This window comes from Hemicordylus capensis, chromosome 1, assembly GCF_027244095.1.
Source record: "Hemicordylus capensis ecotype Gifberg chromosome 1, rHemCap1.1.pri, whole genome shotgun sequence".
Classification (NCBI taxonomy): domain Eukaryota; kingdom Metazoa; phylum Chordata; class Lepidosauria; order Squamata; family Cordylidae; genus Hemicordylus; species Hemicordylus capensis.
In genome coordinates this window covers 343,406,263-343,550,441 of record NC_069657.1, presented here as the reverse complement: position 1 = coordinate 343,550,441, position 144,179 = coordinate 343,406,263, and positions in this window count along the sequence as shown.

Here is a 144,179-nt window from a genome sequence, read left to right as displayed (position 1 = left end):
AATGTACCACTGTTTTGAGGTCATTGATCTCAAGAAACAGGCGCAGCTGGCGTATCATCTGAAGCTGATAGAAAGCACCCCTGGCCACAGCCTCAACCTGAGAAACCAGGGAGAGGTGTGAATCCAGAAGTACTCCCAGACTGCGGACCAGTTCCTTTTGGGGAAGTGTGACCCCATCTAGAACAGGCAGATCAAAATTGTCTCTAGAGTTCTGACCCCGCACAATAACTATCTCTGTCTTATCTGGATTCAGCTTCAGTTTATTCTCCCTCATCCAGCCCATTACTGCGTCCAGGCAGGCATTTAGGGAGGATATGCCAACTCCTGAAGAAGTTGACATGGAGAAGTAGATCTGGGCATCATCACCATACTGGTAATACCCAGATCCAAATCCCCTGATGATCTCTCCCAGCGGTTTCATGTAGATGTTAAAAAGCATTGGAGAGAGTATGGAGCCTTGAGGAACACCATACTTAAGCTCGGATTTTGAAGAGCAATAATCTCCAATCGACACCATCTGGAATCTGTCCTATAGGTAGGAGCGGAACCACTGTAAAACAGTGCCTCCCACCCCCAACAACCTCAGACGTTCCAGAAAGATACTATGGTTGATAGTATTGAAAGCCGCCGAGAGATCCAAGAGGACCAACAGAGTCACACTTCCTCTGTCAATTGCCAATTGGAGATCATCTATCAGGCCGACCAATGCAGTCTCCACCCCATAGCCCACCCGAAAACCAGTTTGAAATGGGTCTAGATCATCAGTTTCCTCCAAGACCGCCTGGAGCTGAGAGGCCACCACCCTCTCAATTACCTTGCCCAGCCATGGGAGATTGGAAACTGGCCTATAATTGCTCAACTCTGAGGGATCTAATGCAGGCTTCTTTAGAAGAGGTCTAATAATTGCCTAATAATTGCCTCCTTAAGACAAGGAGGCATCCTGCCCTCCCTTAGGGAAGCATTTATTATCTCTACCAGGCCGCCTACAACAGCCTAGACAGAGCAAGCCATGTTGGACAAGGGTCAAGAGAACAAGTGGTAGACGTCACCGCTCCAAGCAGCTTGTCCACATCATCAGGAGTCACAAACTGAAATTGATCCAGTTGAACCATATAAGAGGAGTTGTCGGACACCTCCAGTTTATTTATTTATTTGTTTGTTTGTTTGTTTGTTTGATTTATATACCGCCCTTCCGATACTGTTCAGGGCAGTTCACAACATGATAAAAACAATTAAAAACAAATTATTAATTAAAATCAAACTATTAAAACACAACAAAACCAATAAAACAGCTAAAAGCCCTGAAAATCAGGGCAACAGTTTAAAACAATTAATCATTTAAAACTCTGGAAGGCCAGGCCAAATAAGTACGTTTTAAGTTCAGACATCATATTAATTGTGGAGTCTCCATCTAAGTCGGCCAGAATCTGAGAGATTTTGTCTGCGAAAAATCATTAAACACATCACAGCGGGTAACTGATGCTTCCAAATTCTGGTTCAAGGGAGAGGGGGCAGATACTAGTCCCCTCACAACCCTGAACAACTCCGCTGGATGTGAACTCACAGAGGCAATACAGGCAGAAAAGAACTGCTTCTTTGCCGCACGTATCGCCTGAGAAAAGATCTTTGAATGTGCTCCATGTTGTGATCTGTTGGATTCGAATCGAGTCTTTCTCCACTTGCGCTCCAGTCACCTACCTTGCCGCTTCAGCCCCTGTAGATCTTCCGTATACCAAGGGGCCAATTCTGAAGCGGGTTGGAGGGGATGCTTAGGAGCAATCGTGTCTACTGCCCTGGTGAGCAAGTTGTTCCGGTTCTCAACCAGGGCATCAACAGGATCACCAGCAGAGCCAGCATTGAATCCCTCCAAGGCTTCTTGGAATCCTACTGGATCCAGTAACCTCTTCGGGTGGACAATTCTAATAGGCCCCTCCCCCCTGCGAAGGTGGAAAGCGGTTGTAAGTCCAACCTTAACCAGATGGTGGTCTGTCCATGACAACGGGGAGATTGTAGGAGTCCCCACACATGGAACACCACCCTGATCAGAGTAAAAGACCAAATCAAGCGTGTGACCTGCAATATGCGTTGATCCAGAGACCGCTTGGGTCTCTGGCCCATAGTTGCCATGGCCACTATGAACTCCTGAGCTGCCCCGGACAAATTGGTCCCAAAATGAATATTGACGTCCCGCAGCACCAAAAGTCTGTGAGACTCCAACGCGAGTTCCGCAACCAAGTCTGTGAGCTCAGTAAGGGATTCTGTTGGGCAGCGGGGCGATCCGTACACCAACAGAAGTCCCAATCTATCCCTGGTCCCGGGATATCCAGGGTAAAAAAATCCGTTATCTGTGTTGGTTTTTTGGGACAACTTCAAGTCTGCAGTAAAACCTCCTCATAAACCCGCGGTAAAACCCGCAGTAAAACCTGCTCTGAGTAAAAGTCCCAGTAGATATTTCTTATTCACAATTCTTCTATCGATTGCAGAAAGAACACATAATAACCTTAAGTACATGAAATCAAGATTTTCCCCATATTACTACTTACCTTGCAACAGTGACACTATAGACAGGATGTCCTGTGTTTGGCATTTGATTTGTTTCATTTGTTTGTTAAATGGAATTAGTAAATTCTGATGTCTGGGAATTTTCTGTGGAGTTTGAAGACTGAGCTGATTAGAAATGGGTGTATTTACATCAATTTACAAATATTTGCCATATAGTCTCACCTTTTATTTTCTATGCACTTTGCTAGAATTGTTAAATTATCTGGGATAATTTTTTGTCTTACCGATTGTTCCTCTTTAATATAATAACCAAGGCAGGTGTCAAGTCAGGTGTTGGCATCACTGGGTAGTTGCCAAGGAGCAGCCTCTACTGATCCTTGATATCACCTCTGTACTCACAACCTCCATGTGGTGGTTGCAGGCTGCCACTTGGGGCCCACTCAGGTAAGAGGGGTCCCTAGAGTACTGAGGGCCCCTGCAACCTGGAGTCTGGTCCTGATGACACTACAAGTGTGATGGCCATAGTTTAGGGGATTTAAAGAAGAATTAGGCCATTTTAAGGAGAAGGATAGATAAGAATGTAAGAGCAGCTGGCTGGATCAGATCAAAAGTCCATCTAGTTCAGCATCTGACTTTTCGCAGTGTGGCCAGATTCTTCTGGGAAGTCAACAATAGCCCTCTTGTGCCTTTGCTCCCCAGCAAATGCTATTCAGTGGCATACTGCCTCTGAAACTGGAGGTTCCAATTGTTAACATGACTAGTCGACATTGAGAGACCTATTCCCAATGAATTTGTCTAACTCCTTTTTAAAGTCATCTAACCTATCTTTACATAGGAACATGGTAAGCTACCTTAAGTCATACTAACTCTATTGCCTGCTCTGACTAGGTCTATCTAATTCTATTTCCTGTTCGGACTAGGAGACAGCTCTCCAGCGTTTCAGAGAGGAGTCTTTCCCAGCCTTACCGGGAAATCCATACTCCCTAACTTTGCTTTAGGGCCAACATCATTGCATCTTGTGGAAATGAATTCCATAAATTAATTATGCAGAGTGTGTATGTGTGCATTCTGTCCTGAATCCACTGCAAATTAATTTCCCTGAATGTTAATATTATGAGACATTCCAGATCATTCATGAAGACATTAAGCAGCACCAGTTCCTAATCTTTGACAGAAAATAAATAAATAATTCTCTCAACCCCTTATCCATACCATATAACAGTATGTTTTCACTTTTATTTTTTCTCTCTGAACTAAAATTATCAGCCTCCTGATAATTTCTGTTGCCATTCCCCACACCTTTCCCAGCTCCACAATGTCTTTTTTGAGATGGTGTGACCAACAACTCTACACAGTATTGCAGATGTTGCACAGCATAGATATGTATAAGGGCAAATCAATTTTGACAGATTTCCTTTCAATCTCTTTCCCAATAATTCCTTCCCTAATAAACAAATTTGACTTTTTTGCAGCTGTCACATTGAGTTTTCATTGAGCTACCTATCACAAGATCTTGTAAGAATAATAATAATAATAATAATAATAATAATAATAATAATAGTATTTCTATACCGCCCAAAACTTGTATCTCTGGGCAGTTTACAATTAAAATCATTTAAAATATATAATCAATTAACAACTGAACTTGTTAAGTTCATTGCATTGAACCTCATATGCCCTTTTTTGCCCATTCATCCAGATTTGAAAGATAGTTTTGGAGTGCGTTGGAATCTGCTAGGGCTTTTACCACCTTGAATAATTTGATGTTATCCTTATCCCTAATTCCAGATCATTCATGAAGACATTAAGCAGCACCAGTTCCTAATGTTTGGCAGACCCCACTTCTTACTTAGACCTTCTTTCTGAGAGCCAGCGTGGTGTACTGGTTAGGACTAGGACTGGGGAGACCCGAGTTCTAATCCCCATTCACCCATGAGACTTTCTGGGTGACTCTGGGCCAGTCACTTCTCTCTCAGCCTAACCTACTTCACAGGGTTGTTGTGAGGAGAAACCTAAGTATGTAGTACACCGCTCTGGACTCCTTGGAGGAAGAGTAGGATATAAAATGTAAAATAATAATAATAATAATAATCCCCCAGTGAGGCACTACCTTGGCGTGGTTGTGGGGCTTGCATGCTCTGAGGAAGGTGAGAGCTATGCCAGAGGTCCAACCATACTGCACAGGTCTCACCAGAGGAGCCAGAGGAAGAGTGCCTCTCCTGTCAACATTATGGTGAGACGTAACTTTAATAAATCTACACTGGATTGGTTGTCGCCCGGGTCAACAAGGACCGCGCCGGGTGCTGGAGTCCCTGGACATCTGTTGGCAAGTGGGCTACAGGATTCAGGATCTTCAGTTGAGCAACCAGGGCTGGGGACTGCAAGGTTACTGGAAAAAACGTCGCTTAACCGAAAAAAATATATACGAAAAATGCCAACAAGGAAATAATGATCTGCTATTACAAGTCTAGTCCAACTAGAAGAGGTTATTTAAAAAGAATGTACCAAATTTGCAAAGAGAAGCATCCAGATACAGAAATAACAGAACAAAGCTAGCAGACCAGAGAAGATTCATAATAAGAAATAAAGTATTCACAGGAGTTGAGCTGGAAGAACTGCAAAGAGCAACACAGGCTCAAGATATGGAAGAAGAATTACCACCAACTGAAGAAGTTGCTCAGGCGCAGGTGAGGGGGGTGTTGGAAATAGAGGATGCCACTGATGCTGAACTGTTTCAAAATCAAAACCAGGCAACCTCCCTTTTGCCTTCATCTCAAAAACCTGAATGGTATTTAACAGAAAAGCAACAAGAACTAAAGCAAAAAGTAACTGAGCATATGAACCAAATAACCACCAAGGTTTGGATTCCAGCTCTAAAAACAGTTGCCAAAAAACAACTTGCTCAGGCATTAAAAGATGTCAATGCTGCACTTGCAGAAATAACAACCAATAATTTGCAAGAAACAAACCAACTAATGTACAGTGCAGCAACAATAACAACACAAGAGCTCGGATATAAGATCAGTGGACCTGTAAAAAAAGAACGTTGTACATCACCTAAATGGAAGATTAGATTAGAAAATAAAATCTCCAGGCTTAGATCAGATGCTAGTAAATTGAAAGATGTGAAAGACAAGAAGCTGAAGAATGAAAACACCAAACAGTATCTGATCCAAAAATACCACCTAGATTCAAGGAAAATTAGAGAAGTCCTGGAAATAATAAACAGCAAATAACAGCAAAGAAGATTAGCAGATACGAAGCCAGAATTACACAACACAGGCAGAATCTCCAATTACAGTCAAATCAGAGACGTTTCTACCAAAGCATAGAAGGAGAAACTGCACAAAACTTAGAAACACCAAATAAAGAAGAAACAGTGCAACTCTGGGGGAAATTATGGGACAATCCAATAGATTATAATAAAAAAGCAGGCTGGATGAAAGAGGTCAAAAAATGTAACCAACAAATGCAAGATCTAATTATAACACCAGAATTAATAAGTGAAAGAGCAAAGACAATTAAAAATTGGAGTGCTCCAGGCGGCGATGAACTGCATGGCTTTTGGCTTAAACACCTAACAAGCCTTCATAAACAACTATCAAAACAGTTCAATCACATTTTGCAAGGAGGTGATATTGAACAATGGCTAACAACTGGGAAAACTCATCTCATCATGAAAGACCCAGCAAAAGGTCCAGTTCCAAGTAATTATAGACCGATAACCTGCCTGCCATCCATGTTCAAATTATTAACTGGAATAATAGCAGATGAAGTGATGCAACACTTATTAACTAACAAACAGCTTCCAGTTGAACAGAAAGGAAATTGCCCGAACACCAGAGGCACAAAAGACCAGCTGCTGATTGACAAAATGATTTTAGAAAATTGCAAGAGAAGAAAAACCAATCTAAGTGTTGCATGGATTGACTACAAGAAAGCCTTCAATTCATTGCCTCACACATGGATACTAAACTGTTTAGAAACAACTGGTGTCAGCAAAAACATTCAGATATTTATTTAAAAAGCAATGAGCATGTGGAGTACACAGATAACAATCAATGGCGAGACACTTGGACAGGTTAGCATTAGAAGAGGCATATTCCAAGGGGACTCACTATCCCCTCTGTTGTTTGTAATCGCCATGACCCCACTTTCACAAATACTAAACAAATCAGGCCTTGGATACCAAACATCTAAAACATCAAGTAAAATCAACCATCTGCTGTACATGGACGATCTGAAGTTGTATGGAAAGTCCCAGTCGGAAATCGAATCACTGCTAAACACTGTCTGTATATTCAGTAGCGACATAGCAATGGAGTTTGGACTAGACAAGTGTGCTGCATTAATAATGAAGAGAGGAAAAATAACAAATACAGAAGGAATAGAACTGCCCAATGGAAGCAAGATCAAGAATCTTGAAGAGAAATAACATTACAAATACTTGGGCATTCTCCAGGCTGATAACATTGCACACACTGAAGTTAAAAGAAAAATTGGAAGTGAATACATCAGGAGCATTAGAAAAATCCTCAAGTCCAAACTCAATGGCGGGAACACCATACAAGCCTTAAACACCTGGGCTATACCTGTTATCAGATACACTGCAGGAATAATAGACTGGACCCAGGCAGAGCTAGAGACGCTAGATTGTAAGACCAGGAAAAGCATGACCATCAATCATGCTCGCAGTGATGTAGATAGGCTATACCTCCCTCGCAGCTCAGGTGGAAGAGGAATGCTGCAAGTCCATCAAACAGTAGAGGAGGAGAAAAGAGGCCTTGAAGAATATATCAAGGACAGTGAAGAAGATGCACTTAAAATGGTCAATAACGAGAAACCGTTCAACACCAATGAAACAAAGCAGGCCTACAAGAAAGAACATGTCAAGAATTGAGCAGAAAAATGGAAAAAGAAGCCACTGCATGGTCAATATTTGCACAATATAAGTGGGAAATCAGACATCACCAAGACCTGGCAATGGCTTAAGAATGGCAACTTGAAGAAAGAAACAGAGGGTTTAATACTGGCTGCACAAGAACAGGCACTAAGAACAAATTCAATAAGAGCAAAAGTCGAAAAGTCAACAACAAACAGCAAGTGCCGCCTTTGTAAAGAAGAAGATGAAACAGTGGACCACCTAATCAGCTGTTGTAAAAAGATCGCACAGACTGACTACAAACAAAGGCATGACAAAGTAGCAGGGATGATACACTGGAACATCTACAAAAAATACAAGCTACCTGTAGCCAAAAACTGGTGGGACCATAAAATTGAAAAAGTTGAAGAAAATGAAGATGTAAAAATATTATGGGACTTCCGACTACAAACTGACAAACATCTGCCACACAATACACCAGACATAACTGTAGTCGAGAAGAAAGAAAAACAAGTCAAAATAATCGACATAGCAATACCAGGGGATAGCAGAATAGAAGAAAAAGAAATAGAAAAAATCACCAAATACCAAGATCTACAAATTGAAAGTGAAAGGCTGTGGCAGAAAAAGACCAAAATAATCCCAGTGGTAATTGGCGCCCTGGGTGCAGTTCCAAAAGACCTTGAAGAGCACCTCAACACCATAGGGGCCACAGAAATCACCATCAGCCAATTACAAAAAGCAACTTTACTGGGAACAGCCTATATTCTGCGACGATATCTATAATAATAACAAGAATATTGTTAATAAAATTCAGCCACCCCAGGTCCTTGGGAAGGACTCGATGTCTGGATAAAACAAACCAGTCAATAACACCTGTCTGACTGTGTAAACAAGAAATAATAATAATAAAACTTTACTCCTGCCTCTGCTTCCTGTTTAACCAGTTATTAAACCACCAGAGGACACATCCCTGCATCCTGTGACTGCTGTGTTTCATCAGTGGCTATAATTCATAATATTCAGATGATACCTTCATGTTCAATGGCAGCATCCTTCTGAATACCACTTGTGGGAGGGGGGGAAACATGGGAGGCTGTTGCCTGCATGCCATGCTTGCAGGCTTCCCCAGAACTGTCTGGCTGGCCACAGTTGGATACAGAGTGCAGCATTAGACTGATTTTTGGTGTGATCTGTGCTTAGAACTCTTATGCAAATAATAAGAGGCAGTTAGAGAGTGACAGAGAAGTTTGAACTGAAGTTCAATTAGAGTGGGGATTTAGGTCTGGGAAGGAACAGACTCAACGAGGAGTTGTTCTGAGACTCAAAGGATAAGACAGTCTAAAATATAAAGGACTCACTTATCAGGACAGTCTCTAATAAAGCCTGGGTTGTGAAGTATAGTTCTGGGAAGGAACTGGGGTCAAAGGTGAAAAGCCTTATATATTGTTTGTAAAGTAACTAAGTGCTGTGAGAAGTTCAAATCAACTTTGTAACTAAGCAGGATTTCAGACCTACTAATCAGTAGTGAAACAAACCAACCTCAGATAACATCTTTAAATAAATATCCTTCTTGTTTTGTTTTAAAGTACATCTGACTGAATGATTTCTGTAACAAATCCTCCTCATGTCTGCAAAGCCATGTTATCAAGTTAAAAGAAACTATCAGAATTACAGAGGCTTCAATATATCATTTGGTGGCAGCGGAAATATAAGTACACTTATATAGGCCAGAGTAACATAAAAGGTGAAAAACAACTAAAAATAAACTTTAAAACACCCCAATCTAAAAATAAACTTAAAAACACATGCCACATAATCCAATAAGGCTCTTATGTTCTTGACATTCAATGACTATGCTGAATATATACGTACAGTAAAAGTCATCTTCAAAGCCTGGGAAGTACAAAATGTATCTAATGCTTGCATGATCATCCAACAATGCCACCTTACCTTTAAGCTGTATGTATTATTATTATTATCATCTTGTTTACACAGTCAGGCAGGGGTTATTGACTGGTTTGTTTTATCCAGACATCGAGTCCTTCCCAAGGACCTGGGGTGGCTGAATTTTATTGTCAATTGTTATAGATATCGTCGCAGAATATAGGCTGTTCCAAGTAAAGCTGCTTTTTGTAATTGGCTGATGGTGATTTCTGTGACCCCTATGGTGTTGAGGTGCTCTTCAAGGTCTTTTGGAACTGCACCCAGGGCGCCAATTACCACTGGGATTATTTTGGTCTTTTTCTGCCACAGCCTTTCCATTTCAATTTGTAGATCTTGGTATTTGGTGATTTTTTCTATTTCTTTTTCTTCTATTCTGCTATCCCCTGGTATTGCTATGTCGATTATTTTGACTTGTTTTTCTTTCTTCTCAACTACAGTTATATCTGGTGTATTGTGTGGCAGATGTTTGTCAGTTTGTAGTCGGAAGTCCCATAATATTTTTACATCTTCATTTTCTTCAACTTTTTCAATTTTATGGTCCCACCAGTTTTTGGCTACAGGTAGCTTGTATTTTTTTGCAGATGTTCCAGTGTATCATCCCTGCTACCTTGTCATGCCTTTGTTTGTAATCAGTCTGTGCGATCTTTTTACAACAGCTGATTAGGTGGTCCACTGTTTCATCTTCTTCTTTACAAAGGCGGCACTTGCTGTTTGTGGTGGATTTTTCGACTTTTGCTCTTATTGAATTTGTTCTTAGTGCCTGTTCTTGTGCAGCCAGTATTAAACCCTCTGTTTCTTTCTTCAAGTTGCCATTCTTAAGCCATTGCCAGGTCTTGGTGATGTCTGATTTTCCAGTTATATTGTGCAAATATTGACCTTGCAGGGGCTTATTTTTCCATTTTTCTGCTCGGTTCTTGATTGTTCTTTCTTGTAGGCCTGCTTTGTTTCATTGGTGTTGAATAGTTTCACGTTATTGACCATTTTAAGTGCATCTTCTTCACTGTCCTTGATATATTCTTTAAGGCCTCTTTTCTCCTCCTCTACTGTTTGATGGACTTGCAGCATTCCTCTTCCACCTATCATCATCATCATCATCATCATCATCATCATCATCATCATTTACATTTATATCCCGCTTTTCCTCCAAGGAGCTCAGAGCGGTGTACTACATACTTAAGTTTCTCTTTCACAACAACCCTGTGAAGTAGGTTAGGCTGAGAGAGAAGTGACTGGCCCAGAGTCACCCAGCTAGTATCATGGGTGAATGGGGATTTGAACTTGGGTCTCCCCGGTCCTAGTCCAGCACTCTAATCACTATACCATGCTGTCTAAAACTGCTGGGTATCATAGGGTCTTAATGGTAATTGGTGTTCCATATATATTTCATAGATTGATTAAGCTTTCTTTTTATAGAAAGGGTCAGTCTGATTAGGCCAACTACCCAGGAAGTTACTTGGAGTAACAGTATTTTTAGGTGCACCAATGAAGCAACGTGCGGATACACCCCAGGATCCTTGTAAAGCATCAGAGGATCTTAGGACATAGTTTTGATACTGCATGCATGGCCATGCTCAAGCCAGCAATTGGACCTTGCACAACATTTTAGGGGATCATTTATTCACGACGTTCTGCACAACCCTCTCAAGCTTTAGCTGATATGTAAATGATCTTTCAACTGAAGGAAAAACAGATTTTGATTTACATGGGACAAAACTGCCTAAGTGTAAAAATAAGGAAGCAATGAAATATACTGCCTACAGATGAGGAAATTGCTTCCATAGATTTCAGGCAAAGATTAAACAGGTTCTGTTGAGAATGGCTGAGGTGTATTATGTAGCCTGCTGTCTTTTGGAGCAGAGGATTGGGTTAAAAAATTTGTGGGGTCCCCTTAAGTCCTAGGATTCTATTAACTATTGAAGCCCTTTGATTGTTCAAACCAAAGATCCCATCTTGTTCAGCATTCTGTTTCCAAAAGTGGCAGCAAGATATATCTGAGAATGTCACAAGCAAGGCATGAAGGCATCAGGCCTTTCCTATGGTTGTATTCAGTATTTAGAGGTATATTCCCTCTCAACATGGATGTTTCATAAAGTTCCATGGCTAACAATCACTGACAAATCCACCCTCTACGAATCTGTGATATAGTCAAGTCTACATGAACTTCACATAATTGGATAGAACATGGCTAATTGTATTAGGGATGGACAAATTTATATTGCCTCCTTTCAAGTTGTCATGCTCTGCCTGTCCTGAGACCAGTGTTCCCTTTAACAGGGATTCCCAGATGTTGACTACAACTCCCATAATTCCCAGCCAAAGGCTACTGCAGCTAGGGATGCTGGGAGTTGTGGTGAATAACATCTGGGAATCCCTGTTAGAGGGAACAGTTTCTGAGACCCTGTGTGACCCTGCTCCATTCACTCATTCACCACTCACTCACTCATTCTTTCATTATATTTGTACACCGTTCCAAATTTCCGTCTCTGGGCAGTTTACAGCAATGTAAATTAAAACAGAAATTAAAACCCTACCATTTAAAACCACAAGTCTAGTTTAAAAACTTGGGTGAATAAATGTGTCTTTAGAAACTTTTAAAAAGTTGTCAGAGATGGGGAGGGTCTTATTTCAGCTGGGAGCGCATTCCAGAGTCTCGGGGCAGCAACAGAGAAGGCTTGTCCCTGCGTAGCCACCAGACGCGAGCTGGTGGCCTGGCAACAGCAGACTCCAGATGATCTTCAGATGACCTCAAAGGGCAATGGGGCTCATAGTGAAGAAGATGTTCTCTTAAATACCCCGGGCCTGAGCTGTTTAGGGCTTTTAGGTTATAACCAGCATTGCTAAGTTATAGGCCTCTGCAGCCTGGAACAGACCCCGCCCTATGAGATCTCTCAATAGCCCTTCCCTGCAGCAGGAAGTGTAAGAAACTTCCGGTTTGAGCCAGGTCTTCTCTCAGGATCAAAGTTCTTTTGGACTGGTATGTGCATCTTACTGCTTCTCCCACCTATTTGGTGGGACCCCTGACTGGTTTGTGACTCCTGCTTACCTGCTTGACCCTCTGATTCCCAACTGCTGATTTTGCCTCAGCTCTGGTTGGCTGTGACTCCTGGCTCCTGTTCTGATCCTATGGCTTTTGCCTGATACCTGGTTCGACCCCTGGTGTGATTCCTAACTCTTGGCTCCTGTCTACAGCTCTGGTTCCTGACTGACTACCTGGCTTGACTCTTGGCACAGGAGGAACCCTATGCCAGCTCCAGAATGTCTACTTGGCTGGACCTCTAGTATTTCTGGCTCCGCAGTCCTGGCTTTGGATGTCTGCTACCCACATCTCAACTTTCTGACACGCATACTGTAAAAGCATAGCTTCAAAAAATGAAGTAGTGAGATCTATAATAATTTAGCTTATTTCCTTCAAATAGGACATGCAGGCAAATATAACTTATTTAGGGCTGTAGCACATGTGACCTTTGTGAGAGGCAAGCAAGGCAGAGCTGGACAGCTCCAACCTGTTTGCTCTCAGCAGTTGGAAAAATGTTTTTTGTCTTAGGTCAGTGGACATGAGACACAAAGACTTAACATGAGACACAAGGGGTCAATGGTGGCTCTGCTATCAAATCAAATCAAATCAAATCAAATCGACCAGCATAAAGTAAAAGGGGTCATAGACCAGCATAAAGTATAAGGGGCGATTACATATTACATATTAAAAGTAAAAGTAGATATTAAAAGCCTCGGGATGAATAATACAAGACAAGCATATGATAAAAGACTATAAAAATCAGAAATAGAAGGAAAATTTAAAATAAAACTATGGCTATCTAAGACAAAAGCAAGACCGCAAACTAAATGACCCTTAATGGCCGAGATCTGAAGATTGCAGTTGACAATAGTTAATAATGGTAAAAAAATAGGTACAAATATTTATAAAAGACATCATAAAAGCATCATAAAGGCATGAAAGAAAGAAAAAATAAAAAGTGCATTAAAGAGTTATATGAAAGGCATGGAGGCATAAAAAGACATATAAAATCATACAAAGGCAACTATAGGCATAGTAAGGTTTTATCAATTTAAGGCAAAGTAATGGCACAGCGGGGAAATGACATGACTAGCAAGCCAGAGGCTGCTGGTTCGAATTCCCTCTGGTATGTTTCCCAGACTATGGGAAACACCTATATCGGGCAGCAGCGATATAGGAAGATGCTGAAAGGCATCATCTCATACTGCGCAGCAGGAGGCAATTGTAAACCCCTCCTTTATTCTGTCAAAGACAACCACAGGGCTCTGTGGTTGCCAGGAGTCGACACTGACTTGACGGCACACTTTACCTTTAAAAAGCCAAGAAGCTGTGGGATTGTAGAACTGTAGGAGCGCAGGGCTGCCATGAAGTGCTCTGAGGCAGCAGGCAAAGAGTGTGCTGGAGTTAGTCCATAAAATTGGGCACTGGGCACAAGCAAGAGGTCACAAGCCGTCGGATCTTAATCGTAGCCGCACAGAACCTGGCAACACTGTAAATGGTGGTGGGGTTGCTACCAGAGAGCAGTAGAGAGGTGCAAAATTGGTCAGGATGCTTATGAAATAGTGGTAGGGTGAAGGTGGAGCGAATATCGCCATAATATGAACACTGAAGGAGGATGTGCTCTGCTGTTTCTACTTGCCCAGAGTCACAAGGGCATTGACGTTCTGAGAGTGGGATCTTCCTATATCGTCCCTCAAGCATGGCTGAAGGAAAGAACATGGCAACGTGCCAGTGTGAAGGCCCTCCTGTGCTTTGGAACTTCCAGTTGTGTTAGGTAAGCCATAGGAGAGGCAGAATACCTGAGTCCTTCACTGATGAGCAAGTCCGGGGCTCTGCCTATATGAGCTTGGTGCTCTATGTCTGTAAGGCACTGTTTGATAAGAGCCTTGGCCAGATCATAGCCCATGTTAACTAAGAGGGGTGGAGATAGGCCCAGGGACAATATTTTAGACATAATTGACTGTTTCCAGCTGGATAGGCTCTGCTTTCAAAAGCTGTTGGGTTGGCATTCCTGTGTTGCACAAGAACTTCCCTTTGCTGAAGCAGCAGCAGAGATTAGTCCTGTGGCTTTAGGAAAGGTGACTGGGCCAGCAAAAGAGTGATCTGGCTCAAGACTGCAGGGAGGGGGGTTTAATCCTGCATTGTTTTCTTGCTGAAACTCACTCCTCCAAAGCAACACACTGTAGCAATAGCTACTGAATGTGGAAAAGCAAATGTTTCAGAAGAGATTTTCAGTAGGAAAATGGGATAGAAAGAAAGTGTTTTGCCCCACAGTATCTAGCCAGAGCCTGCAAACTTCACACAGCTGCTTTTTAATCAAAAAGTGTAACCTCTGGTCTACTTTCTGTTTTAAGCCCATCTCATAATGACAGATTCAATGTAATATGCAGTTTGGCCCCAGCACTGATCAGGTTCTTAGGGCTGTTTCATACAAATGGCATGTAAAAAGACTACGGATTTTTCTACACTTGGGTTATCAAACACTTGTCACTCATAAATGGTTTTAAATTAATTATGGATCAGGTTGTTAAGAGGAGGGACAGCCTGAGATATATGATTATTGATTGAAAAGTAAAACCTTTGGTGTGGCATTCAGCTTGGTGAATATTGAATCTTGATTTTTGGAATACTGTTTTGTACACATGTTTAGGCCATGAGTCTATGTTTCAAGTTCAAATATTAGCTCAGGCCCAGCTCCCATTTAAGATGGGGTGGGGATGCAGAATACAATGCAATGAGATATCTGTTTTTCAGTTATGAACTCCAGGTGGGACTCACCCACAGGGGTACAGGACAAGATGCAAAAGACACAGTGATGTGATGCTGCCCTTGAAAATTGAGACATCATAATGAAAGGTGGTGTGCACATTTAGGACACTATTCTATGTTTTAAGTTCCACCATTATACACCGACCCGCCATCCATTTTGAAGCATAAATCCTGCTCAGTCTACACTGTCACTTTCAAAGGAAGGAGGGAACATGTTTGTTTGTTTGTTTGTTTGTTTGTTTAATCTGGCTATCTTCTCAGCAGTAGGAATGGTGGTGGGTGTGAAGATCTACTTCCAGCTATTCCTGATTAAAGGAAAAAACTAACTTTTTGTAAACATAGATCTATAAAAATTACAGACAACATTTTTACCTGTTTTGCTCAGTTTCCTGGACAGTGTACTTTTTTAAAAAATGCATTCAGTTCCTCTTTCTCTCCCTCCCTCCCAGTGGGGAACTGAAGTATCTATAACTTATGATCAATTTTGAAAAATAAGGTAATATATTAAACCAAATAAGAATTCTCCTGGGAAAATTATTATATATTGGAACGTTGTTCACTCTGCTTAAATTGTATGTAACTAGTGAAGTGAGTGTAAACATGAAATAGAAAGTACATAAAAATAAATTTGTTTCTTATAAAACAACTTCACTTTGGTTAAATTCCCCTTTCTCCATTTGGATAGTTGGGCTCAGGCTTTTTCCTCAACTGCCAAAACTTTGACAGGAAAATAGGCGACTGAAAATAATGGACTGCATTTCCACTATATGGGAAAACCGTTTCTTTTCTACTCTCATATTAAACTCCAGACGGTTAACAAAGCAGGAGACATGTCTAGTGAAAAAAAAAAGCAGAAATAAGTCAAGTTAATTGAGGAGCTCCCACTGCCCCTCTTTGTCTTCTTCATGAAAGTAGTAATGCTTTTGAAACATTGGAGATGGTTTCGCTGTGAATTTGTGAGGTTAGGAATACAGCTGGGATGCTGAGTCTGTGGGTTGGATGGTATGAGCAGAATGTGTTTGATCAGTCTCTCCACTTGTATGAGGCAGAAATGACATGAAAGGAGGGAATATGGTGGAAATAGGCAAGAAGGATGAGCAGGTTCTGTGGGACAATTCTGAAAGATCTGGTGTTCAAAAGCCATTTTTTCATTCACATACTCTTTGCTTCAAGCATTTCAAATAAAAGGCTTCTGCTTTATTTTTTGGATTTGCATATGTGTGTGTGTGTTTTCTCTAATCTGGTGACCAACTCAAGCAATATTTCAATACATAGAACATTCATATTTTCTGCAACTTGTGCTGTAAAATCAGAAACACACATGCTTATAAGAACATGGTGGGCATTATTATCCAGAGGAGGACATCATAGCTCCCACTGCAACAACAGCAGTGACTTTAGTGGCTTTTTGATTAGTAATAATAATATCCCAATATGATAGTGAGAGTACAATTCTTACATTACAGGGACAGCATGAGTGCCGTGACTCCACCCAATGCCGGTGTGGGAAGTTTTCCCATCATCAGCTCTTCCATGTAACCTTCTTTGTTCTAATGTTACAAGAGGGTCTGTCCTAATATAGTGGCCTAATATAGTTCCCCTATGACTAGAGGAATAGGGAAGCACATACTAAAGAAAACAAATCGCTCTAAACTTCTCAGATCATTTCAAGGTATCCTGCTTTTAAAAAAGAGTCCAATTAAAAAGAAATGTGAAGAGTACCAGATAGTAAATCAATGTTAAAGAAGAATTAACACATATTTGATTAAAGAATATACTTTGTAAGTCAGCGAAATGAACAACTGCTGTGCATGTAGAGAAATGTCCTTTCCCTTGGGCAGCAGTCAGAAGAGTTTTCTTTTAACACTACAATAGGGGGCAAATTAAATAGCCACTCTGTTGAGGGATTTGCTGCACAAAAGCAGTGCAAGTGAAAGTAATAAACTCTCCTAATTGTCTGCCTTGGTTCCAAGCCAACCAGGGCTTCCCACAACTGTATTTGGACATAAAAGGAGCATGTATAGAGAAGTCTTTCTAGGGGCTGCACAATAGCCATGTTAAAGTCCAAGTCGAGCATTTGCATGCTAGAACAGCGGTGAGAGCTCCTTCCTCAGGTCTGCCTTCCTCTCAAATGCCACGTCGGGACATTTTGGGGCATTTGTGAGGCAGGAGGCCTGTGGGAGGAGCCCCCACCACCATCTCCACCCCACCCACCCCGCTGTAGTGTGAAAAGGCCACACCAATACACTCCAACATTGCTCGCCTTGCCCCTTGCCACAGCCCCCTCACCCCAGAGAAATCCCCAGCCTCACCTGAACCCAATTCCTCTGTTCCTGCTCCTCCTCCTCCTTGCAGGTCCGGAGCATCTCCCAATTGGAGCTCCAGTGCATCCCCTGCCTACAAGGGTGTATCTAGCATGGGGCAGGCAGGGCACGTGCCCCAGGCGCCACTTGAAGGGGGGCACCATTTTTTAAAATTAAAAGATTTTTTAAATGGCCGCTGAAAACAAAATGGCCACCGCACATGCTCAAGTGGCCTCTGTGAGGCCCTAGGAACATAGGAAACTGCCATATACTGAGTCAGACCATTGGTCTATCTAGCTCAGTATTGTTTTCACAGACTGGCAGCGGCTTCTCCAAGGTTGCAGGCAGGAATCTCTCTCAGCCCTATCTTGGAGAAGCCAGGGAGGGAACTTGAAACCTTCTGCTCTTCCCAGAGTGGCTTCATCCCCTGAGGGAATATCTTGCAGTGCTCACACATCAAGTCTCCCATTCATATGCAACCAGGGCAGACCCTGCTTAGCTATGGGGACAGGTCATGCTTGCTACCATAAGACCAGCTCTCCTCTCCTAGACCAGCTCTCCATGCCAGGCCTCGCAGAGGCCATTTGAACATGTGTGGTGACCATTTTGTTTTCAGCGGCCATTAAAAATAATTAAATGGCCACTGCACATGTTCAAATGGTCCCTGCAAGGCCCTAGAGGCCAGCAGCGGGAGGGGAAACCTTTATAGACCCCCTCCCATGCCCTTTAGGAAGCCCCCTGAAGGGGCTACAGGTAAAAAAAATTTTTTTTTAATGTAATATAATATAAGTCACTGTACTTATTTAGTTTGGCACTATGTACAGAGAATCAGGGCTTGTGAATACTGAACTGAAGCTTATGAGCTAGGATTATATTCATTTGCTCTTACTTTGCTTCTTGCGAAAAGTGAGTTAAATGTGATGTCTTAATAATATGGCTATTAATAGTGAGTTTGTCTCTGAATCAGTGTGAAATCCTTAGTATTAAGGCCCACTGGGAGTTTCTTGCTCTCTTTCTCTCATTTTAACTGTCTTTCTGACATACTAGAATATATTCCAAGCAGTGACACAGTTTACTCTGCAGATCCTTTAATTATTTTCGGAGTATCTGGGAAAAGTCAAATTCTCCATTTATTTTTAAAACTCATGTAATAGTGATGCTACAATGCATAGTAGAGAATTAGACAGGCACTTCTGTTTAGTTTTCCAAGTACACCTCACATAGTATTAGGGTATTTTATGAGCCCCACCATACTGAAATTTGTAGTTTTCCAGCATTTTTGGGTCTGGCTATGACCACTGCTAAATAGTTTTCGAAATCTTAAAAGATTAACGAGCTTGACTTGTATTTTTCAGCTGATATTATGGTAAAGTTATCTGAAAGATGGGTGTCAGATATTTGGACAGGGGGCGCAATTTCAGTGCTTGCCGTAGGTGCTATTTTCCCTAGATATTCCTCTGCCTGCCTGGAGCAGCCACAGTGGTGTTGCTGCTACTGCTGCTTCTGACTGGGCTCAAAACCTGAGTGACTCTGCACTCCAGGCACCTCCAGCGTGCCATGCATCGCCTTAGCGCTTTATATATAGATAGATAATCTAGTGCTCATAAGCCCAAGACCTCTGGGTACCTGATTCAGGGTGCTATGCCAACCTTACACTCTCCTCTCTTTCTTTTTCTTGTTTTATTTCCCTAAGTGGCAATGTTGATACAGTCTACTGATCTTTCCACAAGATACTGGAGACGCTCTGTAGAATGTCTTCAATACTCTACTGCCCTTTCCTCAGTACCTCTTCTACTTCTTCCCTGGTCTCATAACCAACCTAACATTGCATTAAGGAAGTGGTGGAGGAGGGTACACATATCCCATGCTAACACAGGCGGCAGCAGCAAAGAAAAGAGGAGAGAAGATGGAGAGAAGTGGCTTCTTGCCAAGTGGTGACTGTGTGCTGGCATCTCTAGGTAGAACTGGGAAAGGCCTCTTTCTGTCAGTGCACACAGTTTTGAGCTAGATGGGCCAATGTTTTGACTCAGTATAAGACAGCTACATAAGTTCAATATAAATCACCTCCTTAATTCTTACAACAAACCTGTATGGCACAACAGTATTATTTGATGGTAAAAAAAAACCCTGCCAGTTTAATACCAGAATTAAGGCTATCTCATTTTGGCTCAAGCCCCACAAAGCCAGAAAATTGGAGCCTAAAGGCTGATGTCTTAACAGACCTGCCACATGATCAGTAATGATGTTCTGCAATGTCATAAATTGTGCTCGCTTACAACTTGTTCTCCATGCACCCACACTTTTCCTTGGCCGTTGAGGCCCAAATCAAGATAGGGAGGGTGGAGTGTCTGGCACTAGGAGCATGCACAAACCCAAAATAGTGGTTTGGTTCAAATTCGGATTGAATTTGAACCAAACTGCATGTTGCTGAACTGGTTCAGTCAAAGCAACTGGCTGGTCTGGTCTCTTTGACCAAACTAGTTTGAGTGGCTGTACTTATGAATCCTCACTGGATTCCCCTTTACAAGTAAAGGAGTGGGGGAATCCTCTAAGGGGTGGCTGGGGGGGGGGTGCAGTGACAGAAGTAGTTTAAAGGTCTCACCTGCCCTGCATGGCTGCTTGTGCCAATGCTCCCCCCCCGGTGCAGCCCAAGTGCACACTATCGCTCTTTATCAAGCCCCTCCCCCACCATCTGCATGGTGGCAGATCAGTTCCGGACTCTGCACATCAAGGGAGGCCAGAACTGTGCCACCACCGCATGGGCAGCTTCTTAAAGAGGGATTGCTCACCCTTGGGCTGCACTGGGGACACTAGTGATGGTGCTAGCCACTGCACCAGGCAGGTGAGACTTTTAAACTACTTCTCTTGCCAGCCCACCAAAGCTGCTTGCTCAATGCCAAACCCATCCACCTGAACCGAGTTTCATTCGGTTCAGTCATGGACCAAACTGCTCTCTGTTCAGTTCGCTATTGAGCCACCAAACTGGCCCAGTTCGAGGTGATCTGGTTCAGCATCAAACGGTTCATGAACATCCTACCTGGCACCAGCAAAGTTGTCCCACATTGTCCTGGTCCTTTACTACCTTATGAAGCATCTTCATGTATTGCTAGAAGAATTCTCCTGTGGGTTGACCCATGCCTGTCTGTAGCTTACATTATTAGTTTGCAGGATGGGTTCAACAGCTGGGAGGGGCCCCTCTTTTGGTTCCTTATCCTTATGCTGGCTAAACACAAAGGGTGTTTTATGAGGCAACCCAGTAATGGCTAAATGAGAACACCTTCCAAAGTTTGTCCTAATTTCAGGATAAAGGTTTTTCTGGTGCCTCCCTATCACTGGCTTGCTTCTCATCTCTTAAGGTAAAGGTAAAGTGTGCCATCAAGTCGATTTCGACTCCTGGCACCCACAGAGCCCTGTGGTTTTCTTTTGGTAGAATACAGGAGGGGCTTACCATTGCCTCCTCCCACGCAGTATGAGATGATGCCTTTCAGCAACTTCCTATATTGCTGCTGCCTGTTACAGCACCAGCGGTCTCTAAAGACTCTAAAAACTGTCCATAGTCCCATAGACTATACAAGATGTTAGAATCACGTCTTCGGTAATCTATGGTCACTAATGATTCTGTTTTCTGTTTTAAGCACCAGAGGAGGAATGAGAAGAAGGATGCTGTACCAGCAAGTGAAAGAGGTCACACAGTCCCCCAGGCAGGGAGGTTTGCCCTGGTGCTCCAAGGGGCAGATCTCATTGCCAAGCCTTGAAGTTCCCATGTTTAATGATGTGAATGTTCAGGTTTTTTACTCTGGAACTGGGACTGCAATATAATTCCTGTAACAACACAGGAAAACCCATTATGGTGCAGATGCTTCATAAGGCAGTACAGGACAAGGACAATGTGAGGCATCTTTGCTGGTGCTAGGCACTCCATCTTCCCCATCTTGAGCTGGGCCTCAAAGACTGAGGAAAATTGTGGGTGCATGGAGGGCAAATTGTAAGTGAGCAGAATTTATGACATTGTACATCATTACTGATCACGTGGCATGTCTGTCAAGGCATCAGCCTTAGATTCCAATGTCCTGGCTTTGTGGAGCTTGAGCCAAAATGAGATAGCCTTAACTCTGGTCTTAAAGCAGCAGGGTTTCTTGACCATCAATTTTCTGTGATTTGTAAAAAGGAAATTCATCATTACAATGTTGGCAATCCAATCCCCTCCTCTTTGTAACATTTGAATTGCATTGGCAGTGCATTGCACTATATTTTGTTTATTTCCTACTTTCCAACCAACCAACCATATTTGTACACTGTCCCAAAATTACGTCTCTGGGCCATTCACAACAATATAAAACAAATTAGAAAAAGAATTAAGTCATTAAAACAGTTTAAACCTCAATTCTAGTTAAAGGCTTGGTTGAGTAAATGTTTCTTTAAAGGCTGTCAAATATGGGGAGGCTCTTATTTCAGCAGGAAGCCCCTTCCAAAGTCTTGGGGTGGCAACAGAGAAGGCCTGTCCCTGAGTGGCCACCAGACGAGCCAGTGGCAACTTCAGATGGAACCTCTCCAGATGATCTCAAAGGGTGATGGAGCTCATAGTGAATAAGATGTTCTCTTAAATACACCAGGCCTAAGCTGTTTAGGGCTTTATAGGTTGTAACCAGCACCTTGTATTTTTCTCGGAAACATACTGGTAGTCAGTGAAGTTCTTTTAATATAAGAGTAATATGGTCTCTACGAGATGACCTAGAGACCAACCTGGCTGCTGTGTTTTGCACCAATTGCAGTTTGTGGACTACATACAAAGGCAGCCCCACATAGAGAGGCTATTCTCACAGTCATGCAAAATCGGGCTAAGGGAGCCTAACCCGATTTTGCAGGCCCGTGAGAACCACTGGACTCGCAGCGGAGCCCGGTCTCACAAAAGCAGGTCACCTACTTAAGCAACCCTCCCCTAAGCCCAGGTTAGCGGAGTGAGTGCTCTGCTAACCTGGGCTTTCTGATCGTGAGTTGCCACGGCGTGGCTCTGAGCCATGGCAACTCACAAGTAGACCCCCGACTGGGAAGCTAAAAAAGCAGCCTCCTGGCTTGGGGGTCTCACCAGCATGCCCTGTGCGCTCGTGCAGGGCATGTGGGAGCTTCCGGGGGCCACGCGGCCCCCGATCCTCCCAGCCCCCGCCAGCTCCGTAACAGAGCCAGCAGTCATGTGGGCAGCCACTTCGGCCACCTGGAGCAGGCTGCCTGCTTGCAAACCCCATCCTGGCTCTTCTCAGCGATTGTGAGAAGAGCCTCCGAGTGGGGCTATTCCCACGATCAGGCAAATCAGGCTAGGGGAGCCTAGCCTGATTTTGCCTGACCGTGGGAGCCACTGTGCTCGCAGGCGAGCCCGGTGGCTCCCAGGCGGTTAACCCGCCTAAGTACCCCTCACCTAAAACTGGGTTTGTGGAACAACCGCTCTGCAAACCCATTTTTTTGGTCTTGAGTAGCCGTGGCACGGCTCCGTGCCATGGCTACTCATGAGGAGATTCCCGGAGGGGAGGCGAAAAGCCACCTCCTGGCTCTGGGGGTCTCGCCAGCATGCCCTGTGTGCTTGCGCAGGGCATGCTGGAGCTTCTGGGGGCTGATTGGCACCCACTCCCCCCAGCTCCCACTGGCTCTGTCACAGAGCCGGCAATCGTGTGGGCAGCCAATCCGGCCGCCCAGGGCTCCCACCCTGCTTGTGTGCGGGGAGAGCGGGCTTAGCCTGCTGGATGCTGAGGTAATTTTGAAGATTTCAGGGAGATACTCTCGACCTGGCAGTTTACTAATGACAAGGATTTGGGGAAAGGGGAGAAAAGGTAAGCCTTTCTGAAGAGAAATGTATTTGAGCAAATATATCCTCAATTTTCACACAGGCAGTTAATAGGCCTGTTTCATATATTTTCAAATTCATTCTATATATCTCCCCGACTGCCACTGCTTTCCTTCACAGTGCTCTAAATACCCACTTGGCTTTCCCTCCACCTGTCTATTCCATGTCCTCCACGTCCTAAGATTGCAGGTTCCTTAACTAACTGAATAGGCATTGAACTTACAATAGTATCCACTAACTGGCTTCCCTTACTGATGTCAGAGGACTGGCAAATGTGTTAGTATATTCTATCAGATTGTATTGGTATCAGATTGGTCATGCTCTGTATAACTTTGCCAGCACTTGCATAAACTTTAAGCTATTAAGGAAAAGGTTAATCTGCTGATCAAAACTTCATCAAACCACTAAAAGGCACTCTTCCTAGACAAGCCTGACAAAGTACATCAGTCATTTTCACTAGCATTTGAAAGAATTAGATGATACACCTGGATAAAGTTGGGACAAAAGGGGGTCGATTTTCAGCACTTTTAAATTTGCTCTAGCTGCAGCATTTTTTTTTCTAGATCTGCTTGAAATTAGGTACATTTTTAGACCTCATCAAATAGATCATGCATGCCAAGTTTCATGTCATTATTTTATCTATCTATCTATCTATCTATCTATCTATCAATCATATTTTTACACTGCCCAAAACCTACGTCTCTGGGCAGTTTACAACAAGATTAAAAAGTAAAACATTAATTAAAAACAAAAGCAAAACAAAACAAAAATTTAAAAGCAAGAAATGTAAAACACAATTTAAAATTTAAGACTTTTTAAAGGATGTCAGAGATGGGAGACTCTTATTGCACTAGGGGCTTATAGTGGCAGAAACCATTTTTTGCTGCTCACCTTAACTGAAAGGGCACTCCTGTGCCCCTTTAATTCTCTCCATATGTCATATGGAACAGGTGAGCTTTCCTACTCTGCTTTGTGGCCTGTTGTGTGGCTTCTCAACCCATTGCACTTTATATATGTTGACTGTACTGTTGAATGAAAAATCCATTCAAGCATGTAGAGACAAACTATCAGAGATAGAATACATACTGCACAAATAACCTTATACCAGATTTTGTTTCAATTTCATGTGATCTGTTTCCAAAGTTTAATTTCAAAGCTTATATCTCCACCCCGTAATATTTAGCACATTAATTGTTATCATTCAGCTGCTAGGAACCCCTTCAGATTATCAGGAATGGCATTTATTTCAGACATTTGTTGTTGTTGTTGTTGTCAGTTTTGGAAGATAGTACTTTTATGCTAGTTCTGAAATGGTTTCAACATGCTAAAAATGCAGTTTTACGTGATATGTTGTACATACTACATTGTACAATGGCAAACATCCGAACTGATCACTCAATAAGAACCTGGGATTTTGCTTGGCTTTTGGCTGTCAGAGGTATGTTTGTTTTAACTAGTTTTGTATAAAATAACAATATGGAGAGCTTTGTAAAATTAACCACAGGACCAGTATGGATTTCCTTTGGCTTTCTTAGGGAAGTCCCAACAGCCCTGTTCCTGCCAAGATGTAGCATTGTAACATATTGCAGAGTTAGATTACCTGCAGTGTGAAACCCACATTTTTTAAAGCCACTGGCAGACTCCTAAAATCTTGATGTGGACAAGTGTAATCAAGAATTAATGTAGCAATTTTGTATGCTGTATGTTGGGTGTAAGACCAAATGCCTACCAACCATCTTCGGATGTGACATTTCAATATACTGACATGGATGTAACCATGTTATGTATATAAAAGAGGTTAGTTGCTTTGGGGATTCTGGAGAAATGAAAAGATCTTGTAAACTTTATTTGCTTGAACAATAGTTTGGTTTTTGAGATGATGGCCACATTTGCACATAACGTGGGACCAGAATTGAAGGGGCCACAGGTTGCCACACCTGAATGTCCGCATGCATAACATGCTCACAGAACTCCATTTCTGTACAGAGAGCAACCTGAGGTTCCACTCTCCTAACTCCAGTTTGTACTTCTAGGTTGCAGTGAGTTTTGCCACCCAAACCCAAGGTTTAACGCAGCCTACACATTATATCTGAATTCGGAAGTGCAGGCTGCATTCCCTCAAACTGGAGTCAAGGGAGGAAGCTCCTCCCTCTTTCTGGCTGTCATTGGCTGTGTGGGCTGTTCTTCATGAAAGAAGGAAGCTCACACAGTCAGTTCCCCTCTCCTCTCTCCAGTCTCGCTGAATACAGGCTCCCAGCTATCTGTTATGTCCAAATTTGGACAGGAGAGCGGGGGTTGGGGATTGGGAAGCAGCACCACAGGTCCACTGGACTCATGGCTCCGTGTTATGTGTGAATGCAGCTGATAAGACATGTATCTATTTTTTGTTCTGTATGTTCTTGTTCACTATATTTGTATATGTATGTATGATAAATTTTATTTTGCATTTTATGCATTTTAATGGAATGTTTTCGGCTTTGTTTATTTACTCAGACCAATAAATAAAGAGACATGGGTTTGACCTAGATGTGTTCTTAGTGTTGTATGGAAGTGTAATAAATGAGATTTTCCTTTCCGTTGCACAGTATTTTGCCCATATATTATGATCAGTAGCCTAGAAATAGAGGTGTTCTGCTTGCATTTGCATCAGTGTTGTTTTAGTGATGTCCTGTCCACACAAACATATTGAAAATGTGGTTTGAGTGGACTTGAATAGTATTCCGCAGGGGATAAAATGGAAATATTATTGTTTCAAAAAGCAACCAGCTCACAGCTCAAGACAAGTTTCCTTGTGGTACTGCAAAGCTGCCCAAAGTTAGCTGAGTGGATGGCATCTGATGCCGTTGCACTGTTGAAGCTGCAGAGATCTATTCCTGATTAGGATACACATGGGAGCTCCAATGTGTTTGAACTGTTTAAAGGAAGGAGTTGTATAAGTGTAATAAGTAAATAAGAAGAGTCAGCTGAGCATGAATTGAAACTCACATGATTTCATCAGTGTTGCATGGAACCACTCATCTCACATTCTCACTATGCCAATTTGGCCAGGGCCTTGGAAAATAAGTTCTGAGGGATGGTGCTCATGGTTGTGACAATATTACATAGAATTCAATGGGTTTCAGAATTCTGTTACCGTCTGTCACTCATTATTTCTTCACACAATATCTCTTTTCCAGAATGTCTATGAATTATTTTATTTTGTATGGTGTACAGAAAAGTCCTTCTGGAGACTAGAATCTGTTTATTTGTGGAACAGATTCTATTTGTAGTTGATTTCTATCCAACAAACCTTGTCTATCACTTGGCAAGAAGGGAGAGCTGCCCAGAACTAGCCAATTCAAAACATCTGTCTAAAGCTATCAATCCACCACCAGCGATAGAATTTTGCAATCTCCCAAACGTTGCAGGTTACTAGAGCTGTTCTTAAACCACCCATTAATAATCCAGGATTACATCGCTGTGATTCCAAACACTGCATCACTGTACTTTCCTTAAAAAGATGGTCATCTTTGGGAATATTATGACTGGAAGAACTTAGTATATCCAATAAAAGATGCAGACCCTACAGCATAATTTATATCATTGAATGTAAATATCCTGGATGCCATATTCAATACATTGGCAAAATTACCACTGATCTACGTCCTGTACTCACTTTAGAAACCACAGATCTGCAATATTGGCAAAAAACATAGGACAACTAGTTGCTAAGCATTTTAATTCTGATAATCACAACCATTTTGGTTTTTCGATTATTGCTGTAGAAATATCATCTGATTTATTGTTTTCTTGAAACAAGAAAATTTCTGGTTACTTGTTCAGCATCACATGGTCTAAACCTGGAGGATAACACTTGACATGTCCTACCAACAACATACACAGGAAGTCCCCAACTTACGAACAGGTTGTGTCCCAAAAGTTTGTAAGTTGAGCATTTATAACTCGGAACACATATAGATCCCAAGAGTGATTACTTGTTTGTATGTGTGGGCTGGTGTGTGTAAGTTCGGGACTTCCTTAATGTTAATATGTTATGGAGCTTTGTTTGCAAGTACAGGTGTTTGTAAGTCAGGTGTATTTATCTATCTATCTATCTATTTATTTTTTTATTTTATTTCTATATTCGATTATTCAATTTTTATTTCAATTTTAACTTGGAGAGTATCTTTATATAACATTCTCCAACTGTCAGTTAAGCCCAGTACCTCACATTCTTATCAGAGCGTTCTTATCAGGAAGGCAGAAGTAGAAACATTTTGTTTTATAATCCATATTTCTGTTATGTTAATCTCTCTCTCTCTCTCTCTCTTTCTGATTAACTGTATATTTCTGGGATCCGGAAACTGCTTCTCTGAATACCTGTTTGATCCTTTAATTAACTTTCCACACATACACACTGAATATACCATCTGAAGGTAGTAACCTAGTAAAGTAAAGTGTGCTGTGGAGTCGGTGTTGACTCCTGGCGACCACAGAGCCCTATGGTTGTCTTTAGTAGAAAACAGGAGGGGTTTATCATTGCCATCTCCCACGCAAAATGAGATGATGCCTTTCAGCATCTTTCCTATATCGCTGCTGCATTATATAGGTGTTTCCCATAGTCTGGGAAACATACCAGCGGGGATTCAAACCGGCAACCTCTGGCTTGCTAATAAAGTCATTTCCCCGCTGCACCATTAAATATCTATAGTAACATAGTACACTTCAAATAAACTACTGACCTCAGCTCAGAGCCTCTCTCTTTCTCACGGCGTAAACGTGAGTAATTAAGTCACATGTCCCAATCCTAACCTTTATAATGGAGATAACTAGCTAATATTGTTGTGATGAGGAATGAGCTATTTATCACTTTCCACACTCAAAATAACTGTCTCTAATGCATGTTGCAACATATGTACACTACAGATGGTTTTAATGAAATATCCTGCAGTACAGAAATCAGAGTTTCTCATATGAAATGACAAACATGCTAATCATGAGAGGAATTATACCTCTTTATTGAGTCTGCCCACTAGGTGGCTGTCATTGGTGAATGGGAGGGTTTGCTGAGGCTTTGCCGTTTGTTTTGTGTTGCTCTTAAATGCTTGAGTAAATGCTCAAGTGCTGAAAAACTTTCATCTTCCTAATTTGGGGGAAGACAGCATTTATTCATACAGACCACTGGGCTGATGTACTGAAACTAAGAGCTATATCACAGCTGTCTTTTTGGCCCAAGCATGTACAGTATAGGTGGACAGAGGCATGATCCATTTTTTAAAACCAATTGGTAAACAACAATGTGCTTATTGCTATACCAATAATACAGGTGAAACTCGGAAAATTAGAATATCATGCAAAAGTCCATTAATTTCAGTAATGCAAATTAAAAGGTGAAACTGATATATGAGACAGACGCATTACATGCAAAGCGAGATAAGTCAAGCCTTAATTTGTTATAATTGTGATGATCATGGCAATTAGAATATTACATGGAACCAAGAAGACAAGGATTGTAGAATAGAACAATATCGGACCTCTGAAAAGTATAAGCATGCATATGTATTCAGTACTTGGTTTGGGCCCTTTTGCAGCAATTACTGCCTCAATGCGGCGTGGCATGGATGCTATCAGCCTGTGGCACTGATGAGGTGTTATGGAAGACCAGGATGCTTCATTAGCGGCAATGGAGCTCTCTATTCTACAATCCTTGTCTTCTTGGTTCCATGTAATATTCTAATTTTCTGGGATTGTGGATTTGGGGTTTTCATGAGCTGTACGCCATGATCATCACAATTATAACAAATTAAGGCTTGACTTATCTCGCTTTGCATGTAATGCATCTGTCTCATATATCAGTTTCACCTTTTAATTTGCATTACTTAAATTAATGGACTTTTGCACGATATTCTAATTTTCTGAGTTTCACCTGTATACCAATACTGGATATGTTGACATTGGCTGTACTGTGTGCCGAATATGCACACACCATATATATCGTATTAATTCTACAGCTGTAACTGTAGGAATAAACAGATATCAGTCTGTGGAAGGTCCCTTTTGTACACAATGTTAAATCAAAAGAAAACATGAATATACATGTTCAGACAATCACACTGCTCTTTTACACTTACATACAAACATGTGCAGTTACATTAGACTGAGTGAGATCATTGATCCAGGCAGTCAGTACTGCCTATACTGACTGACAGGGTTCACCAGGGGTTCAGACAGGTGTCTTTCCCTACCTGAGGATACCAGGGATTAAATCTGGACCCTTCTGCATGCAAAGGATGTATTGTGCCATTGAACTACAGCCCATCCACTAAAGGTACAGCCATCCTAACACTCTGGACAACACTTTGAACCACTGAAATTTGAATCCAGGACTTTTCACACCCTAAATGAGAATCATGTCCCTAGACTAAAAAGCCTATCTCTTCTTTTCAAATAAAACCAAATATCCCTCATATATCTAATTCCCCCTCAAAGGAAACAGCAGATAACCTTTAATTATTTCTTTTATTAAAATAATTGAGAAATGCTATATTTACGGGGAGGCAGAAAACACAGCTAAGCATGAAATAGTGTTTCCTTCTTACAGACCTTAAGTGCTATTAACTATAGGTTTCGGAAAAGTCTGGAAACTGTGAGTGTGTATATGTAGACTGATATCACAAAAACTAAAAATGCCAGGGAACTAATGTGTATGTCTTCATCTCTGCATCAGAATACAGCAGACTGTAGTTGTCCTATGAACATACAACTGGAGATCTCACAAAGATATAGGTTTTTGGTTGTCTCACAGTCTGAACTTGACAAGATTTCTCCTGCATGGAGAAATGTAGGAATATATGTGAAATATATTACATCCAATAGACTACAGAAATCATATATATTTGGCAGGAGAGTTTCACAGATAAGACACAGAATTGTGCTACTTTCTGCTCACTGATCTTTATAGCAAAATCACTTTGAAGTAATATTTTAAATGAAAAAAATAGCCTGGCATTGCTGTGACTCCCTACTGAGCACTCTTACCTATAGGTATTTATACAAAGAGAAAGCCACATTGTAAATAGTGATTGGGTTACATGTCTCTGCACATCCAAGAGTTGGTAATTTGGATTGTGGTGGACAAAATAGGCTAGGATGCATGGTCTACTAAACTAATTTCTATTGGAATAAGCGATTTGACTTACACAGAAATCATCATTAGGTTGAATAATCACAATAGTTGTGTAACTCGTTTTTTGGGTTTTTTGCCATGCTAGATGAATGCACCTTACTTTCTGCTTCTGACCTAAATTATCTTGGAGATGTTGGTCACTATTATTATTGCACTTTTGCAATAATAGTGACTATGGTCACTATTATTATAGCAAAGCTATTTTGCATCTGGCTTTTGTCTGTGTAGGTCCTGTCTCTGATCAAGAAGTTGAATGAAATACATTTATTTGCAGACATAGAGTAAGTTATTTAAATCTTACTCAGAGGCGTATCTAGGGAAAATAGAACCTAGGGCAAGCACTGAAATTGCGACTCCTGTCCAAACATCTGACACCCATCTTTCAGATAACTTTACCATAATATCAGCTGAAAAATACAAGTCTAGCTCATTAATCTTTTAAGATTTCAAAAACTATTTAGCAGTGAACGTAACCAGACCAAAACATGCTGGAAAATTACAAATTTCAGTATGCTGGGGCTCATGAAATATCTAAATACTATGTGGAGGTGTACTAAACAGAAGTGCCTGTCTAATTCTCTACTATGCATTGTAGCATCACTATTACATAAGTTTTAGAAATAAATGGAGAATTTGACTTTTCCCAGATACTCTGAAAATAATTAAAGGATCTGCAGAGCAAACTGTGTCACTGCTTGGAATATATTCTAGTATGTCAGAAAGACAGTTAAAATGAGAGAAAGAGAGCAAGAAACTCCCAGTGGGCCTTAATACTAAGGATTTCACACTGATTCAGAGACAAACTCACTATTAATAGCCATATTATTAAGACATCACATTTAACTCACTTTTCACAAGAAGCAAAGTAAGAGCAAATGAATACAATCCTAGCTCATAAGCTTCAGTTCAGTATTCACAAGCCCTGATTCTCTGTACATAGTGCCAAACTAAATATGTATACAGTGACTTATATTATATAATTTTTTTTTAAAAAATTTTTTAGCTGTAGCCCCTTCAGGGGGCTTCCTAAAGGCCATGTGTGAGGGGCCTGCAAAGGTTCCCCCTCCCCCCACTGGCCTCTCGGGCCTCGCAGGAACCATTTGAGCATGTGCGTTGGTCATTTTTTAAAATAATTTTTTTTAAAAAATGGCCGCTGAAAATAAAATGGCTGTTGCACATGCTCAATGGCCTCTGCAAGGTCTGGCATGGCCTAGAGCCTGACAGAGGCCATTTGAGCATGCGTGGTGGCCATTTTGTTTTTGGCGTCCATTAAAAAAATTTAATTTAAAAAAATGTCACTGCCCTTGAAGTGGTGCCCAGGGCACGTGCCCTGCCTGCCCCATCATAGAAAAGCCCCCGATTTTACTGCTCTGTGAGTTGCATTCCTTGTAGGAGTCCTTCTGGGAGCACAAGGTGTTCTCATATGTGTGCAACTGAAGGAGCTCCATGCACAGAGTGATAAAGGATCCAACCTCCAGAATTCTGTTTGTCTAAAGTCCAGATTAGCAACTAGTTTTATGGGAGAATCACTTTCAGGAAAAGAGGGAAAGTGGTTGACCAACCATTCCCCATTCCAATATGGACAGCTGGTAAGTACCACTGCCACAAGTACTGCTGCATTTCCTCCGGATGTCTCTTAACTCTAGGTGTGTGACTGGTGATGGAGTTGACTGGGGGTGAGATTTGGGGGTAAGATTTGGTCCAGCTGCTGTTCTTAAGGGAAGAATGTTCTCTCCTTCCTGCCACCGACTTCAAGTCCCTGACCCCTGATTCAGATTATGTATCAAATGTGACTCAAAAGGTGACATGTCCCTATGGGGCCCTGTGGATCGAGAAAGACGTTAAAAGAGCATCCACACCACATGTGAAAAAATATGATGAAGGCTGAATTGTTCAAAGCAGGCTGTAGGCAGCTCTCTTGAACATGCGTGACCAGTGTGTACTCAGCAGATGACCCTAGGTCACCATGGCCTTGTCAACATCAGAGGCAGAAAATGAGCAATACTATGGTGACATTGTTAAGAGCTGCTCAGTTATGGCTCTGAAGAACAATGACTTTTTCATGTGTTTTTGACAAAGTTAACATTTTTCATGAACAGTTTCTCCAGTGTTTCTAAGCAGAAGCCTAATTTCTTCACTGCAAAGTGGCAGGAAAAATCACTGCAGCAAAAAATAATAAATAATTTAAAAAATGCAGGTCAGATTTCCATATTGGGCAGTTACCCACAGTTTCTCAGTGAACCTTAGGCCACCTCTAACTTCTTAGGAACATAGGAAGCTGCCTCATGCCAAGTCAGACTCTTGTTCCATCTAGCTCAGTATTGTCTTCACAGACTGGCAGTGGCTTCTCCAAGGCTGCAGGTAGGAATCTCTCGCAGCCCTATCTTAGAGATGCCAGGGAAGGAACTTAGAACCCAGATGCTCTTCCCAGAGCAGCTCCACCCTACAGTGCTCACACTTCTAGTCTCCCTTTCATATGCAGCCATGGCAGACCCTGTTTCGCTAAGGGGACAAGTCATGCTTGCTACCACAAGACCAGTTCTTGTCCCTGTTAAAGAGTGGATATTCACTGGGAGAGCATTTCAGAGCCTGGGGGCAAACATGTTCTCTTTGCTGCACTCTGATTGCAAAACAATTGTAAGAATTTGTAAAAGTATGCCATTCATATATGTTTTCACAAATGTGTCTATGAAGCCTGCAATGACCAAAATATTAGGATATGGATGACTGGTCCCCATCCTGCACCATCTCAGCAGTACTGTGTGATACAATGTCATGGCACACATGATGGCACTCTCTTCTCCTACAACTGCTGTCTAGCTAATCAATGACTCTGCAGAGCTGCCACAATATCCTGGGTCAGTTGTGACAGTGGCACAAAACAATGGGTTGTGATGTCCTGCTACTGCAAAAATCCATTGTGCCTCATTCTAAGCATTTTACTACTAGCTTCCTGCAGCTCAGAATATCAGGCCTTAAGCAATCTTATGAATGGCCCTTTTGTATCTGCTCAGTAATGTTTGTACTAGTAAACCTCTAGCTGAAGAAGGCAATCTCCAAGCCCCAAGAGTTTACTTTAAAATATAGATTTCTGAGAGACTGGTTTGTTTGTTTGTTACATTTGGAATTGACAATACCACTAAAGTAAAATACTTCTCTTATGGACAGGAACTTAACCTTTTGTTTTTTTCCAAAATAATCTCCCCTTAAATACTGTAGATGAAATCCCGCAGACCATGATATGACCAAAAATATTTATATCTGAAGCAATACATTCTTGAGGCAAAGAGACGACACAGTCTGTTCTTAATGTTTGCTTTTCTCCTTTCTCTCTTCTACTGAATCCAAGACAGCCAAATAATTATTTCCCCGTGCCTCTTACTGAAGTGGAGCATTTTCAAAAGTCCAGCACCAGAGGGATGACTTAATGGGCGTAGTTTTCTTCAAGCTCTCCTCTCTCTGACTAGTATAACATGCTGGTTGCCTGTTGGCAGCCTCCAAGGAAAGGCCAAGCACTGTTGCAGCACAACTGACCTGCATTTTTAGGGAGCTTGCATGGGAATTCTACACAAGTCCCATTGAAATGAACAATGGTTACACAAACTCAGTGGTTGGTAGATAATGCACAGCTGGAATTCTAAATCTCTCCCCCACCCCTCACAGTTTCCTATCTACAATATTTCTATTCTAAATATGTCTGTCAGCAAAATAGATCAGTTATTGCTAGCTTTACCTGATGAAGCTTGTGCTCCGATTGTCATGAAGAGAGCTGGTCTTCTGGTAGCAAGCATGACTTGTCCCCTTTGCTAAGCAGGGTCCACCCTAGTTTCATATGAATGGGAGACTGGGAGTGTGAGCACTGTAGGATATTCCTCAGAGGATGGGGCCATTCTGGGAAGAGCATCAGAAGGTTCCAAGTCTCCTCCCTGGCATTTCCAAGATAAGGCTGTGAGAGATTCCTGCCTGCAACCTTGGAGAAGCCACTGCCAGTCTGTGTAGACAATACTGGGTTAGATGGGCCAATGGTCTGGCTCGGTATAAGGCAACTTCCTATGTTCCTATGAAAAAGATTTCCATGCAAGCAAAATCTATCTGTTTGTCTGTCTATTGCAGTTGATGTCCAAAAGGCAGATATTGTTGATAATTACGAGGAAATGTTGACAGTTTATGATGCAACTGTGAATGGAGGACTGCCAGTGGATGTTAACAGTGATCATTAGGTGACAGACCACTGAATGTGTACAATCTCCATACCATATACATCAGAGATCACCAACATTTCCCTGTGATTCTTAGCATTTTGGACATGTACTATAACAGATACATTTCCGTTTAGTAAAACATTTTTCTCATGTAGCTTGTACAGACCTGTTGGCTCTACAAGATGGTCCTTGTGGGGGACAGTCTCCTTTTGAAACCAGCTCTTGCAAGTTTTGAAAGGGGTACAGGGTGGCGGGGAGGACAGGAGGTTGTTGGCAGCCTTCTCTCCTCTCCTTGTGTTTCTTGAAATTTTGTGAGGAGTGTGAGGAGAGGTGCTCCTTTCAAAGGCTGCAGATTGATCCTGAAGAGCTGCTCTGATGGTGGTGGCAAGGGGCAACTTGCTGCCCTGCTGACACCCCAGTAATCTGCTGCTTGAAGCAACTGCCTCACCTTGCCTCATGAAAGGGCCATCCCTCTATATATCATGATTCCTAAGGGCACATATCATGGCTGAGGATTTAACTTGGGGTTTGCAGGTAAACTCAACTTGGTGAGGATGGTGATAGGAAAGTGGAGACGGGGTGACCGCTGTGACAGCTTTCTAATGTATTAGAGGCAGGGCTGTGGGGGTCAATGGAGCAAGGGGATATGATCATCCCTTGGCCAACAAGGACTGGGGGCCTCGCCAAGGCACCTCCTCACCCTCAGCCAGGACACCCCTTGCCCCCTCCTGCACCCAGCCAGTGAACGAAGCAGTCGCCAGCTGGGAGTGTGAGGCATGCCCCTATGCTCCCAAGCCAATGTTTCACTGAAATGCTGGCTGGCCTGGTGGTGGTGGTGGGGAGCCCAAACAGTCAGCGTTTCAATGAAATGCTGACTAGGGAGGATGGGATTGGGTCTGGAGGGACCCTCTCCTGGGCAGTAGCCACGCCGCCTAGCAGGAAAAGGATCTCCCAGTTAGTGATTCAACAAACCGCTGACTGAGGAAACTCTGCAGGGGCTGACGGGCCCCATCCCTGGTATTGGCCATGCCCCCTGCACCTGATGTCAGATGCAGGGTGGTGGTGGCTTGGAGCCACTAAAACACTTTGTGCACGTGATTAAGAATCCAAAGGGGCAGGGGAGTAGCTGGCAGGACTTCATACTCCGGCCTCAGGCAAGTTCCCTACGCCCCTGTTTAGAGGCAACAGACTGTGTTGTTTTCTTTAAAGAAGTGTTTGTTTCCCAAATGCTTTATAAAGCTCTTGTTTTATGTCACATCTGGTTTTCAGCAGGCATTCCCTGTAAGGTCATGCTTTGCTCATACAAAACTAACCACTCGTCAACAAATTAATATCATTCTAAACTGTTAGCAGTGAAAGTTAACAGGTCTGGAATAAATTCTCTTAGCATATGTCACAAAGATATGCTAAAAAACAGTTCTGTAATGATTCCTCTTGACTAAAGTATAGTTGTTGTTGTTTTCGGAATCTCAGCCAAACATTAAGTTTTTAGCCAACTAGTCTGTACTATTTTATTTTCCTTTTTCCTATATATTGTATAGTCTCATGTCTGCTAAGTATTACATCGTTGCCAACAGGAAGCGGAACCATTAATTATTTGTGCCACTGTTGTAGCTACACAAAAGCATCAGCCACTTGCCACCCAGGAAGATTGTCAAGGCTTACCCATGGGAGGGGCATGACATAGGAGAATGCCCCAGTAAGTAAGTAAGTACATCTCTCTCCTTCTGAGACCTAAGGGGCTTAGGGCTTACCCTTACCCTTCTTTACAATGTGTTTAACTCCAGTTGTGCAGCTGCTCTCTTTCTTCTTTAAAATGACACGTTTTAAGCCTTTATCCAATTTGAAATGAACCGAATTAGTGTAAGCTTCCCCACTCTACCATGCCAAAGTTAGTTTCGATGACAGACTATGATAGAAACAGCACATCCTTCTTCATGCCTACAGTTCTTGAGGCCTTTTCAGGATGGGATCATGGGTGAATAGGCAACTTCTCTTGCAACAAGCAATTGTTTCCCCTAGTTACTAATTGGAGGGGAATCTAGTAGGGCTGAGCTAAAATGTGGCTGCGGCGGGGGAGGATGTTCTGTTAATATTTGCATGCCTGTCAAAAACACCCCTCCGTTTTGGCAACGGAGGGGGCCGTGCATAAAGGGCTGAAAATGTTCCCAATGTGGCCTTTCTTTCACACCCCATTCAGAGTGAGGGTAATACTTCCTGCCCTCTCTCTGAATTGACTTTGTGATAACTTGTAGCAAATCCAATTTGGCTATATCAAGATGCCACAAAGTCAATCAAAGTCAAGGAACAACCTAAGACAAAGGATTATGCAACTGTACAACTTCATTGAGCAATTCCAGCATTTCCACAAGTATGCGCTTTTACAATTGCCATTAGGAAGATGCAGCAGTGCACTAAACACATATGGGAGGCTGCACAGTATGTCAGCCACTAAGCTCTTTTCAGGCATTTGAAATATGGTTAATGAACTATTAGTGAGACATCTTGGCAGCAGGTTCTGCCTCCAATTTATGCATGCTCACTTCTGCTAACTAGGCAAAGAGGCACCTTTTGAAGTGGTGGCAGCTCTCTTATATTTAGCAGGGGGAGAGCAACAAAGCCCATTCATCCCAGCCCAGTTTCCTTTCCAGCAACTGTTTGCATCTCCTTTGTGTTTCTTTGTAGATTGTGATTCTCTATGGGAGAGTTGCTTTCCCTTTATTTGCTATTTAAACCACATTGTGAACTTTTTTGTTGTTAAAAGGATATACTTAAATATCCTTAATAATCTATCTATCTATATTTATTTTAGGCATACCCGTGGCTAATCTCATGCCCCATTCCATGTGTGGCAGCTCTCGTGAGAGTTCGGATAGTGGTGGGGATGGGGGACAGTGGCCAGGCCGGCCGGTCGAATGGTGGGCGAGGAGGGAAAGTGGTGGCCAGGCCGGCCTACAGGCAGTGAGGGAAAGTGCCAGCCGGTGGGCAGTGATGGAAAGTGGAAAGCGCCGCTGAAGGGCGGTGAGAGAAAGTGGACTGGGAGGGGAAGAATGGAATGGGGCTGAAAGGAGGGGGGAGAACAGACTGGGGCTGAAGACGAAATGAAGATAGGGGAGAGACAGGGAGATCTAGGGTACAGATGCTCTGTGCTGGATCAGCTAGTCTATATAAATAATTTTCTAAGGTGTAACCGCCTTGGGGTTGTCTTTTAACGAAAGGCGGTATATAAATGCAACAATAAAAAAAATAAAAATACCTGTGGCTAATCCCGTGTGTGGCACGAGAAATAGCGAGAAATAGCGAGCAGAAGCACAATGGTGATTGGTCAGTGGGGATTCCATATGCAGATAGGGAGGAGGAGCCTGTGGCACTGTGGTAATTGGGCAGTGAGGATTCCATATGTATAGGGGGGAGGAGCCTGTGATGGTTAAGGTGAGTTGGAATGCAACTGTTACTGGTCGGAAGATGTTCTTGATTGTAGAGGAGAGGAATCTGAGCCATTTTGGAAGGGCGGTAGAGAAAGTGAATAAATAAATAATTAAATAAAATAAAAGGATAGTGGGCAGATAGATGAACAAGATTGGTTAACTCAGGAACGGGGAAAGAGAGAGAGAAAGAAAAGAAGGGGGGAGAAAGACAGGGGAAGAGCAAGTGGAGGAGAGAGAAAGAGAGAAAATGAAGGGAGGGGAAGAGAGAAAGAAGGAAGGCGGGGGATGGGCCTGAGCCTGTCTGCAGCCTAAGGGGAATGAGCGGCCATGGTGGTGGTAGCAGCAATGAATGGTTCGGTCAACCACTGCTGCTGCTGCTGCTCCTGTGGGGAGGAGCAGAGTGGGGCTTAGGTGAGAGTGCGGAGGTCTCTGGGGATAGGGGGCTGCAGCTTGGCTAATAGGTGCCACAACACTGCAGCTGTGACCAAGAGGGGTGAGGGGGGTGGAAGCAACAGGATGGAGGAGCAGGAGTGCGGCTCAGGTGAGAGTGGAGAGATCTCTGAGGTGAGGGGGCCTGTGGCAGGGGGTGAGGGGAGCAATCAAGTACTAGAGCGCAGATGCTCTGCGAGGGTTAAAGTTTATATTAATTAATTAGGATATCTGTTGAAGCAAGATCCCAGTGTAGGGGTCCTCTACAGATGTTCTACTGAACCAGGGGGATAGACAATTTGACAAGTTCGGGGGGGGGGGGACAGAAATGTCCCTGCCTGGGCCCCTAAGGGAGGGGGCACTGACTGAGTGACAGCTTGCTCTTTGCTCTCCTGCTTGTACCTCTCTGACAAAAAGGTGGAGCGGGCAGGGTCCCACCTTCACTTTTTGTCTCGCGGCCCACTTCAACCTTACCACATCTCTTCTCACAAATCCTGGACTGTAACTGTATCTTCTCAGAACTTCTTTGTCAGCCCATAAATGTTCTATTATTAAGAAATTGAACTTGTGAGATATTTATTTATTTATTTATTTATTTATTTATTTATTTATTTAAAATATTTATACCCTGCCCCTCCAGTACACTACTGCTCAGAGTGGCTCACAACAATAAAATAGATGCAATATACAATAAAAGTAATAAAATTAACCAAATTAAGTAAACAAGTTAAAATTCAGGTTAAAAGTGACAATCAGTATTAAGTTTCAAATTAAAAGTTTTTTTTAAAGCTAAAAATTGAGAATTATAAAAACTAAAAGCTAAAGATAACAGTATAAGATATTGAGGCTGTTCTCACAAGCAGCCAAGACCATGTTTAACCACGTTTGCTTGACTGTGTGCCAGTGCCAGATGCTTTTAGAAGCACTGATGGGCGCCCACCCATTCCTGGGGGGATCCCCACATGATGAGGATCCTGCCATTGCTGGGGGGATCCCCACACACGTGTGCAGTGCATGGTGGAATTTCCAATGCATCCTGGTCCCCACACCTCCTCCACATTACCAGAGCTGATCTGAGTGCCCAGCACAAACTGGACAATCATCTGCAGGGGAGGTAAGCTTTCCAAGGCCTCCTCCCCACCGCCCACTTAATTATGAGAAAGGCCCCATTATGTAACACTGATAGATTGTTGTTGTTGTTACTGCTGCTGTTGCTATTCTTGATCTCATCCTTTCAAAAGAATTCCCAACAACTGGGTATAATAAATAGAGATTACAGTAAATTTCTCGCTTTCAATATCTCCATTACACACTTCCATTGCAATTTTGTGGTTCTAAGCATAAGCTATGAATGGAAAGTGCCACTTAAAATCCCAGCTTTCACTTAAAATCCCAGCTTAAGTATGAACTACTGGCTGACCCTGGGCAAGCTGCGTGTGCTCCCCTGCCCAGCTATGATTTGAAAATTGTTTTATCTTTGTATTTCTGAATGTGGATGCTCTTCTCTTTGCAAGCCTCTGAATACTTATTAATAGTACTCAGTTTTTAAATTGCTCTTAAAATTACTAATGTAATTATTGAATTGTAATTACAATAATTTTTAATTGCTATTAAAAATGAATAACAATTATAATAATAACAGTAATGGGACAAAAACACTGGCCTACTTCATGATTATGGACACAATGTTTGTGAAACACTTAGAGCACTTAGGAAAAGTATTCCGCAGATGATAAGCATTATTGGGCAGCATCCAGACTAAGTCCCATTGAAATTGATGAGACTTAAGTTAGTCTTTAATTTGACTCATTAATTTTAGTGGTGCTTAGTCTGACAAATTGGTCTGAATGCTGGGCATTGTTCATAATTTTGCACAGAAAGCACTGAAGGGTGGGGTGACCATCCCTTTATCTTTCTGATTGTAAAAGTGATTTAAGAATTACTCATAGGCTGTCTTGAGTTGACAGCCTAAGAGCCAGTGTTCCATATGTCTGGAAAGTGGAAACAGCTGCCATTAAATGTAGATATAGGGTGGGGTCACACGTAATGTGGTACCCAAGTTGTGTGTGAACTCCTGCAGCCCATCCTACTGCATTTGTAGGTTAGGGAAAGCTGAGACTGGTCATGGCATCTGAACCCACCAATTTTGGCATATCCTAACCTATTTGCTTCAGGGAACCCAAGATCTCTAACTGAGATAATGAGCTAGGCAGGGTTGGTCTCTCTCAGCTCTGTCCTCCAGGTTTCCTGAGTGTGCAGCAGCCCCGCCTGGAGGGTTGGGGAGGGGGCGTTGCAGTTATCTATCGACAGACCCTCACCATTTCCAGGTGCCCGGTCAGGCAATCTCAGAATTCCAAGTGTTTGTCCTTGAGGGTGGGCCTCTGAGATAGGCTGGGGATTCTGCTAGTGTACTGGCCACTCCGCTGCAATTCAGTCTCCCTACCTGAGCTGGCGGGGGTGGTCTCGGAGGTGGCCTTGGGTTCCCCCAAGCTTATTGTTTTGGGGTATTTCAATGTCCATTTAATTGGAGGCCCCCCTAGTGGGTTCGGCTCAGGACTTCATGGTCTCCATGGCAACCATGGGCCTGTCTCAGCTGGTATCGGGCCCTACCCACGTGGCAGGACACATTCTAGATCTGGTTTTTGCTGACCGGGGAATAAATGATCTGGAGGTGGGGGAGTTTGAGATAACTCCCTTGTCATGGACAGATCATCATCTGGTGGGGTTTAGTTTGACTGCTCCATCTGCCCTCTGCAGGAGTGGTGGGCCGACTAGGATGGTCCACCCTCGGAGGCTTATGGATCCGCTTGGATTCCAGATGGCCCTCAGGGAGTTTCCCGTGTCCAGAGCTGGTGACCCTGGTTGATCTCTGGAATGGAGAGATGGCCCGGGCTGTTGACATGGTTGCTCCTAAACGCCCTCTGCGGCTTGGTGGAGTCCGTTCGCCTCCTTGGTTTTCCTCAGAGCTTAGGGCGATGAAACAACTTGGACGACGGCTAGAACGATGCTGGAGGAAGAGTCATGACAAATCCGATTGAACATGGGCTAGAACCCATTTTAGGGACTACTCTGTGGCGGTGGGGGCGGCGAAGAAATGTTTTTTCTCCGCCTCCATTGCATCTGCTCAGTGCAGACAAACAGAGCTGTTTCGTGTGGTAAAAACATTGCTCCACACATCCCCCCAAACAATGGGAGAGGAATCATCCATTGCTCATTGTGATCAGTTTGCTTGCCACTTTGCAGATAAAGTCGCTCGCATCCGTGCTGACCTGGACTCCAGAGTTTTGGCAGTTCCAGCAGATGTGCCTTTGGTACCATCTGGTCCAGTTGTGTTGGTTTCTTTTCAGTTGGTGCAGCCTGAGGATGTGGACAAGATCCTGTGCAGTGTGCGGGCAACATCATGTGCTCTTGACCCTTGCCCTTCATGGCTAAAAAAAGCTGCCAGGGAGGGTACAGGCAGATGGTTGGACGTGATCATTAATGCTTCATTAAGGGAGGGCAGGATGCCATCGTGCCTCAAGGAGGCGGTGGTAAGAACACTATTTTAAAAAGCTCTCCCTTGATCCCTCCAACTTGGAGAACTATAGACCAGTCTCTAACCTTCCCTTTTTGGGCAAGGTGATAGAGCGTGTGGTGGCGTCCCAGCTGCAGAGGGTCTTGGATGATACGGATTATCTGGACCCTTTTCAATCTGGCTTCCGCCTCAGATATGGGACTGAAACTGCCTTGGTCACTCTAATGGATGACCTTTGCCGGGAGCTAGACAGGGGGAGAACCCTGTTGATTCTGCTGGACCTCTCGGCAGCATTCGATACCATCGACCATGGTATCCTTTTGGACCGCCTCTTGAGTGTGGGAATTGGAGGTACTGTGTTGAAGTGGTTCCGTTCCTTTCTTGGGGGGAGGGTCCAGAAGGTGGTGCTGGGGGACTACTGCTCGGCCCCATGGCCATTGGCCTGTGGGGTCCCACAGGGTTTGATTCTGTCCCCCATGCTGTTTAACATTTACATGAAGCTGCTGGGAGAGGTCATCCGGAGACTTGGGCTGAGTTGTCAGCAGTATGCAGATGACACTCAGCTCTATCTCTCCTTGTCACTGGATCCTAGGTAGGCGGTGGATGTCCTGAATCAGGGATTGGAGGCCATGATGGGCTGGATGTGGGCTAATAAACTGAGATTGAATCCGGACAAGATGGAGGTGATGTTGGTCAGTAGGAGAGCCAATCGGGATGAGGAGATTTTACCAGTTCTGGATGGGGTTGCACTCCCCTTGAAGGAGCAAGTACGCAGCTTGGGGGTACTACTGGACCCAGCTCTGCTTTTGGAGGCTCAGGTGGAGGTGGTGGCCAGGGGTGCCTTTGCACGGTTTTGGCTAGTGCTCCAGCTGCGTCCCTTTCTCAAGAAGGCAGATCTGGCCACGGTTACCCACGCCTTAGTCACGTCACAGCTGGATTACTGCAATGCGCTCTATGTGGGGTTGCCTTTGAATAATATTCGGAAACTGCAGCTTGTACAAAATGCGGCAGCTAGGGTTCTATTTGGAGCTGCCCGGTGTGATCATATCACACCTATTTTGAAAGAGCTGCACTGGTTACCAGTGTGTTTCCAGGTCCAATTCAAGGTGCTGGTGTTGACCTTTAAAGCCCTTAACAGTTTGGGCCCGGGATATTTGAGGGACCGCCTGCTCCCAAAGGTTTCTGCCCACTTGACAAGATCATCTGAGGGCTCTGCTCCGGGTGCCGACAATGAGGGAGGCTAGGTTGTCATGGACAGGGCCTTCTCTGTTGCTGCCCCCAGCCTTTGGAATGCTCTCCCTGTGGCCATTCGCTTCTCAGAGTCCATTACTGTTTTTAGAAAGCTGGTTAAATCTTGGCTTTTTATCCAGGCCTTTACATGATCGTTTTATTGCTGCTTCTCTGTGTTTTTATCCATGTGTAGTTTTTGTATATTATATATTTTAATATTGGATTGTTTTTATATTTTTAGCTAAATATTTTTAATTCATTTATATTATGTGTTTTAACGTTTGTAAACCGCCTTGGGGTTGTTTTTAGCGAAAGGCGGTATAGAAATCTAACAATAAAATAAATAAGTAAGTAAGTAAGTAAGTAAATCTAGGGTTCCGTGAAACAAGCATGTTAGGATATGCTGAGATTAGTGGGTTCGCACGTCTCAACCAATCTCAGTTTTCCTAACCTACAAATGTGGTGAGCATATATGCGAGGATGGGAGGGGGAGCATGCATTCCAGGGGCTGCAAGCGTTTACGCGTACCTTGGGTGCAATGTTAAGTGTGAACCTGCCCATAGCATTTTTGCCTAGATGGCAGAGTGAAGGTAACCTGCCCTTACTCCTTTCTTGCATCAGTTATTGCTTGTGTTGTGTTATACTATATTAATTTGTGTTATACTATATTAATAATACTGAAAAGTAATTATCGATGTCAGAAATGGCTGCATGCCTCTATTCTTTGTCAGTGGAAAATTGCCATGCCTCTGACAGCAGATCTTACGCTTGGGAGCATAATTCCAGCCCCCATATAATCTAGGGTTTTCATATTTTGTTGTGGTGACAACCATAGAAATCTTCAAAGGCAAGACCCCTCTCTTAACTGGATTCCTCTAGGAGGGGGCAGCCTCACCATGTAATTAGGCTTAAGCAAGAGGAGAACTCTCCCTCACTCTTCCCCCCCACCCCTAACTTTTATATATATTTTTGCAGACCCTAGAAATGCCTCAAAGAGGCGCCGAGGCTTCCTAGCACAGCCCTTATTAGAAGGAAAATAGCAACAGCACAAAGCTTGTTTACTTATTTGTAGTATCTCAGCAATTCCAGTTTTATCATCTGTTTTTGTTTTTGTGATTTTACTATGAAGAACTGGGAATATGCTGTCACATGAGTAGTCAAATATATATCCTAACTATAGGGCAAAGGATCATTTTGCATGCTAAGACTTGATGTCAAGTTAGTGTTTTCCCTGGGTCCCTTTCTTGGTTTAGCTTTGAAGAAGGATCACACAGAAGAATTCTAAAAAGCTTGGTTTTAATCCTGCCACATTTTGAACAAAGCTGTAAATCATTCAGACTCAACCAAGCCTGGATGTTGACTTGATAATCCGGAGAGTCTGTGAGAGTCATCAAGCAGCCATGAAACAAGTATGTTCTCTGAAGTTTAGGCAGGAGGCCATGGAGAAGTTTTAGCAGCACAAGGGAGTTCCTGACAGCAAGAAACCACTGCTACCCCAACTGTCCCCCAACCTTCTTTTCAGTTCTGGATTGGCCAAGCCTAAACCCAGCTACTGTATCATTTTAGTTCCATTTCTGTGGTCTCTGCAACAGAATGCTTCCGAATATGACGTGCTACCAATGACCTTTAATCCCCTCTTCTTTTTCATACCTGCTTTGTGTGCTTCTCTCCTTGCAACCCCTTGGGTGCTCTGATCACCCACTGTTTGCTTATACTGTTGCCAAACTTGTAATTAGAGACTGCCATAGATCTACCCAGACATTGGGATACTCAGAGTGAGCATTGTGCTAGAACACAAATTTAAGCAGACCTGTGGGATTCATGCTTTGAGTAGAAACATTGCTCATGATTGCAGCCCCTGCTTCCTATTTCCTATTGCACTGGTCCATTCGCCCTGGTCCTTCCTATTTCATACTGCCATGGTCCATCGCCTTCCTTGGCAGACTTTGTCATGCCACATTCAAAGCAACTGTATTGGGTGATCTACTTAATAGGTGTGTGGGCTGAACCCCACTATCTGTAAAATGTACCCCCTGGATTTCTGTCAAAATCTGTCTTGAGACCCTGAGTCAAGCAACTCTGAAGGCATAGAGGAGCGTTTGCCAGGGTCAGAAGCCACTCCAGAGCCCTGTCCTCCAGAAATCCCAGAACAGGAAAATCCAGAAGATGAGGATATGGGATTCCCTGAGACCTTAGACTTTGGAGACCTTGAACCATTGGATCCCTCCACCCCAGCTCAGGAGGAGGCAGGTACCAATGGGCCTGCCTCCTTTCACCAACTTCATACTATCCCCCAAGGCTGAGACTCCAGCCTTCCTTAAGGGACAATCTTTGGAGCCCCCTGAACCCCTAAACGTGCCCCCTAGTCCCCCAGGCAAGGAGATGCTGGCATGCTAGGGAAGGAGTCCAGCACATGCGAAGGAGTGCACAATTAGCAGTTCATGTTCTGTCCTCCAGGGGATCTACTCAGGAGGAGGGGTAAGCAGGCCGAAAACCCCTCAAGAGCAAAGCAGGCCTGGATTAGGCTGGAAGTGTGTGCCCGATTAAGCAATATGAATTGCCAGGTCAGAGCTGCACATTGCTGGTTTAACAGCTCTCTTTGAGAAACTCTCCCAGCTGCTATCCTTGTTCCTGAAGCCTTGATGGCTATGTTCCTTGAACGACCACCTTGCTGTTAGGTAGGGATGTGCATAAAACCGGTTCTCCCGGTTCGGTTCGGATCCGAACCGGGTCCGAACCGGACCAGGGTGGTTCGGTTTTGGTTTTGCCGAACCACCACCCCCGGTTCGGTTCGGATCCGAACCGGTTCGGATCTGAACCGAACCGGTTCGGATCTCAAAAAATAGCTGGTTTGAAAGGGGACCTTGTGTTCTACCTGCCACCCAAATTTCAAGTCGATTGGACCTTCCTCTGATTTTTTACAATTTTTAAAAAAAATTTCAATTTTTGCCCATAACTCCCTATGTGGAGCACTTAGGGGCAAAAAGCTGGGGTGGGTGGTAGCCACCAATGGGTGTCCTCCACCCCAACAATCCCAAGGCAATTGGTTGCTCCTAGTATTATTGGTGAATTTTTGAAAAAAAAAATTCCCATTGACTAGAATGGGGGTTTGGGGCTGCCCCAGACCCGGCCCTGTGGGGCAGCATCACGACCAAAGTGGGTCCGGGGCCATGGCAAAAATGGCCTCAGTCCTTCCCAGCAATCCCCGGAGAGATAGGAGTGATGGTTTTTTTAATTAAGATTTTCTAAGGCATTAAATAATATCTAATTGGAAAGAATAGAATGTGTGTCACTGGGTGAAAGGTGATAAAAAGCCACATAGAGAGACAGTTATTCATTTAATGCCTTAGGAAATCCTAATAAAAAAACCATCACTCCTATCTCTCCGGGGATTGCCGGGAGGGACTGAGGCCATTTTTGCCATGGCCCCAGACCCACTTTGGGGGTGCTGCCACCCCACAGAGGCGGGTCTGGGGCTGCCCCCCCAAAAACCCCAATCTAGAAGTTTTTTCTGAGGTGTGAATTCTCATTCTATCATAGCAAATGAGATTTTTTTCAATTAAACAACTCTCATGACCCCACTTTCACTTTTTTACACTTTCCTTTACTATGAATAATATGAGGAAGTAATCAATTTAGCACACTTCACCTTATGAAGACAAACCTCATACAAATAAATTCACCATAATTCACCCCTCTGCCCAATCACTCTTAAATTGGGGATGGGTGGTAGCCTCCACCCATTAGGCACTATCTACCAGCCCACCCCACTCCTTTGGGGCAGATCCACTTTCTGCCCCCAATCTGCCCCAAAGACACCCAAACTTCAAAAATTCTCAAAAAATCAGCCCTCTGCCCAATCCCCCTGAAATGGGGGTGGTAGCCTCCACCCATGAGGCACTACCACCCCACCCCACTATTTTGGGGCAGATCCACTTTCTGCCCCCAAACTGCCCCAAAGTCACTAAAACTTCAAAAATTCTCAAAAAATCAGCCCTTTGTCCAAACCCCCTGAAATTGGGGTGGTAGCCTGCACCCATTAGGCACTACCACCCCACCCCACTCCTTTTGCCCAGATCCCATGCTATGCCCCCGAACTGCCCCAAAGTCACTAAAACTTTAAAAATTCACCAAAAATCAGGATTTTGCCCAATCCCCCTGAAATTGGGGTGATAGACTCTACCCATTGGGCACTACCACCCCACCCCAAAATTTTGCCCCTGGGCCCCTTTTTACCCCCAGAATCGATTCGGATTCGGATTAAATCCGAATCCGAACCGAATCAAGGGTGATTTGGGTGACCCAGATTCGGGCACAAAACAGAACAGGGGTGATTCGGTTCGGGTCCGAGCCGAATCACCTGAAATCCTGAATTGCACACCCCTACTCAATACCTCAGAAACAAGAGAACCCTGTACCCATGGGGGTGCCCCTACCAGAGATCTCTGTACCCCATGGGTTAGAAACCCATGGGGGTGGTTGGCACCCTATGTGCACTACACCACCACTTGCTCTGGGCCACCCCAGCACCCCCATGTGCACTTATAGGGCTGCTGAAAGCTCCATTATAACTTATTATGAGGAAAAACCTTAAAGATGCGTAAACTTCAAAAATCACTTAAAAATCACCTCTTTGCCCAATTCCTTTCAAATAATTCTGATAGATTCCTTGCCCACCCTAGGAACTACCACCCACCACACTGCACTCTACGACACCCCTTTCCCCCCGATGTGAAGCTATACATTTGCTGCAATCCTAATTATTCTCTATGAGGAATTCAAAAATACTTAACAATTCACCAATAATCAGAGGAGTGTCCAATTGCCTTGAGATTTTTTGGGTGGTAGGAACCCATGCCTGTCTACCACCCACCCTGCTTTTGTGCTCCTAAGTCCTCCACAACAGGGTATATGGACTGGTTCGGATCCCATTATACTCAATGAGAAAAATAATTAAAAATATTTCAAATATTCATAAAAAATCATAGGGGTGTATGATTGCTTCAGGGTTTGCATGGTTGTTGGCACCCATGAGTGCTCCACAATAAGAAATAATGGCCTGGTTCGGGTCCCATTATATCCTATGAGAAAAAAATAAATATATTTTTCAAAAATTCATAAAAAATCGTACGAGTGTCCGATTGCTTTGGGGTTTGGGTGACAGGTACCCCTGGGTGCCAGCTACCATCTGACCAATTTTCAGCTTTCCAAACCGGTCCGAACTGGTCCGAACCGGTTCGAAACGAACCACCCCCAGTTCGGTTCGGATTCGAACCGAACCGGGGGTGGTTCGGTTCGATCCGAACCTCCGAACCGGAACCGGTTCGGACCCGAACCGGTTCGGATCCGAACCAGTTCGCACATCCCTACTGTTAAGGGTGTGCAAACCAGCACAAACTGAACTGGGTTTGATTTGAACAAGCCTGGTTTGACCAGTTCACACAGATGTGGGGGGGAGCACCAGCGGAGCTGCCCCCTGGCCTGCCACCACATAATCTCCCGCCCACCTCCCGCCTGCCCTTTTTCAACCCCATAGGGTTCCCCTGATACTTGTAAAGGGGAATCCTTACTGGATTCCCCTCTGCAAGCAGTAGAACTGGGCTTAAGCTGTCTGACCCAATTTGATCCAGTTCTAGTTATGAACCAAACCTTGGGCGGTTCTAACAAACTGGTTTGTGGACTGGGCAGTTTGGTTCGAGTTCAATTCAAATTCGAATCGAATTGCCCTGAGCGGTTCCATGCACACCCCTACTTACTTCCATGCACACCCCTACTTACTTTCGGTGCTACCTGCTACTCAGTTCAGAGCCCTTCAGCCCAGCTGTGGCTAGCCTGCCAGCTGGTGTGCCTGTTCCTTGCAGTTTTCTGCTGTCAGAGCCCAACCACCCTTAGGTCAGTGCACCCTGACCTATATAACATTTTAGAAAATATGGTGGAAACTTGGGATTTGTTCTAGAAGTTGCTACTTTTCACGAAAGTATCAAGCACAAGGATACTTGGGTTTATTAAGTTTCCTTTCAGTGGCTGAAATCCAGACTAATGAAGCACCAGTGCTCTAGGAGAAGCACCAGTGAAGATTCAGTGCTTCAGTTCCAGACTAACACTGCACTGGTGTTTGTGTGGGCAGGGTTGAATTTCTATAATGCTTCCTTCCCCCCAAAGCACTCTATCCCACCTGAAAATATGTTCCTGAGGGCTGTGACCCCCTCAGGTACATATGTTTGGGTAGCTCAGAATGGTTCCAAGGGAAGAGAAATATGTCGGAACCCCCCCTCCCCCAATACTGCCATGAGCAGTAGAGCTGAATTAGTTGAACTCTTCAGACACATTGGTGCTTCTCCATAGTACCGGTGCTTTGTTAATCTGGAGGTCAGCCATTGGCTGCCTTTGCATATAATGCCAAACCGGAGACGAGCAAGCTAGAGGTTCTATTTAGTGGTTGCCCGAAAGCGTGAAACTGTGGTTTCATCACAAAAGTAACCTGAGGTTTTAGAGCTGAAACCATAATCTGAACCCTTGGTTTGTAGTGAGTTTTGCTGCTCCAAACTGAGGTTTGAAGATGGCATTGTGTTGTCTGAATTCTGCCACAACCCTAGCCTGTGCTCTGTGCTGTGGCTGCTGCCAGAACCATAGAGAGTGTGGCTCAGACCAGCCTAGAAACGCGCCAGCTCTATGCCTGCCTTTCACGTGCTTTTCACTGGCTGCCTCTCAGAGCACTTGCCCTGCCTCCCGCGATCTCTGCACTCCTCCAGCTGTTGCCTTGCCTTGCCGCATCCCAAGCTTCACAGCATGTGCAAAAAGCCCCTTTCCACTGTGTCCCATGTTCCCCACTTTGGCAAACTGCAGAAAAAGGGAATGGGATGACAATCCCATGGGAGAAGTCTCCACAAATCAAGTGATGAAGTAGTATCTTATTTATTTATTTATTTATTTATTTATTTATTTATTTATTAGATAGATAGATAGATAGATAGATAGATAGATAGATAGATAGATATGCTGCCCTTCCAAAAATGGCTCTGGGGGGTTTACATCAAAACAAAAACTATTATAATTAATTAACAATTAAAATAAAAACTAAATTAAACTATTAAAATCATTTAAATATTAAAATCATTAACATTAAAATAATTTAAAACCAACAATAAAATTTTTAAATCATAAATCTAATTAAAAGCATTTGCTTTTAACAAGCACATGCAGTCCTGGTGGCGCCATGAATCAGGCAACCCAGCTGTTTCCTAACAAAGATAAAACATGCCAGGGCAGTGATACCCGGGGTCAGGGTCTGAGTGGCTCTGCTCCATTCCAAGGGGAAGGTCCATTCCCTTCCCCTTGGGTGCAAGAACACACTCTATGACATTACTCATGGGAAGAACTGTGTTGGGGTATGTTGAGCTGGATCACTAATAATGTGTGTTGGCACCCCTTCTCCTAAGGACTGCTCTCTCACAAGAGTGGCAGGCCATAGAGACAAGCATGCAGGCTGGAGGTCTTTTGCAGCTCAGCCCCATTGCTAGATCCATGCAAGCCCTGGGGAAGGGTACCACACCAATGTTGGAAGTGAAGGACTATGCTCTGTCTCTTGTCTCAATGACATAGGACAGACTAGTGAGTCAGAGGGCTAGAGGGTCAAGACATAGGTCATCTCTTCTCTGCTACTCTGACACTGATATGTAGATTGTTAATCTCAGGGACTTCCTTCCTTCCTTCCTGCCACTTCCTCTTCCCTTCTCTTCCCTTCCTTCTACCTTGCAACATGCAAGCTCCTCTCCCCTGCACCATGTGTGCAGAGATGCAGAATCCATCTGCATCCAGCTAGCTAGCTAGATTAGAAATCTTATCTCTTCACTTTCCTATCTAGAATGGAGTTCTCTAATAAATACTACTTATATTGATGTGAAACTATGAACTGGCTCCAAGTTACTTTACTCTCAGCATACACGCATGCCTAACTAAATTCCGCTGTGTTGTGTCTCTGTGCACGCTGCTATAATGAAAAAGGGTTTCTCTTACCAGAGAGAATTCCCAACAAACAACACCTTTCCAGTAGCGATGACCGGCAGACAGCAGAAGCGCTTCCTTTGGCTATCTGGTCACCCCTTGGCACATAGGCATTATGATTCTTGCCCAGTATGGCCACCTGGCTTGCCAGCGATTCTTGAAAATAGGGGCTGCCCTCACCCGTGATTCTGTGAGGCGACCGATCTGCATACACCACAACTCTGGTTCCAGCCCAGGAATTGTGAATGTGCACTAGGAGCCATCCCCAATCTTGCAAGACTGAGCTCACAGGGAAATGGCCAGACTTATGGAGTGGCCTGGACCCTTTGGGAGTCTGTAGGGGTTGAGTGTAGAGGGGAAGTCGAGGAATATGATTTCTAACAGATATATTGGGGGCCCCACATCAGCAGGGCCCCCTGCAGCTGGATGGCCTAACTCATGAGGGTGCAGTCCTATGGAGACCCAAATCTCACAGAGCCTCTGATCCTCCCCAGTGGAGTGGTTCTCTCACAAGAGGGCTAATCCCTGGCCAGCAAGCTGACATGGGGGCTAGAGTGTGCTGGGGGTTCCTGGACTGCATTGACTGAGTCTGCCATCCTAGGAGCATCCTTTGTCACCATGATCCCTTCCCAGAGTAACAGGAAAATAGTGCCCCTCTCCGTCCCGCCTGTCACCAGTAATCGTGTTTGTGTGAGACTGTTTGGTTGCGGGGCTCTTGAGAGGGTGGCGACACAAGTGTTGTGAGGAGAAGGGCTTAAATGCCATTTAAAAGGGTTTAAATTCTTTTTCTTTCCAATGAGGGTGGAAAGAAAGAGCCAAAGGCAGGTGGTCATGCCAAAAAGGCATGATCACGCTGGGTGTGTCCCCTTGAAGATTGTGGCCAATGGCTGCTGCTCTGTTGATGTGCTGACACCTTGCCCGCAGTCTGGTGACACAAGTGCTATGGAGTTAGCTGGGAAACGGCCTTGGCGGACCAGGGAGAGGGAGAGGCTCCTCTGTTCTGAAACCGGAGGTTGCCTGGCGCAGGTTGGAAGATAGTCTGCAGGATGATCCCTGGGTTCAAAGATTAACCTCAAGTTCATCAACCCACGGTTTGGCATTATGTGTGAAGGCAGCCTCTGTCTTTTAAGAGTTAAAATAGGCAAAAGCCTCAAAGTGCACAGATAAAGCTACCCTGAAAGCACTTTCACATATGGATTGTATCACTTGAATACTCAGTGCTTAGACCCTCAGGTAGGCTGGTTTACAGTGCATAAACAGCAGATGAGGTGGTAAGCCTGTTCCTGGATTGTACCATCTTAGACAACAGGTGGGGAAATTGCATAGTTAACGTTTCCTTGGATAAGATTCCTCACACACAGAAAACTAAATGTCGAGGAGAGTGGTTCCAGCCAAGTCCTGCCCTTGACATGTTAGTTTTCTGTGTATAGTGATTTCCCCCCCATGCAGAAGTACTGAAATATCTGATTACCTACCTACTAGGACGACAACAACAAATATTTATATACCGCTCTTCAACCAAAGTTCACAAAGCGGTTTACAAAGAAAAATACATAAATAAAATGGCCCCCGCTGTCCCCAAAGGGCTCACAATCTAAAAAGAAACATAAGGCAGATACCAGCAACAGCCACTGGAAGGATGCTGTGCTGGGGCTGGATACGGCCAGCTGCTCTCCCCTTGGTAAATGTAAAAGAATCACCACTTTAAAAGGTGTCTTTTTGCTCAGTTAGCACGAGTTACCTGCATTTCATTGGCACAGTTTGTCACCCCATCTGTATATGTAGACCAAGACTGTGGTTGAAGTGACCTCACTGAAACTCTTTTAAAACTGTATGTCTATAATTGTCTGTCTCCATCCCGAGAAAATCAAGCTTTCTGACAACTACATAAAATGGCACTATTACTATAGCAGTGAGAGGACAGAATGTGCTATGGCACCTTGGAGACCAACTGGTTTATTGTGGCATGAGCTTTCGTAGACAACGGGTGGAGCACTTGACAGAGAATCCTGGACTGCAATCCCGTAAAGACAACCGCTGTCAATTGAACAGACTTCTTTTGGGGTGAATTAATATTTTCCAGGGCTTTAGAGCTCAACAGGAATGGTTGTAATTATGTCTTACTGTGTTTGCTAGTGAGGACATATGGAAAGATTAGCCCTAAGAATCTTACTCATGATCTTCCCTAGAGGATTACACCACAGTTCTTGCTGGTCTCCCCCCCATCTGCCCCGCCCCTTTCTTTCTTTTAAATACATCAAAGTTCAGTGTAAGAAAAAATTCTCCTGGAAATATGTGCACTAATAGCACTAAGCAGATTCCAGCAAATGTGCTTTGTTTAGAGTCAGGAAATGTGGAAGAGGCATTTTATTCATTAATTCTTCTATTTATTTTTAAAAGGCTGAGTTTTAAAAGGCAGCATCATGTGAAGGGATGCTTTAGGCCAAACATACCCCCCCCCCGCTCCGCTCTTGTCATATACTTCTGCTATTGCGGGCCACAGGCAGATGGTCAGTTTGGTACGAATAAAGCTGTTTGGGCGAGCGAGGGAGCGTGCATGCAGTCACAGGAGATGGACACAAATACAGCCTGGGAATTCAGGAAGGAGGCCTGTTCAACAAGCATGCTGAGTTACAAGTAAACGAAAACAAATGAGGCTTTCCATTGAAAGTCACCTATTCAGCCACTGTTAACTCAACCGGGCAATATGGGACACATTTTATCTATTTCAACTGATAAGCTTGTCTTTATGGAAGACCAAACCTCAAAAAGTAGCTTTTCACCAGGTGTGGACAATTCTGAAAAGAAAACAGCACACGTGACTTGTGGGCTAGTTCTGAGTGCCCTAGGCAAGGCGGGCTGTTTGAATTTCTCCCTTTAACAACTGTGTCAAGTCTATGCTGCCCTGTGTAGTAGGATTGCCACCTAGGGCTCCATTCATTACTGGATACTCGTTCTGATCCAGCTTCTACATGTGTAAACAGGTTTTCGTGGATGTATCACATGCTGGATCAGAAACCGTAGGAATAAATTGGATATACATCCTAATATCCATCAGAATGTGCATCCAAGTGTGGATGCTATTGATATATATTGTATTGTCCTTAGTGGGGCATTGCATAAAATTAACACCTACCCCCCTATCCCTAAGCTTGAGATCCTTTCTCCTTTCCAGCTTCCCCCTTTCTTCATTCCCAGCTTTGTGTTTTCCACACCTATGGGCTCATTGCTGCCTTTTCTTCATGGAGAGGGGATCCTGCTTCCAGTTATTAATATCCATTCATTTTTAAATTCAAAAGTGCCAAGTTAAACACATTTTCATATTATATTACATAAATTTTAATGCTGAATTTAAACAATATTTGTCTGACTATGCTGTTTTAAGTAAGTGGTTTCTGGCTATCATGTAAGTCATCACAAGAGATATCAAACTGCAATTTACTCTACTTCTGTTACAACAACATAAAGATGCTTTCATGAATTTGCCCAAGTATTACCCAGTAAGGAGAACACATGCTCTGTATAGCGATTGCGAACAGGCATTGGCATTGGCTCCCGCACTACATAGTGAGCTGCTGATCCAAGAGAGGGGTGAACTTGCTACTTCCGAGCCACTCTGCAGCTCCATCACCACACTTCCAATGCTACTCCCATTGGGAATGATGGGAGTAGCACCGTCAGTGCCAGTACTAGCTAGTACAAACAAGCTTGGGGGTGGTGGGAGAAAATAAGCTTCAGGTGCAGTACTGTTCCACCCCTCTCCTGTTCCACCCAGCTCTGGCTATCTCTCTCATCATCTCACCCCATCCCAAGCCCAGCAGGCTGGCAATTCGCCCAGTTCAGGAGTGAACTCCCCAACAGGATTGCACTCCCCGGTTGATGTGTTGGGGAGTTCAACCCCCAACCAGGCAAATTATTGAGAATATAAGAACAGCCCTGCTGGATCAGATACAAGGCTCATCTAGTCCAGCATCCTGTTTCACACAGTCTGCTGGGCTCGGGGCAGGGTGAAATGAGAGAGGGAGAGAGTTAGCCAAGGCAGGCGGAAGAGGAGCGTCATGCATTGCACCTGTGGCTTGTTTTTCAGTCATTTGTACTGCACTGGTAAGTGCTATGACATACTGCTTAGTAGCCACAGAGCAGCCCAGTTCTCAGATGTTGTGTGGGTAGACAACTGAGTGGCTCGGAAGCAATGAGTGTGCCCCTCTCTTGGATCAGTGGCTTGCTGTGCAGTGTGGACTGCTATATTCTGTACCATCTTGTAAAGCAGTGATTCGCAAACTTGGGTCCTCAGGTGTTATTGGACTTCAACTCCCATAATCCCCAACCAAAGGCCACTGAGGCTGGGGATTATGGGAGTTGAAGTCCAATAACACCTGAGGACCCAAGTTTGAGAATCCCTGTTGTAAAGGTTTATAGAGCCAGCTCCCTCCTTTTCAAAGAGTAGCTTCCTCCAGCTATCTTCACATACAGCTGTGACTGGCATAGGGATTGCGCTTTTTACCAAAGGAAAATCTGCATACAGCAGTTTCTGCAAGACAATTGTTCTATCAGTGCCAAGAGGTAACTTGTGCTGTGTGATCAAAGCTTCAGAGCCAGATGCTGAAGTGGAATTGTAAGCATTAAAATTGTCAGGACTACCTGTCAGAGCGTAGTCCTCTGACAGTATGGCAAAGTATGTAAATACATTCATGAAGTGTGAAAAGGGCTTCTAGCATAGACGGCTTCACAAAAAAGGGTGAGACAAATTAATACCGGAAATGTGTGACTGAACGTTACCCACATTAGTGATATCTCAAAGTGCCAGATATACAACATTTATTGTATTTATTATTTAGATGGAGGATGCTTATACTGCGTTTCAACGTCAGTATCCAAAGCAGAGCACAATGCAAAGATCCAACACATAACAAAACATTTAAGAAAACCAAAACAAACACCAGATGAGGAAAAGGTGTGTGATATTTGCCCAGCCACTCTCTGTCCTATCCCATCTCATGGGGTTGTTGTGAAGGACAAATGATGGCTGACATACAGAGCAAGGAGGATGCACCAGTGCAGTGAGAGAGCAGCCTAACAGAACCAACTGCATTGGTGTAGTGCAGAAGTGGCAATTTTTGATGTCCCCCCATTCCCCAGGAATCTCTCTGTTCCACCCAAAAATATGTCCTGGAGTCTTTTTCAAGAGACTTGAAAGAAGGGAGAAACAGGAGGCATAACTTTAGCAGAAGGCAGAGGTGCTATTTGATGCTCAGCAAGTGGGACGGTGATTCCTGTGGCAGCAGTTCTTCCTCTTCCTCCCAGTCTCTGAGCATAAGGAGGGATGAAGAGAAGCTGCTGCCGTCACCACTATGCAAGTCTCACTACTGCTTCCTCGTTTGCCAAGGAGCAGGGTGAGAGGAGACGCACTTATCACCAGCTACCTGATGCGGTTGCCATGTACCTTGTGTTACTATTATAGTAACTTTAGACATTTTTCTAATGTGCTTTTAAAAAGAATTGTGTACCTGTTCTGAGGCATGTTAATATAAATAAACAATAAATATAAATAATATTTGTCACTGAAACTCAGTGCAGGCTGCCACTATGACTGCTTCCTGTTGGCTGATTCATTCCCACAGCCTCTTTCACTGAACTGTAACCCAATCACCGTGTGAGAGCCACAGATGAAGGGAATGATAGAAAGACACAGTTAGGAAAAGCTCTTTCCCTTTAAACCGCAGCCTTTCACCCCATCATTTATGTTGTCATTTCTGCTTACAATGTATCCATAGGAATGCTAGCACCAGAGGCAAACACATATCAATACATTCGATTTGAAGGCATTTTCTATTATATGTTCATTCTATGTATGTTGCAAGAATGGTGAAATGTATAGAATTTACAAGAGTAACACTCTTAACAGCCCCTCTGTGGCTTCAAAAACCAAAATTTAGCAGAGTCTTTCCATAATTTACATGTATTCCTGTTGTGTACACATGATTGGTCGATTGCTTCATGTTGAGAAAGAACTTTGAAAAGGCTTGTTTCCACAAAAAATGAGAATGTTGTGTTGAATAATAGCTCTGAGAATTTTGCTGAGCTTGCTAGATCAAAACAAACCACTGTGATACAAGTCTTGGAAAGGAAAACATGAAGAGACACATAGCAGAAAGCAGGAAAATGGATGCTTGAAGACTTCACTGGCTATATGGGCAGGATTGGGGAAAACTATTAGAGACGGCTGTCAAGGAATTCCTAAGCTGGGATTCCATATTCAGGCATGGAGGAGGAAACTTCCTGGCCAGTTGGTTTATGCCACTTCCAAATTGTTGTATGCCAGAATTTTTGTGGGTAACTTAACCTAGCTCGAAAAACAAAACAGATAAAAAAGTTAAATCTCATAATTTAGCTTCCTAAAGATACATCTGCACAAAACTGAAGATCTATGGTAAGATGCAAACAATGTGATCATGCATTGCATTCAAGTGCATGTGGAGTAGGTGAGGCTGTGTTTCTTCAGCAGCATACCAAAGCATTGGCTTTGGTATGTCTTACACTGGACATTCCCAGACGGTGATTTTACTTTACTTTTCCAAGGGCAGGGCAGGTGTGTGTTCACGCATCGGGCAGATTTACGTCAAAGTCCATGTGAGATATTGGGGATCACTCCATACATGATTCGGGTTCCCCCTGTGCAGTGGAGCTTAGCCTGCATTATCTCCGCACTAAAACATTCCACTTTTTACAGCAGCTTATTGGGATACTTTGATATATCCGATATACACTGACATTTCTTCTGAGATGAATGGAGGGACCTTGCTGATAGAGCACCTTTTCTTAAAGCCCTGCCTTTCTTAATTTTTTGAAAAATATTTGCTTGGTGACCTTGAAGAACATCAATCTGGTGTGGGTGCATAGATCAATGTTCCACAATACCATAAAACAAATGTCCCCCCACCTCAAGTTTCTGAATCTTTTTCCAGGACAGCCCTAGCCAAAAAATTATTGTGATACTTTGCACAAATATAGCGCTTGAGCAATGGGATACATTATAGCACATTGCAATAATCTGAACATGACATGACTAAAGCATCAGTGACAGACACCATAGCTTTCGGATGGGTGCACTGTGGAGTTGATGAGATGCTAATGCCAGTGTCATGATGCCTGTTGTATTTAGGCACAGGTGAATCATCTGTGCACTGTCCTCTTAAGAACAACAAAGCCTTCAGATATCTGCTTCCTCCTCTTTCTTTAGTCTAGGAGAAACTCTTCTGCAGGCCTGGGATAAGATCCCTGCATATAAGATCCCTGTATATAACCCTGTAAATAAACTAATAAAGTTACTAACACCTGTGTGAAGCCTGAATTAAATAGTCTACACACAACACAGGTGGAACATGAATATACGATCTGCCAATCATGTTTTTAGATGTGGTGAAAAATCTGATTGGACTTTAATTTTAAGTTCTATTATTATAGAGGTAACTTGAATTTTTCACATATTTGTTATTATCCTTGGGAACTACAGATGGGCAGCAAGTAAAAAATGCGTACATAACTTCACTAGTAAAATAACTGTAGGCATGGATGTGAGCAGATACATATATGAAAAACATAGCTGCTAAAACGGGAAATGCATCTGTACTATGAAGTTCACAGTATAAAATTAATATTTCCTGTTTCTTTTCTTTATATTGACTTACATCCAGACTAATGTTGTATGCCCCAAAATATGATTTGCATGTGAAATGGGGCAATTTTCACTTATTTTCCTTTCCTTTTGCAGCCCACTGGGCCTCTCAAACATATGTCCCTAAGGGTTGTAGGACCCTCAGGGACATATTTTCAGGAGGTGTAGAGGATTGCAGAAGGAAGAGGGATTGGCAGAAATGCATGTGAAAAACGTTACACATGCAACCATGGTGCATGTGTAACATCTTTCAGTAAGGATAATACAATTGGCAGAAAGAGGCTTGCATCCATAGTCTATGTTTTATGTAGACAATATACCTGGAGAATTTTTGTATACAACAGGAAGGCAAACAGGGTCCAGACTCAGCTGCTATAATGATTTTAAAAATATAGATAAGTTTTAATTGCCTTTTATTGGGAATGAGTGTAGATGTAATGCACTTAAGCATGACTGACCAACTGTACCAGAGGAGAAAAGGACAAAATGTCAGGTTTAAGCCGGCAGCAGAACAAAAAGGCATGTAAATAGGATTTGTGCTTTCTGATCTCAAAATGACCATCTTTCCCCCTCTTTTACTATGTGTTTGTCCTTCATTTGATCATAATCTGTTCTGGCTGTTGTGTAAGTACACCTCAATCATCTCCACTATGACATAATAAAATTACAGAATGGAAAATGTATAATCATTTTTCAGAATGCATACTTGTTGCATATGCCATGCCTATTTACTTTAAAAAAATTATTGTGATACTTTGCACAAATATAGCGCTTGAGCAATGGGATACACTATAAGAGACAATCAAGCAAAATCATGCTTGGAATGTGTAACTGCAAACTTCCCATGGGAGATTTTAAAAGTAAATTAGGGGCCTAGATAGACAATAGGAAGCAGAAACTCTGGCTCTATATCCCTAGGGACAGTTTAGTTGACCCAGAATAAAATAACCATGTTTGGAAACAGGAAGAAAGTAGGATTTAGGAGCATTGTTGAAGAACAGATGACCACATTATTTTATTTTGCATACTATTACGAAGTGTGAATCGACACCAGTCAACTGGCAATATGTTAACCTGTACTGCAGTCCTATTTGAAAGGTTGGAACGGTGTGTGTGTGTGTGTGTGGGGCGGGGACGGGACACAACTGGCTATGGATCAGCCCAACTCTTGACTGGCACAGAATTGATTTTATAAATTTGGCAGAGCAGTTACTTTCTCTGTGAAAATAAATCCACAAACCTAAGGCAAGCTATAGTGCAGGTGATATCCATTCTGTGGAGTTTAAATTTATGTGTATGGATATGATTATATTATAGGAAATGTTATGAACTAGCCCATTTTCCCTCTATTTTTTTTTTCATCTGTGTGCGGCATGAATTTGGTTCTGAGCAGCAGGATCAAGGCAGTGTGCTCACACATGCATTCAGACAGGGCCTTCCTGATTCAACCTGAGTGGGATCTAAAATTTAACTGAGCGGACATCAAAAAGCTTGTGAGTACATGCACATGTGCGTGCCTTGGAGGGAACACTGGAGCTAATGTAAAATTGTCGCCTCTGTGAATCTTCATTTGTCTTTCCAAACACCACTGCTGCAATTGTGTGCCAATATGGTGTAGATAAAGAGATCCAGCCAGGTTCAAATCCTTGCTCAGCCATAGCCCATGAAGTTCACTAGGTGAAAGCCATGCTCACATTTTCAGATGTTCACGCTTGGCAGGATTAAAAAGGCAAGGCTCCTGATCACATCAAGTGATCTCTACAGTCATATGTTTGCATGCTCACAGGCTCACTTCAGACATGCGTCCTCCCATGATCGGTTTGAAAAGAACTTAATTCTCAGCCTATGCTACCTGGTAGAGCCATTGTGTTAAGAACACGAAGGGCAGGAATGATGATACAATCTGGAGCTCCTTGGAGGAAGGCTGGAATCAAATGCCTTTCCACATGCATTTCCAGTGTGGAATGTTCTTTCCATGCTGTGGTTGCATGGCCACTCATCCTCCAGAAAATGAACTTCCGGCTGGCCTGTTGAGCTCAGTCACTCAAAGCAGGTTGGGCTACAACTTCTCTTGTCAGGTCTCATCATAATCTTTTGTGACAAGTTCTTCTGTTTTTATAAATAATAAAAACCTCGCCATCAGCCATCATGTCATGGGAGGATGCCACATCTTAGCTACCCTTAAGCCCTCCGTCCTTGAAGACAAAAGCTTTGAAAAATTAGGAACATGTTTCATCCCCAGATATTTACACAATATGTTTCCCAGCAGAGTGTAATACACTGGCTTGGGTTTTTTTTTTTTTAGCTGACTAACTCCTTTTTGTTGTTGTTGCTTCCTCCCTCCCACCCTCCTCCCTTAGGAGAAAAATATGGCATCTTAAACTAAAGCACACTTCAGTCAGGCTCCCTGTGCCTTGCTCTGTGCCAGCAGCCACAAGAGCTCTTTCATCTTGGCTTCAAAGTGCCGAGGAGGAGGGGATGCCGCATGTACGAGAGGAGGAAGCAAACAAACACATGAAAAAGGGTGGGATGAGGGAGAACGGGAGAGGGAGTCAAATAAAATAAAATAAAATAAAATAAAATAAAATAAAATAAAATAAAATAAAATAAAATAAATAAAATTTTAAAAATGAAGTATTGTATCATATCCCATCCAGAATTGTTGCCTGCTGGGAAATTACAGCATGCGTTGTATTCACATGTGGAGATCCTCTTCCTCTCCTTGTGCAATTTTAGCACCCTGCAAAACGGTTACAGCATTAGACTTGTCAGCATTTATACACAGAATCCTTCTTGTAGGGAAAGAAGTGTGTGCACCATGTATCACACACGACACTCATTGCATGCACATGCATTCACAGGGAAGGCTGTGGCTAGCTGGAACTTCCCAGCAAGTGTACATCCAGTGAGACTGAGACATGTGCTGGTTATATGCAATGCACTACATGCTGTCTGTACACTTTTTCAACACTGAAGGAAGATCCATGTAGGGGAAAGGTCATGTTCAAAGTGGCCTGCAGTTTTGCACTCTTCTGTGCCTTTTTTTTTAAAGCTTTCTCGCCACTTCCCATGATGGGAAGATGCTTGTCATCCCTTGCATATTTTATCCACAGAAAAGGCTGCCCTGCCCTGTGCCTGGTGGTGGAGGCTGTGCCCCAAGTGTGCCACACTATCAGTGGTTCCCAAGGTTGCCTAGCCTGGGAAAAGCTGCATGGACCCATTCCAAAATCAGCATTACATGCACTATTGTTCTTACTCTCCCTGATTAGAGTGCATACAATGAAAACAACAGCAACAGTCTCGCTTTCTAACCCTCCTCCCAACACAAGGCTGTTCTTAGACTGTCTGTTTTTCTTTCTCTGAGTCTTCATGAAAATTAACCGTTTCAGTGCTACACTAATATCAGACATTAGGGCAAGATGCGACTTTCTGGATAATGCTGCAGTATTGCTATTATTTTTAATTAGCACTTTCTTTGACAGAAGGCTACGAGTAGGAAAGGCTCACAAGACCCGATTCAAAAAGGAAGAGAGACTTGGATCATGCTAGACTTGGGTCAGGGAAGCTGGATGCACTCTGCATGTAGGAAAAACAGCAAGGGCATGGCAATTTCACATCATTGGCAATGGAGAGGTAGCTCAGAGGTGGAGCATAGGCAGAAAGCAGTGGTGACGGCTGCCTTCTGGAACTGCGGGGGCAAGGATGTTAGTTGCAAAAACCACACAGTGAATGTTGCACATGAGTAAGCACTCAAATCCAGCAGCACCAGCACCAGCACCCCTCCCCTACACCCCCAAAGAGAAAAACAAACAGCACATGGCTGTTAAGATAACTTAACAGATAACCTAACTTAAAAGATAACTTAAGTGTCCAGCCAGCCAGGGGAGAAGAGAGGCAGCCGATCTACTGGGAGGCAGGGAACTTCCTGCTTCCTCCTCCAGTTGCTGCAGCTCCCCCCTCAGCTCTGCTACTGGCAGAGGCGCGCTTTGCCATGGGCCTTGGGGATCTGGTCCGTGGCCTCCTGTCTCTGGAGGGGCCTCCAAATGTTCTGAGGGGCCTCCCCAGAGCCCTGCCACTGCCGTTGTGCCTGCCACCCCACTGTACAAGTTAAACATTTTTTAAAAAACATTTTTAATGGCTGCTCTGCAGCGGAGATGGTAGCAGAGAGGGGGCGGCCAGTGGGGGGCGGGCACTCAAGGGGAGACTAAGATGGGAAAGGTGGAGGTGGCAGCAAGAGTTCCTTCCTTGAGGCTGCCTGCTGCCCAAATGACAGGTCGGGCCATTTTCGGCCCATTTAGGGGTTCTCTGGGCATGTGTTCAGAGAGCCCAGAAATGGGCTGGAAATGGCCTGACCTGTCACTTGGGCGGCAGGTAGGCTCAAGGAAGGAACTCTTGCTGCCCCCTCCATCTCTCCTGCCTCGGTCCCCCCTTGAGTGGCTGCACCCTGCCGGCTGACCCATCTTTGCTATCATCCCCGCTGCACAGTGGCGGTTGAAAAAAGTTTGCAAATGTTTTAACTTGCCCCAACCCACCACCAGGCTGAGGGGTGTGTGTGGCTCCAACGCCCTTCAGGTCCAGGCTCCAAAATTACCTAGGTGTGCCCCTGGCTACTGAAGGGAATAGTCTGCTAATCAAGGCTATTCCTTCACCTCTTTGCTTAGGGTGCCCTGCATCACTGCCTCCCAGGATTAGACATAAAAAGATTAGACATCAGGAAATTCCCTGCCTCCCAAGAGATGGGCTGCCTCTTTTCTCCCCTGGCTGGCTTGGCACTGTAAGTTAAGAAGGAAGGAAGGAAGGAAGGAAAGAAGGAAGGACGGACTACTCACAGTGTTTTTATCTTTTCTGGCCTTTTTATTTGGTGGTGGTGGCAGCTGGCAGGAGGGCACAACCCAATCTGCTCTTACTGACTGGCCTCCAATGGCAGAAAGTCTCAAGTTCAATTTCTGGTATCTCCAGGTAGAATAGCGAAAGACCTTCATCTGAGACCTTGAAAACAATAACATGTAGGCCAGGGGTTCTTCACCTTGGGTACAGTGTTCCCTCTAACAGGGATTCCCAGGTGTTGTTGACTACAACTCCCATAATCCCCAGCCAAAGGCCATTGCAGCTGGGCATGCTGGGAGTTGTAGTGAACACCTGGGAATCGCTGTTAGAGGGAACAGTGCTTGGGTCCCTCTAATTATCCATTAGAGGGATAATTCCCATTATCCTTTGTCCATTGTGGCTGGGGATGATGGGAGATGTAGTCCTAAACATTTCAGGACCCAGGTTGAAGAACTCGTGGAGTAGGCAACACTGAGTTAAAGAATAAATAATCTGACTTCGTATAGCAGCTAATATTTGGTAAAGAAATGTACCAAGTTTTCAGCAGTCTTTGAGGTAATTCATTCACACAATATAAAACTGTGTTCTACCCTGGTTTGGGAGCTGTGTGTGCTCCCACTTTTGGGGTGTGTGGAAGCAAAGTAGGGGGGAAACCTGAGTAGAAGCCTCCCAGCTCCAGGTGATCTTGAAGGAAACTGATTATCTAGACCTATTTCAAACTGGCTTTCAGGAAGGCTATGGGGTAGAGACTGCCTTGGTTGGCCTGATGGATGATCTCCAATTGGGAATTGACAGAGGGATTGTGACTCTGTTGGTCCTTTTGGATCTCTCAGTGGCTTTTAATACTATTAACCATAGTATCCTTCTGAAATGTCTGAGGGGATTGCAGGTGGGATGCACTGCTTTGCAGTGGTTCTACTCCTACCTCACAGGCAGATTCCAGATGGTGTTTCTTGGGGACTGTTCTTCAAAATCTGAACTTTTGTATGGTGTCCCTCAGGGCTCTGTATTGTCTCTGATATTGCTTAACATCTGGGAGACATCATCAGGGGATTTGGTGCAAGGTGTTATAAGTATGCTGATGACTGGATCTGAACCTCACCTTGGTGTCCCAGGCTGAGGCGGTGGCCAGAGGTGCGTTTTATCAGCTTCGGCTGATACGTCAGCTGTGTCTTTTTCTTGAGATGAACAGCCTCAAAACAGTGGTACATCTGCTGGTAACCTCTAGGCTGGATTACTGCAATGCGCTCTATGTGGGGCTGCCTTTGTATGTAGTCCAGAAACTGCAGTTGGTTCAGAACGTGGCAGCTAGGTTGGTTTCCGGGTCATCTAGGAGAGACCATATTACTCCTGTGTTGAAGGAATTGCAGGGGCTACCGATACGTATGGGCAAAATACAAGGTGCTGGTCATTACCTATTAAGTCATAAACAGCTTAGGCCCTTGATATTTAAGAGAACTTCTTCTTTGCCATGAGCCCCACTGCCTGCTGAGATCACCCGGAGAGGTTCTCCTGTGGCTGGTGGCTACTCGGGAACGGGCCTTCTTCATTGCAGCCCCTGGACTTTGGAATGCACTCCCTGTTGAAATGAGAGCCTCCCCATCTCTGGAAACTTTTAAAAAGGCATGGAAGACACATTTATTCATCCAGGCTTTTAATTAGATTTATAGTTTTAAATAATTTTAATACCGGGTTTAAAATGTTTTTAATCTTTTAAATTATTTTAATTGTTAATTGATTTAATGTTTTAAATGATTTTAATTGTAAACAAAACAAAACAAATAAATACAGAAGTGATTGTGTGGAAGCAAGGTAGGAGGGAAAGCTAGGTAGCTTTTCCTCCTACCTTGTTTCCACACAATCACTTCTACCCAGGTTTTTATCCAAGCTTGCTTCCACACAACTGAAAATTGGGAGCACACACAGCTCTCAAACCCGGTAGAACACAGTTTTTGATTGTGTGAATGACCTCATAATCTCACTATTTCACACTGCAGCTCTGTGAAGCTCATTGTTATTATGCTCATTGTGTATAATAGGAACTGGATCAGAGAGAAATGACTTGCCCAAAAGTTCACAGTGCATCCACATCAAAGCTAGGAAGACTTAAATTTCAGCTTCCCTGGCCCAAGTCTTAACAATGTCTACTAGGTTGCACCAAAAGGTTTATGTAGTCTTAGGTTTACATGAGTGCAAATCCCTAAGTCTAGGTAGCCCTATGTCTCAATGCTTTGATATTGAGCCCCATGTCTCAATATCAAGGGTCTTCATACATCTATTTTATAATAGCTGCATGAAAACATGGTACATTTTTCTTTTTTCTGATGGCCACATGTAAAGTAAGGAATGCCCATGGAGTTTTGCTTCAAGGCATTTGCTCCATAGAATGTTAATGTGCTGCTTTGATTTCGCAGTTGAAGATGCAAATGAATAATAGGAAGGAAGGAAGTTGTGATCAACTTAAGAATAGCTTTTAAATTCCCTTTATAATTGGAAAAGAGAGCACAAAGCCAATTAGCTTCTGCCAACTCATTTCTAGTTGTCACTGTTAGCTCTTTTTTCCTGTTTAATCTCCCAGGATTCTACTGTAACCATCACTGCTGGCAAAAGAAAAGTCTCACGTGCGTTTTAAAATCTCTTATTTTTGCAAATCATAATAAAAAAAGATCACAGTATCAAGGTTTTGGGACAAATTCAAGCAACTAAATACTTCCCCCACCCTCCCCCCACCATCAATCATTCATATTACAATTGATGTTCAAGACCCGTCTAGGTCATATTATGACTCCTTTATGAGTGTTTAAGGTCACTGGGATACATGCAAGTGCATCCTATATCAGGAAGTGTAGTACGTCTCTGGAGTGAAATATTTGGCGTTGAGTAGGAGCTGCAGCTATGACTTGGGAATCCAGGAAAGTAAGTGAAATGCAGACAGGCTCCAAGCGCCGCATGGCCTCAACGGCAGATAGAACAGAGCAGAATAATAGAGGCTTTCCTGCCATTCTCAAGATTATGTTGTATTTCTGTCAGACTTCCCCGTTGAGCTTCTAGAGGCCATTCTCCATTATGTCCGACTGACCGCAGGTTGTAATTCAAGAGAAAGTGCTCCCAGAAAGGCGGCAACGCAGCCCTGGAACGTGACACAGTGTGATTTCATATTGGTACCAGGGGACTGTTCCTGCAGGAAGGCAGATTAGAAGCATGCAGTCTACCCGTTCAGTAGGTGAGTGCTAGACTGTGTGTCTCTGGGTGGCCATGCAGGAGATTTATTGGCTTTCTTATTGGAGTTGGACTCTGGCTAGACTTGGCAAGCATGTACAGCTTTTATTCATATACTTGTGCACGCTGGCAATGAATAATACACCACACCCCTGCAGTGCCACCAACTGACTTAATATAAGGCCTGTCCAGTTCTGAGAGTTAAATTACAAATCAAATGGCAAAGGAAGCCCAAAGTCTGCACATCCCAAACTCAACACAATATATTTGTTTGGGATGTTTAATTACTGTGCATGGATCCTTTAATCATAGGGTGGCTAATTTCACAATTTTATTATTCAGTCATAAGTATAGATTTCTATCTCACACAGTCCCACACAGTCCTAGGGACAGACAACAGGACTGTCTAAAAAAACAAGTCCAGTATATTAGCCATTAAAATCTAAAATGCCGTAGCATTATTTATCTACATAAATAATCCCATATAATACCATTTGTACACAATTTTTCTGTTAATGCTCAGGGTAGTTTACAATTTAAAATACTAAACCAGCAAACAAATAATACACAAGACAAAAGAATCAAAAAGGAGAATTCTTTCAGGTTGTTTTTGGTCTTTTCAGGAGCTAATGACATAAGTTTCCTGGCTAAGTTTTCCCGCATTTCTGTTTTCCCTTTTCTGCAGGGCACATAGGATTTGAAACAGTCTCTGAGGAGACAGGGGGAAGCACTGAGCCAACTTAACTCTATCTGGTCACTGGTGGTCTCTTCAGAAGCTAATATCATGAGCTCCATCCATAGCCTGCCCTGGTCTTCTCTCTTCCCTTCAAGGCACACAATACTAAATGAAAATCATCCCAAACCATCATAACTTAGCCACAAAAATAGGAAGTCATAAGATTTCTGGAAAATATTTTGGCTTAGATTTGTCTGTCGAGATTGGTCTTTAGAGGACACTTCTGAGGCAGCCACAGATGTGCAGTGATGCACATTGGGACGAAAAACCCCAACTTCAAATATATGCTGTCGGTGACGGACCAGGAGAGGGATCTTGGGGTTGTGGTGGACAGCTCGTTGAAAGTGTCGACTCAATGTGCAGCAGCTGTGAAAAAGGCAAATTCTATGCTAGGGATCATTAGGAAAGGGATTGAAAATAAAACGGCTAACATTATAATGCCCTTATACAAAACTATGGTGCGACCTCACTTGGAGTACTGCGTACAATTCTGGTCACCACATCTTAAAAAGGACATTGTTGAACTGGAGAAAGTGCAGAAGAGGGCAACCAAGATGATCAGGGGCCTAGAGCACCTTTCTTATGAGGCGAGACTACAACACCTGGGGCTTTTTAGTTTAGAAAAAAGATGACTGCGGGGAGACATGATAGAGGTCTATAAGGTCATGCATGGTGTGGAGAAAGTGGAGAGAGAGAGGTTCTTTTCCCTCTCACACAACACTAGAACCAGGGGTCACTCCATGAAATTGATTGCCAGGAGGTCTAGGACCAACAAACGGAAGTACTTTTTCACACAACGCGTGATCCACTTGTGGAACTCTCTGCCACAGGATGTGGTGACAGTCAACAACCTGGATGGCTTTAAGAGGGGTTTGGATGACTTCATGGAGGAGAGATCTTTCAATGGCTACTAGTCAGAGGGCTGTGGGCCACCTCACACCTCAAGGGCAGGGTGCCTCTGAGTACCAGTTGCAGGGGAGTAATGGCAGGAGAGAGGGCACGCCCTCAACTCCTGTCTGTGGCTTCTGGTGGCATCTGGTGGGCCACTGTGCGAAACAGGATGCTGGACTAGATGGGCCTTGGGCCTGATCCAGCAGGGCTGTTCTTATGTTCTTAACTGAGAGCTCTATCCAGCACTCTTCACTGTGGCCTACCATGTGCCTCCAGTAAGCCCAGAAACAGGACCTGGAGCTTTCCCACACATAGCTTCCAGCTCTCGGGGTAAACGTTGAGTGAAGCCACTTTGAATTACACTCACGGCATGAAGGAAGCAGCCCCTTCTCTCTGCTCTCGGGTTTTCCTTTTGTGCAGGCTCACATTACATGCCTCCAAGTTTTCCTTCTAGCCAATGGAGGGAGAGAGAGAATGAGAGAGAAAGTGTGTGTGGGGGCTCCATGGGGAGGAACACAATGTTGCCTTCCAAACCTCATGTCCTAGACTGCGAGCATTTGTATATTCTAACAGATTTCTTCCCTTTTTTCACACACATGCATGGTGTTCTTTCAAAGTGTTTGCTTCCTGAAAACTGGTTTTTCGACTCTTCACACCTAGGCAAGGCAGCTCTTATCAGGTAAATGACTCTAGGTCAGTGCCTCTCTCTATCTGCCCCCACTTTTTCAGGAAAACTTGCTTAAAACCAGGGTTTTTAAAACCTGGAAATACATTGAGATAAGCTAGAATTCGTAAGAGAGTGCCCGATCTGTCTGTGGGGTGCTTCCAAAGATCTTGAATGGGCTTTGGGGTAAGTTTGGCCAGTGTGTGAACACACACAATCTCTTCTGAAGGAGATTCATGGTAACAGCCCTGTGTGGAAACACTGCTGAAACAATAGCACTCTCCTAGAAGTTTTCCACATAGGGCTTTTAAAGCTCTTTAGCTTGCATCTCTTCGGGAATGGAGGGGGGGTGTTCACATATCGGCCAGATTTACCCCAAAGTCCCTGCGAGTTATCAGGGAGCAGTTCATACACAATTGGGGTTTTTCTGAGCGTGGCTGTATAGCCCAATTTATATCAGGTGTTAAAAAATCCACTATTGTGTTGGGGTTTGGGCAGGGGCATAGCCAGCCCGCCGGCGGCCCGTGTGCGGCTGCCCCTGCTAGCCCCGCCCCTCACATCTGACATCAGACTAGGGGGCTAGCCACGCCCCCGCGTCTGACGTCAGATGCGGGGGGCGTGATCTGGCTCCCGAACAGAACCTTGAGGCTCCGTTCGGGAGTTGCAGTTTAACTGCCGAAGGGGCTGCGCCGCCCCTTTGGCAGTTAAACTAAGGCTGGCGCTGCCTTCTCAGCGCAGCCCAGGAGCGGCTCTTCCCTGCAGGGAAGAGCCGCTCCTGGGCTGCGTTGTGAAGGCAGCGCCAGTCTTTTTGCTCCTGAAGGAGCCGCGTGGCCCCTTCAGGAGCTTGTTAGGCTGGCGCTGCATTCACAGTGCGCAGCCAGGAGCGACACTTCCCTGCCTTTGCAAGGAAGAGCCGCTCCTGGCTGGTGCTGTAAACACAGGGCCAGCCTTAGTTTAGCTCCTGAAGGGGCCGTGTGGCCCCTGCTCGGGAGCTAAACTACCACCCCCGCATCTGACGTCAGACGCGGGAGACACGTTGGGGCTGCTCTTGCAGCCCCTGATAGGTCAGCGGCCCGGGTTCTTTGAACCCATTGGCCCAATGGTGGCTCCGCCCCTGGGTTTGGGGACAACTTTGAGTTCATAGCAAAGCCTCCCAGTAAACTCGTGGTAAAGTCTGCTTGTGTAAAAATCCCTGCTGTGCCCTCCCCACTGATCCAGCAGCTTGTATTGTGGCTTATTATTTTTGAATATGGAGTTACCATTAGGATGCTTCCCAGATGGCCTTTCCATGACGACTAATTCCTGGTTTTGATTTGCAAGCCTAGCAGCTGCATGGCTATTCCCCATCACAGTGTGACTTTCTACACCCCAGCCCACTGACAGAACAGTCAATGTTCCAGACAACCATATAAGAACTCATTTCATACCTGACTGCCAAAGCTATAGCACTATTATATACATAGCATTACCTAGCACATCTGTTGTAGAAAATGTGACACTGTCTCCTTCTCCGTCTCCTCCTTCGTGTTCACATAACCCTGAGAGGTGTTTTATGGTTCTAATTTTACAGATAGGAAGTGAAGGCTACACTAGTGTCTTGCTTTTGAAGGCTGGGGCTTTTTTAAAGGAGCGTTTCTAGGTTGTCAGTAAAATAAAATATTAATTTATTTTCATATTATCTTATGGGTTTCAATATATACACCGGCACGGCACCAGAAGCTGTGAAAGTGGCTGTTGCCATCCCAACCTGTTGATCTCAAACACTTGTCCACTAATGGTTGAGGTCAGCCTGCCATTTCTGTCCGCCACTGTGTCTGTCCCTAGCCCAGGAAACCTCTGCAGGCCCTATCTATGTCGGTCACTGACATTTACTCTTGCCCACAGGAACTGGGCAAAGGCTGTTCAGTTGAAAGATGCTAATGAGATATTTTATCAAAGGAAACAAATGGCATAACAGACTTTTAATGATTCACATTATATTCATGGTTGTGTGGAAGTTGAATGTTAACAAAAATCTTGAAACAATGAGAATGTGATAAATAGCAAGGTTGGATATAGATTTGGGTGTTTTGACCTTTAATAAAATCATTTTGCTTTGCAATAATGTTTCTAGTGAGGAAGCACATCTCCAGTAAAACCCATTACTTTGGGAACATGTGCTCTATAACTTTCAGTTCATAAGATATCAATTGCCCTTGATTTCATATGATATGACTATTTTACCCCCCACCCTTATATTTTGCTTCCCTCATACTCATCAAATCATTAAGTCCAAGAGCACAGTAAATATAATGTAAGCATCAGAAGACCTTCAAAAGTGCAGATAGCAACGAGATGCAATTAAAAACAGTTATGAGGCTCTAAGGAAATAAAATAACTAAAAGGTACAGGGCAAGCTCAAGCAGGAAATAATAAATAATTTCTATACGGGAGTGCAGGAAGAGAAATAAGCCTCACTATTCTGAAGACCAGAAATTTATTACAGGAATTTTATTACTCTTCCCCCTTTCCCAATCTAATAATTTCAATGGAATTAACTAAAGAAAAGGAAACACAGGGTTGAATATGTTGGAGATGTATTCTGGAAGGGTCATAGGCAAATAACTATTTGTTACCATCCTCTGCCATGCCCATTTGGAGATATGGGAGGTTGGGATTGCTCAGCTGACCTGTTGCTTGATCTGACATAGTTTCATCTTCCCTAGACCATCCCACAATATTTCCCAGTGCTGAACCCTGTCAGTGATTAGTGTTGCCAGTTTGTCCCAATATCTTTGTTACTTCATATTATTATTATTTGTTTATTTGATTTCTATACCACCTTTCCAAAAATGGCTCAGGGCGGTTTACACAGAGAAATAATAAATAAATAAGATGGCTCCCTGTCCCCGAAGGGCTCACAATCTAAAAAGACAGACACCAGCAACAGTCACTGGAGGTACTGTGCTGGGTGTGGATAGGGCCAGTTACTCCCCCCCGCTACATAAAGAGAATCGCTACGTTACAAGGTGCCTCTTTGTCAAGTTAGCAGGGGTTAGCAGAATATACATTCTGTCCTGTCATGTTCTATCCCATCTATGTTTCAAGAAGACTCCTCCTCTAAGAGTTATTCATTCAGCCTTCACAATAACCAGCTGGGCTGCCCAGTTGACTGTTGCATGTGTCACAACAGTATGAGGTACGATCTAGCATCTGGAATGGCTTACAGTCACTACATTATAAGTTCTGACTGGAACACTTTGGCTAACCTCTGCGCTTTAAGGCCCTACAATTTGGAGGAGTAGCAGCCGCATACCTTTTTTTAATTATTGGAGCAGCAGTGGCTGCCCTACTGCTGCTCCTGCTTCAGCCGCATCGATAGTACTGGGAAAGCAAGGAGGTGCCATTTTGTTTAATTCCTCTCTGAAGAGAGGAACTAAACAGAGCCTCCCTGCTTCCTCACACCCCTAAGCCAGATGATAATGGAGAAGGGGCATGCACATGCCTTTCCCATCTAGCTTGGGGGCCGCTGGGAAGCAAAGTGGCTCCATTCTGTTCCTCAATCAAGAGAGGAACAGAATGGGACCTCTCCAGGTCTCAGGGCCGGGCATGCTGGGCCCTGATGTTCTTATAGCACCAGCGGCAGGGGAAAGCTTAGGACCCATTGCGATAGCAGTGGTGCCTCCTAAAGCTCCAGGAGCCTGAGTTATACAGTTGCTGAGTTATACAGTGGGAGAATGCCCAGCCTCCAAAGATGCTTTGAAAAGGGTAACAATAGTATGAACTTAAAGGTTTTTTTAAGTTTACAAGATACAGGGTGGGTATGGATAAGCGAAACTGTTCATTACCGGTCAAACAATTTCTAACAAAAACATGTGCCATTTGTACAACAACATTACATACAGAATGTCAATTAAAAGAAATTCACTTTCTGGGAGAAAAATAGCATTTTCCTAACTGCAATATAAAATTATGGCTTGAGTATTGGTAAAAATAAGTAGCCACATTACAGAAGTGCATTTTTGAGGGAAGATGGGATGAGAAATTCTCATATATTGTGAAATAACCTTTTTGTGCTGAATGGATTAGATTGCCAAATGTTCACCCATTTTGTTTTGTTTTGGAGTGGAAAGTGGGCTGCTTCAGCATCAGTATTTTTTTTGAAGTCTGCTTCTTCTAAATCTTAGGAATAGTCATATGAATGACCCCTGATATGCATTATGTTATGTAGTCAGTGTTATGTAGTCAATTGACTTTGTCCACACCGTGATGTATTGTATTCCGTCTGCTCAAATTCTGGAGTGGGAGAACACCTTTTCCCTATTTTGAAGCCAACCCTGAAAAATATCTGAAAAGGGAAATCATTTTTGGCTACTGCCAGAAGCTTCTGCGAAAGCTGCCCTGCTTGCAGGCCTGCCCTACTTAGGACCCTATAGCAGAGGATCCTAAGTAAATCTCCCTGACACAGACATACCACATAACTGAATTCTTCAATCACCTCAGTTGGATGAAACATTCCTCTAAGTCATTTATATAGCTAAAAGAAGAACCTAATCTGTAACCAACTGCTGACATATGAGCAATGCGTTTCTTATATAATCCAAGGCTATCCTCTATAATAAAAAGCTAAAGCATGATCCTGTGTCTTTCTTCGGCCTGTGTCTTTCTTGGCCGTTCTGGGCATGCGCAGAGCGCATGCCCAGAACGTCCGAGAAAGATACGGCCGCCCAGACATGGGCGGCCATGTTGACGATGTGTTGCCTACGGGCAAAAGCGACAGCAGGGGGACCGGGAGGACAGAAGCAGCAGCGGGGGAACCGGGAGGACTGAGGCGGCAGTGGGGGAACCGGGAGAGCAGAGGCGGCAGCAGGGAACAAAAAAAAAAAAAACGGCGGGGAGAAAAGAGAAGAGTAAAAAGACGGGCCCGCAGGGGGGGGGGAGAGCAGAGATGGCAATGGCGGAAATTAAAAACTGAAGTGGCGGGAGGAGGAAAAGGCCGGGCGAGCGGAGGAGGAAAAGGCCGGATGAGAGGAGGAGGAGACGGCCGGGTGAGAGGAGGAGGGAAAGGACGGGCAAGTGGAGGAGGAGAAGGCCGGACGAGCGGGGGGAAGGCCCGCCGGGGCCTTGGCTGGCTGGCTGTTGGTAGGCAGGTATGTGAGCCAGGCCGGGCCCCACGCTTCCCTCGCCAGCAGCGCAAGAGGCCAGACACAGTGCGGAGCTCCCGGCGGTGCACAGGCCAGCCCGAAGCAGGACCCAGCCGCCGCCGCCGCAACAACGGCCGGACCCGCCCCCCTCAGCGGTCGTGGGTTGGAAGGCAGCGGCAGCGGCGGGCAGGGATGGGGGAGCAGGAGGCAGGCACGCGGCGAGAGGCAGCGGCACGGAGACCGGCCTGGCTCACCTACCTGCCAACCAACAGCCAGCCAGCCAAGGCCCCGGCGGGCCGAAGAGGTCTCACTCGAAGGTCGGGCGGCCAGCGAAGAAGGCTCCTCTCTTGCGGGGGAAGGCTCCTCTCTGGCGAATCCCAGGAAGGGGGGTTGAAAACTCAACTAGCACCCGTTAATTTGAAAGAGAGAGACGGAAGGAAGGAAAGAGGGAAAGAGAAAGAAAAAAGAAAGAAGGGAGGGAGAAGGGGGGAAGAGGGGAAGGAAGGAAGGAAGGAAGAAAGGAAAGGAGAGAGAGGGAGAGAGAAGGAAGGAAGGAAAGAGGGAGAGAGAGAAAGAAAAAAGAAAGAAGGAAAGGAGGGCGAGAGGGAGGGAGAAGGAAGGAAAGAATGGAGAGAGAGGGAGAAAGAGAGAGAGAGAGAGAAGGAAGGAAGGAAAGAGGGAAAGAGAAAGAAAAAAGAAAGAAGGGAGGGAGAAGAGGGGAAGGAAGGAAAGAAAGAAAGAAAGAAAGAAAGAAAGAAAGAAAGAAAGAAAGAAAGAAAGAAAGAAAGGCTACTAGCGCCCGTTAATTTAACGGGCTGAAAAATACTAGTGAAATATAGTTATCATGATCAGATTTAAACAATTGGGGCTCCTTGTTTGGGGCAGAAAGAGTGTTGCCCCCCTCCTTGCCAGCCCTACATTCTTGCTAGCCCCACATTGTCTCACCAAACATACCATTTCTTTCTTTCTGTCTTTCTCTCCCTGGCCGCCTTTGGACATAATGCCAAACTGTAGGCGAACAAGTCAGAGGTTCAGTTTCATAGCCATCCAAATGCATGAAACCGCAGTTTCATCCCCCAACCTACCCAAGGTTTTTGAACCCAAACCATAATTTGAACCTTCTGTTTGTAGCGGGTTTGGTTGCTGAAACCCCAGGGTTGAATTCTGCCATCGCTGTAACCTAGGTTTCATGCCAAAGCTCCTCCTGCTACCATCAAGAGGCTAGCCCAGAAATGCAGCCCAGAAATGCTTCACCTCTCGAAGCTGACACCCCACCCCCTAGCATCCTCTTTCCTTCTCCTGCTGCTGCTTAGCAACAGGGATGCCATTTCCCTCCAGTCACAGCATTTTAAAAAAAAAAAACTGTTGGGATTTGGCGGGAAAAACTGTTGTGATTTTGTGATTATTTAGCAAACCACCAAGGTAGCTACCACTCCAGTTACAGAGTGCAGAGTTTAGTTGTTGCAGCTATTTAAGTAACACGCATACAGATAACTTAATTTATTGGTGAAGTACATTTGAGATAGGCAAGACCTATCTTATCTTTCAGCTACATAATGAATAGGTAGGGAGAGAGGAAGATCTTTCCATCTTCTCTCTAGGAGGCAAGGAAGAGGACTGACTCACTACAGGAAGTACTTGAGGAGTCAAAGCAGGAGTCATAGAGCAAAGGAAAGCAGGGACAGGTAAGGAGATCCTCCTGCCCGGCAGCTACTTTTGTGTACAATGCCTGTATTAATGCTTTCATGGGTGGAGCACAGTTGATACTTCTCAAAAGGTCTTGAGGGCGGTCCCCACACCATGATTGCTGTGCATGCATAGGGTTGCTGACCACACCCCTCCCATGCTGTGTTGGTTAGACATGCATGCAACAGATGCCCCCATCCATCCACCTTCTCCCTCACATGAAGACAACAGATTGGAATGCCATGTCCTGCTCCTCAAACCCACTGCTCTGGAAGTTGGCACCAGCCATGCAGTCCCAGTGTCCTTCCACTATCTCGCCATCCACTAGTGACACTGCCACTGGCAACACCACTGAGAGCAGCCAGGCTGAGGATGGAGGCAAGACAGTCCGTGCTGAGTTGTGGACAGATGTTGAAACAAGAGTGTCTGTGGACCTCTGGACCTCCAATAGTGTGCAGTCACTACTGCACAACCAGTTCAGGAATGAGGCCACGTTCAACAGGATTTCCTGGCAGATGGCACAGAGGGGATTCCAATGGAGTGCCCAGTGCGAGGAGAGAATCCAGCACCTGAAAAAGAAGTTTAAAGAGGTGACCACCACCAACATGCAGGCCCCATGTGCAGGGAGCGGCCCCTGCCACCGACCCTGCAGCCACTGCCTCCTCTGCCCATCCTGATGGTCCAGCAGTGACAACCACAATGACGGGCCATACAGACATGCCTGTTTTCCTGGCTAGGGAAACAGAGGTTCCAAGCTGCTCTGGGGTAGCAGGGCCTCAGCCCACCATGAAGCATGCTTGGCAACATTCAGAGATCTAGAGAATGAAGGGGCAAGTGGAGGATAATGGTGGACTGGCACTTCCTCTGGGTAATTCTTTTATTAGCAAGCAAGCAGCCCCCTATCTTCCCTCTTATGCTGAATCTGTAAGTTAAGTCTCTTGCTAGCTCCCTTATCTTTCTTAGTCATCTCTCTTGAGGGTGAAAGAGAGGGGGCGGTATAGCTTCCAAATAAAACAAGGCATTTAAACTGAAATTACGAACCCAACAATTTCAGAATGTGTGTATGTGTTTAATGCAGAAATATTTGTTTTTATTTTTTAAGAATTCTGAGATTATTGCCTTCTCTTCATGGGCAACCTAACAGACACAGCTTGGAAACCAGACCAGTCCAAAATAGTCAAGTAACTCCACCACTCTATAGTCCTTATGCCAGTTTTTGTTTGCTGTTGGTTGGGTGAGTGGTAGTATTGAAAGGAGGGGTCCTCAGCGTAAGTTCTTTGGACAGGTCTGTGATTTTTATGGTTTATTTTTCAAATCTGATCAAGGATTCTCTCAAGTAAATGCTGCATAGAACTGCAGCCAATTCGATAAAGTTTATTTCAAGTAAAGTCATTGGGGCTTATTCCCAAGTAATTGTGTGCATAGGATTGAAGCCCAAGGACATAACTCAAAAATGTTTATATTGTGAGAAAGGAAGAAATAAGGCTTGGAAGTTGTTGTTCTTTAACATATGTAGTGTGTGCATATTTGTGAGGAGAAAGAAATCTACTGGGCTCTGTATGTGGCCAAATACATTGTGGTTTTTTCAAGTGAAAGGTGTGCATGCAGGTGCTACCAGCAAATAGATGCTCAAGACCTCAACTCCACCACCTTCAGTTGATCTTCTTCGCCTAGTCCTGCATGGGGTGAGGAGGAGAGGGCTGAGATTGCAAGGAGTAGGAGAAATGGAGGCAATGGTGATAGAAGACAGGATGGAGCTACTGAAGAGAAGGAGAGGCATGGGAACTTTAGGGAGAGAGGACATTGCTACATTCCACACTGACACCTACAATGAACCCCTCTAAGGGCAGTATTCCTTTACTAAGGAGCCAACCTCCATTACTCACAGCCAACCAAGGGGAGAATTTAGCACTAAATTAGCACTAAATAGCTAGCTGCCAAGTGCCGGTGTAAATGATGGAGATTTTGATTGAGATAAGTAAAAAACTTTACAGATGGAGAAAACCATGGGCTGGTTCTTTCTAACTTAGGGTTGGACCTGCCTAATATTAGCCCCGCCTATGGTTACCCCTGGATCCCCCCTCCCCTCCAGCCCCCCCGCTTCCCCCCCCCCCGCTTCAAGAAGCAGCTGCTGCCATTGGATTTAAAGGACATGGAATCAGTGTCTTACATACCATGCAGTCCACTGTCATTCTCAGCAAGATGCACACAGGCTGCTCCGTTCCACTAAAAACCACACGGAGCTGGTTGCTGAGGCAGGATAACACTGTGCTTAGCAGGTCCGGATTAAGCCAGTGCGGGGCCTGTAGCATATGTTATAAAGGGGCCCTATTTTTTTTTTAATGCACATAAATATTAAAACATAAATTATTTACTTGCTTAGTAAAGTAATTCAATTTTTTTCATTTGCTATATTTTGGAGTATGAGAGACCAAGCCACAAACTCACACTTACTACAACATCAGTGAACATTTATATACTGTTTTACAATCAACATTCTCAAAGTGGTTTACATAGAAAAATAAACAGTGGATAGATGCTTCTCTGTCTCCAAAGGGCTCACACTCTAAAAAGAAAAATGTGGTAGGCACCAGCAACAGCCACTGGACAGATGCTGTGCTGGGCATTCTCTTAAAAGGCACATTTAGCAGAAAAGGGATATTTTATCTAATATGGACCAAATAAATAGCAATAGCACTTACATTTATATACCGCTTTATAGCCAGAGCTCTCTAAGCGGTTTACAATGATTTAGCATATTGCCCCCAACATTCTGGGTACTCATTTTACCGACCTCGGAAGGATGGAAGGCTGAATCAACCTTGAGCCCCTGGTCAGGATCAAACTTGTAACCTTCTGGTTACAGGGCGGCAGTTTTACCACTGCGCCACCAGAATAAAACAGGTAAAGTTTTAACTTTAATTCCCAGTTGGAAGCCGGGCATGCGGGGCCCTCAAAAACACAGGGCCCGTAGCAAATGCTACATTTGCTACTACGTTAATCCGCCTCTGATGCTTAGTAGGCACAGACAGCAGTGCAGTTGCAAATTCTGAAGTGCAGGAGCTCTCTGTGGCAGCTGACATAACCACACCCACTCACCAGCCACACCCCCATGGCCATACCCACTTCAACAGCCACAGCCCATGGCCACACCCATCCCACTTAGATAGATGCAATAATTCTTGTGAGTTCTGTCACAAGAAGATTATGGATAAAATATGATTAAAAATATATATGAAAACATTTGGGGTTAGGTTAAGTTTCTGCTCCATCCTCCCTCGTGTGCATAGCCATGTCTGCCCCGGGGGTACTCATATGCCTTGTCTTAAAAGGCACATTTAGCAGAAAAGGGAAATTTTAGCTTAGATGGACCAAAGAAAACAGGGAAAGTTTTAACCTTAATTCCCAGATTTTTTTGCTCTAGGAATGAAAATAAACATGCCAAGGAAAAGTGAAGGATGAGATTTTAAAAGTTCAATGATAGGAAAAAACACAAACCATATAGTCTGTTAAAGCTACAAGCTAGCATTTAGAAATAGTACAGCTGGAAACTTATGCACCTGAGCCCTGGAAGTTCCACATCCAGTGAAAATACTAGGACCAGGCAGACCAGAATTCAAATCCCTGTTCAGCTATAAAATTCACTGGGTGACTGTGCCTAGTCAGTCCTAAGCTTGATTGACTGATAGTCAGACTCCTGATAAAGCAGCTTCACATATTCATATCTCCAGCTGTTCAAACAGATCTTGTGCATGTGCCTTTCTCTCACTCCTCTGTTGGCTTGGCATTTACACCCATAGTCAGTCACCATATGACAACCCAGAATCAGAAAGAAAACAACGGCTGCAGTAAAAGCAAGGAAGGAAGGAAGGAAGGAAAGTTTTTAACACTAAACCAACCCCTAACCCCAGAGTAGCTTTCAAGGGCAGGGAGAGGGGAGGAAAAACAATCTCTCTCTCTCTCTCTCTCTCTCTCTCACACCCCGCCCCCCCTATGATCTGCCTGCAAACTTAGTTGGTGAGGCTTTGGTGGGTTTTGCCAGTAGCTGCAACTTGCACGTTTGCGTTATGACCTAAGTTAACTACATAATCTGATTTGTAACTCTAATCTAGTGCCATAGTGATGGGAAATCAGTGACATGCACTCCATAAGTCTGTTCATCATCACTTTTGCTTCTCTTAATCCTTCTCTTTCTCTATGTGAAATTATGGACAGTAACAACCCTCCATTCCCTTTCTTTGAATTTGTTTGTGGCTTCCTGGGTTGGGTTGCATTTGTTCCTTGCCCAGGAGTGCCTATGCGGTATAAAGGTAAAAGACATTTTTTATCCTTAGAGTGTATGTTTGAAAGAAATCCCTTCAACCCCTCTGTGGTCCTTTCAAATATTTAAGTGCTGTGAATAATGAGTTCCTCCCCCAATGAAAATAGTTATTTCTTTCTGCTCATTTGGCACTCAGCACCAATTTTTCCTCGGCCAGATAATACTTTATCTGATAAAGCAGCTGAGCTTTTGTTTCATACAATAATGGAGAATTCCTGATGTTCCTTGACAGATCTGCATCAAGTGCCTCAGTCATTAAAAAATAAATAAATCCCATCATATGGAATGCTCATATTACTCATTTCCATGAATGAATAAAAATAGCCCTGAGATGCATCTGTATATGTGTATCCTACATCTGCATCTGTGTATCTGTATCTCTGAGGAATTTACACAGATAAAATACTATCATTTCCATGAAATCAGCAGAATGCAAAAGGATGCAGAACTTTTAACACCAAAGTGATTTTGGTTTTCCATGTGCGTGTTTAATTTACAATTTACAGCTCACACACACACACACACACACACACACACACACACAATTATATTCTGCTTTTCTCACTTCCCCCCTGCAGGATCAATACATCTAGGTTTAAATGCAAAATATTAAATTTTGGGGATAAAAACTGCCCCACATGTTCTGTGGTGATACAAGGGCAGAGGAAGGTTTGATCTCTCGCAGAGAGGGGTTCTTCAATGAAATTTTCTTCCACAGCTGAGCACATGGGGGTGGGGGAGAGGGAAACAATTTTTGCCTCTTTCTCTTCCCTCCAAAAGCCCTTTTTGCTTCAGAAAGATGTCTTTGAGGCTGAGCAAAATATGTTCCTGAGGCTGCAAGGGAGGGGACAGAAGCAAGAATTGCTTCCCCATCTTCTTCCTTGTGCACCTGGCTACGGAAAAGCCTTTGTGGCAGCTATACCACAGCCTCTCTGTGTGGTGGTGCAAAACTTCTTCAACCCTTGAATCACTGTGGAGCATGTGGGTTTTTGAGAAATACCAGTGCCAGTTTTGATCTATATCTCAACCCACTGGAAAAAAATGAATAGTAAGAGCAGTTTTGATATAACCTTGAATAATCAGTTACACCAGTCAATTGTCTTATTTTCACCCATAAACATTTTCTCTTCCTTCCATAGAAATATGGTTCCAGAGGCTACAAGTGCCAACCTGTGCCAAGTTGGTGGAGTTTCTAGCTTTTATTATTTGCACTTTTAAAGATGTAAATCTAAAGGTATTTAATGTGTGTAGCACCTTTAACACAATTTTGAAAATCCTTGAAGTAATTACCGAAAACAAGTAAACTTAAGCTATTTTAAATGCCAGTTGGTCCTAATATAATTTCTTTGGCATAGTAAGTGGTTTTTGTGGTAATTTTGCCGCCGTTTAGGCCAGAACACTAATGAGAGTCATCTGGATATGGTGAGCTTTAGTCTCTCCAAAAAATGTGGGTGGAAGAATGAGAGGATGGCTCTGGTTCTCTTCATAAATATTCAGATTTTTGTGTAATACTGAAGATGCTAAAGCTATAAAAGAAGTATAATTAGAAGTGCACAAAAATACCTATAATCTTATATACTGTATGATATCCCCTCCCTGTTCTTTCCTTTTATAGGTCTTTAGTGGTATATCCTGTGACTTTATGGGCAACTCAGATTCACCATTACTGCTGAGGAAAGTATTCATTTATTGTGAAGGAATCCATGAAACATATTTTTGAGGGAAACTGGCTTTCTTAATTAAAAAGGCTTTTTCAATTATAATGCAATACTCAAAGTTTTTTATTTTATTTTTAAGATTAAAGAACCTTTCTCAGGAACATCTCCCACATAAACCTCTTCAAACAAATGGCATTGTATATAAAGATCACCTTCGATTTTCAATGAGCTTGTATCAAATAAATTTCTAATTGTTTCCTAATTTTAATGATACGGCTTCCAATCAGCCATGCATTTTTAACTAAAATGAAGCTATTAGTTTTCCTTAGAGAAAAATCCTTACTAGATTACCAGCTGCCTCTTTCCATTGTGTTTCATCTGCTTGGAATAAACAGCTTCCTCCTTTTACTCTTCGGTGGATATCACTGTGAGATTCTCACATTCCTTTTGATCAGTCAGATTCTCCCCTTTCCCTTCACATACGATTCTTGTGATATTATGAATAATAAGCATTAGGGGTTGTTTGCAAGGATGGGATATAGGGATTCAAGAATAGGAAAGGAAGAAATAAAGCGATAAAAAAGAACAATAATACCATAGTAAAATAATAACACAAACATGTTTTGTGCCATCATTCATAATCTCAGTGGCAAAGAAGCCTTCCAAGTTACATCTGTTCAATAATAGGCCAGTGGCTGCTGTGATAGAGTTCTAGGACAACATCTGGGAGGTATCAAAGATGAACTTGTATTCCATAAACTGGTCTCAGCAAGGATCCAATGACAAAGCCAAATGCAAGTGTTATCCCTTTCTGTCTATTCCAACTACTTCAGAATCCCTACATGGAAGTTGAATTCTGTTCAAATCCCAGTTCCGCCATTTGCTTAGAGGGATTCCTAGGCAAATGGGATTGTTTACACAAAGTGTCCTTTCTCATGACTGGTGAGACGAGCCCCAGAGTGGACTGTGGGGGAAGGCAGGTTAGACTTACCTTCCCTGCAGGTGAGCACTCCTCTTGTACTGCTGGGTGCGCTTCCCACACACCCAGGCAGTGGGGATGGTTGGGGGCTGGGATGTGTTGTTCTGGCCCCTGGAAATATCATCATGGGGATCCCCCCTTCCCCTCCCTGGGCTGCTCACAGTTTGGCAGCTGCGGCTGCAAGCAGCAGTGCCTGACAGACAATTAGGAAAACGAGGTTAGGAGAACTCTCGCTCTCCTAACCTCGTTTTGAAGGGAGGCTACTTAGACAGGTAGGCAGCTGTGGTGCTGCCAGGATCAGCCTGATCCTGGCGGTTCACACGTGTGTGCAAAATCGGGCTGGACTCCCTTAGCCCAGTTTTGCCGGCATGTGTGAATAGCCTCAAAGAAGAACTGTTCAGAGGGAGGCTAGTGCAGCATCTTCTTAAACAGGTCACACAAAGAAGGAAAATATTTGGCTTTAATCTATATGTAGAGAGATCACACTAGGGACAGATTTGTCATGAATTGTGGGGTTGGGTCTGGTGGTTTCTTGAAAATCACAACCCTCTTTCCATCATTGTTGTTGTTGTTTTGTTTTTATTAGGATTATTGTTTTCTGACATGATGCACACTGCAGTGGAGCTGGAATGCTCCGTTAGGGCTGAAGGAGAGCCGGAAGGCAGCCCAGACATTGGAGAGAACTGGCAGTCGCATAATCAGCATTACCCGACATGGTGTGCTCCAGCTCTGTAACAGTGTGCCAGCCAATAACACTAACAATCACAATAACAAATAGCCCTTCCTTTTATTTTAGATAATACTTACGTATTACTCCTTACTCAAGGAGCATTACTCCTTATTCAAAACAGTTTACAATACTAAATATGATACAACAATACAGAATATTGTAGAACAGAATTTACCATCACATATAGTAGTAGACTACTACTTTTACAGATACATACTGCTTTTTAACAAATACTCTCAAAGCAGTTTACAAAGAAAAACCAACCAACCAACCAATCAAGGAGATGGTTTCCTGTCCCAAAAAGGTTCAAAACCTAAAAAGAAACATAATGTAGTCAGCAGCAACAGCCACTTGAGGGATGCTGTGCTAGATCTGGATAGGTACAGTTGCTCTCCCCTCCCCCAATTAAATATGAGAGAACCACCGCTTTAAAAGGGTGGAGAGAAAAGTATTCCTTGCCGGCCAGAACTCTCCCGCTCCCAGGTGCTGCCCAAGCACGCAGAGGTCTGTATTTACCAAGACACCTGTGCAGTGGCGGCGTGGCAGCGGCTTCCATGCATGCCCAGAAGCCATTTGTGATGGTTCATGATTTCCAGGTGTTGGTTGGGCGGCATGCAGTTCAGTTCAAATTCTATTCATATTCGAACCAAACCACAAGTTCTGATTTGTGCATACCCCTATTGCCACTCTACTGGCTGCAAGGGAAATGGAGAAGGGCCTTAGTAGTTGAACTGATTTCTTGGGCCACTTTGAACGGAAGGGAAAGGAGGGAGTGGTTCTTGAGATATCTTGGTCCCAGGCCATTTAAGACATTAAAAGGATGAAACCATGACTTTGAATTGAGGTGTGTGTGGTTGGGGGGAACAGCAACCAGTAAAGTTGGTACAGCATAGACCTAAATAGTTCAGTCTTCTGGCTTTAAACTTTGACAGCTCCAAAAACTCCAGACAAAACTCTGGCAGCTCCATTCTGAACCACTTTAAGTTTCTAGACTGTCTTTAAGAGCTGCCTCACAAAAAGCACATTACAGTAAAATAACTTGGAGGTGATCAGAGTACGAATAACAGAGGTCAGGTCCAACATCTCCTGAAAAGGAGATAGTTCAGTCTCCTGCTACTAGCAAACCATGCTGACCATGCAAATGACCACCAACACGTGCGGAGGCCATCTGTATGCTGGCAACACGCAGGGGCAGCTGGGAGATGCCCCGCCAGTACACGGACATAGCTGGGTGCGGGGTGCGCAACAGGATGACAGCAATGGTGGTGAGTGGAGGAGAAGCAGGTATGGACCTGCTCTGTTCTGCTTTAAAGCAGCTGTGTAAATCCCTTGGTTTTAAAGAGATATGCCTGCGATTCGGCAGCCAAATCATGATTCAGCACATCCCTACACTACACTTTCCCTTTCCCCAAAACAACCCAAATACCATAAGTTCCCATGTGCTGCGTTCAAAATGTAACATCAGCAAAGAGCAAATGTGCATGTATGGGGGTCAATGCCAATGAAACACCTTTATTTACTCTCTCTCACAATAGTTAAAGGTTAGATTCTTTTAAATGGGTGTAGAAGGAACTCTAATTTGTACCTGTTATTTAAATACAGAACAGAATACAGAATATGGTGGAGGGCCTTAATTAATATGGAGCACAGAGGTGTGATGTGGAATGATTTGGAGTTAGGCTTCAGCCAGCATCCATTGGTGTTAAAATTAATGTCAGATTGAAGAAGATGTACTAGGCTCTGTGAGTGTGCTGCCTTTCCAATTAGAGCTATTGAGGGTCAGGCTTGGCCACAATTGTCCAAGATGTTGGAGACACACAGCACTAGTATCTATAACCAGGGCTAACTTGTAGGTAGCTAGTTGATTTTGCTTTAAGCTTCTTCCTGGTCCAAATTATAGTCTGCTTTTGACCATGTGCCAGAAGTACACAAAGCAAGCAGATGGCTTTTATTTACTATGCAGGTCCAGCCCACCTCTTCCCTAAAGCTTCATGCTGGAAGAATAATAGACACATGTCTCCAACAGTAAGCCTGTCATTAGAGAACATGATATTAGCACATTGCTGTTTATTTCCTCCTTTAAGCTTAATTGAATGTTACAAAAGCAGCAAATCTAGTTAACTGTTAACTTAATAACATGTGCAGGCATTAACATCGCAAGCATGCATACATTTAAAAGAAAAGAGGCACAAAATCATTTTTCTGCTTCACCTTAAAGTACCTCCGCTTAATGGACAGAGAAAAGGATGTGGGATCAAAACATTCCACAGAGTTCATCTTGGAAAAAATACTGAACAGTTTGACGTGAATTAAAACTTTGTGTGGTTTTTTCATTTTCTATAAGAACTAAAGTGTCAGAAATACAATGTTCATACAGTTATACATGTAAGTTGTTAAGCCAAGAACAGTTCTAAAGGGTATTCATTAATTCATTCATTTATTCATTCATTTGATTTCTATACCGCCCTTCCAAAAATGGCTCAGGGCGGTTTACATGGAGAAATAACAAACAAATAAGATGGAGTTGCAAGAGTTCTATTAATTTACTCTGTAGAAAGAATTGTTACAGCAGAGAGCTTATGACTTTATAGCTGTAGGTTTGTGTAATGTCTGGAATATGCATCTTTGTTGAGAGACTGATCAAGGACATTTTGCTAAAGCTGGGGGGGGGGGAGTCCAGTTAATAATAATATCAATTAACAAATCATTAATCACACTGAACATTTCTAGCCAAAGTGAAGCACATCTCAAGTCCAATTAATTTCAATGGGACAGACCTAAGCATGTGCTAAACTGTTCTACTAGTTGAATGGGTCTGGATTGTGCGTATTTAATTTATTATAAATGCAAACCCTGACATTAACACACAAGTATTATACAATATTAAGGCTGGAACCCCAGTTTATTTTGAGGTATGTTCTGTAATTTATTTGGGAAAGTTGCCATTATCAACTATTTTCAAAATATCACCTGCCTAGAGACTCCACATATTTATTGTGTTTGGTTAACTGAACTGGCTAAAAGCCAAACATTTAAACAGATCTTGTATCTACTTCATGTGTGTGATGAATATGTACATTCATGCCATTTTGGACTCTGATCATGCAACCGTTAAATAATTTGAAAACAAGTATTCACTTTGATGGGTTCAGGATCAAATTAACAGTTGAGAATATCTGTGCTAAGAGTTTCATACAGTTAGAATGATCACCTGGGAATCGGGAAAGAATTCCAATCTCTTGTGAGCCCAACAATCTTCCAAATTTACTTTGAGCATCAGTCTACAAAATTGTGCTAACTGATGAAGTTGTTGCAAATAATACAGATGACCCAGTGCGGTAAGAATGAAAAAGGATGAATGATGAAACCGCACCAAGGAAAAGTGACCTGCTACGAATGGTATAGTATTGAGAATCAGCTTTAAATTTGAACCGTTTGAGTCTCTCTCTCTCTTTTACACTGAGCAGGCCATACTTGAAACAGAATTTGCCAGAATAAGTCAGCTGTATGCTCTGTTTGAGATTTATTCTTGAGCCACAACAAGGCCCGGCAATTATTGTGTAAACTTTTATTCCCAATTCAAACCAGATATTTTGTGTGAAAAAAGTCATGCTGGAATCTATTCTGAATAGACAGAAGGGATGAATGAAAATGGACCAGGGCACGTATTTTGGCATGCATTCTTCCCAAATATTTGTGTTTTGACGCAAAAGCAAGCAATTTCAAATGGCTACTGGGGCTTGTTTTGTGAAGAACTCCAGAATAGCCTTCACAGTTTATTGTGGCAGCCTTTTTTGGCTTCTGTTAATGGAAATTTCAAAGGACCCAAGTCTTCCAGAATGCTATTAACACTAATGGCTGTGCACAGCATAGTCAACTATGTGCAACTTCAAGCAGCTCCCCCCCCCACCCCCGCCTTTAAAAAAAAATCACATGGGCAAGACAATCCTGTGCTCATTGGAAGATGCAGAAAGCTGCTTTATACCAAGTCAGACCATTGGTCCATCTAGCTCGGTATTGTCTATACTGACTCTCCAAGGTTTCAGGCTGGAGCCTTTCCCAACCCAACCTGGAGATGCCAGGGATAGAACCTGGAACCCTTCTACATGCAAAGCAGATGCTCTACCACTGAGCCATGGGGCCATTCCCTGGGTGCTTTCCAGATTACACGCTATAACAGTGGTAGTTTACATCGGCTTGGTAGGATCATATTGAAACTTTAAATGAAGGGTGTTGTGCAAAGCCACCAACAGGGGGAGCAGTCTTTTCTAGCTTGCAAAAATCTCCTACAATGGGAAAATACAGCTTCCCCCCTCCACAACGTTGTAGCACTGTAATGCAAAGATAAAACTCGAAAGAAGGCCTTGGAAATGTGAATGGCACCTGCTGACAGCACAGGGACTGCAATGTCAAAAGACCGGCAGTATGGAAGCACACTTAACAGCCTAGTAGTGACATTGTTGTAGTGCTGTGCTGGGCAGCTCCTACACCAGGGCCAATGTAGCATAGTTGCAAACTGTGGTGACCAGCCTCCCCACCCCAATAGGGTCAACAGAAAGTGAACCCCTGTTCCTGACTAACAGGCTGGCAACCCCCAGGACTGACCAATCAATCCACCAGGTGGTTGGGGATATGAGGGCTGCTGAGGGGAATGTTGGGAAGAAGAAGAGAGTGCGGAGGGGCAGGGAATCCAGCATGGAGTTTGCTCCCACATGGTGACTCTGCAGATCCTTGAAAGATAGGATTGCAGGAGGCTTGACCTCATCAGGATTTTTGGTGAGCTTTAGGGGAAATAAATCCCAGGCTTTGGGGGCTTTGGAATCTAGCACAGGGGAAAGTATGTTTAGTCAGACTTTGCATTAGGAATTATATATCTTTTCTGTGTGCTTTGCTTTCCTAAATATCCATTCTTTGTAACACGGAACTAAGCTTTCAATGTGTGCTGCCTAAGTAAGATCTGGGCATTTTGAAACATTCTTGTAACCAACCTAGGCATTTTCAGTGCATCTAAAAAGCTTAAGCCCCAGACAAACCAGTCTATAGTATTGGATAAACTGTTTTTGTTCTTTTCTTTTTTGACAAGCCTCCCAGAGTTGGTTATTAACTCAGGAGAAGCAGGGGGAAGCCCACCAATGGACAGCATCTCTAAGAGCTCAGCTCAGCTATCCGTAGCTCCACGTACAGGCAAATGCGTGGGGAGCAGGTTTTCATACTGGCCAAATAGCAAGTTCAAGAGAGACCCTAGACTAAGTATTCTAGTCCAGCAGTCCGATCTCTGAAAGTTTAGAGTGTTTGGTGGCAGTAGTAAACTACCAGAACCTCTGATTACCAGAATGTTTTCTTTTAGGGCTTTTTGAGAAGTTAAAGATTTTAAACAACCAGGCAGCTTTTCAGAGCACTCAAAGCAGTGACTCAGCTGTTAAGAATCTCCCTCCTGAGCTAGCTGACTGAGAAGGCTAGTTAAAAATGGCCAGCCAGATAATCATCTACCTGGCTGAGTCAGAGATCATTACTCAAACCTACACTCAACCAGAAGTAAAGCCAATAAAAGAACAATAGCTGGAGAGCAAAAGCTAGCACAGACATCTCCAGCATCCATGAAAACTGCATTACCACCTGGAAGTCATGACATTCCACAGTGATGCTATCTCCACATCTGCTGTGCATGGAAGGCACCAACTTCCTTGTCCAAATAATCCAGTGACATCATCTGAATCACTGTACACTTGAAACTCCCAATATAATTGTTTCCTTGTAAAAGCATCAGGAGGGTGCTCCAACTTTGACTGGGGCTGTGGTGCGCTATGGAGAGGGGATCCTTTCTCAGTGCCACAGCCCCAGTCTAGTAAGATGAAGCTGCTATTAGCTGAAGTGGGGGGGGGATATTGCACAACTTTCCCCCTCTGTGTCTAGTAGCAGGTTCAGGAGATTAATTAAGTTGTGGAATCAGTCACAACTGATTCTTCCATCCCCACAGCTGTCATTCAAACTTACAAAAAGAAAATTATGTTGGAAGATCCAATAACAGAGCTCATAACATGTAATTTGGACTTTGAAATATTGTTACTTCCAGGCATGGGCAAGAACAATTGTCATTCCAGAACTAAATTAAAAGTATTAGATCTACCACAAAGATCTTGTAGCCAACATAATATTAAAAAGAGAAATAAATGAGTGTCAGTTATTCCCAAATAGTGGATTAAGCCCTGTCAACATGTTGTGTGAATCTTGGGAGCTTGATCAGACTTCTGATGGAAATAATTAAACAGGTAGGCAATGGAGACGATTTTGAGAAAAAGGGGTGGAAACAAAGGGCTCCACTATTTATTTTATTTTTTAATGTGCATTTTTGGAGCTACTGCACATTTCTAACCATTTTGCCACAATATTATTCTACAATGCCATTCCTTAGTGTAGGAAAATGCATACAAAAAGCTATCCAAATGTTACACATTATATGAAATAAATGCAGTTTCTGCTCTTGCATACCTGACTGGGGTCTTTTCTGGGAAACTGTCTGGAGAACATCCCTAAAAGCACATAACAAGATAAATAGAGTCTCTTGCTATACTAATCACTCTCCCTCTCCACTCTTTATAGCATGGTAAAAGTTGAACTTTGCACAGATAACATATTCACTGTTTTCTGTACTGTAACTATATATTGTGTAATCATGGGAAAGTTTGATTTTTCAGATACAGATTATTATTACTCACATTATTTCCCATATTTATCAGACAATGTATTCATCTGTTGACACCCATCCAGGAGGGGGACTGCTATTTTGGATCTGATTCTGGCAAATAATGATTATATTAAAGAAGCATTTACAACACAAAAACTACTACAGGCCGGGAGCGAGAGAGAAAAGGGGAAAAAAACAAAACAAAAGGCACAGGAAAGCACCACACAAATAACTCAATCCCGTGTTACATTTTCACAGTAGCATCTCTGACTGATGAAGAGGCAACTTTTAAAAAGACATTACTGCAATAATGTAAACAGAAAAGGTTCCAGTTGTATGCGGAGTTTTCTCCTGCATACACAAGTAACTGTGACTTTCAGCTATTGGAAACCACTTTAATAATTTTGATTAAGAATTTTGTTCAGTTATGTTGTATAGGAAATGTGTTTGGAACAACTAAATTATTAAATACATAATTTGGTCCTGTGTGCTGTATTCTTTCAAATGTAGCTAGCCGTCAGAAAGCGGGGTGGTGGTAATGAGGATTACGACAGCTTTAACTGCCTCACTGCAGTCTGATCTGGATTCAGCCCCCTGATAGAGATGTGCAGAATTGGTTCTAACCTGGTTCGAATAGAACTGATTGGTTCAACTGATTCAAACTTGAACCGGCCTGGCCCCCAAAATAGGGGTGCCGGTCTGAATTCGAACTGAACCAACCCTGCTTCTAATGGAACCAGTTTTGAACCGATTCTGCGGTTTGAGGGGTATGCTTGTAAAGGAGAATCTGGTGAGGATTCCCCTTTACAAGCACAGCTGGGAACCCTGCCTTTAATATACTTCTAACGGTGACCAGAGGGGAGCAGTGAGAGGGCACCTTACCACCAGAGCCACCACCAGTGGCTCCTCTAAAGTCCAGTTCAGGTCCAGTGCTCCAGCATGGCCCAGTTCCAGCCTCCGTGCATGCTGGAGCTCTGGGCCCACTGGAGCACTGGGCCCAGCCCAGACTTTAGAGGAGCCACTGCTGCTGCTGCCACCACTGCCACTGCTAGTAAGCTCCCCTGTTCCCCTGTACCAGTTGCAGGGGAGTGAGAGCAAGTGAGAGGGCATGCCCTCAACTCCTGCCTTTAGGCTTCCAGTGGCATCTGGTGGGCCACTTTGTGAAACAGGATGCTGGACTAGATGGGCCTTGGGCCTGATCCAGCAGGGCTGTTCTTATGTGCTTAACTCCACTGTTTTTTTGTTAGTTGCTCACCTATGACAGCTTTCCCTGAAAACCTAAACAGAGATAAAATTAAAGAACATGAAATTTATTCTCAGTCACAAAGGGAAGGTCTTCTTTCCACCCTTCTTCTTTGCTAACCAATTCCAGGAGCGCATGGAGAGTTTATGTAGGTAGTGAAACATACTCCTACATACTCATTTCCATATCACCCAAGAAGTAAAGTACTGGTGTGGGTTTTTTTTTTTTTAATGTAGTATCCCAATTAGAACTAATCCACAAGTTGTAATTTAGAAAAAAATAATCTTATTTTCTTCACAGCTTGGCTTCTGTTGAAAGTATCAGAGTAATAGCTTTGATCAAGGACATCTGTCTGGTCAGAATTCTCATCACCTTCTTCTAAATTAGAATATTGGAGGTCACTGGCAAGGTTGGAGTTTATTTCTTCATTTACAGTTTCAAATGTTTGAAGATACACAACTGTCTATGACATTGGCCACAAATTGTGGAACATTTCAACCCAGCTTTTCTACAGCCGCATCCTGGCCCACATTCTTTTCAGCAATTACATTTAATAAATTGCAGGAGAGTATCTGGAGTGAGTGGTTTGAGCATTGGGATGGGAGTAATGATAGTGGTTGATGGTTTCCAAACCTAGATGTTCAGACTTTTTTCGATGCCATGCCGCTGCTGGTACACTTGGAATGCATGCTTGAGAGACATGGCTTCAGTGGACAGCAATGTGGCAAGCAGAAGTTTATTTATTGTGGCAAACCCTGTAAAGCAGTTATATCACTGAGTAGTATTAGAGATTTCCTTTTCCGGTACACCATACAAGGCTCAAAGGAAATACTCTTCTGCCAAAGCAATGGCATTGCCGATGCACCACAATAATTGACCATTGCTGTAGGGCCAAATACATTATACAATACAGGCTTACTGATTGTTTGCATAACAACTTCAATGAAAAGAGAACGTGGGAAAGGAGCAAGTTTGTACTGGAAATAGCTTAGTCATTTTTAAAGCCTACTTTCCAGTAGGCTTTTGAGATCACTCGGCATTTCGTATGTCTGTGGGTGTGTCCCACCCATCAACTTCACAATGCCTGGACCAATATGAACCAAATTGGGTACAGTTGTATGGACACATAGTGACACCTCAAGAGTATAATTTGTGATGATGTCATAACCCAATTCAAGATGGCGGACGTGTAAACATTTGAGGTGCAAGTGGGCTAACTTGTGAACCACCTAACAGATTTGAATAAAATTTTCTACAGCTGTAGGGACACATAGGGACACCTCAATGGTGTAGTTTGTGATGATGTCATCCATCCCGATACAAGATGGTGGCCACATAAACTTTTGAGGCACAAGTGGGCTAACATGTGAACTGCCTAACAGATCTGAACCAAATTTGCTACAGGGACACCTAAGGAATGCCCCAATGGTATAGTTTGTGATGACGTCATCCACCCCGATCAAAGATGGTGAATGTTTGAACATTTGAGGTGCAAATACGCTAATGTGTGAAACGCCTAACTGATTTGAACCAAATTTGCTAAAGCTGTAGGGACACATAGGGATGCCCCAATGGTGTAATTTGTGATGATGTCATCCACCCCAATACAATATGGCAGATGCATGAACATTTTAGGCGCAAGTGCACTAACTTGTGGACTGTCTAACCTATTGAACCAAATTTGCTACAGTTGTAGTGAGTGACACACAGGGACACCTCAATAGCATAGTTTGTGATTATGTCATCCACCCCAGTTCAAGATGGTGGACACAAACATTTGAGGCACAAGTGGGCTAACTTGTGAACCGCCTAACTGATTTGAACCAAATTTGCTACAGCTGTAGGGACACATGGATGCCCCAATGATGTAGTTTGTGATGATGTCATCCACCCCAATCCAAGATGGCGGACATGTGAACTGTTGGGGCACAAGTGCACTAACTTGTGGACTGTCTAACCAATTGGAACCAAATTTAGTACAGTTGTAGTGAGTGACATGCAGGGACACCTCAATGAGGTATTGTGTAATGATGTCATCCTCCCTGATCCAAGATGGTGGACACATGAACATTTGAGGCTCAAGGGGTCTAACCTGTGGACCTCAATTTGAACCAAATTTCATCCAGTTGTAGGAATAGTGAAAGGAAAGTAGGCAGATTAGTTCTTACTAGAACAACTTGTTTCTTTTGCAATACGTATTCTTCAACAACAAAAAAGCAGCAATGGATCAACTGGACAATCATGTCATGGACTTCTATGCCAGTTGTAACCACGTCAGCTTCCAGAAGGTTTTCAAACTTTTGGCTGATAATTTGACTCATTGCTTTACTTATTTTGAATGTATCACAACAGTTTATTTTTTCATAGCTGACAACTCCTGTTGCTAGACACATTGAAGCTCTTCCTAGAAGCAAGTGGGAAGGGCTACCCTGTTATGTGTGGAGGGAACCCGAAAGTGCTTACTTCCCCGTAGATGATCAAATGGAACTCCCCGGGTGGGCGGATCGCCAACCCACACTAGTGGCAGCTTCACTCTTGCGCCTGGCTGCGGCTCATCTGGCAGCTCTGGGGGTTGGGCGAAGGGAAGTGTTGCTGTGAGGGGCCCCTCCCCCTGGAGCCCCAGTAATGCATCACACTGTGTGGTGCATTCCTGGGGTACCCCTCCCCAAGTGTGACCATCCGCGGCTGCTCAAAATCAGAAAAATGGTGTTAGCGGAGCACGCACTCCGCTAAACTCATGGGGGGGGGGCATTTAAGTGGACTTGCCACCAGGAGCCGCACAGCTCATGTTGCAGCAAATGACCAGCCGAAACAGGGCTGGGCTCCCTTAGCCCTCTTTTGGCTGGCCGTGAGAATCGCCTCAATATCTCATTCAAACCTGGAAAAGGAGGATGAGTGACAACCACTGATCAAGTTTCTGAACTTCTGCATGATCTTTAGTTATGAGGGATTCCCTCATATCAACATGTCAGATCTGTCTGTAATAAATCTTCTTCCATTTTTGATCTCTTTTTAGATGAACAGGCAGATTTGGCTTGCATCACTGAGACCTGGTTAGATCCGGATGGGGGTGTTCCCCTCACTGAGATGTGTCCACCTGGCTTCTCTGTGTTTCATCATCCCCGAGGTCATGGTCGGGGTGTGTGTGTGTTGTGGTGATTTTTAAAGAAGATCTTATGTTGATCAGGGGTCCTACCCCACAGGTGATGGGGTGCGAATGTCTTTCTGTAAGTTTGGGTTGACAGGACAAACTTGGGCTTCTCCTTGTTTATCGACCTCCTCATTGTCCCTCTGCTGCCCTTTCTGAGCTCCTTGATTTGGTGTCAGGGCTGGTGATTACTTCCCCTAGACTTATGGTTCTGGGGGATTTCAATCTTCCAGCTCCTGATGGGGGTTCGATGGTCCGGGAGTTCATGAGCTCTATGGCTACCATGGGCATTTCGGGCCCAACTCATGTAGGTGGGCATACCTTGGACTTGGTTTATCTCTTGGGGCAATGGCAGGCAGATCTGGTCATGGGAGACATTGTCATCTCTCCCCTATCATGGTCCGATCATTTTCTGGTTAATATGCAGATTGTAGTGGCCCCCTGTCTCCACCGGGACAGCATTACAACACGGATGGTCTGCTCCAGGCACCTTATGGATCCTGTCAGATTCCAGGAGGCTCTTGGGGATATTCCTTGCAATCTGGTGGGCGTTTTTCCGACGCAGCTCGTGGAATCTTGGAACATCAAGGCCACGAGGGCGTTATATGAAATCTCTCTCAAGCGTCCTCTTAAAGTTCATGGATCCCGGCTCCCTTGGTTCTCTGTGGAGCTTAGGGAGATGAAGCAGACTGAAAGACGCTTGGAACGTTGCTGGAGGAAACCTGGTGCTGAAGATGACCGAATGCGATTACTTGCACATATTCGGGAATATTCTAGGATGATAAGAGAGGCAAAATCTCACTATTTCTCCACTCTTATTGCATCAGCTGACTCTTGTCCAGCGGCCTTATTTCAGATTACCCACTCCCTTCTTAGGAGAGTGGATCCGGTAGATGTTCAACCTGGCCGCTGTGATCAATTTGCTCGATTCTTTGCTGATAAAGTCACCCGCCTTCGGCTAGAGTTGGACTCTACCTCTATAGGATCTGAACAGATAGAGAAGATTCTGCCTTGTGACGTTACATGGGACACCTTTGAGTTGGTAGAGGAAATGGACACAATTCTCTTGTGTATGGGTGCGGCAACATGCTGCTTGGACCCTTGTCCCTCCCGGCTAGTTAGAACAGCCAGTGGGAATGTTAATTTATTATTATTATTATTATTATTATTATTATTATTATTATTATTATTATTATTTGATTTCTATACCACCCTTCCAAAAATGGCTCAGAGAGGTTTACACAGAAAATAACAAACAAATAAGATGGAACCCTGTCCCCAAAGGGCTCACATTCTAAAAAGAAACATCAGATAGACTTGGCTTGAATTCTTGGCTACGGGAGTTGGTTAACTCCTCATTACGTGAGGGTTTCGTGCCAGCAACCCTTAAAGAGGCGATAGTTCGCCCTCACTTGAAGAAACACTCCCTGGACGCTGAGGTCCTTGACAACTATAGACCCGATCTCCAACCTCCCTTTTTTAGCAAAGGTGTTAGAGAGGGTTGTATATGCCTAGCTTGAGAGGGTCTTGGAAGAAACTAGTTGTCTTAATTCTTATCAGTTGGGTTTCAGGCCTCGGCATAGCACAGAGACAGCACTGGTCACTCTGGTAGATAACCTTATTTGGGACCTTGACAAGGGTAGTCTCCCTCTCCTGGTCCTTTTAGATCTCTCAGCGGCTTTTGACACTATCGATCATGCTATCCTTCTTGACCGCCTGCGTGGGTTGGGTATCAGGGGCACTGTCTTACAGTGGTTCCGTTCTTACCTTAGCGGGCATGTCCAGTTGGTATACATTGAGGACAGATGCTCTGACCCATGGCCACTCCTTTATGGAGTTTGCCAGGGTTCAGTTCTTGCCCCTGTCCTCTCTAACATCTATATGGAGCCGCTGGGTCAGGTCATTTTCCAGTTTGGGGTGAGATTTCATCAATACGCTGATGATACTCAGCTTTATATTGCCATCTCAGACCATTCTGGGGATGCTGTTTCTGTCCTTACTCGATGCCTGGAAGCTGTTAAGGTCTGGATGAATCAAAATAAGCTCAGCCTGAATCCCACCAAGACTGAACTACTTTTACTCAGTCCTCGTACCAGCCAACAGCTGGATGTGAACCTTGTTCTAGATGGGGTAGCACTGCCCCCAAAGGAGCTTGTTCATGATTTGGGGGTCCTTTTGGACTCGCGCCTCCTGCTTGAACAGCAGGTGGAGGCTGCAGCCGGAAGTGCTTTTGCCCAGCTTCATCTGATTTGCCAATTACACCCTTACCTTGATTGGCAGGCATTAATGACAGTGACCCATGCCCTTGTTATCTCCCGCTTAGATTATTGTAATGTTCTCTATCTAGGGTTACCTCTGAGGATGATCGAAAAGCTATAACGGGTCCAGAATGCAGCGGCTCACCTACTAATGGGTGCCTTGTCATAAAATATGACAAGGTAACACCTCTCCTGTAGTCATTGCACTGGTTGCCTATTCGCTACCGAGTTCAATTTAAGGTCCTGGTTTTGACCTTCAAAGCCTTGTGGGGTTTGGCGCCTGTCTACCTACTGACCCACCTCTCCTATCCAGTTACATCCTGTCTGGTCAGATCTTCTCAAATGGCCCTTTTGTCGGTCCCTGATTTCTGAGAGGTTCAGGGCACTAGGACCCGTGAAAGGGCCTTTTTGGTTGCTGCCCCACTTCTCTGGAACTCCCTTCCCCTTCAGATTCATTTAGGTCCTTCCTTGTTGATTTTTAAATCTCTATTGAAGACTTTTCTTTTTCGCCAGGCTTTTACCCCGTAGTTTACCTATTTGGTTTTTTCTTTTTGTTAGTTACTTTAGTTTTTAATTTAGAATGTAATTTTAATGCTGTCTTGCTCTGTAAGTTTTTGTACACCATCTAGAGTCTTCGGAGTGAGCGGTATATTACATGTTTCTAATAAATAAATAAATAAATAAATAAATAAACAAATGAATAAAATAAATAAATATGCTGTTCTATAGTATCAGAGACTACACCATAGAAATCTTCTAAGCTCTCATATTTGGCACGAGCAGCAGACATTCCCAGAATCCAACTACTCAACATGTTTTCTGTTATTCCTCTTCCAAGAGTAAGATCTCTCGAAGTTTTCATGGACCACTTCAATGTTTGTTCTATTGTCATGTCAGGCCAAATTCCCCCTAAACTAGTCTGTCCTTCCAAAAGTGACATATTCATCTTTGACAAACTTCTTGTACTCTTTTTGTCCATCTTTGCTTCAAGGTTTCACATGCCTTGCAAGTACCGTTGACATGATTTGCATCTGGGAAATGGCCACTAGTGTGCAAATATGGAAGCATTTCTTGCATAGAATGAATATGAAGGTTCCAGCCACCCACTCTTTCTGATTAGATGTAGCATTTCAAAATAGTCACCATAAAAAAAGTATTGAATTCACAGTTTTGCATGAAAAATTGACACCAGTGAGCTACAGACAACAAATGGGACAGTGGAGTTGCCATGAATAACATTCCACAAAAACCTTCATTTTATAGCAAAACTATTGGCTGATCCTTACATTGAATTCTACATTTTAATAGAGATTTTGATACTCTTATTTTTAATTTTTATATTAAACTTTTTCCCATCGGAGCAAGGGTTTGCAAAATATATGCAAAAAATTAGTTTTGGCCACCATGTTTCTAAGATAGTGGCCAGAGCTCAATTCAATATATTCAGGATTCTTAATCTGTTACTTATAATACTGTCCTCAGCATCTGTACCAATTTATCAAACTTTTGATTTTCTCTCTCACTGAGGCGGTTCCCACGATCAGTGAGATCTGCCTGAGGAGGGTTAGCAGGGAGAGCGGACTTAGCCCACTCTCTCCGCACACGAGCAGGCAGTCTGCTCTAGGCGGCCGAAGCAGCCGCTCACACAACTGCTGGCTCTGTTGTGGAGCCAACAGGGGCTGGGAGGATCCTGGGCCACGCGGCCCCCGGAAGCTACAGCATGCCCTGTGCGAGCGTGCAGGGCATGCTGGAGAGACCCCTGAGCCGGGAGGCTGATTTTCAGCCTCCTGGTCAGGGGTCTACTCATGAGCAGCAACTCGCGATCAGAAAGCCCAGGTTAGCGGAGTGCTCGCTCCGCTATCCTGGGCTTAAGGCAGGGGCAATTAAGTGGGTTACCCACTTAAGAACCACCGGGCTCGCAGCCGAGCCTGGTGGTTCTCACGATGGGAGAAAATCGGGCTAGCCTCCACTAGCCTGATTTTCTCCCATCGTGTGAATAGCCTAACTACTTGCTAAAAATTAACCTAAAATTACAGGGCTAAATGTCCAGAGAATGTGCCTGTAGGCCCTTTCCCAATGCTGAGGTGCTCAGAAGCCTCAATCCTGCACTGTCCATGCTGACAGCATTTGCACAGGCAAGCACTGTAACTGTGAATGGTGCCCTAGCTTTCCAATCACAGAAATAACCAGTCCAGTAAATTGTCAGTCTTCAGGCAAACGCTGTAAGTGTGGACAGCTGGGCATGCACCTTGTTCAGAGGAGAAGGCTGTTATATGGATTCTTAACATTCCATTTCAAATTTTAAAAAACCCTAAAAGGATCCTTCTTCTTTTTATACTGACAACAATATGCTTCCTGCGAGCTCGCCAGAGCCATAATGCCTGATGAGATCTTCTCCTTGACCTCCCACTTGACTCGGTTACACCTCGCTTGAACTGCTTGCAGGTCTCCACTTGGGAGTGTTGAAGTGTTAGCCCTGCAGCCCAATGTGCAAGTAGCTGGTCAAATGGGTGTATGTGAGACAGAGGGGAAATTCCTGCTACCAGAGATAACTTCCCAGCAATCACAGGCATGCCAATCCAAAGGTGAAGAACAGGGTCAAGATTGTAGATAAACAGAATGAACGTTTCGGAGTGTCTGCTCATGTCTCTGAGGCCAAATGCTATAACTTAATCATCTCCGCTTCATTGTTGTGTCATCAGTAAACGCTTCCTTTGAACTTGAGCTCTTGGATGATTAAATGGCAAGGATGAACAAGTGTGTGTATTTGGATTTTAACTCTACAAAATAATTTGCAGTGCTACTTAGATATGCCTCCCCCAGAAGATACTACACCCTCAGGTCGTTCTTGCTTCTTTCTTGCTCTAGCAACATCATATGAAATTTGGTCTTGCCATAGTAATCCATACTTTGGTAACTTCTATGTTTTGGGTTTCATTTCATGTTTATGCCATCGAGTCGGTGTCAGGAGGGATTTACCACTGCCATCTCCCATGGAGTATGAGATGATGCCTTTCAGTAGCTTTCTACATCGCTGCTGCCCAATATAGGAGTTTTTCATATTCTGGGAAACACACCAGCTGGGATTTGAACCAAAAGACTCCTGCTCTCTAGGCAGGTTTCTTCCCCGCTGCACCATTAGGTGGCTCAACTTCTATGTTAGTCTATTGTAATGTGTTGCCCATTGGACACAGGTGTAAATAAGTATATTTTCTGCCAGGTCTGCTTTTCTTTTCTCTGTTAATCTCAATTCTGTGTAATTTATGTATATTTATGTATATGTATTATTATTTACATAGCTTTTCAACAAAATTTTCTCAAAGCAAATGGTTTGCAAAAGGTATAAGAAAATAGTTCCCTGTCCCAAAAGGGCTCACAGTCTAAAACATTCATGATCAACATTCCACAATATTTCAGTTGCACAACTCTCCTGAAGGTTTTGATCCTAAGGGCAGCCAAGTTGCTTCAGCAGCACAACTCATCACATGCAACAAAAAAGAAAATATGTACAAGAAATGAGAACACAGCAAGAAAGGTGGCCCAATGCAAAAAAAGAGAGTGTGAAATAATATGAATCCAAGCAACACAAAATATAATGGGGATGTCTTGTCATCTGTCTGAAACCTGTGAGTGCATTTTCTGATATGGCACTGACCCACAGGAAGCCCCAAATCTACAGAGTTAGTTTGCTCATGCGGCATATGAGATATCTGCAAGCATTTTGGCCCCTTTTGCTTGATATCACATCTCATTACTTCATCTTTTATGAAGAGCACACCAAAGTGCTTTAGAACAATATACCATCTTTCTCAGGCACTTAGGTTTAGAAACTTTCTGATAGGTTGTCCGTTTATTTACTAAACCCATTCTGCTTACTTTTACAGGACCCAGGTGAATGGTGGGCAGGAGCAGGCACACTTTACTGAGGTACAGCAGGACATGGCTCAGGATGCAAGCCCATTTCCATAAGGAAAACCAGCGTTTCTGGTTTAAAGTCTATGTTTTATAGCTACTTCCCTCACACACACACACACAAGGAAATCTTATGTGGATTTAACGAAAGTTTTATTCAGCAACAACTCCATTTTCTCCTTCACTATTCCCTCTGTTTCCCTTTCTGACTCCCCCCTCCACCAGACTCTCTACAGGATCCCCCTTGAGATAAATGTCCAAACAAACAAACTGTAAAAGATAACTGGATAGGATACACCAGTCCCTAGAATATATACTGGAATATGCAATTAGGCCTTTGGTCTTTAGAACCACTTCGGAGGAGGCAATGGTAAACCCCTCCAGTATTCTCCCAAAGAAAACCACAGGGCTCTGTGGGCACCAGGAATTGAAATCGACTTGACAGCACACTTTACTTTAAAAGCAGGTAAAGGACACCAATTGATCCTCCCTTCCCCCACAAAACAATTTTCTTGTCATGTTTTCAAAACAGACAAGAAGTGTTTGTGTGTGTGTGTGTGTGTGTGTTGTGTGTGTGTGTGTAGAGACAGAGCTTGTGTGTTGCAGGTTGTACCAGGTCCAGAGAAATTATACTTGAGCATCATTTATCTTCATAATTGAAACAAATAACTCGAAAAAGGAAAACTATCCACTCTCCACACTAGTACTATTCAAACTTTTCGGTTAATATTTTCTTGTGAACACAATAGGCTGATTTCCTTTTTTGAAACAGAAAGAGGACCACCTCTCTCTCTCTCTCTCTCTCTCTCTCTCTCTCTCTCTCTCTCTCTCTCGTAGCCAAGCAAAACTGCTTTCATTTCTCATAGGCATCTCTCCCAAAACCTGGCAGCCAGCCTTGTCCACATAGTGCCCAACTGCACAATGTGCTATCTTCCTTCCTCCATGCAGGTCAGTAGGACAAGATGTCAGACAAACACCTCCTCCCCGCTCATTGTTGTTTACCTTGTTGGAGGTTGCATTTTCCAGTTACAAGAATATAAGAAGGGGGAAGCCACTGGCCCAGATGTTACACTGTGTAAAATGATGACGAGAGAGAAAACAACTTTCAGAGGAAATGGGAGAGACAGAGGAAATGGGAAAGGCCAATTATATGCATACACAACTAAAGAGGGGGTTACAACTAGGCAAACAAATAAATGGACTGAACAAACAACAAACAAGTCAGGGAAATCGAAGGCTGAGCCTAGAATTTCCTTTCTGAAATTATTTTAGGTTAACAGTGGTTGGTATTTTTGTTCTCATGAATCCTATACAAAGAACGCAGACACGTGAAGGTGCTTCATCCCAGGCTAACCTCACATCGGTTGATCTCACAACTGACAGAGCCAGTCCAGACTACACATTCTGCATGAGGGTTGCTCCACTTTCTTCAGCTTTCCCAGGGACACTTGTATTCCTGGTTGGCACTATACCAAATGGAGAGCACAGGAAATTGCAGCATGGATGTCCCTGTTAACAGTGTCTGCACAGCTAGCTGAACTGAATGGAACTTCAAGCACCGGAACTGAGCTTCTCAGGTTTGGAGGCTCAAGAACTGGGCCAATTTGCGATGACGAGTGGGGATGCTCTAAACTGTCTATAAAAATTAAAAATTAAACAAATTGCCAGGGCCAGATGGCATCCACACAAGAGTTCTTAAAGAACTGAAAAGTGAAATTGCTGATCTTGTAGCAGAAATATGCAACTTATCCCTATGATCAGGCTCTGTACCAGAGGACTGGAAAGTGGCTAATGTAACACCGATTTTCAAAAAGGTATCCAGGGGGGATCTGGGAAATTACAGGCTAGTTATCTTAACATCTGTGCTGAGTAAATTGATAGACAAAATGGTTAAACATATCGATGTACAGGCCTTGCTGAAGGACAACCAGCATGACTTACTGCAAGAGCAAATCTTGCCTCACTAAACTTTTGGAGTACTCTGAGAGTGTCAACAGGCATGTGGATGAAGGTGAACCAGTTAACACTTGGACTTATAAAAAGTATACTTGGACTTATAAAAAGGTTTTGGCAAAATTCCTCATCGAAGACTCTTGAATAAACTTAGCAGTCATGGGATAAGGGGACAGGTTTATATGTGGATGGGTAACTGCTTGAAGGACAGGAGACAGAGAGATTGTTCTCACACACAGCCAGGCTGGATTAGGCTGCAGTTAAGAACCACCAGGATCAGGCCCAGTCCCAGCAGGCCAGCGCCGCCTAGCCCAGCTTTTCAGCTCAGCTTTTAGCTGAGGTTAAGAGAGTGAGCAGTCCCTTAACTTGGGCTTGCTGCTCATGTGCATTTGCACACAGAGATGGGTGCCTAGAATGCTTGTCATAATAAAATCATGCATGGAGTAGAGAGAATGGACAGAGAGAAATGTTTCTCCCGCTCTCACAACACTAGAACCAGGGCTCATCCCATGAAAATGATTGCCAGGAAATTTAGGACCAGCAAAAGCAAGTATTTTTTTCACTCAGCACCTAATTAACTATGGAATTCTGTGCCATGGGATGTGGAGATGGCCACCAGCTTAGATGGCTTTAAAATGGGCTTTGACAAATTCTTGGAGGACAAGTCTTTCAAAGGCTACTAGTTTTGATGGTTATAGGCTACCCCCAGCCTAAGAGACCAGATGCCTCTAAATACTAGTTTCAGGGCAGCAACCCCAAGAGAAAGGGCACAGCCTCATCTCTTGCCTGTGAGCTTTTCAGGGGCATCCAGAAGCTTTTCACATGGGGCTTTTGAAGCCCTTTAACTTGCACCTCCTCCAGAATGGAGGGAGTGCATTCACATATTGGCTAGATTTACCTCGAGGTCCCTGCAAGTTATCAGGGAGCAGCTCAATTTGGGTTTTTCACTGTGCATTAGAGCATAACCCGATTTAAATCCAGGGTAGAAAAGTCTACTATTCATGTTTGTTTTTTGGGACAACTTCGAGTTCGCAGTAAAGCCTCCCCGTAAACCTGTGGTAAAACCTGCTTTGTGTAAAAGCCCCTGGAGGTTTACAGACAGGGCTTTCCCCCCAAATCCACTCCTAATTGGAGTGTGCCAGTCCACATATTCGCTGGATTTAACCTGACCTCCCTGCGGGCTATCAGGGACCAGGACCGGCAGAGTTTTGTTTTTCTCCGAAGGGAGGCTGCAAATTCTGGCTTAGCCCGAGTTATGTCCGGGGTAAAAAAACCCTCTATTTCCAGCAGCTTTGGGGGGGGGGGAAATTCCAAGGCTTCTGCTTTCTCCGAAGGTTTTGATGGAGGTGGTGATGGCTATGCGAAGGAGGTGCTGATGGCTATGCGAATGGTCCATCTAATCCCTCAAATTAAAATGCCTCAAATCTGCTGTGAAGCAGATTCGCTCTTCAGATACCCAAAGGCATAGAGCCTCCAGGTGGGTCACTGTGTGAAACCAGATGCTAGACTAGAGAAGCCTCGGGCCTGATCCAGCATGGCTGTTCAGGTTCTCTTGTTCTATGTTCTTAGCTTTCATGGGAGGAAGTACATAGAACAGAGAAGCATCAAACAGGCCTGCACAACTAGTGAGCACCAAGACAAATGAAGCTGGACAGCTATGCAAGGCAGTCAACCAAGAGTTTTTGGGGTTTTTTTAAAATGTCATTTTGCTGCCTGCTCTGTAAAAATAGGAGGGATGTCCAACACCTGACAGCTTGCCGGCTGCAATTGAACTGGTCACATCAGTATGGCTAAGCTGTTAGGAGCAACCTTATACTGGGTCACATCAGTGTTCTACGTAGCCCTGTATACCAGTAACATACAGCCAGTAACAGCTGATAGGAAAGCTGATCCCTCCCTGGCATCTCCAAGATAGGGTTGAGAGAGATTCCTGCCTGCAACCTTGGAGAAGCCGCTGCCAGTCTGTGAAGACAATACTGAGCTTCATAGACCAATGGTCCGACTCAGTATATGGCAGCTTCTTATGTTCTTGTGTTCCTATGAAAGGTAGATTATTCCTTAACTCTGGCCGAACTGGGCATACGGGCAAATGGCATCTCTAAAATGGCATCTCATAAGTACATAGGAAGCTGCCTTATATTGAGTCAGACCCTTGGTCCATCTCGCTCAGTATTCCTTACACTGACTGGAAGGATTCTTTTCTAGCCCTACCTGCAGATGCCAGGGATTGACCCTGGGACCTTTTGAATGCAAAGTATAAGCTGCCGTGAGCAGACCAGTAGGCAGTCACCATTGTAACATTCTTTCTTCTTTTAAGCATTTTCTATTGCTCTAAACAGAACACTATGCTGATAAATGCTTTGTAGCAGATAACTAGAGTTACTGCAGAAGAATGAATGAATAAAAGCTTGTGTAAAAATAGTATAGAATGAATAATGATCAATGCTACCTGGAGTTTATTCTACAGCAGTATAATGGAGATCATTAACGCTTTGCATTTTCCAGATCCAGAAAACTAAAAGTTCCACCTTCAAGTAAGCTTCCAGTTAGCCACAAACCATTCGATCACAAACCGGCCCACCATGAACCGGGCTAGTTCGATGGGTTGATATCAGACTGGGCTGGCCTCCAGGAAAACCAAACCAAGCCCAGTCTGTGGTGGACTGGTTTGAACCAGTTCTGTGGTTTGAGGGGCCATGTTTGTAAAGGGGAATCCGGTGAGGATTCACCTTTACAAGCAAAGGGGAAACCTGGCTTTAACAGGCTTCTAAAGCGGAGCCGGGGGGCAGTGGCGAGAGGACACCTTTAAAAGTAGGGGTAAGTAAGGTCCTTATCGGTCTGGCGCCTCCCCCAGCAGCCCGCCTGCATGGTGGTGGCGCGGTTCTGAAACTGACCTGGCCTCTGCAGATGCACGGAGGCCATTTGCATGACCTCCATGCATCTACAGAGGTCACACAAATAGCCTCTGTGCATCTGTGGAGGCCAGGTTAATTTCGGAAGCACGTCACCATGATGTGAGCAGGCTGCTGGCAGGAGTGTCGGACCAGTAAGCACCTTACCTCTACTTTTAAACATGCCCTCTCACCATCCCCTGCTCCCCCCGGCTGCCCTTTAGAAGCCTTTTAATACCTGTTACACTTTGCTTGTAAAGGGGAATCCTCACGAGATTTTCCTTTACAAGACTAGCCCCTTGAACCACCCAACTGGTTCAAATGGTTTGTTCTAATGGACTGAACTGGCCAATTGGTTAGACCGAATCTGTTTGCAGACTGGCGTTTCGGTTTTAATTCAATCTGAATTTGAACCGAACTGCAAAAATCGGTCCATGCACACCCCTACTTTCTGTGTGTTTGAATATTAGTTCTATTTGGGGTTTTTAAAGAAATATCTATGTAACAAAATATACCCACTCCTGAGCCTTATCTTAACAGGCAGCAAAGAAATGTCTAGCCCACTATCTGCCCCTTGCAAAAAGAAACAATGAGCAGCCAAAGCAGACAGCAAGGCAAGTGCCAGGACAATGCCTTCCCAAGAGAACAGAGGGAATGGAGGAGTGCTAATCATCATGCTGCTGGGAACATAATAGGCCAGAGGTAGGCCACTGCAAGTAGGAAGGGTGTGGACAGGATCTATGGACAGCTGCCGTTTTGCTAACTGCGACTGTTCCCACAGGTTTGGATTTGTATGGGCACATGTTTCTGGGCAAAACACAAAGTGCTGGTAATTACCTTAAAGCCCTAAACGGCTTAGGAGGACCAGGTTACCTTAAAAAGTTCTGCTTTCTACACAATCTCTGCCATTTATTAAGGTTACCAGGAAAGGTTCATCTGATGGTGACTTGGGATCAGGCCTTCTCTGCAGCCACTCCTGAACTATGGAATGTGCTCCCTGCAGAGATTTTAGGCTTAACAGCCAGTGTGGTGTAATGGTTCGAGTGTAAGATTAGCACTGGGGACACCCAAGTTCAAATTCCCATTCAGCCATGAAACTGAGGTTCTGCACACGAGTAGCCCTACCCAGGTTAGGGAAGCCCTACCTGGGTAGGACTGATTGTGTGCAGCGCCAGGATTGATCCCGATTCCAGCGCTGCCTCCCCTGCAAGCCCAGGTTTTGTACCTGGGCTTTTACCTGGGTTAAAGGGCACACATACGCCTTTTACCCCAGGTAGGTAATGTGTATGCTTGGGTGGCACGTAGCCCAAGCATACACAGTGTCAGGTGTCTAGAGTGCCCAGCTCCGAGGAGAATCCCCCAGTGCATCATGTTTGTTGTGGAGTGCATTGTGGGATTCCTGGAGGCCGGGACTACGAATCCCAGCCTTCAGAATTCTGTGCAACACAGAGCAGTGCAGATCGTGTGGGCATGCTGTGGCATGCTGAAGAGAACTTCAGAGATAACCTGGGGGGAAGGTAGATTACCCCCTGCCTTCCCCCCTCCCACCTGTCACCCTCCCCCCCGCACCTGCCAGGTCATGAGAATAGCCTTAATGAGTGTTGCCAGGCCAACCACTTATCTCTCAGGGTAACCTATTGCACCTGGTTGTTGTGAGGATAAACATAACCATGTACACTGCTTTGGGCTTTGTGGAGGAAGAGCACGATATTTATTTATTCATTCATTCATTCATTCGTTCATTCTATTTCTATACTGCCCTTCCAAAATTGGCTCAGGGCGGTTTACACAGAGAAATAATAAATAAGATGGATCCCTGTCCCCAAAGGTCTCACAATCTAAAAAGAAACATAAGATAGACACCAGCAACAGTCACTGGAGGGATACTGTGCTGGGGGTGGATAGGGCCAGTTGCTCTCCCCCTGCTAAATAAAGAGACTCACCATGTTAGAAAGGTGCCCTTTTGCCAGGTTAGCAGGATATAAATGTAGTAAATAAAATAATAATAAACTAGCTGGGCTGGGCGTTTTCTCTCCCCCGCCCGCCTGCTGGTGCTTATTTTCAGCTAGCCGCCCACCCGCCTGCTGGCTGCCTCAGCTTGCCACCTCCTCCAGCCCAGCACCTCCCGCTGGCCGCCTCCTTTTCTCACCAGCTGGCCGTCCGTCGGCTTCCTCCAGCCCACTGCTGCAGTTCCTCCTGGTGGTCTGCTTCTTTCTTCTGGCAGCCGACTGGCCAGCCCGCTGCCTCCTCTGGCCCACCATCGTGCTTCCTCCTGGTGGCCAGCCAGCCGGCTCCTCCAGCCCGCCGCCTCCAGCTTGCCGCCATGCTTCCTCTCAGCGGCTGGCCAGCCTGCTTCCTCAGGCCCACTTCTGCACTTCCTCCCACATATTTTGTTCTCTATCCCATCCTGTGGCTATCCGGCAGCTCTCCTAACTCTCATGAGAGCTGCCATGCATGGAATTAGCCATGGGTATGTCTTAGAGATATAAATATAAAGATTAACATTGCTAATGGCCTTCAGGAGAGCCCTAAGGACTCAAGCTGCTGGGTTTTTTAATTTAAAAAAACCCTGAAATCCATACTGTTTTAAATAGTTTTAATTTTTTAAATCATTATAATTGTTATTTGATTAATTATTTAATGTTTGTTCTTTTTTTGTAAATTAACTAGAGCTACTGGATTGGGCAGTATACAAATGGAATAAATTAATAAAAACAAACAAAAAATAAATATGGGATTCTATCAACGAGATTAACAGTGCACAGGAGTGAGGTTTGTTTGTGTTACTTACAGAAATCTTTAATGAATAAGGTGGTCTCCACGTCAAATGCAGGCACCACAAGCAGACCAAGTAATTTTTCAGGGACACATCTGATGCTTAAGGAGTCTGTATTACTATAGGCCAATTCTGTTGCCTCTTTCCAACCAAATGCAGAGTTTTCTCATTTCAGTGCTACTGAAATTTATGCTCCTGCACCCGTTTTCCATAAGCCTTCTGTGGTTATCTAGGAAATGTGGCCTTTCCTCCTCTTGGCCCACCAAAATGGCCCGATCCCCTAACATGAAAGAAATGCCATTCCCCACCACTGTGCCAGCATGATGAGGCGGGGGGTGGGGTTGTGCCCTTGACACATGAGGCAGGAACGGGCGCCATCTTGCCTACCCTTCCATGTGACAGGGGTCAACCAATGAGGGAAGGAGGTGGGCCGATTGGGTCCTGGCAGCCTCCATTCCAGGCAGTTGCTCTGCAGCTTGGCACCCTCCCACCCGCCCTGTACTCAGTGAGAGATAGCCGGTCACCTGCAGGGGCCACGTAGGGATTTTTTGAGGGGTTGCACCAGATTGGCACTAGGTGTGGCATTTTTTCATCCTTGGGATTTGGGTCATAGGTAGGCACTGAAAGTAATCGGTCAGTTTGGCAGGAGAGTGTGGGTGTTGGGTAGGTAGATTGATTAACGGTGTTCGGCTGGAGGGCCATTTGGGGTGAGGGGGGCCAAGGAACAGCCCTTCAGGGTTTTTGTGGACCGGAGGGTTGAGAATGGCCGCTGCTTGGGGAGTGGCTCAACTCACCAACTCAGAGCTTGGGCGGCTTGAGTTGAGGGTGGGCCAGGTTGCCCCCCCACCCCAGTGGGGGAAAGCCACATGGTGAGAAGAGGTCAGGACCTGGCGCCTGACTGAATCAGTACCCGGCCCTTCACCCTGGTGTGAGGACGGCCCTCATGGGAAGAGTACCCACACTCTGGTTAGTTAGGTACCTCGTTGCAAGTCTTATTCTATCAAGTGGCCCTGTTTTATTCCAACTGAGCATGTCCTGTCTTCATTGGGGCTGGGGTGCAAGGAAGATCAAGGTTCAGACATGCTATTATTTGGGCCACTTTGGGGCATCAGAGCTTGTGCTTGGACAATAGTCCCAGCGTTATCCTTCTTCACAGAAACATTATTCTTGTAGAAATGTGGGCTGAATGTCTCCTTCCCTGCACTGTAGCTTAATGCTTCAAAGCATAGCATTCACATTAATATAATCAACCTTGGCACACCCATAGCAATAACTGCTAACTAGTTTGGTGTGGGGGCTCTGCAAAGTTGTTTTGAGGTTTGGAAAAATGAATGGGAAGAAGTTCAAGGCTGAATTCAATGAAAGATTTAAGACAAACTGAATCAGAGTGTCAATTTCTATCCAACTTCTGAGAACAGAAAATTAAATGTGAACTCTTTCATTTTTTTAAAAAAAACTTTCTTCTTCGTAAAGAAAGGAGGCAGTTCTGAGGTTTTTCTTGATCTGACTGGAACAATATTTTGTTGTTTGTAAATTACATTTATGGCCAGTATTATCATGATGCAAACATAAGCACATACATACCTCGCTGACTTCATCCAATAAGAACTTTTGTGTACATTTCTAACAAAATCCTTATTTAGCTTTCCAGATTTTATTGCTGGAGCTTCATGTTATACAGGAAATGAACATAACTGCTAATAAAAATGACTTTAATAAATATGATATAGGGAGTCATTTCTGATTCCAGAAAATCCCATCACATGCTAATTCCTTCTGATGAGAGGGTCCCCCCTGGCTATGATTATGCCTAAAAAACCCCATGATGAACATTGTTAGCTAAGATACTGCACGTCCTTTCTGAAATTAAACTGAAGCAACAAAGTTCACTTCTCCATTATAATAATTAAAATGTAGATATTAAAGCTGTAAAATCTTGCATTGTTTTTCATATTTCAGAACAAAGCTACCATGTCTCCCGTCCCAGTGTGCAACACTGAAAACAGAATACATGTATGAGACTGTAGAATTAGAATACATACAGGCAAACCTCATTATATGCGGAACTGCTATTCATGGTTTCACATATTCACGGGTGGTAAAAAGATACCTGGCTTCTATATCTGCAGATACAAAAAGGTTAAAACCCAGGTATCTGCAGTTGCTATAATAAGCAATTTTAAGAAACGGAGCCATTTTGTGAATTTTTTTGCAATTTGGAGGGGGGCATTCCAGAGTTTGGGGGGTATTCCTCAACACATAGAACTCCACGGAGCACGATACTGTACATACTTTCTATTATATTCACCTTAAATCACTGTTTAAGACCTTTGGAAGCTGTTTTTCATGATCTCCCCTCATTCTGGAACCTAACCTCCATTTTTTCCATAGGCACAATGCCTCGTTATTTGCATTGTGTGAGGAATGGAACCCCCGTGAGTAATTAAGTACACCTGTATACAGTATGAGAGACACACATATTTTCCAGCATATGTTCCAGGCTAAATAAAGTCAGACCCTGGAATGCATGACACACCCATTAGCAATAGACTGCAGTTAGTCTTATACCTACTATTGGTGAATTATCTCTAGATAAGTGCTTAAACTTCTTTTTTCAGCCATATAGCAGTCACCTCTTCGTATAGCAGCCAAGCATAAATCACAGTTAACTTGAACTGAGAATCTACATACACAACTGAATTCTATTGGTAGCCATGGATGGAATAAGCCCAGGATGCATTCAGAGTAGCCAGTTACTGGAATATAGTCGATAATAATATAATGAAAGAAATAAACATTTTACTTACATAAAACCTATGCATGACTGCTTAGCTGACACATGGGGCTGTAATACAATATAAAATTGCAGGGGCATAGCAAGGTTGGAGTGGGCCCAGAGACAAGATTTTAAAATGCTACCCCTACTCACTGAAGCTCAGCTCATGAAGTAAAGAAATCTTAAATGAGGCTGAATAGTGGTAACAAAAAGCAGAGTAAAAATTCTGGACAATGCAAGTCATTTAATGGTACTAGAGAAAGACATGCTGTTCTGGTAGCTCCAGGTCTTAACACTCACATCAGTTTTGGGGGATGAATACAACTGAAGGAAGCCTGGGCGGGTATGTGGCTCGGGGAGTCAGTCATGTACTTGCTCTGGGGGCCACCCCAAGGCAGTGGGCCCCCAGACAACTGTCTCCCCTTGCCCTATTATAGTTATGCCCCCGTAAAATTGTACAGTTAAGCTAGCCTTGAATAGAGGCTAAGCCATGAGGGGTCAATAATTCCCAGGTTCAAATCTCACCTTTGCTATGAATTTAATAGCTGGCCTTGGCCAAATCTCTGTCTCTTAGCTTCAGCTCCGGCATCTTTGCAATACAGGAATAATAACACTAATCTCTCTTACAGGGTTGCTGTAATTTTGTTTGGCTTATGGCCATAAATAAAATGATTCTGAGGGTTGGTGTAAGGATTGTGGCCATATTGGTCAACACCCTGACAAACACAGCAGCACACAGCGCAATGAACAAAGTCGCACTAATGCAAGAAGATCACATAGCTCTGTGAAGACACAGAGATTTCTGAAATTACGCTATTGCATCAAAGTTCCCTGTCCCAGCAAAACATACGAGTTGGGGCCTACGTTGTGCACCTTGTTATGCAGGTGCAAACATCTTTATGTTAATGCACCCCTAGCCTGGAATGTAAGCTTGAGACTTAGCACAACTAGCGAGCGCAACAGCGTTGTGCTAGTGAAAGGTTCCTGCACAAGTTCAGTGTTAGGATGTCAGCCACTGTATGTGAAGTGCTCTGAACACTCAGAAAGCATTATATAAACGACATTATTAAAATGTAATTAAAACTGACATAGGGTTGCCATGTCCCCCAGAATTTAGGGTAGCCCCCCGCCTTGGATTTTGGATCCTCCACCCAGCTGCTAAATTCCACCTGAATTTACATGGATTTCAAATGCGCTGCGAGGATTGTCCGGATTTTACTCTGGATCTGATCACATGGGAGGGCAGAGACAGAGGGGAAAGTATACAACTCTGTCAAATAAATAAATAAATAAATAAAAATACAAATTAGTTGTCACATAATTTGCATGATATGCAAATTAGGCCACCCGGATTTGGGAAGCTTAAATATGGCAACCCTAAACTGACAGAAAACATAATATGTGTTAATATCCAATCAAAAAGTAAAATGCCTTTTCAAAGGGAAAAGGATGACACAAAAGAGAAGAAACACAATATCACACCGTCGCCCCCCCTAAAATACCCTGGAAATTTAAGAACAACAAATCCTGAAGCTTTTAAAGCGTAAGGGCAGCCAAAGTGTGTGCATGTTCTATGCAAGTCGGAAAGACTGTGAATAGAAATTATTAGTAAACAATGTTACTAAATATATTAATATAGATAATTCTTTGATATATTTCTGCTGAATTAATATATATTACTATCACAATGTCTTTTTCTGCTAAATGTGTGTTAATGTATACCAATCAGTAGCACATGCCCTTGCATGCCCACACAATTAAGACTTCAGCTTTCAGTGAACAGAAAAGCACACACTGATTTCCATAAACACTGAGGCAGGACATTATGCTTCATAGGAGATAATGGAAATGTTATGGAAAGGAATCAACTGCACTGCAGACGGACAGCTCGGGCAGAATTGTTTCTCACCCATCCCCATTGCTTTCAAAGGCATGTGACTAGTTTTCTCCCTTCCCAGACAGTCAGACACGCTGTAAAAAGTAACACCAGCCATGAGAATTATAAAAGAGGGGAAAGGACACGTCCATAAACAGGGATAAACATCTTTCTCTGAGCAAAGCTGTCAGGTCCATTTAAGCCGAGACCTGCACGCTCTTTTCCTCTGGGGCCGCTTTTTCCTGTCTGGGAACCATTGTGGCACTGTATGTCTGCTCCCAAGTGGCCACCACTGAAAGGTTTAGATAAGGCAAAAGGTTGCACTCAATAGGCATCTAATCCCAGACTCCAGTTCAGAATGGAAAGCTATACCTTTGTTAACCACCCCAACAAAGAAGGTGCTGCTGCTGGGGAAATGGAGAAGAACTGGGGCGGGAAGAAGAAAGGAAAATGTATATTAGCAGTCCAGGGCTTATATTGTATTTTAGGAAACATCTGTCCTTTCCCAGTTGTCTAAGAATGTTAATGTGTTTAAGTGCTAACTTCATATTCCTCAGTCATATGGCATCATCTACTACTGATAGTCAAAAAGCTTCCTAAAGATAGGTGTAGATCAGGGAAATGTATTGCATGTAATACATGAGCAATGTTTTTGCTTGCTTCTGATATAACTCTGTAAGTCTTGGAGATGAACCACCCTGAGCCATTTTTTGGAAGGGCAGTATATAATTCGAATGAATGAATGAATGAATGAATGCCAGTTCCACAAACCATAAGCATGTGAGCACACAAATATCACCCAGTCCATTAAGATACATGTGGGTGTAGTCTGAGAATTGAAGTGTTGCACTCCAGGCCAGGGAAATTCAAGAAAATCAAAGTTTTATTGATCAAGAACAATTCTAGCAATTCAAGAGAGACCTAACAGGCTCTCTGTTGGAGATGGAGTTCCAGTGCATCGACCTTTTGCACCAACTATCCTAATGGCCACTAGGGGCATTGGGAGCAGAGGTAGCGAGTGAGGGTCTCCTTACCTAACCCTGCTTTCCACTGCTCTATGACCCCTGCTTTGACTCCTCAGGTACTCTGAGTTTAGTCAGTCCTATTCCTTTCCTCCAAGGGAGAAGATGGAAACATTTCTCGCTCTCTCCCTACTTATTCATTATGTAGCTATTAGATAGGATTAGGTCTTTCCTATCCTAAGGTGGAATTTTAATCTGTTTTTACTCATGTATAGTGTGTTTTAAATTTCGTACATCGCTTAGAGATGTACATATCAGATGGTATTAAAATATGATTGGTAGGTAGGTAGGTAGGTAGGTAGATAATTTCACCAATAAACTAGTTAAGCAATTTAGACTCTGCAGCGATCTCCATGCATGCTCCTTAAATATCTGCAACAATTTTGTACTTCCCCCAAAGGGAAAGGGAAACAATCCTAAACCCCAAGACTCTCAAGGCTCCACCACAACTGCTTCGGAATCTGCTCTTCCCCTCCTTTTCTCAGACTGCCCCTTGGTTTCTTTTAAAGAGGCAGAAATATATTATCTCTCAGTAACATCAAAGCTTAAGTAAAACAAACCGAACTCAAAATTAACAGAAGATGAAGGCAATTTCTAACTGCACGTCACAGAGGCAGCTCCAGAAGCTCCCTTACTCAAAGGAAGGGATAAGTGGACTGAGCAGCAGAAGCCAGGCAATGGCTAGAACGGATCCAGAGAGACAAACTGTCCTCTCTCTCTCTCTTTTTTGAAAAGCAGATTCTGAGATTTGGATCTAGGATACAAATTAGCCAAATTTGTCCAAAACGATGCATATCAAAATGATACACACCACAATACACTAGATTTCACTGGTGAAATGAAGAATTCACAAAGCACTGGATTAGACTAACATTAAGGAATCAATGAGGGTCATTGTATTGAGTCATCTGTTATGTAATATATAGTTGGGAATATAGACTATGCAAAACAATATTAAACAGTGTGTTTATAATTAGTAAAACATTCTTTCCTGTTGTCAAGATGAACATTCCTCTATCAAACCTCCTCCTTATAGTAATTGATGGTTTGAAGCTTCGCCATACAAAACAGTGACAAATCTGTGGATTCCATGTTTACATACCTGAGACAAAAGACCTCAAGCTCTTTTTGAAGTTAATTAAAGATCCAGTGGTGTTCAAATATTTCCGGATGAAACCATCTAGATAGGAGATGGAAGTAATCTCTAGTGCTTCTCTCTGTGATCTTTCTCAGACAAATCTTGAAGGTCCTTGTCCAAATGCAACTGATATCAGTAGTGATGGCACTGAAGAATACAAAAAGATTATTGGATTTAGCATGCCTTCTTTGGTGAATGCTGTCAACTCCACTTGTTCAAAGCAAACAGTTTCCAACTTCCTGCAGATTAAAGAGGCAGGCAGGCCTCTTAAACCTAAAAGGCAGCCTGGCCATCTTAGATCTGCAAGTACATTTGATGGTGAGAACTTGACAAGTATGCACGAATGTTCATATGGAGAATGGAGTAGCATTTGTAAACAAAACAGCTAGGTTGCAGGCTTCAAACCCCTTCCTACCAGTTCATTTTGAGCAACCCTACCCACAGTAACAAACATGCTGAAGGCAGAAACACCAGAAAAAATGTAAATAATATCATCTGGCCAGTAGCAGCCGGTGAGGGTGTCGGTGGAGGGGTGGCAAGAGGCACCTTTAAGAGTAAAAGAATTGGTGCTTATCTCCGCTCTTGCCGCACCTGAACGCTGCTCGGAGAAGCAGCGGGCTGCCCAGCACCCCCTGCAGTGGGGGATTGTGTCTGCCACTCACCTGGCCGTAGGTGGGGGATCGGTTCCGTGGAAGCCAGGTGAGTGGTGGAGGTGATCCCCCACTGCAGGGGGTGCTGGGTGGCACGCTGCTTCTCTGAGCAGTGTTCAGGTGCATCGAGAGCGGAGGTAAGCACCAATTCTTTTACTAGGTGCCTCTCGCCGCCCCTTCACCGGCAGCTTCACCAGCTGCTAGTGCATCTGGCTTTAGGAAGTACACATGCAAACTGAATCAAAATAGTAATGTCAGAGTAAACTACAAATATAAGAAGGCATCAAAAGACTTGTAGGCTCATCACTACAATACTGCAGTAGTCTCCATTGTAAGGTCTGGGAGCCATCTCCCTTGCCAGGATCCCTGTCAGGGAATTGGCCTGTATGTACCTAAGCCTAGGGACCAAGGATAGAGTGGGACTGTTGTTAGTGTACAGATCACCCCGTTGTTCAATGGAGTCCCTAACTGAGCTGACAGATCTGGTTGCACAGTTGGCATTGGAGCTGCCCATGTTAATGGGGGACGTCAATGTTCATTTCGGGGCCAGGTTGTCAGGAGCAGCTCAGGAGTTCATAGCAACCATGATGAATATGGGCATATCCCAGTTAGTCCCTGGACCAAGGCATGATACTGGTCACATGCTCAGTTTGGTCTTTTGCTCTGATTAGGGTGGTGTTCCATGGGTGGGGGTTCCTGCCATCTCCCCATTGTCATGGACAGACCACCATCTGGTTAAGGTAGGACTTGCAACCACAACTCACCTCTGCAGAGGTAAAGGACCTATTAGGTTGTTCTGCCCGAGAAGGCTATTAGATCCAATAGGATTCCAAGAAGCCTTGGAAGGGTTTAGAGTTGGCTCTGCTAGTGATTCTGCCAATGCTCTGGTGCAAACATGGGATAATGAGCTCACTAGAGTACAATCACACCAAAGCATCCTCCAAAATTAGCCCCGTGGTATTTGGAAGAACTACAGCAGCTGAAGCGGTGAGGTAGATTACAGGAGCGTAAGTGGAGGAAGACTCAGCATGAATCTGACAGATCACAACACAGAGCATATTTGAAGATCTGGCAATGCGGGCGGCAAAGAACTGCTTTTCTGCCAACATTGTTCCTGCAAACTCATCCAGCAGAGTTGTCTCGGACTGGCAGAGGCGTAACTAGGGAAAACGGTGCCCGGGGCAAGCACTGAAATGGCGCCCCCCTACCGCGCCCCCCCCCAGGTTTTTCCTCACAAGCGCCCGCCGCCACCGCCAAGCCAGGCCACTGACTGGCCGCCAGGCGCCAGCAAAGCAATGGGGGGGGGGCGCAGGTGGCGCAGAAGGGACCACTCGTGGGGAAGGGGGCACCGACACGCTCCCTTGACTGCTGCAGCACTGCTGCACTGAGCAGGAAACATTTGTATTAACAAAAAATAAAAAAATAAAATAAAAAAAAAATTGGTCATGGCGGCGCCCCCCACGTGACCAGAAAAGATGGCGTCCGGGGCACGTGCCCCCCCTGCCCCCCTATAGTTACACTTCTGAGGACTGGAGTTGTCTAGGGTTGTGAGGGCACTAGTATGTGCCCTCCCCGCTTGAATTTGAAATTGGAACTATCAGTCACTTTCTGTGATGTTTTCAGTTACCTGTTTGTGGATAAAATATCTCGTATTCGGGCAAAACTGGATTCCACAGTTGCTGCGGAGTCTACTGTGCAGGAGTCCAGCAACTCCTCTTTATTATAGGATTAAATTGGGTCACTTTCAGTTAGTGACTCCTGAGGATGTGGACAAACTGCTTTGGACTGTATGTCCTACAAGCTGTTCTCTTGACCCTTGCCCAGCTTGGTTTATTTCATCTCGTGATCATATTATCAGAGAGCGTCTGGTAAATATTATAAATGCTTCTCTGAGGGAGGGCAGGATGTCTCCTCATCTTAAGGCGGCTATATCAGACCTTATTTGAAGAAACCTGCATTAGATTCCTCAGAGTTAGTTAATTACAACCATTTCCAATCTTCCACGGTTGGGCAAGGTGATTGAGTGGGTGGTGGCCTCTCAGCTCCAGACAGTGTTGGATGATACAGATCATCTAGACCCATTTCAAACTGGCTTTTGAGTGGGCTATGGGGTTGAGACTGCCTTGGTCGGCATGATGGATAATCTCCATTTGGCTACTGACAGAGGGGGTGTGACTCTGATGATACTTTTAGATCTCTCAGTTGCTTTTGATACCATTGACCATGATATCTTTCTAGGTCGCCTGAGGGAGGTGGGATTGGGTGGCACTGTTTTATAGTGGTTCCATTCCTACCCCTCTGGTAGATTCCAGATGTGTTGCTTGGAGACTGTTGCTCTGCAAAGCAAGAACTAAAGTATGGAGTTCCACAAGGCTCCATACTGTCTCCAATGCCCTTTAACAGCTACATGAAACCGCTGGGAGAGATCGTCAGGAGGTTTGGTGCAGAGTGTTATCAATATATTGATGACACCCAGATCTATTTCTTCATATCAACCTCATCAGGAAATGGCATAACTTCCCTAAAGGCCTGTCTGGAGGCAATAATGGGCAGGATGAGGGATAACAAACTGAAGTTGAATCCAAGTAAGACAGCGGTACTGATTGTGGGAGTTCAGGACCTGAGAGATGTTTTAAATTTGCCTGTTCTGGATGGGGTTACACTCTCCCTGAAAGATCAGGTATGTAGCTTGGGAGTGCTCCTGGATCCAAAACTCTCTGGGAGCACTTTATATCAGTTTTCGCTAATAAGTCAGCTACACTGATTTCTGGAGGTAAATGACATTAGAACAGTGGTGCATATGCTGGTAACCTCCAGGCTCGACTACTGTAATGAACTCTATGTGGGTCTGCCTTTGTCTAGGAACTACAATTCGTACAGAATGCGGAAGCCAGACTGGGACAACCTGAAGGGACCATATAACACCGATTTATAAAGAATTGCACTGGCTGCCAATATGTTTCCGTGCAAAATATAAAGTGCTGGTTATTACCTATAAATCCCTTAACATCTTGGATCCAGGTTACTTAAGAGAACACCTTCTTTGTCATGAACCTTGCCACCTATTAAGATCATCTGGGGAGGTCCAGTTACATTTCCCACCGGCTCATCTGGTGATGACTCAGGATCAGGCCTTCTCTGTGGCTGCCCCGGGGCTTTGGAATATGTTCCCTGTCAACATAAGAGCATCTCCATCTCTGATTACTTTTAGGAAGACCCTCAAGACAAGCCTGCTTTCTCTGAAATTAATTTTGAACTGTTTAATTGTTTTTATCCTATGAAATTGTTTTAACTTTTTAATTCGGTGAAATTATTTTAATTGTTCTTACTCTGTTTTATATTTGTTGCTTTAAATTGTGTACACCGCCTAGAGAGACACATATGAGGTGTCATAAACAAACAAACAAATAAACAAAATGATGCCCAGAGTGGGGTAGTGCTAGATTATGGTCTGAGGACTTACATGATCATGGTATTATTTTGTAGGCAATTTATAGAATAACTTGAATCAAAATGGAACATTGTAAACTGCCCAGTTTGGATACAGATCACTCTGTTAGGCTGAGTGGAATATTGTCAGCTCTGTCTGTTATGGAATTAGAATCTCCTTGAATAATTATGGCATTGTCAGCAAGTACAAAAGACTCTGTGGTACTAAGGAGGGGATGGTATTGTGTGAGCTTGAATAAAAATTCTTTGCCAGTTATTTGCAAAGGCCTGTAACACCATTAAGTTGGAAGAGCAGTGGGTAGTAACTGTTATCAAACAACACTTAAGACACTATAATATCTCCCAAAAGAATACTGAGCAAACCAGCAGTTTTTCCGTACAAAGAGAAGTTTATTCTGCAACTGCAGAGGAAGATTCTGTAGTGAAAGAAGTGCCTAGCAAATTATCTATATATAAAAAGCTTAGGTGGTCCGTGGCAAATGGTGTGTGGCAAGCCCCGCCCACACAGTGCTTTACCAATCAGAGGGAACAGAGCAGGAGCACCTTGATGATTAAGCAGTGGGAATTCCATATGCAGATAGGGAAGAGGAGCCTGTGATGGTTAAGGTCAGTGGGAAGATTGCAGAGGAGAGAAGAATCTATATATAAAAAGGAATAGTGGGCAGGGGTCTGTGAAGAGAGGAGTTGTAAGGGAGGAAAGAGCCCCTTTAGGAGAAGGAGGCTGCCACTGTGTGAATTCGATGAGGAAACAAGATGAACAAGACCTGTTAACTCAGGAAGGAAGCAGTGGGGGGAGAAAGACAGAGGGGAAGAGCAAGTGGAGGAGAGAGAGAAAAAGAAGGTAGGGGAAGAGAGAAAGAAGGAAGGGTGAGGGGTGGGCCTGGGGGAATGAGTGGCCATGGCGGCAGTGGCAGTAGTGAGAAAGGGCCTGGCCAACCGTCACCACTGCTCAGGACTACGGAGGCCATTGGTGTAGGCAGGCGGGCTGTGGCTTGGCCAATTGGCGCCGGCAACGCTGCAGCCATGACCAGGAGGGGTGAGGGGGATGGAGCAATGGGATGGAGGAGCAATCAAGAGGGTTGAGGGGATGGAAGCAATGGAAGCAATGGGATGGAGGAGCAGGAGCCCAGCTCAGGTGAGGGTGAGGGTGGAGATGAGGAGGCTGTGGCGGGGCTGAGGAGAGCAATCAAGTACTAGCGTGCAGATGCTCTGTGCAGGTTAAGCTAATAGTTTCTTATTTCCCTTACTGGCCAACATGCTGCACAGGCTTCTGAGGGCAGAACAAGAGCTTCATCCTTACAAGCAGTGAGGGAATGAACTGTGCAGTCCTCACATACATATTCTTGGATGCAAAAAGAGCTTTTGTGGGCAGGGGAGACAAGCAAAAATTGCCACCTCCACGAGCAATTCATTTCCTGGCTGCTTGCGAGAATGGAGCTCTTGCTCTGCTCTCATAAGCATGTCATATCTGTGTAGGAACCTAAGGAAGCACATAAAGTGGTTGAACATTTCATTTAAAAAACCATTAGAAACAGAGTGAGGAGGTTACAACCAAGTAAACTGATATGTTTTTCTAGGACTATACCTAAACCTGCAGAAGAGATCGATTTTGATTCCTGGAGGCTACAGGTCCAATAATTAACAGAAGACTCTAAGATATTTACCACTAGAAGAAAATGCAGATTAGTGGAGCTATCAGCTCCTGCTTTAAATGTAACGCTATACAAAAAGTACTCTGGCATAGTACAGCATAGTAAAATACATTAGAAAAGATGTATGGGAGCTTATTTTTTAGAACTCCTTGAACTAAAATGTGGTCACATATTTTTACAGAATACATAATTAAACAAAACTAGCTGGGCCGGGAGCAGAGCATCTGCACCTCCACTGGCCCACTTCTCCCACCCCACCCCACCCCACTCACGCGGTTTCTGGCTGGTAGGCCAGCCAGAAAGCCGGCCTGCCACCTCCTCCTACCCTCCTGCCCGTAATTCCCGGTGGCCAGCCCAGCCACTGCCACCTGTTGCTCCCACTGCCGCCTGAGCCCACCAGCCGGCCTCCCACTGGCAGGAGCAGCCCGCTTCTTTGCCCACCCACGGTTTCTGGCTGGCAGGCCGGCCGGAAAGCTGGCCCACCACCTCCTCCCTCCCACCCACCTGCTCCCGGTGGCTAGCCTACCAGTGGCCGGATCCCTATTTTCTCCCCCGTCCCATCACTAACCGGCAGCTGCTTGCGAGTTTTCACGAGAGCTACCACGCATGGGTTTAGCAATGGGTATGCCTTGGAGAATTAAATATATAGATTAGTGGATTCAGTTACAATAGCAATGTGATCACACATTGTGATTCTCAGCACAATTCCAACAATTAATGAGGAACTGCAGGGACATAACTAGGATTCACATTCAATTCCCCCAGTTCCTCTGTATGTGCACTTCCAAGCAGGTGAAATGTCCCTGCTTGTGAAGGTGAAATGTCCCTGCTTGTGAATCTGTGCTCCAGAAGTGATCTGGAAGAGAGGGAACATCTCACTGCTTCCTCTCTTTCAGATTCCTTCTGGAGTGCAGGAAGAGTGGGATGTTTTGCTCCCTTGTGCAACTTGTGCAGCAGCAGACTGGGAGAGTTGTGCCTGAGTCCCAGCCATGTACCCACAGATCCTCTCTATGCATACCCTTTGGTAGTCAGGATGTTAAGGCACCATTCAATGAAAAACAATCACTAACTGTTTTAAATAGTGTCCAAAACTAGTGTCTATCTTCAGAAAAATCTACCACAAATCTGGTCTTTCACAGTTCTCTTGCTTCATGATGGTGTTGAGAACTGATCTCTGCCACTGTCTCCTCTCCTCTACAATCTGACTGCAATCTCCTGTAATAATTAATGTATCAGATTATTATGGCTGCCTTCACATAGAACACAAAACTGCAGCTTGACAAACCTGAGGTTAATTCTTGAAACTGGGAACCTTCCCGCAAATGATCTTCCAACCCAGATTGGGCAACCCCTGGTTTCAGGGTAGAGGAGCCCTTTCCTCTCCCTGGTCTGCTGAGGCTGCATCCCAGCTAGCTTTGTAGCACTTGTGTCGTCTGACTGCATGTAAAGCGTCAGCATGCCAGCATGGTGACAGCCATTGGCCACGATCTTCAAGGGGGCGTGCCCAGCGTGATCATGCCTTTTCATCATCGATCAACCATCCTCGACAGGGAAAGGGCATTTAAACCTTCTCTTCACAACACTTGTGCCACAACCCCTGCAAGAGCCCCATGGCCAAACAGTCTTGCACAATCACAATAATGGGGGGTAATGGGGGGATGGAGAAGGGCACTATTTTCATGTTACTCTGGGAAGGGATCATGAAGACATCCTCAGAGGGGATATGTATATGAGGGCGGGCAAAAGATCCTGGGGTTTGGCCCACTGTGACAAAGGATGCTCTTGGGATGGCAGACTCAGTCAAAGCAGCCCAGGAACCCCAAACTCATTCCTGCCCCTGTGTTGGCTTGCTGGCTGGAGATTAGCCTTCTCATGAGAAGGCCACTCTACTGGGGAGGACCAGAGGCTCCATGAGCTTTGTATGACTACGCCTTCATGAGTTAGGCCATCCAACTATAGGGAGCCCCATTGATGTGCCCCCCCAGTATATCTCCTTAAAAATTGTACTCCTCACTTTCCCCTCAACCCCTGCAGATTCCCAAGGAGTCCGGGCCCCTCCATGTGTCTGGCCATTTTCCTGTGGGTTCAGTCTGGCAAGATCGGGAATGAAGAACCCATTCAAAATGCCTGGGCTGGGACTGGCATTGTTGCATATGCAGATTGGCTTCTGCAGGGAATCGTGGGTGAGGGGAGCCCTTATTTTCAGCGATCCCTGGCAAGATGGGTGGCTGCACTGGGCAAAAATCACCATGCATATGTGCTGAGGGACGACCAGACTGCCAGAGTGAGTGACCTGGAAAGGTGTTCACACCTGCTTTCTGCCAGTCACCATGACCTCGAAAGGTGTTGGTGTGGTACCCTTTTCCGGGGTTTGCGTGGACTTAGCAATGGGTCTGGACAGGGAAAGTCTTCTGGCTTACAGGTATGTCTCTATGACCTGCTACTCATGAAAGAGTGGTCCTTGGGAGGAGGGGGATCATCAGACATTATTCGAGACCCAGCCCGAAGTACCCCAAGACGGGTTGCGTGGTTCATAGTGCTACCTCTTCATTACTTGATTTGTGGAAAACTCTCTACAAAGTGCCCATCTTGTCACCCTATTCCCTTTTTCTGCAGATTGCCAAATGGTGGGACATGGGACACAGTGGAAAGGGGGCATCCACCAATGTGGCTTTCCCCACATGCTATGAAACATGGGATGTAGCAAAGCGGAGTCCCTGTTTCCAGGCAATGGCTGGAGGAGTATGGAGACACTGGGGGCGGGGCAAGTGCTCTGAGAGGTGGCCAGCAAGAAGCATGGCAGGTATAGAGTTGGCATGATTGTGGCTGGTCTGAGCATCTCTCTCTGTGGATTTGGCTGCAGCCACAGCACAAACCCAGGTTAGGGCAGTGGCAGAATTCAGACAACACAATGCCACCTTCAAACCTCAGGTTGGAGCAGCGAAATTCACTACAAACTGAATGTTCAGATTATAGTGTTAGCTCAAAAATCTTGGGTCACTTTTGTGACAAAACCATGGTTTCACGCAACTGGACGACTACAAAATAGAACCTCCTGCGTGCTCGCCTCCGATTTGGTGTTATGTGCAAAGGCGGCCTAACAGACATTAAGCTAAGCTCAATGGTGCAGTTTATGATGATGTCAACCACCCAAATTCAAGATGGTGAATGCATGAATATTTGAGATGCAAGTGGGCTAACTTGTGAACCACCTAATCAATTTGAAACAAATTTGGTACATTTGTAAGGACACATAAGGATACCCCAATGGCATTGGTTGTGAGGATGTCATCCACCCCAAGAACATAAGAACAGCCCTGCTGCATCAGGCCCAAGGCCCATCCAGTCCAGCAAGCTGTTTCACACAGTGTTCCACCAGATGCCCCTGAGAAGCCCACAGGCAAGAGGTCAGGGCATAGTACCCTCTCTCTTGCTGCTGCTCCCCTGCAACTGGTGTTTAGAGGCATCTTGCCTCTGAGGCTGGAGGTGACCTATAGCCACCAGACTAGTAGCTGTTGATATATCTGTTCTCCATAAGTTTGTCTAAGCCCCTTTTAAAGCCATCCAAGCTGATGGCCATCAGCACATCCCATGACACAGAATTCCACAGATTAATTATGCACTATGTAAAAAAAGTACTTTATTTATTTGTTTGTTTGTTTATTTGTTTATTTTTAATTGTTCAATTTTTATACCGCCTTTCATATGGCATCCCAAGGCGGTTTACAATAGTTAAAATACAATAAAACTCCATAAAAACCACACTTTAAAACCTTAAAATCAGTTCAACAGACCATAAAATTAAAACAGACAATTTTAAAAAGCTGACAAAGCTTGAGCGAAAAGATGGGTTTTCAGGTGTTTTTTAAAAATTAAAAATACTTCCTTTTGTGGGTCCTAAATTTCTCAGCCTTTAGTTTCATGGATAACCCCTGATTCTAGTGTTGTGAGAGAGGGAGAAAATTTTCTCTCTGCCCACCCTCGCTACTTCATGCATAATTTTATACACCTCTATCATGTCTCCCTGTAGTTGCCTCCTTTCCAAACTAAAAATCCCCAGATGCTGTAGCCTTGCCTGATAAGGAAGGTGATCCGGGCCCCGGACCATCTTGGTTGCCCTCTTCTTAACTTTTTCCAGTTCTACAATGGCCTTCTTATGATATGGTACTGACCAGAACTGGTACTGACCAGAACTGCACACAGGACTCCAAATGTGGCCACACCATAGATTTGTATAAGGGCATTTACACTTGCTTGCAGATGTTCCTCTTAGCAGTTTTCCATGCCTGACTCCCCATATTGCTGGGAGGCAGGATATGGAAAATTTAAAATGGCACCATGACCGTTAGGAGTGTCCAGTTTAGCGGCTGGTGCTGTTGTTCCCTATTGCCTGGTAACCCAGTGGAAAGATTTACTGAATGGCAGAGAGGAGCAGTGCTCAGCCCAGAATTGGAGAAGACAGACACATCATTTCCTGCATTTGTGCAAGAGCGCTCTTTCACAGTTGTGTCCATGCTGTGTTATACGTTTCTCTCAGTTCCTGCAGTGCCCACAATGCCCATGGGATGCTGTGCAGTCTGTAAGCTTTACATCAGTATGTGATGTAAAGTCACATCAACTTGAAAAACTATCAGTGCATACAGATATCATTTCAGATGTTTATAACTGGCAGTATTAAAAGATTCATGACAAGAAATGTGATAATTGCCATCTTCTTTCCTCTCACTTGTTATGTTGGGAAACGACTTACTGCTGGTGTGACTCTCACCAGCTGATGGGGATTCAAAAGGAAGGGTTCTTGTGGCTGCGTAGGTGAGCAGCTGCCAGCCAACTTTCCTCCATCGCTGGCTTTGCCCCACCTTTCTTTCCTCCCTGCTGACTCAGTCTCTGGGGATCCTTCTGTTTGTCCCTCCTCTGTTCCACACAAGATCTTCAGTGTCATTGAACTGTGGTTCCACACAGTAGCTATTTGTTATAGCCTGTGCTTGACATAAATAAAGGTACTCTTAAGGGTTTTTCCCCCCAAGATGGTAATTGTGCTGGTTTTTGCTCTCTTCTGTATGGCTACAAAGGACAAGAAGAACATTGTACTGACAAGAAACACTTGCCTGCCTATGTGAAAATGCCAAAAGCAAAGTTCAAGAATACCTTGCTAGGCCGATTTACTAACAGGACAATGAACTTCGGAGCAATTAACGTCCTGAAATGTGTGAGATTTTTATCTGCCACAAATTCTACTCCTTGAATATGTCAGGTTTAGCAAATTTAGTGTAATGTCATAAGATGTGGGATAAATGGCAAATTCAGGTCTCCTCTAGTCATCTGACTCAGTTCCTTGGCTGAGCTTTGTGTACTGTTTCCATTAATGCTCTGCCAATCTTCTGGGAAAGCATTTCCAACCAAACTTTGGAAACAGGACTTGCCCAGAGTCAGGGACGACGTTTTTCTTCATGTTTTCTAAGTAGTCCATAGTGCAAGAAAGGTCACTAAGCTGATGTGATTAAACTTAATCAACTGGCAAGCAATGTACAGAAAGGAACACATTACTACCAGAGTGCTGTTTGTAAAATCCAAGGGAAAGCGTTGTGGTAAGCAAGGACAAGGCATTGGAGCTTAACCAGGAATATTAACAGTTTAATGAAATAGACATTATGTACAGAGAAGCAAGTGCACATTGCTTTTCAGTGCTCTTGCTGCTGGCTGTTTGTTAGCCCCGCCTCTACTCCAGGACTGGAATACAAGTAACTAAAGCCCCATTCAAAAGCTGGCCTGGATCAAGGAATCGATTAACCAAAACCACCACACTGTTAAGGCAATTTAAGGATAGATCAGTATGCACTATTGATAGCAGACAGCTTGAATTTATTTACAGATTACAGTATCATAAATGAAGGAACAAAAAGGGTTGAAGCTACCATAAGATTGGTGCAATACGATTGGTCATTGGCAGACTTATCCTAAGATTAACTGCATCAGCAAACAAGTCTTTAAGGTGGAGCAAGGATTACATTATAGCATAGCAAAATTAGAAATCTTGGCATTACATCTTGACATTGACATTACAGAGAACACTGATTGTGTTGTAGGGATGTTAAATTGGTATGGCGGGGGGGGGGGGGGCAAGAAACTGGAGTCTTGGATGTATGTGTAATAATTAAACTGCTGCATTGTATGTAGAAACAGTGAGTTCACCAGAATTATAGATGTTTTGGAGGAAAAACAGAAGTGTTTCTGCAGCCACCACCTCTTATAGTGGCAGTTAATTATTTTACTCACACTGCCATATGGATAATTTATTTATTTATTTATTTATTTATTTTTACATTTTTATACCGCCTTTCGTTAAAAGAAAACCCCAAGGCGGTTTACAAAAATTAAAAACATACAGCAAAAAGCAGTAAAAACATCAAGCTAAAAACAAGCATAAAAACAAGACAACAGATAATTGAGATAAAAAACAGATAAAAAACAAACAAGATAATGCCATCGGGGGCCATATGGATAATTAAAATGGGTGCTGCAAGGAGGCAGCTGTGTGGTAGAATGTCTGTTTAGAGCAATTGCTTATGAGTAGGGCGCAAATTAAAATGTCGATGAAATGGGGGTGGGGGCCAGGGGCGTAGCAAGGTTGGAGTGGGCCCAGAGACCAGATTTTAAAATGGGGCCCCCCGCCACTGAAGCTCAGCTCATGAAGTAAAGAAATCTTAAATGACGCTGAATAGTGGTAACTATATCTAATCTATCTATCAATCAACACCTATGTGCCACAATAGAACATCAGGTTTTGTAAATTGTGGACGATGCAAGTCATTGAATGGTACTAGAGAGAGGCATGCTGTTCTGGTAGCTCCAGGTCTTAACACTCACATCAACTTCAGAGGATGAATACAACTGAAGGAAGTCCGGGCGGATGCGCCACTGGGGGAGTCAGTCATGTGACTTGCCTCAGGGGGGCCCCCTAGGCAGTAGGCCCCCAGACAACCGTCTCCCCTTGCCCTATTATAGTTACACCCCTGGTGGGGGCAGAATAATGCTGTTACCAGAATGCTGCACCCTGAGGCTTCTGTTCTCAGCGGAAGGGCTGCCAGTTGCACTGCAGGGTCTCAGCAGCATTGGGGCTCCTTACACATCTGCAGCAGCCTGGGGCACAGCAGCTTTCTGGCAATGGAAGACTGTGCATCATGTCAGCCAATGAATAAAACATTCAAAGGAATGAAAACAAAAACAAAACTAAAATTAAAATGACTCCCCCCCCTTATACACACCTGCACTTAATATTCAAAAGCCAGCTTCCTACATTGTTTTCCCTATCTCCACAGTCCAAGGTCAGGTACACTCAGAATTTAATAGATGCCTGATAAAAGTCATGCTGGGGATTTTTATTTATTTATTTTCTAAAGCAGCTTTGCATTGATTGCCATAATTGCTGACAAATTCCTGTGGCAAACTTGATTATTAGAGCAGCTTGCTTGAAACAATATTTCCTTTATAGAGAGGAAGTCAGTAATCGGGTTGTTACGCTTCTTTGATTTGCATCCTCAGCCTTAATATTCTTTTGGCATGGCTAGTGCTTATCAGAGAACACCGATTGCAATTTCTGCGAACTAGAAATCATGTTGACTGCTGGCTGCTAGCTATGACAGCATCTGCTTTTAATACAAGATCCTATATAGTTTTAATTGAGTATGTGGAATATTTTAACCTGATGAAAAATCTCAATGTTATATGGTGCTTTGTCCATATCATTTCATCTAAATTTGTATAAATGCATACAAGAACTTTACATTTAATATGGTTCTGAAAACAACTGCAAGCCTATTGGCCAGTATAGATTATCAGAAACATATATCAGCAGTATTTAAGGAGCTTAATTGACTACTAGCTTTTTCCTAGCAAAATAGGATGTGCAGGTTTTGACTGATAAAGCCCCAACAGCCTTGAACCAGGATTTCTGAAGGACCACTTTCTCTCACACCAACCTGTACAACTCTTAAGATCTTTATCAGAAGCTGCACACAGGATGCCTTCTGAGGTGGTGCAGGGGCAAACCAATGAGGACAGGGCCTTATTAGTTGTGGTATCTGATTTGTGCAACTTTCCCCCCTTGTCCATTTGTTGGGTGCTTTCTCTCAGGTTTTAGGCACCAGTAGAAGACATTATTGTTTACCTGCATTTAGTGGGAGTTAGTTTATTTTTCTGAAACTGACTTCTTTTTGCTATTTTGACTGAAATAATAAGGTAATTCACACGAACAGCCCCACGGAGTTAGACAGGGCTACCCCAGGTTGGGCTGGTTGTGTGTAGGGATGTGCAAACAGGTTTGAATTTGAACTGGTTTGAATTCAAACGGGTTCAGTTTGAAGGTTCAAGCTTGAACCAAACAGGGCATTGAATTGGCAATGCCAGTCTGAGTTTGAACCAAACAGTGTCTAGTTCTATTTGAACTGGTTCAAAGGTTCGAGCCTCCAAAACTGGGTTGGGGTAGTAAGCACCCATGGGTGCCAACTCCCACCCAAACCCCAAAGTAATTGGACAATCATGCGATTTTTAATGATTTTTTGAATATTTTTCAAATTTTTGCATTTTCCCCATAGGGTATAATGAGGATTTGAGGATGCAACTGCCCCTCCCCCTGGGGGTTGCCTGGGCACCAAAGTGGATTTGGGTGCAAGGCAGGTATGGCCACAACTCCCCCTGGGAGACCTAAGCCGGTGGGGTTCATGTTTTGTTTTGTTTTAAAAATAATTTTTAAAGATTTTAGCCTGTTTCGATGCAATGAATAGGAATCCCTCCCCCATTCAGAAAAAGAACAGTGTGTAACTAGATCTCCTTAACTGCTGTGAACTCTGAGTTCACAGCAATTCAGGTCACACACTGTTCTTTTTCTGTGTGGGGGAGGAATTCCTATTCATTGCATTGAAACAGGCTAACTTCTTTTAAAATATAAACCATGAACCCCACCAGCTTGGGGCTCCCGGGGGGAGTTGTGGCCATACTTGCCTTGCACTAAAACCCACTTTGGTGCCTAGGTACCCCCCCTCCAGGGCAGCAGTTGGGGCATCCTCAAATCCCCATTATTCCCTATGGGAAAATGCAAAAAATATCATCAAAAAATCATCTAAAATTGCAGAAGTGACTGGTTGCTTTGGGGTTCAGTGGGTAGTAGGCACCCCTGGGTGCCTACCACCCACCTAGGTTTCGTGCCCCTAGGTGCTCTGCATAGGGAATAGTGGGCCAGTTCGAGTCCCCATTATACCCTATGTAGAACCTTTCAGAACTGGTTTGAGTAAGGTTTGAATCTAAACCAAACTGAGGGGGGGGGGTTCAAGCAAAACCAGAACTGAACCTATCCACCCTGGTTCAAATTGGGTTCGAATTCAAACCAAACAGGCCAAACCAGTCTTGGGCACATCCCTAGTTGTGTGCAGTGCCGGGATCACTCCTAATCCTGCCACTGATCCCATCAATAGCCCTAGGTTGAGGGAAAGAGCAGCTTGGCAGCAGGCATATTCCCCAATGCACTGTGGGGTTCTTTCCCCTGCCTCCCGCTCATCTGGGCATGTGGGTGGTGGAGCCCTGTTCGGGCTGACATTGTGTGTGGGAAGGCAGGTAGGCTCCTGCCTTCCTCTAAGCTGCCCCCCCCACCCCCAATTTGGTCATGTGAACCTTTATATCTGTTTTCATATTGATTGTGTCCAGGGCTTTCCATATTCACATAATATTCTAAAATGCCTTGAAACTGCAGCTATTAAAGGTCATGCTTTTAGCAGATGTGTTATTTAGGCAATATGGATAAGGTATGATATCCTATACTGTGGTTAGTTCCAGCTTCACTACTACCTAGGAGCTGGATAGCTATTAGTGGCAGACTGGTGAACTGAATATCTTGATTTGAACTTCACTGTGGCTCAGCTGCACTGAGCAGGGAGTTGAATTAGATGACCTTCAAGGTATTTTCTAAAACCGTCTTGCAGACTACCCTCTGATCCAAGAGCATAGTGTATGCACTGGTTCCAAACAACTCCCAAGACCATCGCTGCTGCTAGTGAATCTGCAGAGCCTCAATGGCTCCTAATGATTGCATCACTGCTGTAGCAATGCTGCTCCCATTATTCCAAATGGAAGACACATCTCTACCATGATGTCACAAGCCTTAGGAGCTGTGGAGGCTCTCCTCATTCACCAGCAGCAATGATAGTGGAAGTTATTTGGAATCAGTGCAAGTGCCTTGCTCTTGGGCCAGAGGGGCACTGCACAATATGTAAGCCAGCATCATTCCATGTGGATGATATTGGTTGCCTGCTGGGCACTTGTAATTGAAATGGTCACTTGCATTGCATGATAGAATCAGTTGCATAGACTCCAGTGAATAGACAAATCTGGGACTTAGGTCTGTAACAACAACTACTACTACTACTACTGGAAACTGTAAATCTTGTCAGGGAAAGCAAAGGTGTCTGCTGCATCTTGGTCAAGTAAGGTGAATTTCAATGATCAGAACAGAAATGTAATTTGATACCAAAGGAATGGATTTTATGTTTAAGTTATTGTGTTAATTAAGGGTATATCTCCAGAAATATTTGTGAAATAGTTACAGAATAAAACAGTCTCAAAAATATATAGGGCATAGTCCAGGCAAAATTAAGCACTTTTATGTCCAATCAATCAATCAATCAATCAATCTTTTTTACAATCAATGACCTGCTACACACAATGAAGATAACAACTGATAAAACAAAATAGAACAGTAAGATAGCAAAAAAGTAAACTATTGGCCATAGAGCTCATGCCATTTAACCAACTCTTGGCAAATCTTACAAACCATAAAACAGAATTTTCAGATGTTTAAAGAAATCAAACCATTTTGGTCAGATAGTAAATACTGAAAGCAAAATGAATCGGAATGACCTGGAAATTTAACTAAAAGGGGGGTAATGAGATGGGAACAGATAGCCTTACTAAAAAGGCAGTATAGGAGGACATGAGCTGTCGATTCAATGGCTCCTGCACCACAAGGGCAGAGCAGGGCTGCATATGGAATTTTCTTAAATTTTCCTTCTAATACTGCAGTAGGAAACATATTTATTTCACTGACACTTAAATTTCTCCTATTTTTATTAAATGGGAGCTTGTGAATCTTTGACTAGATGTACCCACACTATTTGCTGTTTTCTTATAGAGAGAGTGGGTTTAGGGGTGTGCATGGACTGGTTGCTGCTGTTCTGTCTGAATCCAAACCGAATTCGGTCCAAACTGCAGGTTCCCAAACCAGTTCAGTTGAACCTACTGGCTGAGCCGGTGGGGTCACTGCACCATCTCGAACTGGTCTGAAGCCATTCATAATCCAACCACTTGAACCAGCCTAGTTCACAGTCAAACCAGTCCATGCACACTCCTGACTGAGTTCTATTGCATACAAGAGCTGCACTGATTTCAATAGCAAGTTCCGTTTGTACCTTCAGACAGTGTTCTCTGAAGCAATTATTGGGGAATTCCATGCAGGAGTTCCATGTGGGGTTTTGATTAGCACTTTAGCATTTCACATCTTGGCATATCTTGAATGGCTTACAATTTAATGTTGGTTATATTTCGAGTTTGACTGTGGCTGACCCCCTGACTAATGAAGTGTGGGCACTCCTAACACCAGCTCCTATGCTTCTATAGCCCCTGTGCAGCTTTGCCACACTTCCAAAGAATGGGCAATATTGCACTCTTGTGCAAGAGAACAAATACTTTTTGGAGCTTTTCTGGACTTTGGAAGTGCTCTGTTAGACCAGAAACATGTCTCTGAGGCTCTTTAGAACATAGGATCTAAAGTCCCTAGAATAAAATGGAGCAATTTGTACTCTGCAAAACTTGTATACAGACCTTGCAATTTGTTCCTAAACATCTACCTGTGTTGGCCTCTTGCAGACGTTTAGTCAGTCTATGCATATTAGACACATTGAGGCTGGAGGACTCAGGACTGGTATGTATGTGCATGATCCTGCTTCCCCTCTTCACACATGGTTTATAATAACTGCAACATGCTTTAATAAGTCTTATAACACAAACTTAAAGTGCTTTGTCAAAACTTTGTGTCTGGGATTGCTGTTTAACAGACCAGATTAAATTATAGTCTCCCCCACCTCACCAATCCTGCCCATTGTATGGAGAGGAGCAAGTGTGTGTAGCTCTGCCCCACACCTGGAATGCCATTCCTATTGTTCCCACATGTCTGTCTGGGATAGACCATCCTTATGCCACTTACCTATGTGGTTGATTTACTACATTAAAAGTGCAGTACTGCATTTTATTACAGTGAGGTAGCATCTAGACATTCCATCCCGGGGGTGGGGGGGCATCAGTAGCAAGAGTGCTATGCCACATGGGCAGGGCTCAGCTCAATGAGCTGCCTGTACCCATTCCTTTCCAAGCAATGAACTGGACTGGGGGAGACAAATAATCAGATCTGTTCCAATATCTATTCTGAAAAGGAGCACCACCTCCTTTCTCCTTCTCCTGCTGCCCACACTATGCCCATGGTTCTGGCTATGACTTTCAGCAAAGCTGATGCAAGTTTTGAATAATTAGAGAGTGGGATTTCAGTATAATTCAGGAAACAGAACTCCCTTTGCACAGGAAAGAGATATTTAACGCTTTGGAAGAAGGATTTCATAAACTTTTCAGAGCTGTATATTAGAAGCGGACACATAATGTGAATATTCTTGCTCATGAAAGGGAAGGCAGCTTGCATACTATGCTTTTTGAAATGATCCCTTTTCAGAACTTCAGATTTTTCTCTCTGGGGATTGCTGACTTCATTCTGGGAAGAAAAGCAATCATGCCGTTTCTATTAACTGCAACCATGAATGGCCTGTATTTCCCACCCCTCTTTCCGCCTCCCCCATCTATTTCATAAGACATATTTGCATTCCAAAAAACGGTGGCTCTTGACACACTGGAACACTAACCAATGAACTGTATTTATGCAAGCGAATAGTAGAGAACCCAGCAGCTGTCACATTTTTGTCAATTTTGTCACATTCACCTTCTAGACGCTAAAGCATTTGAAGCAATTAGAACACCTCACAATAGCTGTTTCTTTTATCCAAAGAATGCAGAACACCATCTAGAACAGGCCTGCCCAACTTGTGCCATCAGCCCAATGCAGCCTCTCAGCTATGTATTGCGACAAACCATGTGCTTTGCAACCACCTTATTTTTGCAGTTCCCAGCAGGCTGCAAATATAGGAGGCTTGTTGAGTCTTTTGTGAGCTGTTCCATGTGGCTGGATGTCTGTTTGGGCCGGGGTGGGCCAGCGCCCTGCAAGTGGCAGCCTGATCCAACTGGATAGATTGCTGGAGCGAACTTCAGGTGAGCACAACTGTTGTTTGCAGAGAGTAGATTCCAATTCTGTTTTGTTTTCCCCCAGCTAAAAATAACAGTTGCCTTGGGGGGAAGAATCTAGTCATGCAAAGCGGGTCATCCCTCATGTGGCTACCTGCAGTCATGTGATGAGCAAACCCAGTTTTAGAGACTTGCTCATTGCAAGGGTTGTCACCCATGGAGCCAGACACCACTGACAGTATCCAGACAAAGACTTACATAACCAGAAAGATTCTGCTTATGCACAGGGTGATTTTCCGTTATCTCCCCTTCCCTCTACTACCCCCTGTGGCCTGAAGGACCCTCCAGGGACATTTTTGGTGGGCACGGGGGGATGAGTAAAAATCACCCCTCCAACTTGTGCACAAGAGGAAATCTTTGGCTGCTGCTCAATACATTCATTCACAAGATTAGATCTCCCTCCCAGAGCCTAACCACAAGGCACATGCTAAAATGGTATTTGCTGGAGAGAAAACCAACAAAGGAATTATCATCATAGACTGATACGAACGTGGGAATGTCTGTAGAAAATACAGGGCACGGGCCTAGTATGATGACCGCCCATATTGTTCACTTGGGGCTGCTTCCCATGTGCCTGTTTTAACAGATGAATTGTTTCAGAGTTTGCTGTGTCATTGCTAAAACCCTCTACGTTATGCAAGCGAGTACGTGAGACATTTGTTCTCCAAACTTTTAGTGGTACACTCTGTGGGTCTGTGAGCTGTGAAGAAGCCAGAGTACAGAAATGCTAAGAACTGAATGTGAGTTCTTGACTATACAGATTATGGACCTAAATGATCACATGTTTTGAGATCAGGATAGAGTTTTCCTCCACAGCCCGACTTCATGCTTGTAAGTGGAACAACTCATCTGGGAGAGCCAAGACAGCTTTTTAAATTAAGCATATATCTATGGGCACTTCCAGCCTCTATTTTAGCTTTTCCTGCTTTCCATTTCTGTAATGTGAACAATCAATGATTGTGGAATCATAGGCAGTAGCCTTCTGCAACATAGACTAACAATGCAGCCACTGGGATGTCTATAATCTACTCTTGCTGGACTTTCTCCACTGCTCAGTTCTAAATGCAATTCCACTGCAAGGTGCATGCAAACATTTCCTTGTGGCAATAGTACCATACTTAAGTTAAACAATGCCCAGTTTAAACTGCTATGTCATTTGAGATTTCTATAAACTACAAATGACAAGCAGCTTCTAACATGCAGACCTGATTGTTTTGCAGTTGTGTTTTAAATAGATTGCATTGCATTATTTTTCAAAAGTTAAAATATCTACATTCCATTCTAAAATTATTATAATGACAGTGCATTGCTAGCTTAAGCATTAAATTCCTTATGAAGCTCCATTCAAAGGAAACCATTGATATGAACCAAGCATGTTTTAATACCTACACAAGAAAGCTATCATAAGACAAAGAAAACACTTTAATTCTGTGGTCTAATCCTATATTGTCTGGGGATCTGAAAATATCATTCTAACATTTCCCCTGAAAGGGATTCATTCATACAGAAACCAAATGGAAAGGAAGTGGGAAGTTTGTTTGGCACTGGTATTTTTTTTTAAGCATACAAGCACGAGTTAATGCTGGCTTATTGGGTTGGATGATTCCTCATCATATGAAAGAACATCTTTAAGAAATTATGAACATCTTGGTGGCTTAGTATGAGCATTCCATCTGTATTTGAATGAATTAAAGACTGCATTTTCTTAAGAGGCAAACGGATGGTTGTTTGTGTTTTTTTAATCAAGTCTTCTGATGTTTGATTTCAGACTCTACCAGACACATATTTATTTATTTTTTATATATATACACACACACCACCCAAAACCTGCATCTCTAGAGGCTGTTCTCATGCACATCCTAAGCCAGGCTAGGGAAGCCCAGCCTGGGTTAGGCTGCGCATGAGAACCGCTGGGATGTGGTGGATAAAAAGTAATAAATACTCTTCAGTCTGACTGTTAGCCGAGGTTAAGGGAGTGAGCGCTCCCTTAACCCGAGCTTGCTTCTCGTGTGCGAGAATGGGCTGCTCCCACCCTGGCCACACACAGAGACGGGCACCCAGAACGCCCGTCTCCTGGGAGAACCCCCAATGCATCGCGCTCAGCGCACGGTGCATTTTGGGATTCCCAGAGGCCGGGACGTGTCATCCCAGCTATCTAAACACGGATCATGTGGGAGCATGGATAGCACTCCCACCAACATTCTTAGCATCATCTAGGGAGAAGGTAAGTGAAACAAAGCCTCCCCCCCCCTGCCCAGTCATGTGAACCATCTCATGATCTACCTTATTAGGAGAAAAGGAGTAAAGCAAAGAATTTAAGGTTTGTGAATGTTATAGCTCATCTTAGATGAGCTTTTGCCTTTACAAAGAGGTTGCAGAAGAGATGGCGCCATTCTTGATTTGCCAGTGCAAAATGATTAGGCATGGTACCGGCACTGACAGCCAATCAGGAATGCTGTTGTAGAGCTGGTGTAGTGTAGTGATTAAGTGAATGCATTGGGAGGTTCCTGGTTCAAGTCTCACTTTCACCACGAACTCAGCAGGTAGCCTTCACAAAGCCAGACTCTCAACCTCAGACCCTCATCTGCAGTCTGAGAATAAAACTATGGGCTACGTTGAAGACTTGCTGTATGGTTTACTGGAATGTATATGAGCAAATGCTGGAAAGCATCCAGACTAGTTAGTCATACCTAAGCACCATTGAAATCAATGAGACAAGTTAGTCACGACTAATTTAAGTTCCTTTCATTTCAATGGGACTTAGTTGTGACTAAATTAGCCTGGATGCTGCTAAGCATCATGATTACATCAGAACAGCACAATATCACTATACCATGAGCAAGTGCCATCACAGCATTAAGTGCTTCCCACAAAAACAATGGCTTCAGTAGTGGCTCACCTTAACAAGCCAGGGCGGGGGCACAGCTGCCTCTGTTTCCTGGCAGCTCCTGTTGCCCCTCTCTCTCACCCTACCACCCCAGAGTTAATAAGAGCTCTGCGGCCTGGCTATTTGTCAGGTAGAGCTGTGCAGGCTGGTTAATCATTGACCAGCCTGCACAGATGTACCGGATGAAATGGCCAGTCTGCAGGCAGTGCGATTGGCAAGAACACCCCTAAATGCATTTGGGTTTGTGTGGGGGAATTAGCAAGCTAGAGTGGAGCAGTCCCATATCAGAATAAATTTGTGCAAAGTTCTGGTCCTGGGGAAATGAACTGACAGAAAGAAAGTTGAGGTTCACCAGTTCAACTGGTTTATTGAAGGCAGGGGCATAGCCACCATTGTGTGAATGGGTTCATAGAACCCGGGCCACCAATGGAAAAGACCGCCAAAGCCCTGTGTCTAGGGCTCCAGAGGAGCCTAGAGCGAACTCCCCCCTCCCATGCCCGGGCAGTCGAGAGCCTGGGCGGACTTTGTGCCAGTTATTTCAGGCAGCGCCGACTGCCCAAAAGAATGTTTTCCCCTTCCTCTCACTCTCTGGAGGGAGAGAAAGGGGAATACGTCCTATCAGACAGCCGACGCTGCCTGAAATGACAAGCTGAGAGCATTCACAGTACCTTATCTCAGATAAGGCTTTCCTGCTGAGATGATTAGTTTAGCTTGCTTGAGGCAACCAAGGAGGTTCAGTTCAGTTTATTGCAATCTTTGATCAAATACACAATCCAGATCAAATAAATCTACCCTGAGGGTAGATATCAATATAAACACATACATGCATATAAAACAAGTAAAGTGTGCTGTCAAGTCGATTTCGATTCCTGAGCTGGCACCCACAGACCCCTGTGGTTGTCTTTGGTAGAATTCAGGAGGGGTTTACCATTGCCTCCTCCCGTGCAGTATGAGATGATGCCTTTCGGCATCTTCCTATATTGCTGCTGCTTGATAAAGTACCAGCGGGGATTCGAACCAGAAACCTTCTGCTTATTTGGCAAGCATTTCCCCGTTGTGCCACTTAAGGTGGTGCATACATGCATATACATATAAAAAATCAGTTACATAGAGGATTGAGATAAAAAATTTTTAGGATAAAACAAAATTAAAAAGAAAAAAGAGACACGATTAAAATTGATCGTTTCTGACACACCATGAGTGAATTTTAATCACAGCCATACAAAATTTGGCTAATGAGTGTGAGACATAAATGTGTTTATCAGAAAGAAATAAGTTTATATAGAATTCATCCTTGCCCTTGGAAATAGACGCTGCTCCCCTTTATATCTTGGCGTCTCTCTCCCAGCTGGAAACCAGGCTGCCAGATATTTATCTTCCCTCCACTTTGTCAAATTCAGGTTGGCTTTTGCTAGGGCCAGGTTGAATGTATTACCTTCTGCTATACTCCTAAGCAGGTTTTCTAAAGATCCTACTGCTTCGGCGTTGTGCTCGTGCGGAAATGGTAGCCTTGAAACTGTCACTCACATCTTGCTATATTGCCCCGTGTACCGTAATTCTAGGAGAGAATTATTTGCTCCTATTTTACAGCAGTTCCCTGGTAGGCCTGATTCCTTTTATCTTAACTACTGCCTGGCTGACACTAATGACGAAGTCACCAGGATAGTGGCTAGGTTCATCTATGGGGCTATGAGACAGACATCCCGCCATGGTTCTTTATAATGTATCTCTAGTTTTATCTGCATGTCTGTTTTTATATTTTTGATATTCTTATTGATATTTATTGTACTGCTGTATGTTCCTCTTATTGTTTTCTTTCTGGTTGGCTAAAGGCTGTCATAAAATTGATTCTGATTCTAGAATTCATCCAGATTGTCAGGGTATCTAAGAATGAGAGGAACAATATATGTGGAATGCAGCTCACGATAGGAAGAACAATATAGAAGCACATGGCCAACCATCTCAATATTCCCACTTCCACAAGGGCACAGTCTCTCCAAATAAGAAACTCTCCTATACCTACCCTCTAGTACTGCAGAGGGAACCAAGGAGGGGAAGTAATGGGGTCAGTCACTGGACAAAGAGACCTTGGAGTTAACTCGATAGCTAACTCTAGGTCTAGGTAGTGTCTAGAGGTCTAGACACTAGAGTGTCTGGTGTCTAGTGTGTCTAGGTAGACATTCCCAATAGAGGGAAAGGAGCGAGGCTAATCCCCTTTCAATTTATTTGATAGCTGGTGAACCTGGAGGCCACTGTCCCACTGCCTGCTAAGTGACCTGACTCTAGGTACTGACAAACGGTGAGCCCAAATCCTGTGAGACTCTGAGCATGTTAAGAGTGGGAACTACAAGCCTACAGTCATGAGCAGTCAAAACTACTCTGAGACGCTGAGCATGTTAAGAGTGGGAACTACAAGCCTACAGTCATGAGCAGTCAAAACTACAGTCATGAGCAGAGAGGCTTCTCGGAGCCCACAGAACGGCAGCACTGGCAACATCCATGAAAGTTTAGCCAAAACAGATGTACTTCACTACCAAACCACAGGAGACCAATTGACTTTGTCCGAGCTGGTCAGCCACACAGTCTCAGTAATATGCACTTATAGGAGCATGTGTCCAGATGTAAATTTTTAGATCACCCTCGGCTTCACAACATGCACTGTCCAGCCAGCAGTGGCTGCCATATAGGACTCGGTTATAGATTGTGCAGGCAGTTTCTCTTTCATGGGACGACTGTATCAGCAGTGACTGGGGTGGGGGCCGCTGGGGTGCGGGCAGTGGTAGGCACTTTTGACTGTAAACTAGGAGGTGCTTACCTCTCCTTCCGCCACACCTAAAAGCTGTTTGGAGCCGCGCTGCACTGCCCAGCACCCTCTGCAACAGAGGATCATCTCTGCCACTCAGCTGGAGGAGGCCATTTGCATGGGCGTGGCCAACAAATAGCCTCCATGCATGTGCAGAGGCCAGTTGAGTGGCAGAGCCGATCCTCCGCTGCAGATGGTATTGGGCGGCACACCCCTGCTCCATACAACTTCCAGGTGCCGCAGGATGAGAGTTAAGCACCTACTGGTGCTTACAGCAACAGTTAAAGGTGCCTCCTGGCCCCCCCAGTGGTGCCCGCACCAGCCACCACTGGACTATACAAACACAACCCAGTCCTATGCATGCTTACTCAAAAATAAATCCTACTTGGTATAGTGGGGCTTCATGCTAAGTAAAGGTGCACAGAATTACAGCCTTTCATTCTCGTGTGTACGTTTTGCATTCTAATTAAAAACAAGTAGTCCTAAATAGAACCAAAAGAGTCTACTTTCTGCTGCTTTTAACATTTGCTCTTACCTAAGATCCATTTCCATGTGCTATGCATTTTGTTTGTATCAGACTGTCAGCACATTAGTTACAAGGGTATGTTTCCTATATTTTGACTGGCCACCATCTTGAAACAAGAAGGCAGGTTGGTACAAAAAATCCCTGTTGGGGGTCTCCTGGAACCCCCTCTTATGTGCTATGAATTTAGTTTGTATCAGACTGTAAATGCAAATGGTATTACAGCAGGACACACAGCCACATATACTCATAGTGATTCATAAGCTTTCTAGGCTAAGAAAGCAAACAGAACTCGATGGCAGAGATGATATGAGGGATTCAGTGTGATTACAGGAGATGGTTCTGTGTAATAGGTAAAAAGTCACAAGAGTTCAGGTACAATGAGATTGCATAATTCCTATTGATTTACTAACATTTTGCTTTATTTTTGAAATGCTTAAAATAGTCATCAACATTTCTCTTGTACACCCTGGCTATGCATTTGTTTTCATTCAGTATAGTCTAGATAGTTAAAGAGTTTCCTATTCTGTTTCCTTGCTTAATTTATCATTATGTTGTTAATCCACGTGTACTGTAGTCACTGACTGGCTTAGAGTCACTGAAGCTCAGAGAGGTACATGGACAAGACCTTTGGATGTGATAGAGGCAATTCACTCAGAGGCTGTTGGCTCCTCTCAGGGGTATAATGATAGGGGGGCAGGCAGGGCATGTGCCCTGGGCACCACTCTGGTGGGGCATGTGGGGGGTGCCAAAAAGTGGCATCCCCCCCAACCCCCCCTGGATCGCTGAGTGCGGCGGTGGTGGCGGCGGATCGCCTGCCGAGTGCGGCGGCGGTGGCGGCAGATCGCCTGCCGAGTTCGGCAGTGGCTGGCGGCGATTTGGTGGTGGCGGGCAGCGGCGGATCGCCCGCCGAGTGTAGCAGAGCGACGCCGAGGCCTGCCGTCTGGCCTTGCATCGCTTCCCAACTGCGCAGGCACACCTCGCAGTTGGGAAGCGACGCCGGGCCAGACGGCAGGCCTCGGCGTCGCTCTGCTGCACTTGGCGGGCGATCCGCTGCCGCCCGCCACCGCCGAATCGCCACCAGCCCACCCACCCCCACAGAAGGATATCCCGCACTCGGCGGGCGATCCGCCGCCACACTCGGCGGGCGATCCGCCGCCACCGCCCCACTCAGATCGCTGCCACCGCCGCACTCAGATCGCCACCGGCGATCTGCCGCTGCCCACCACTGCCGCGCGATCTGCCACCACCCGCCACTGCCGCGCTCACTCCGGCCAGGGGGGTGCCGGCGCAGGTATGTGGGGGCCTCGGGGGCGGGGGAGGGTGCAATTTCAGGGGCAGAGCTTGCCCTGGGTGCCATTCCCCCCCCCCATTAAGCCACTGGCTCCTCTGCTTTGCTGTCATGGAGAATGAAGGTCTTGGGGAAAGAGGACATCATTCTGAGGAAGAGGGAAACACTCCCTTAGAAGGTACTCCTTCCATGGATGATAAGCCCATATCCTCTCAGACGGGATATCCTTCTGTGGGGGTGGGTGGGCTCCAAGTAGTAGGCAATTTGATCATTGGGGGTATAGAGAGATTGGTCTGTGACCCGCATGTAGACCACACGGTGACTTGCCTGCCTGGTGTGAAGGTTAATCCTGAATGGTGTACAGGACCTGCTGTGAGATGTCAATGCTATGGAACCTTTAGGGAATAGTGACCATAGCATTATCAAACTCAGCATATATGCAAGGAGAGAATCGCCAAGGAAGTCTAACACAGACACTTTGAACTTCAGAAGAGGAAGCTTCTCTAAAATGAGCAGTTTGATGAAAAGAAAACTGAAAGGGGAAATCAAGAGATTAACTTTGCTTCAGAATACATGGTGTTTATTATTTAAAACCGCAGTAATAGAAGCCCAGTTAGAAGGTATACCAAAAAGGAGGAAAGGTGTTGGGAATTCTCTCTGGCAGAGAAACCCTTTTTCAATTATAGCAGAGTGCACAGTGGCACAACACAGCGGATTTAGTTAGGCATGCATGTATGCTGAGAGTAAAGTAACTTTGAGCCAGTTCATAGTTTCAAATCAATATATATGGCATTTATTAAAGAACTCCATTCTAGATAGGAAAGTGAGGAGTTAGGATCTCTAATCTATCTATCTAGCTGGATGCAGATGGATTCTGCATCTCTGCACACATGGTGCAGGGAGAGGAGCGTGCTTGCATGTTGCAAGGTAGAGGAACAGGAAGAGAAGAGAGAAAGGAAGTGTCCCTGAGATTAGCAATCTACATTCCAAAGGGATAGTGTCAGAGCAGTAGAGAAGGGATGACCAATGTCTTGGCCCTCTGACTCACTAGTCTGTCCTCCACTGTCTTTGAGACAAGAGACAGCGCAAAGTCCTTAACTTCCAACAAAAGGTACCTCCAAGTCCAGAAGGATGCCAGCATAGCTAACAAGTAAAATCAAGGAAGCTATAAAGGGGAAGAAGACTTCCTTCAGAAATTGGAAGGCCTGCCCAAATGAAGATAATAGAAAAGAATACAATCTCTGGCAAAATAAATGCAAGGAGACAATAAGGGAGGCAAAAAGAGTTTCAGGAACATTTAGCTAAAAACTCAATGGGAATAACAAAAACATCTTTAAATACATCAGAAGCAGGAAACCTGCCAGGGAGGTGGTTGGTCCGTTAGATGATGAGGGAGTGAAAGGGATTATTAAGGAAGGTATGGAGATGGGTGCTAAATGAGTTCTTTGCATTTGTCTTCATGGCAGAGGATGCTGACCATATACCCACTCTGGAACTGAGCTTCTCAGGGACAGAAGCTAAAGAACTAAGTCAGACAGAGGTGACGTGATGTAACATTCTGAACTGTCTGGAAAAATTAAAAATTAACAAATCTCCAGTGGCAGATGGCACCCACTTGAAAGTCATAAGAACATGGAAAGCTGCCTTATACGGAGTCAGGCCCTTGGGCCATCTAGCACAGTATTACCTACAGTGTTTCTCAACCTTTTTGGAGTCAAGGACCGCTAAATTCTTCGTGCAGAGTTTCAAGGACCGCTACATTCTCCATGCGCAGTTTCCCAGACCAGCAGTTAGTAAAGGGGTTTCAAGTCTATCTATCTATCTATCTATCTATCTATCTATCTATCTATCTATCTATCTATCTATCTATCAGACTTCTATACTGCCCAAAACTTGCATCTCTGGGCAGTTTACAATTAAAATAATATAAGCATTAAAATCATTAAATTTGGAATCTTTTGCAAACATGGAATATTAGGGGTTCTCAACCTTGGGTCCCTCAGTTAAACTCCCATAACTCCCAACCACAATGGCATTTGGCCATTATGGCTGGGCATTATGAGAGTTAAAGTCTACCAACATCTGGGTACCCAAGGTTGAGAACCCCTGAATCTAAAAGC